Here is a 111174-nt window from a genome sequence, read left to right as displayed (position 1 = left end):
ATTAGGTTATGGAAAAATTCACGCTTGCAAAAATAATTGGATTTTATTCTACAAAGAGAATAAAGCAATGGATAAATGTCCTGTATACAATGACTCAAGGTTGAAAATGACATCTTATAATAGAAGAACTAAGATCCCACAAAAAGTCATGCGTTATCTGCCCCTGAAACCCAGGTTGCAGAGATTGTATATGTCGACGCATACTGCCACCGACATGAGATGGCATAAGGAAAAACGGGTAAACGAATATGTGATGAGGCATCCTGCAAATAGGGAGGCATGGAAAGAGTTCAGTCAAACGTTCCCTGAGTTTGTTGCTGATTCCTGGAATGTTAGATTGGGACTTGCCACTGACGAATTTAATTCGTTCGGGGTTCTAAACCAACACCATAGCACTTGGTCGATTTTCATATTCCCATATAATTTGCCGCCTTGCAAAATGCATGAAAAAAAAATACATGATGATGACTCTTTTGATAATTGAGGATCCTGGTAAGTCAATCGATGTTTACTTAAGGTTGGTTGATGAGCTAAAGGATTTATGGACAAACTGTGTGCGCACATACGATAAGTCCACTGGGAAGATGTTCACTTTGCTGGCAGCATTTATGTGGATTGTGAACGATTTTCCCGCATATGTAATGGTTTCTGGGTGGAGCACTAAGGGTTATATTGCATACCTTGTATGCAAGGATGATGTAACATTTGGTTGGTGTGGGACCGCGAGTGGCGGGAACAAGATAAAGAGTTAGACGGCAAAACAGTGAGTAGGATCATACCTTCTACACATATGAACTGGGCACATAAGCCTATGTTTTTAGAGCTCTCGTATTGGTTGAAACTAAAATTGAGACACATCCTCGACGTCATGCATGTTGAGAAAAATGTATTTGACACATTGGTGGGCACTATTCTAGATATCGAGGGCAAGACAAAGGATACAGTCAAAGCTCATCTTGATTTGGAAATAATGGGTATACGGAAGGGTTTATTGATGAATAGGGACAATGATAAAGGCATAAGGGATCTTGCATTTTTTTTCCATGAAATCGAATGACAAAAAAGAGTTTTTAATGCTTGTATCATCTGTGAAGTTTCTCGATGGGTATGCTTCTAATATCGCATGTTGCGTGAATGTTGAAGAGGCTAAATTTGTTGGACTAAAGAGCCATGACTGCCATGTGTTTATGCAACGCCTACTTCCTGTGGGTATTCAACATTGCTAGAAGATGTTGTGAAGCCAATCATGTTGTTGTCCAGATTTTTTTCCCAACTGACAACAAAAACGTTGCGAATGACGAATATTAATTAGTTGCGCCATGACATTCTCCAAGTCCTATGCAATTTTGAGATGATATTCCCTCCAACTTTCTTTACAAGTATGATTCACCTGATGGTTGACTTGCCCGAATAGGCATTGCTTTCTGGTCCTGTCAATTGTTGCCGGATGTATCCAATAGAAAAGTATGTAATCCTCATCGTTTTTTTATTCATCATATCAATTTTTTTTTTGGCAGGCTTCTCGGGGAGTTGAAAAAAAGTGTACGCAACAGGGCGAAGCCCGAATGATCAATTATAGAGGCTTGGGTTCAATATGAGTCCCTTACTTTGTGTGGAATGTATTTAAAAGATGTGGAGATGACTTTCAATCATCCTTAGCGCAATAATGACGGGGGTGTGAGAAATGAGAAACTTTCTATTTTTACCCAAAGCGCATGACCCTTTGGAGATCCTGTACGAGGCGAGTCATTTTCCAAATATGACATGGAGGTAGCGTATTGGTTCGTACTGAACAATTGTGATGAGATAATGGCATACTTAGATGAGCATGAAGAGATGATGAAGCGAGAACATCCATCACATTTGCATGCCAAGAAACACCAAGAATTGTTTCCACAGTGGTTTCCCGAATATGTAAGTTATAAGTGTTTTGTATTTGTGATATATAGTATAGTATTTAATTTTCTCAAACTAATAGGTGTAAGTTTTGTATAATGTTAGGTTAATAAATTGAAAGCATCGAATTCCCTCACTTACAGTGAAGAGTTATATAAATTGGCGTTTGGCCAGATTCGTGCTAAATTGTTCTCGGGTTGCCATGTTAACGGCGTCAAGTTTTTGGGGACTGCACGAGATGACAAGTTGTGTACGCAAAACAGCGATGTCCATGTCCCAGGTGGAGGCGAAAGTATGGACATTGATTTCTAAGGCAAACTAACAACTGTCGTGCAATTGCTTTACAAAGACCAATACTAAGTGATCATGTTTAAGTGTCGATGGTTTGATACAAACCCAAATCGATAGGGAAGTGTTAAAATTGACCATGGCTTACTATCTATGAACATTAACAAAACTTGGTATGATGACAACCCTTACATTTTGGCAAACATGGCAAAACAGATTGTGTATCTAGATGACCCTAAAGTCGGGAGAGGTTGGAAAGTTGTTCAAAAGATGGATCAAAGGAGCATGTATGATATACCAAAACAAGACCCAACTGACGACGACGTCGACAATGTCGCTGACCAACTTTTAGAATCTTCAATGGAAAATGATGCGAAAACACTTCGAGATACAAATCTTATCCAATAACTACTTCAGATACAAGGAGTGTCTTCAATCTAAATACCAATTTAGTCAATGCAGTTGACCTCGGTGATCTTCCGTGATGCGATGTTGCAATGGGCCCGAACGACGATGGTGACGTAGTTATTGAGGAGGAGGATTGGGAGACCGAAAGTGATGATAGCGAAAGTTATTATAGTTCGGATGATGAATAATGCAATTTATTTGTAACTTTCCATGTAAAACATAGTAAATGAATTTTTTTGTAATTTAATTATCTTATGTTATAAAGAAATTGGTTTTATTTGAATAAATATAAATTTAAAAAAAGTTACCTGGGTAAATTAAATTTTCAGCTCATTGCGCAACGAACAAAATATTATTCATCGTGTGAATGGCATTTGTGTGACAATTAATTACTCTTCGTTGAACAATGAGCTGAAAATTGGGCATGCACAAAAATTATTTCATGAAAATTTGAATTTATTGCGCGACGAATATCTTCTGTTCGTCGCGCAATAACCTTGGGATTAAATTGAAATCGCAAACATTTTCCCACTTTCCCTTCACCTCTCCTCTCTGTAAACTCTCCCTCTGACAACCATCTCCCTCAGCTCTCCCTTGCACTTTCTCTTCCTCCTCCGACAGCCTTCTCTCTTCCTTTTCTAGCAGCTCTCTCTCTCTCTCTCTTCCTCCTCTGACAACCCTCTCTCTTCCTCCTCCGACAACCCTATCTAATCCTCCTCCGACAACGCTCTCTCTCTGAGCTAAATTTCAATTTACTTAACTCTAGTCAAATTAGGAATTAGGGTTCTAATGTTTTGAATAATTTCTTTGAATTGATAATTGCTTTGAATTAGGGTTGTAGAACTAGGGTTCTAATCTCCTTTAAGGTTTTACAATTAGGGTTCTAATGTTTAGAAAAATTGTATATGATTAAACCTTTGTGTATAATTGAATGTATGTATGGCATGGCAATTTTTTAGTGCGTGTTCTTAGTTATAGACAGATCTGTATACATGTAATCATTTGGGTGTTTACAATTTCAGGTCTTTTGGCGAAATATTTTGTAATAGTGCATACTATGTCGAGAAATTTAGGGCGTGCTTAATGACCTCATATTATTGTGCTTATTGACCTCATACTATTTCGAGTATTATTAGCATCATGAGCCTGATTTTTGTGATCAGATTTTGTTACAGAATCGTTCTAAACTAAATTGTCTTCGCAAGCTTTAAGTTTTGTTTGAACATGTAACAGTGGTTCTGCTTTCTATGTCAAATCTTTGTTTTCCTTCTTCCCTGACCGCATATTGTTGTTCTCGAGCAATAAATTTGGTTCTTAAAAGTTGCCATTTTTTGTTGCTTCGTTGGTGTTGAACTTGGTATCAATTTTATCTTGTTCTTCATTTTGAAGGGTGAAGAGGAACCTATCATAGGTTCTTTCCCACACCCTTTATATATTTCCAAAAGGGAATTGATGTCAACACATTTTTAGCTTCTTATACACTTATATTTAATCAAGCCCATCGATTTCGTTTTATTTATTCAATCCGATGACGATAAATCAAAGTGGGAGTGTGATTTTATAGAAGGTCTTTGAAAATGTCATTCCTTTTCTAAATTGCTAATCATTTTATTCTCTTAATTTCCAAACTTTTTAATGCTATTTGTATGAGAAAATATATCATACGGTTGTGGTTCTACACTTGACTAATGCTATTTGTAAGAAGCAATTCAAACAAAAAAGAGTCATCGAGTCTTGTAGTGGGGGTTGTAACTGAGTATGGTATTAAGTCGAGTGGACAAAGGCATTCTAGTCTCTGTAACCACGGTTGGGTAGATTTGATGCGTTGTGAGGTCATTAAGCACGCCCTAAATTACTCGAAATAGTAGGATACCCTGCCCATTCTGGTTACATGTTTATGTGTGATTAGAGATAAATGTCATGTATAATACATTTTGATAGTTCCTCTAATGGGGTCTCGCATTGTGGGATTCCAACCCTTTTGAACTAGGCCTTCTTTAGGTTTGTTTATCGTCCTTTCCATGTAATGACATAATTTGTTATTCTAGGGTGTAATGTTGGGTTTTAGGACTAGGGATTTAGAATTTAGCTTTGTGTTAGGGCCCTTGGGCCTTGAAGTGTGTTTTTTGAATATTTGCTGGATCATTTGGACACTTCCACATAAACTGTGAGATCCAATTTTAAGAAGCGGTTTCTCCACATATGAGAAACAGAGATAGTTTTTGGTTTTTTTTTTCTTTATTATTTATTATTATTATTATTATTTGTAATCTCAGTTGAAAGTAGGGGAACTCATATGAATTTGAGAAAAAGTAGTGAAAGATATGTTTGTGTTTATATTTTGAGGCCTACGTAAGGTAGTTTCTGCCCAAGCCAATTGGCTCTAAGTACCATATATTTTCATTTTCTTGTTGTTTAACTGAATGGGGAAATGCATATAGGTCAACATGCTTTTATGGTTTAATTGTCGATTTTATGTTTAACGATATATATCTGGTTCAAATGCTTGATTTAATTATGGGTGGGGTTGGTGTGAGTGATATCCACATAATTGTGCAAATGTCAAACCTTATTGATCCGGTTGGTCCCGGGGTCTCCCAGGCGCTGACCTCATCAGCCTCATCAGTGGTGCTAATTGTTAGCACCAGGCGTGGTCACCGCCACCCCTGCACGCCAGACACGCCATCGGCATCCACTACTGATGCCTCGGGGTCACAACAAGATAAAGTTTAATAATGTCCCGCATGTTGATAACTGTTTTTTTTTTTCTATAATGCTTTGGTGATTTCTCCATATACACTATTCTACGTGATATTGGATTGCCTAATGATGCTAGGAGGGTGGTCATTAGTTCTTTGTAGGGAACAACGTGTCTTTGAAAATGTTTGTTCAAATTTTCAGCTTAATTCCGAGTTTTACTAGTTTAATTTTGTTCAAAATTTGAGCTGCAGCTGCTCTAAGTTCGATCTTTAGTTAGTTAGGTAAGTAGAAATGAAATGTGTAACGTGGATGTATCATTGTGCTGTTAAAATGCATATGCTTGCATGACCTAAAAGTAATTTTGTTTACTTATGCAAATCGTGTAGTTGGATTGTATTTATATTTTGTAACAGTGCATACGATGTTGGCAAAGTAGAAACCTTATAAGGAATACCAAATACGAAATATGATAAGAATTTGGTTGCTAAATGACATTGCAAATTAGTAAAGAATTGCCTAATGACGGTTATTAGTTTTGAGGCGGCTGTGCCAAGATATAATCCGCAATTTCATAGTTTGAAAAGTATTTGGTCAAGGTATTGTTATGATTTTAGACGAATTATTTGGCGGTTGACTATGTGATTGAGCCCCTTTGGTTTAGCAATGAGCGAGAGACATGTTTCAGGACATAAAATGGGTGGTGGCTATCATCAGTTCTTTATGGATTGTTTGGAACATTTCTCAGTTGTGTTTTTCTCATGCCTTTTCATCAGGTATAATTTGTGTTGGTATTTCAACTTGTGCATGGTAGAGTAGCAGGAAGACAGTGTTGAAAAAGCTAAATGTTTGAGTTCTTATGCAATAGAATGGGTCTATTAGTATGGTTATTTCTGCAATGTTGCACCTTTATCTTTAATGCCTGGTCTGTCCTTTTCATCACTACTATTGAATATGTTCTTGTTTTGTTATATGTTTTTAGAGTCCAATAGTTGTGATGTGCCTCCACCACTGGTAATTAAAGTAGAAAGAAATTTCGATGAACTTAGGTTTGTTATTTTAGGTTCAGTTTGTTAAGTTATGTCATTTAAGGATTAAAAAGTTATTTTATATGTGTGTGTGTGTGTGTGTGTGTGTGTGTGTGTGTGTGTGTATTGTTTATGTTATTTTCAAGGTTTTGGGAAATGTTTTAATTATAAGGAGGTTATGCCAAAATTTTAGAAGGATTTGTTGGGTTAACGTTAATTTTTTATTTCTTTGCAGTTAAGAAAAACACCTGGGGACCTTGTCACCAGTTGAATACGGCGAAGATCATCCGGGTGACCAATGACAGAGCAGCATAGCGCATTGGCCCACGACATGGTCACGTCGTTCAAACCTATTGCCTTATGCAATGGAAGTCTTGGAAGGCGATGCCAAACGAGGTGAAGACGAATGTGCGCGCACAGTTGTCGGTAAGTATCCTACCTTTTAATTATTTTTCCTTTAAATTTTATATATTTATATTACTTAATGTATGTAATTAATTTGTTACATTGCAGATGAACTATAATTTCGATGACATCAATGAGTATATGTTGGCGTATGTCAACAGGCTCTTCGCTGAACGGTACAAGCAGTGGAAGAGCGACATGCACCAATATTTTGAGATATTTGATGATCCGCAGGTCACTCTTGAGGAGGGTTGCCCAAAGAAGTTTGAGGACAGGAAGATAATTAGGCGTGGCTCTGCAGTCATTTTCAGAAGCCCGGCTATGTGGTACATTTTTTATATTAAGTTTATAAGTATTACACATTTCTTACTAATGTTTATTGATTTTTTTTATATTCCATTTAAATTTGAACTAATACGTTTATTTTTTTTATAACAGAAGAAGGCGAAAGCCAACAAGAGCAATCAAGAGAAGAAGACTTTTCTCCACCATTCCGGTTCGAGACCCTTCTCATATAGGATAGAGGCGCAGCGGCAGGTAATAATAAAGTTTTTCATATTCAATTTTTAATATGTCATTATTATTATTTTTTTTCGTACTAACATTTTTCTTCTCTTGTTCTATTCAAGGGGTTCAAATTTACAGGATATCGATGTGTTTAGCGACGTTTATGTTCGACCCGGGGATGAGTTGGCCAAGTCCCTTCATGTAAGTATTCTTCAATTGTAATTACTATCTTACGCATTCAAGTTTTATGGTTATTATTTGAATGTTATAATTAATATTTGATGTTATTTTACACAGGCGAGAATGATGGAGAAAAGGCAGTTGGTTCTTTCGAAGTCTGCCTCCTAGCTTCCTCCTGAGACTCCGCTCGAGTCTGTCGATCCCCAAAAGGATACGGGGTTTCAGATCCTTACGGAGACCTTGGATCATACTCTCAGGCGGAGACTGGTGACGTATTGTAGGGGGATGAGGAATGCGTGGCAGCGGGAACCTAGAGCCTCTTCATCGTCGCAGTCAAAGAGTCAGGTGATAGCTTTGGCAGTAGAGGTGGCTAACCTTAGGACCGAGCTCGCCTCGTATAGGAGCCAAATGTCACAGATTGTACAAGGCCTCAATTAGTCCGGCATTCATCTCCCGGATCTTCGTCCCCCATCGACATCCGAGCCCCTTTAACCTGAGCATGCCCACAACTCTGCCCCTTCGACCTCTCAGCCCGTCCACAACCTCGAGACCTTCCAGTCGCCTCCGAATGACAACCCCGTTGATTATGCTGCATTATTTTCTTAGTTTTTTACTCCCTTACTTTTTAAACATTTTTCTTGGACACACATTTATATTAATTTAAATAAATTATTTTTCCCTTCATTACATTTTTTTAATTGCAATTTAATTTTATTACAAAATTAAAAAAACATAACAAAAAATTAAATTTAAAAAAAAATATTTTTTTTATTTTTGCGCGATGAATACCTTCGTGTCGCAAAACTCTAACGACTAACAAGGTTTCGTCGCGCAAGAATAAACTATCATTGCACAAAGTTTAGATTGACGAATATTAGTCATTCCACATTTGTATCCTGGTATTTTGTGTGACAAACACATTCGCTCCTAAAAATTTTGTGTGATGAAGGCTAAACCGTTGCGCCGTGTTGTTGCGACCAATGATATTGTTCGTCGTGCAAAGTCTTTCTTCACGATCTTTGTACGACGAAGTTTCCATCACGTTGAAGTTCGTGCGACAAAAATACACTTTGCGCTACCAATTTTGGTTTGTCACACAAATAGTAAAACGTGATAGTTTTCTATTAAGGACGTGAAGGATTTCATTGACAAGCAATCTACTTGTCAATAAAGTTGTTCCCCTCTCCCCCCCCCTCTCTCTCTCTCTCTCTGTGAGATGTTTGATTTTTTAGCAAACTAGATCTTAATCCTTGGTTGTGTTTGTTACACATCACTGGAATACACACACACAATCATCAGTGTCTAAAACAGGGATATTACGTTAGCTTCCTTTGGTCATTTATATGATCATTCATGTATTTGGTTTAGTAATTTTCCATCTTAATTTAATGTTGTGTAGGTTAAAATTTGACCTGTTTGGAACTACAATCTCTCGAAGTTACTCGTTGTAATTTCATTTCTGTATTAAAAAAAATGGGGATATCAGACCTTTTCTCCACCTTGTACATACGCCTTTTTTATGTTTTTTATTTTTATTTTTGTAACACCACTCTTTTCTCATGAGATTAATGACTTTCAATACCAGCATATGATTCAATATTCTAGTAGATACGGTGTTGAGTTTCTAACCATTTGTTTCGAGTTCAAAATTCCTCCTCCTCTAAGTAATGTAGTAGTTTCGAATCCTCCCCCCTCCCCTCAATAATAATAATAAAAAAAGGATAATACTTGCATTCCCCTGTTGGGGATGAGCTAATTCTCCAACTTGCAAATAACGTATCTTCATGTACAAATTTCATCGTCGAAACCATTTTATCTCTTCATCTTCATTTGAACATCATCCCTATAATTAGAGAAGTAGCAAATTAACAAGAACCTAGTGGATAGAGTGTTGAATTTTTACCTATGCGTTCTGAGATCGAAATTCCCCTTCTACTAAATTATTATAACAGTTCCGAACTTTCTCGCTTTATTCAGTAATAACAATTTTTTTTTTAAAAAAAAAAACCTATCCAGAAAATTGTACAGCAAGGATTCATTATAAGCTCAAGCAACATTCGCCCTTCGTTTTTTATTTTACAAATAGTAGATGTCATACAACCACTTGAGAAAGGGACATACATACTATCTGTATATGATCATGGAAATGAAAATAAAGAGACGCCAAGAGAAGAAATTTGGGCTGAAAATTTAGACCCACGATGTTTCTTAAACGTCATATAATTGTGATTGAATGGCATTGTTGTAGTGCCATTAAATGATTTTCGTTGACGTTTGCCAAACGCATGACCAAGGATGGCGTTGCAATCACGTCATGCAACTGCTAGTGTTTTATCCATGAATGTGTGAATCTCTTAGCTGTGAATTTGTGGTTTCCTACCTTCCCTTCGTTGCCATAACCACATCCACTCTAGCCACCACCTCTCTCTCTCTACCCCCAGCAGAAGGCATGTTTGTGGGACTAATAATCTCTTGGATTATTTTCTTCACCATTATATTATGGAGAAAAGTTCAACTAAGTTTTAATGTTTCAACCCATCCTCCACTATCCAGTTGAAAGAATACTAGGTTCTAGGGTGTCTTGAATGAGATTCACACATTTCTTCGCCTCTTGAAAATTTGAACTATAATTTTACTTGTGAAGAGTGGTTTAGCTGATTTTAGCCCATTGAAGTTCATGTGCATAAGTTCGGATTAGGACTTGTCAAAAATGTTTTCTTAACTCAAATTTTTAATCTTTTAGTCATCAGTATTTTTCTGTATTTCTGGTAGTATTCTCAGAAGCTTGGTTTGAACAATGATCGTAGATTCATAACTTCTTAAAATGTGTAAAATGGTAAGTGATGCTTCCGTCTAACCTAGTGCTTGTGTGTGTTAAAGGCTATAGGTGATGAGTGAAGTGTAGTTGGAAAATGGCTCTTCTCGTTCGGCATTTCTCCATTTTCCTTATTGTTGTGTTCTTTATTGTTGCAGTTGGAAAATGGCAGCAAAGAACATTGTAGGATCTATTGTGGGAACCTTTGGGTTTGCGTATGTTTTCGACACTACTATATCTGACAAAAAGATATTTGGAGGTAGTTTTGATGATAAAAATGCGTGATGAAATCATGACTATTTAAGCACAATGTTGTAGGATATAAATCCGTAATTATATTACACCGTAGCGTATCACAGAAATTTATTAAATAAAAAGAAATTACAATACTACCTTAAACAAGCAAATATCAAGGAAGCTAATTAGAATGCTGCTAATTTTGGCTTGGGAGGATCAACCAAGCAAATATCAAGGAACTTATCAACGAGAGTGTACTTGTAATCAGGATATAATTCTGAGGCCTCTAGGTCATTTGCTGTGAGTTCAATCCTCGTCTGACCTTTGATGAATAAGCTATAAATGATTGCCGCACGTACATTGTCTGGGTGAGGAAGGGCTACAAGAAATTGAAGCAAAATGCTTATAAAAAAATGACATCATCACCATCCATTTGTTTGGTGAATAGTGACATGCATTGTTTTGTTGATGACTGTAAAAATGATTTGATTATCCAGTTAAACTAGATGGTAAGCCCTTTGGGCTAGCTAAAATGGTGAGGGACAATGCGGTAATATGTTAGGATTATGATTAGTTCGGGTTCGATTTTCTCTAACGTACACAATGAAGAAAAAGTGAAATGAAATGTTCATTTTCTTTTTTATTAAAACTGCAAGAAACATAATTTGTGTATCTATAGAGGAAGGTATGATGTATGAACCCACCATCTTTACTTTGTTATACGCAGTTGTATGTAGATTAGAATTATTCTTACTCTCAGAGAGCTTGATGATTTCTTGTTCTGGCATATGAATCCTTCTAAGAGTCCGTCCGGTCTTCTTCTCCCAACAAGAAATCAAATCCAGCTGAGATATAATGTTTCCTTGTGGTCTACAAGTGAGGACATGATTGGCTGTCCTTGGATCTGTTGCTGCTTTTATTGTGTATGTGGCTATATCTTCCTCATAATTCAGCACAGCTATAGGTATCCAAAAAGGAATTGAAAAAGAGAACAAAGAACACAAAGAAAAATAAGATTATTTTTTCGTATTATTGGGTTTTCAGCTATAGATTTCCTATGTAACATAAATAAATGTAACAATGTAACTTTTTTTTTCTATCGAAACAATGATATAAATTACAACTGTCAAAAAAAGAAAAAAAAGAATATTCATTCGATTAAAATGTTTACTATTGAGTGATGTAAGATTCTGATAGAGACATGCGACATTGATGTTGTACATGTGCCATAATCTCGTGAGTTGAGTAGCTATAAGGTTGCTTAGTCTGTAAGCTTTGTATGTAGTATATAAGGGAATATTCATCTATAACTAATCTGGTAAATTTTAGTAAAAGATATTATATAAGGCTTCCATTTCTGGTTCTTGTTGAAGGTTTCTCTCTTTTGAGATCTTCTTCTGCTACTGTTATTATGGTATCATGAGCTTAGGTTTTTCATCAGACATGAGTTTCAGTGATAATCTGAGCTGAATTTGTGTAGTTCATGTCTATAATTTCAAGATTCTGGTGTTGTTGATCGGTGTTCTTCGACTATGGCGATGGTTGCAATTTAGGTTGTTTTTTTATTGAATCTTTGATTTGTAGCTTATGATTCTTTGATATTGAATCTTTAATTGATGATGAGGCACGAAGCCATATCTATTTGACTATTTGTTATAGATCTAAATTGTGATGATTCTTGATCTGAATTTGGTAGTTGTTGATTTGAATTATGTGAAAATTGAGCATGAAGAGTTGTGTTAGGGCATGAAGCCTAAATTGTTTGAGAAAATTGAAGAAATTAAGTTGTCTAGGACACGAAGCCTCAATTTTTCTTGAAGAAGTTTGGATTTTGTGAGCATGAAGCTCAGTGTTTGTTGCTTATTCTTGGAGAAGTATGGAGTTTGAGAGAACAAATTTCTATAAATTGAAGTTGAAATCTATTATGATGAAGCTCTGTATTTGTTATTGTTTGTATACTGAGTTCATTTGGTGATTTAGTTCTAGTCTTTCTATCAATTTTAACCATTGAAAATTGATGGATTACTTGGTATGTTTACCATTCGATTGAATGATAACAACTTTGCAAATTGGTCTTTCAATTTAGATCAGTTCTTGAAGGTTATGATCTCTTTGATTACTTTGATGGATCTAATGTTTGGCCTCTTAAGTATGTTGTTTGTTTGGAGAAAGGAGTTACAAAAGAATTACAGAGGCATATCGTGAGCGGATAAAAGTTGGTAAAGCTTTACTTAGTCTATTAATTGCTACACTGGGTGATGAAGCAATTGAGTATGTAGTTAGAAGCAAAACAGCTCATTAAGCTTGGACTCATTTAACTCATCAATATACTATTGTGTCTCGAGCTAGGGTTAATCACCTAAAGACTGAACTTCATACAATCAAAAAGGGGGTTGATCCTGTTGAGAAGTATCTTCTTCAAATTAGGCATTTCAAAGATCAAGTCTTGGCTGCATGAGAGAGTGTATCTAAGAATGATTTGATTGTAGTTGCCTTAAGATAGTAATAATGGCTAGTGAATCACCAATCACCCCAAAAGATTTTTGAGCTCAGCTTCTCAGTGCTGAGAGAAAGCTGAATAGTTGTAAACCCCAATAGGTGCACAGAGACAATTTTATCCACGAGAATCCGGTAATTTTGGTTCTCAAAGGCAGTTTTATCCTGGAGAATCATCCACTCAAAAGTATAACAATTTCAATGGTGGTACATATTTTATGGGACAATATCCAAGGAACAATGGAAATGGTAATGGAAATAATGGAGGGTTTACTCAAAACAACACCAGCTCCAATTTCAATTCTATCAGAAGCATGGGTGGTTTCAATGGTTCTAGACAGAGGTTTAATGGATGAGGTAATGGTAGGTTTAACAACAGAACTTCTAATGGCTATTCTAATCAAGCTGGTAATAATTCAAAAGGGATCTTCTTGGAATTTTTGGAATGGTAACTGTGGTAAAAAAATCAACCATCATCCTTGAGTGTCAAATTTGTAGCAAAAGAGGGCACACTGTTCCCAATTGCTTCTACAAGAATGATTAATCTTCTACTTCTGCTGGCATAGTCCCTAAGTGTCAACTCAATGGCAAATGCAATCATACAACATTGAACTGCTTTCACATGAATAACTATACATTTTAAGGTGCTCAACGACCTCCTTCTCTCACTGTTATGATAGCTAATTCTTCCGTTGGTTTTAAGCTCAATCATGCTTGGATGATGGACAGTAGTGCCACACATCATATGATTGGAGAGATGGCAGATTTGAATTTGGTTACACCTTTTGAGGGAGATCAAAAGATTTCAATTGGCAATGGAGACTGTCTTCCAACCAAGAGCACTAGTTCAACCTCTATTAAAACTCATTCAAAACCACTGAATCTTATTACAATTTTACATGTTCCTGCACTTGCTGGCAGTTTATTATCTGTTTATACTCTTTGTAAGGATAATAATTGTTTTGTTCTTCTTGATGAGTTTGGCTTTTGGGTGCAAGACAAGGCAACAAAGAAGGTTCTAATGAGAGGAAGGAGTAAGAAAAACATGTACTACATTACCAACAATTTTTTCTTCAACTACAATAAGCTACTACAGCTGATTACTTTTCTAGGACAAATGGTGAAAGCTTCTCTCTGGCATCATAGACAAGGTCATCCTAGTAATGATGTCTTGAATAGTATGTTATCTTGCTCTAAGGTCTTTACCAACCTGATGTAAATAAGCATGTCTATGAATTTTTTATGTGTGGCAGGATATCTAGACAAGTATTTTCCTCTAGTTCTCATACTCCTGTAAAACCTTTTGAGAGAATTAGTAGTGATGTTTGGAGACCATCACCAGTTGTATACACTAAAGGCTATAAATACCATGTCAGTTTCATTGATGATTTTACTCGATTCACTTGGACTTTTCCTATTGCTTATAAATCTGAAGTGTATTATGTATTTGAGAAGTTTTATGCTTTCATTAAGAATCATTTTCAAGCCTTTGTGAAATTCTTTCAATCTGATGGTGGTGGTGAGTACATGAGCAAGCTTTCAAGAAGTTGTTAGAACCTAATGGGATTATACATATGGTTTCATGTCCTTATACCCCTCAATAAAATGTGATTGCTGAGAGGAACATTGACATATTATGGAGACTGCAATTACTTTGGTAACTACTGCTAAGTTACCTGACAACTTTTGGTTTCATGCTTGTTCTCATTCCATTTTTTTCATAAATAGAATGCCCTACAAGTCTTTAGATATGCAATCTCCATATTTTAAGCTTTTCGGTTCTCATCCTGTGTTGAATTCTTTGAAAATATTTGGTACAATAGTTTATCCCTATGTTAGGCCCTATATTTCTACCAAACTAGAGCCTAGATCTGAGAAATTTGTATTCTTGAGTTATGCCTTAGGGTACAAGGGTGTTATATGTTATCACAGAGGGAAACAAAAGTTTCTCATTGTCAGGCATGTTGTATGTTGTTCATGATGATCAAGTATTTCCTTTTCATACAAATTCAATTATTCCCAGTTCTTAGAATGAAACTACAATTCTATCAAGACATCTAGTGATTGTTCCTTATGTTATTCCTCTATTTGTTGAAAATACTTTTTCCGTTAACACTACTAAAGATGTTGATAATTTTTCCCAGATTGATAATGGTTCTTTGTCTCTCAGTGATGTTTCTAGTTCAGATCTTTGAATGGGTCTACACAGGTTGTACCTGATATTATTGTTCAATGTATTGGGACAGACTCTTCTTCATAAACCTTTCATTCTCAAGTTTACACTCCTCATCTCCAGCATTCTACAAAACCTTTGTTACATGTCCATCATGATGCTCAACTTGAGGTAATTCTCCTTTTTCTAGTGATTCTAATTCTTCTTCTCCTCAAACATTAGTATCTTATTCCCATCCTATGCAAACTAGACTTAAAACAGGTGTGATTTTTAGAAATAGATATGGTTCTATGGCTGTCTTTGAGTCTGATTCTTCTTAGTTCACTGTTGGCTGTCAAAGAGAATTTGATATCTTGGTTGGTGTTGCTAATGAGTCAGCTTCTAACTTAGTATTCCATATGAAGTTGCTTTTAAAGGTTGTACTGCAGTATTGAGCATTGTGAATTCATGTGAACCTACTTCATTTAAGGCTACTGTCTCTCAGTTTCATTGGAAAGAAGCTATGACTGACGAGTTTCAAGCATTACAAAAGCAAGGAACTTAGGAATTGGTTCCTGCCCCATCCAAATTATTGGCAATAAGTGGGTTTATAAGATTAAGAAGGATCAAATTAGAGTTATTTCCAGGTATAAAGCACGTTTAGTGGCTCAAGGGTATAGTCAAGAGCAGGGGTTGAATTATGATGATACTTTCAATCATGTGATCAAGCATAGTACTATTAGGATTGTTCTTGTTTTGGCTGCTGCACAAAAATGGACTTTAAGGTAGTTAGATGTCAAAAATACCTTCCTCTATGATGATTTACTAGAGGAAGTCTTTATGAAACAGCCACAGGGTTTTCATGATCCAATTCATCCTCATTATGTTTGTAAGCTTGTTAACTCTCTTTATGGACTTAAACAAGCTTCTAGAGCATGGAACTCCAAGTTGACTACCTATTGCCTATTTGAGGCTTTGTTGTTTCAGATTCAGACCCAAGTTTGTTTCTCAAAGCTTCCAATATACATGTGGTTGTTCTTCTTCTATATGTCAATGACATAACCATTACAGGCTTAGACTCTCTTCTCTTCTAGCAAGTTATTGACAGTTTGGGTGAAGTATTTGATATGAAGGATATGGGTCCGTTAACCTTCTTTCTTGGTCTTCAGGTCATCTATAAGTCTAATGGGGATCTTTTTATTTCTCAGTCAAACTATGTTAAAGAATTGCTCAAAAAGGCATATATGGAATCCTGCAAGTCATGTCCTACTCCTTGTAAGCCATATACATAATCTAATGGGTCTACTCCTTGTAAGTCAGTATTTTGTTTACCCATCCAAACATTGCATTTGTTGTGAATTTTGTTTGTCAGTTTATGGCTCATCCTACTGATGCACATTTTCATCTTGTTAAGCGCATCTTTAGATACTTACAGTGTACTATTGATTGTGGTCTCACTTATTCTTCAATGCAAACTCTGGATCTTATTGGCTTTAGTCATGCCGATTGGGCATCAGATTTTAATACTCGAAGGTCCACAACAAGTTATGTTGTTTTCTTAGGTCATAACCCTATTTCCTGGCAAGCTAAGAAACAAAGTAGTGTATCTCAAAGTTCAACCAAGGCTGAGTACAAGGCCTTGGCTAATGCAGCTACTGATATAGCCTAGATTTGTTTGATTTTGAAGGATCTGCTTGTCTTTCTTCCTTAGCCACCATTGATTCACTATGATAAAGTTTCTACTTTAGCATTTTGCTCGAATCCTGTTTTCACACTCGTATTAAACATTTGGATACTAATTTCCATTTTGTTCGTGAAACGGTTAAAAAAGGTGATCTTTAGGTTGAATATATTGCTACTGCAGATCAGGTTGCCAATTTTTTTACCAAAGGTCTTCAGGGTCTAGCTTTTGTTCGTCATTGTTCCAATCTCAAACTGGGATTTCCCAGTTGAGATTGAGGGGGGATATTGAGTGATGTAAGATTCTGATAGAGATATGTGGCATACCTTGATGTTGTACATGTGTCATAATCTTCTGAGTTGGGTAGTTGTAAGGTTGCTTAGTCTATAAGCTTTGTGTGTAGTATATAAGGGAATATTCATTTGTAACTAATTTGGTAAATTTTAGTAAAAGAATATTATACAAGGTTTCCATTTCTGGTTCTTGTTTGAGCTTTCTCTCTCTTATTTCTCTCTCTTGAGATCTTCTTCAGCTACTGTTATTATCTACGAGTCTTCAACCTAGATAAAGTCCACAATCTTTTAATTTTATTCAATTGAATTTTACATTAGAATATATATAGTACATTTACCATAATGAAATGGTAATAAAATAGGTCATTAACGACGATTTTTGTTAATACTTTTTACTTCATTCCTCCCTCTTTCCTCTTTGCCACATTTCTTCATACCTTTTTTTTACACACTTTGATATTATTTCTAGCTATGAAAGTGAAAATTGAAAACTCAATGAAATATTTATTCAAACAAGTCCTTAGAAATGGACAACATTTTTTGTAGCTGAAGGGTACTTCACACGGCAAAGTCTTTTCCATTTCGTTTGTCAAGCGAGGTAATCGGTGTAATTTTTTTAATATAATTGAAGAAGAAATAGAAGCTGTTGGGAGTACAAGGGCAGTTGGGATTTAGGAGGAACTAGCAGGACTGCCCGCGCCTTGCTGCGGGTTTTCAAATCATGAATAATATTCATAGAAAATTTAACTGAAAATGCTACAGCGATATAATCGCATTCTTAAATGTAATAATTTAGAGAACGCATGTTTTACATGAGTAATGCTCACAAAACCACACATTTACACAATTATCTCCAAATGAAAGAAAAAGCAAGAGATATGTGAATTAATCCATAAAATACATAGTTTAATTTACATCGCTACTCATTAAGTCGACATCAAATAGAAGCTTCACATCACAATAATTAACCACAATCCTCTGTTTTTGTAAGTGCAAAATGAAAAACGGAATCAAATATTAAACCCAATATCTTCACAGCACAATGTTCAACCCAAAATCTTCACATTAGCTCAAGAACTATATTGTTTCCAGAGCTTTCCAATTTCCCAGCACGGAACGACAAACATAAAAGCATTAAAATAGCTCTAAATTAAAACAATAGGATGAACTACAAAACGATAGAGGAAAGATTAAGAGCTTACCCTCACAAAATCAAAGCTCACCAAAATGCTTACCCTAACCAGAGAATCGTAGAGAATAAATCTGCATCAACATGTAAATCATAGAAAAAAAAATTAAAATTTATAAATACCATCATTTCACTACTAATTTGAATAAATCCAGAAACAATACATTGGAATAATCTTTTAGGTCTTCCAATATTAATAGGTTAGAAATTCAGAAGATAAAACACCACAATTCATTAAATTCAAAGTTGAACAATTCATTAAATTCAGAGCTTACCCACTGCAACATCAAATGATAGAAGCAAGACTTGTGTTAAAAGTCATGTGATGTGTGCATTTACAGACACCAAGATTTTACATGCCCAAGAAAGGGAATCACTCCATTAAAAAGAGAGGAACTACTGATACTGCAGGTACATTAACCAGACCACTAATTTTAAATGACAGCATATGCTCGAGTAAGTGAAAGACTAAAAGACGAAAAGAAGAGGGTTATATACCCGTTTCAATGTCATTGTCAGGGGCCTCTTAAACCTGGTTCCAGAATGAGGATAGTCCAACACTCTCGTAGTGACTAATACTTATTGTGACCTTCACTCAGTTTGTGAATTAGAAGCTTGAAATACACCAAAAATTATATTAATAGCCATTCCCCTAATTTTAACTACTAACAGTGTAAAGAATTGGAAATTACAATTAAGACCAATGTTTTCCCCCTTTTTTTTCATTGCCATAAAAGGCAGAAAAACAAAGGCTTCTAAAACTCAAACCAACCGTCTCATTTCTTCCCAAAAATAAACACATTTTAATCCAACATTCATAAATGCGTGGTCAAACAGGGGAGAAAATTATGTTAATTTGGGCTTCAAATTTACAAACATAACTGTTTACAATAAGCATATATAACATGATTTGGTCTGCAGTGCTTTCACCAATAGTTATAAAAAACAAAGATTCTAAAGATATGCATGCAATAGAATGACTATTACCTCCAAGTAAGCAATTGCAGGGTTGCAATCTAAGTTGCACACATCATGTTCAATCTGATAGCTTCAGTATAGCACTTGACAACATTATTTCAGGCTTTTCCTTAAATGAAGTATTTCCCTGGGAAAAGATTAGCAAACATAGAAATTGAAACAATACACATAAGTACATTGGTATCCCAGTTCTTTGCTAATAGAAAATGAAATTAAGGGGATGGAGAGACCTAATTTCAACTTTTTGAAGGAGAACACCACACTTCATTCATATCAAAGAACAACATGATTCCAATTTCAATTTTGAACATAATAAATCACATAGCATTCATATATTACTTCAACTTCTTTAAAATTTACTTTTGTATTTAAAGATTGTATATTTTAATGAGTCTAAATTGACTATATATAAATTATACCTTTTTATATTTAAATAATAATGTACATTGTATAATTACAGTTATAGTCCATGAATACAATTAGAGGCCTTTGAATTTCTTTGCAAGAGAAGATTTACACGGAAAAGCAACTGCAAATATACAGAAGGAGGGAATTTGAGTTTTGTAGTCCATCTACTCAGCAATTTCTTAATATAGATACAACTGAGCAGTGGGAGAGCTTTAGATAATACTATTCAATTCCACAGGTAATTATAAAAAAATAATCACATAATTTCTCACAATAAAAATCAATGTGACTAAAAACAAATGATATGTATCAACTTTGATGATTTCCCTTATTTTCCCTCTCCTTCCCAGCAACCAAACAGGGGCAAAAATTACCAAAAACTGAAAAGATTGAAGTACCTGAGCAAGTTGGAATGCCTGGGTTGCCATATACACTTGGTGTAAAAAAAATAAGGGTGGGCATTTTCAGAGCACCTAAACCCTTCATCCACAAACGTATGTAAAAAATCATACAAAATAATATTTTGAATGCATTAATCCGTAGAAACAAATAAGCTAAAATCAAACTTCTCTATCAGAAAGTAAAGACACGATCCAAAAATCCATTAACATAAAAAAGATGTCAATGTCCATTAGCAGCAAGTTTCTCACCTGGAAGACAAATCTCTTTTTCATTCCTTGAACTGATAGAAGACCTTTCATACGATATATGTCCTCACTTCGTTTCAACAACAGTGTACCAAGCCATATGTTAGCCTGAAAAAATAAAAACGAAATCAGTAGTTTTTGTCAGGTTTTCTTTCATACATGCCTGGACAAAGACTCTGGATGCAACTGGCCCTCAAATGTGTACTTGTCTCATTCAAAGGCAACAGGTCCACATGGAAGACACAGAAGAAATTATCAAATATATTGCAAAATACGACAAAACAGAGATCCTACCTTTCCAAGTTCTAAGTTCCCTTCACAAACTATGCTGATAGAAGAAACACCAGGATCATGAACATGATCATGGGTGTGGTGATCCTCATGATGGTCTGCACATCAGTTTCAAATGTGTGAATATCAGTTCATAAATCAAATCACAATTATAGTGGAAGATCAGAACTCTTAAAGCAAATCAAAATATTATCCAATCAAAAACCAAACTAAAGCAAAATTATGAGTAACCATGACAAAAAGCAAATAAATAAAAACCTAATTATCCCCAACTTCGAATATGTAGTTATCTATTATCCATTCCAAGAAATGTGAAATGCATAACAGAAAACGTAAGACAACTGGAGTAGGAGGGGAAAGACTGAGCTGCTGAGCGCAGGTAGTACAATAAAATCTTATCCTTTACACTTCGGTAATTAGTACCTTTCCTACAGAAATAAATTCAACAACAAATGGTAAATAAAATCAATAAAATAACATTGTGATTGCATTAATCCGAAAAAAAAAAATGCTAAAATTCATAGTTGGGGTGCAAAGAAATTAATTTTCAGCAATCCAGGGTCCCAGATCCGAGGCATTCAAGCACACAACAGAGAAGAGAGTATATTTTTTGAGGCACAAACCGAGTCTTTACCTTTGCTTCTTGTGTATCTGGGAACTGGATCAATGTTTTGCTCTGAAACTGGAGGATCGAACATGGATCTGCGAGTTTGAGCGAAATATCATCGATGGGTTGACGATCCTAGAGCCCTAGCATGGAAATATCATCCTTGGGTTGTTGGGATCTAGACTGCAATGAATATGAGCTACGCAACCATAAAAACCAACCTTTTAATTAATTTATAAATAAAAAAAACTCAAATCATGCTTCTACAGAGCAAAAACACAAAATTTATAAATTCCAAAAAACGAACTTTCATTATCAAACTTATGGAAACACGATAGGGTTTGGGAAAGAACGATTCTTGCTATCAAATTTCTGTAATGTTAGGGTTTGGGTCGTTGCTAGGATTACCTGATAATGCCAAAGTCTTCGCCGGGAGGAAGGCGGATGGAATCGAGGTGGAGCTGCTAAAATGGAGGCCGTAGTTGAGAGAAATTGGTTGAGGTACGGCTAGAGTTGAGAGAAATTGAGTGGCTAGGGTTTTCTTTTAGAAAAGAAGAACGGGGGTGAGCAGCGCTAGGGCTAGAGGTTAAGAGAAATGAAGAGAGAGGAAGAAGAAGTCGAAGAAACCCTACAGACAAAATTACCCTGATAAGTTCTAATAATTACCCTTCCAACACAGCCCAAATCTGATGGGTTTATTGTAAATAAGGTGAAGTGAAGGGGTAATTCGTCCCAAACCGTCCGGACAAAATCACCCTTATCAGTTCAAATAATATCCTTCAAACCCAGCCCAATTCTCATGGTTTTCTTGTCAAAGCGCTGCGACTTGCTTTTCGTGCTCATCGAGTTCACCCTGTTCAGTTCACACCATATCAAATTGGTTCTAACAGGTAATGCACATCCTAAGTATTGAATTGAGTAACTATATATAAAACATGATCAGTTAACTAGTAGGATTTAGCCAACTAAGAAATGAGAGGTTAATTAGCGTTACTATATATATAATTAATTACTTGGAAGATGGTGAGTCCCATGGCTTCATATTCTTTGTGCAGCTTAAGCTTGGAAGGGTCAGTGTTGGGTTTGATTGGTCGGGCGTAGGCATAGGTTGGATGGCCCAAAGAAACGCTTGCTTTCACCATGTACTTGCCTAGATACCCTGTTGCTCCAAATATCAGTATCTTGCTCTTCTCACAAGCCATGGCCTTCTTCAAAGATATTGTTCTTCTAAGCAAGGGCTATTGTGTTTAATATAGGGAAAAGGAGTGCATGATGAAGATAGAACACAAATTATATGGTGCTCTAGAGTATAGGAAATTTTGCGCATTTGAACTGTTGCATCTTGATTTTTGTCTTTTGTTTTTTTTTTTTTTTTTTTTTTTTAATTTTTTTTATCAAAAATCAAACAGTGAAAAGACTCGGAGTATTCGATACTCTAAAGACCATAAAAAAATCTCAAAGATGAAAGTGGGTGAACTTTCACATCTTTGCACATACGTGTCCCTGAAAAACACAGCATGCGAGAACTCAAATCGTTAGAGACCAATGGGCTTTTATCACAAATGATCATTGAGATTGATCAAACTCATTATTTTGGTCCCTCACTTTCAAAATCAATCAATGTCGTGCCTAACATTCACTACCGCACAACAATTTGGTCATTCCGTTTAAATTCTGTCAACTATTCTGTTAGTTTTAGGTGGGACCCACAAATCCAATAAAATTGTGACACGTGGATTACACAAAATAAAGGTATTTCTTGCAAATGGTCTTCGAAATTGATGCAACTCCTCATTTTGGTCCTTGAGTTTCAAAGTTGATGAATTTGGTCCCTGACTTTCACCACCGCACATGCCAGTGTGGGATACTCGTCAGTTAGTTCGCTCTTAAAAAATAGTTTCTTATAGTTAATTCATGTAGCGCACTCATTACAACCAAAAATTGAAAGTTGCATTCTTTATAGCCACAAAATTCTGAAATACAACTCGACACTCACCTTCTTGTTTCTAACTTGAATAATACAAGCTAAAGTTTTCTCCATCATTGGTGTGACTTAATCAAGCATTTAAAATCATGAAATCATGAAAAACAAGGTTACAAAAATTAATTGTCACATCATCATTATGGCACTCAAATGTTGGTTTCTAATATTTATTGTCACATGTGTTGTCACTAATATTTCTGGTCACATCATTATTATGGCACTCCAATGTACGGTCCTAATAATAGTCATACAAAGTTAACCTCACATTCGTGTCGTGTTTTCTATTCCATTTTCGTGACATATTCAATATGTTAATGGGTCGTATTGTGTAATACCCGTTAAAGTAAATAGGTAATATGATCCGACCTGAAATTAACCTGTAATATTATCAGGTAATATAACCCGACCCAATTTGTTAAAGAAAATATATTTTAAATCAATAAAAATAAAAATCTAAAATTTGAAATTCGATGAATAGAATAAAGTATAAATGACAATCGCATGGTAAGAGTGGCTTAAGCTTGTTGGAAAAGAAAAGTAATATATATATATTATTTTATATTGATTGACGTTTAACATTTTCTTTGTTATGATATTTTTTTTTTTAAATTATTTGCAGTGTTTTATAATCCTTATTGGCTGCCATTCATTCCCTTACTGGTACGGCATCTATTATACAAAACAAAACAAATTAGGGGCTTTTAGATCTAGATTCAAAAACATAGATGGTTTTTAGGAGTGAGTCCAATTATCTAATTATATGTTTTTATTTCTTTTATACTCATTTTATATTTTAAAAAAATATTAAAAATCAATTAAAATCTTCTAATATTATGCAATTTTCAACTCCAAAAAATCTAATTAATATCTTACAAAAAAAAAAAAAAAACTAATATACTAACATAAATTATCTACAAAACATTGTACCTTAAGTCAAGTAACAAATATATGAATATATATTATACCTGTACGCGAGATATGAAACCTAACTAAAAGGTAGGAAAAAACATAATATACCTACAAGCAAGACACATGAATTTGTGACACGTTGATTATAAAAAAGAATATGTCATATAGATACATAAAAATAATTAACCTGTGATATAGGTTGATTATAAAAATTAAAAATAAAATCTATAAATGGGGTTTAAAGCAGGAGGAAGAACGAGAAATAAAAAATAAAAATAAAAAAGAAATAATCAAAGAGATAATTAGGAAGAAATTTGATTTTTATAATAAATCTTATCATTGAATAGATAATTATTGATAATAAAATAATTAAATTTAAGGAATTTGACTTATTTTAATAAATTGGATTATTTCTACTATTGGCTAAAAAAATTGGACTTATATCAAGTTTTCCCAACAAATTAATCAAGGCTTCAAGTTTCTATTTTTTCAATTACATATATAGATATTATATAATACTGCCAACTTTTTTCCTTTTCTTAAAGATTATATAACACTGCCAACTTTTTTCCTTCTCTCAAAGATTGTTATAGTCGTGGGAGCCAAGCTGGAGGTGATAATAACTAAAATGTGTGTGGAGAGCTGCAAGTGTGGGATACTCGTCAGTTAGTTCGCTCTTAAAAAATAGTTTCTTATAGTTAATTCATGTGGCGCACTCATTACAACCAAAAATTGAAAGTTGCATTCTTTATAGCCACAAAATTCTAAAATACAACTCGACACTCACCTTCTTGTTTCTAACTTGAATAATACAAGCAAAAGTTTTCTCCATCATTGGTGTGACTTAATCAAGCATTTAAAATCATGAAATCAAGAAAAACAAGGTTACAAAAATTAATTGTCACATCATCATTATGGCACTCAAATGTTGGTTTCTAATATTTATTGTCACATGTGTTGTCTCTAATATTTCTGGTCACATCATTATTATGGCACTCCAATGTACGATCCTAATAATAGTCATACAAAGTTAACCTGACATTCGTGTCGTGTTTTCTGTTCCATTTTCGTGACATATCCAATATGTTAATGGGTCGTATTGTGTAATACCAGTTAAAGTAAATAGGTAATATGACCCGACTTGAAATTAACCTGTAATATTATCAGGTAATATAACCCGACCCAATTTGTTAAAGAAAATATATTTTAAATCAATAAAAATAAAAATCTAAAATTTGAAATTCGGTGAGTAGAATAAAGTATAAACGACAATCGACGGTTAATTTAAATCTAAGGTTTATGGATTATGGTGTCGGATTTAAGAGTTGACCCTTTCACGAAAGCTATAAAGCTTGTCTTTACGTGTGATTGTATACTTTTTTCACATTTTTCACACTCCTACAATAATTATTATTAAATTTATTAATTTTGCACCCAAATAAAAAAAAAAAAAAACTATTCATGAGATGTGGAGGGTTTTAAAAATCTAAACGACCATGTAACCATCGTCTAAGCATAGAGTATGCAATCACGAGTGTTTATATATGCCTTCACATTTTTTAGACTTGTACATTAATGATTATGATTTTATTTATTTTAAACTCCCTTAAAATACTATTCATGAGGGTTTGTATGGTTTTAAAAATCCGAACAATGATTTACCCATCCTCTTCCTCAAAGCATAGAGGATACGATCACGAGCATTTGCATATTTTTTTCATATTTTTTGAGCTTGTAAATTAATTATTATAATTTTTTAATGTGTTTGATACTTTAATTTTTACTTGATATTTTTATTTTTAATGTGTTTTATAATTTTTTAATCTCACTCTTTGCGTCTAGTATAATATAAAAATAAATAAATAAAAACTTAAAATTTTAAAATTTATATAGGATAATCATACAACAATACATATTTAATATACAACATATGCATATACACTATGGCTATTGTATTTTATAGTAAGTTTTTTTAGTAGTTTAAAAAATTAAAATCATCAAATTAACTTTTTTCTTAATGTGTCGAAACAGGTTACACTCATGTCACCATCGTGTAAACCTGGTAATGACCCGTTATTAACGAGTTCTTGTTGTGTGACCCAATATCGACCCGATTAGTTATCGTGTTGACCTGAAACCCGTTATTTTCATGTCATTTACATATCGTATTAACGGATCATGTAAAAAATTGTCAGGTCTAATACAAAGGATCAATAGTTATACTTATACCCATAGCTATATATTTTTATATTTCCTATTGCCATTATGTACTTTGTGCATGACCCATTTTTTGCATGCTTGGCTCATGAATTTTATGCCATTGGATGGCGAGAAGACCTTACGTGATAGCTTTTGTGGGTTTTAGATTTTTTGTGTTTTACTCATGATAATGATTATTGCCCAATTTTGTTGGGAATATCTTTGCTTAAAGATACCACGTTATCTTGAAATAATTTTTATTGTGCAAGCAACTAGTGGGATGCAATCACCTTACGCTACCAGAAAATATTATTTGCTCAAAAAAATTTGAGCCAATAAAGTATATTTCATCGGGTAAACGAGCTTTTCTGCGATGAAAATTAACGTTAGTCGGGCAAATGTGTCGACATTTACAGTTTTGCCAATGATTTTATGCGACGAAGAATGCGGCAAGGCAAGAGCACTTTCCTTGGGCAACATTTTGGTGCCATGGGGAAAAAATGGCTCATATTGTGTAAATGTTTGCTCGAAGAACTATCTAGGTTCAGTCGCAAAGCCGTAAATTAGGGTTTAGGGTCTTATTTCTTCGGTTCAAGTACAAGTATTCGTTGGATAAAGTGTGAGACATAGTTGGCATATTTTAATTCTTTAGATGACTTAATGGTTAAAAAGTCCAAAATATAAAATATTCCGAGCATCATAAAATTTGTGTTTCACATGAATATCGGCGAGGGACAAAAAACCAAAAGCTGCACTCATTACAACCAAAATTTAAAGGTTGAATATTTTATAGCCACAAATTTCTGAAATACAAGTCGACACTCACCTTCTTGTTTCTAACTTGAATAATACAAGCGAACGTTTTCTCCATCATTGGTGTGACTTAATCAAGAATTTATAATCATGAAATTATGAAAAACAAGGTTACAAAAATTAATTATCATATCATCATTTTATGGCACTCAAATGTTGGTTTCTATTATTTCTTGTCACTTCATTGTTATGGCACTCAAATGTAGGTTTCTACAAAGGATCAATAATTATACTTATATATTTTTATATTTCCTCTTGCCATTATATACTTTATGCATGTACCCATTTTTCACATGCTTGGCTCATGAACTTTAAGCCAGTGGATGACAAGAAGACCTTACGTGATAGCTTTCGTGGGTTTTAGATTTTGTTGTGTTTTACTCATGATAATTATCTTTGCACAATTTTGTTGGGAATATCTACTAATTTAATTTTTACTTTTAATATTTTAAAAATTGAAAGTAGTTACCTAATAAGTTTTTAGTTTCTAAAACAGGTGAAAACTAAAGGTTTGGAGTCGTAGTCTGAGTCGGTGTTAGGATTGATTATTGGTAGGACATAGGCATAGGTTAGATGCACCTTATTTAAATACCTCATTAAATATCACAACCACCTAAATGAAGGCTCCAACATCTTAAAAATTAAAGAATGACAATGCCCATACGTTTAATGCTGCAGCTCAGCAATCGACACTTGTGGGTCGCACAAGATCGGGCTCGCAAGCCACTTTGTGCCTAGCTCTTGGGTTAGATGAAGCAAGGTTCTTTGGTTGCATTTTTTTTAAACTAAATATTCATAGGGTACAAATTCTGTAGTAACGAGCGGGTACAAATTCTAGTTAGTTTACTAAATATTAATTGTATTATTACAAACTAATTTAATTATTATTTTTAATATTTTAAAAACTAAAAGTAGTTACCTAATAAGTTTTTAGTTTTCAAAACAAGTGAAAACTAAACGTTTGGAGTCGGATTCTGAGTCGGTGTTGGGATTGATTATTGGTGGGATGCACCTTATATAAATACCTCTTTAAATACTACAACTATCTAAAATGAAGGCTCCAACATCTTAAAAATTAAAGAATGACAATGCCCATACGTTTAATGCTGGATCTCAACAATCAACACTTGTGGGTAGACCTGGCAATTTTTTACATGGTTTGTTAACACGACACGAAAATAACGGATTTCTGATCAACACGATAACTAATCGGGTCATTATCGGGTCACACGATAATAACCCGTTAATAACGGGATCCTTAACGGGTTTACACGAGAGTGGCACGTGGGTAACATGTTTCGACACGATAAGAAAAAAGTTATTTTGATTATTTTAATTTTTTAAACTACTAAAAAAAATCTTATAAAATACAATAGATATAATGAATATGTATATATTGTTTATTAATTATTATTCTATACAAATTTTAAAATTTAAGTTTTATTTATTTATTTATTTATTTTTATAGTATATTATAGGCAAAGATTGAGATTAAAAATGATAAAACACTTTAAAAATAAAAATAACAAGTAATTTAAAAATACCAAACACATTAAAAAAATTATAATAATTAATTTACATGTGCGAAAAATATGAAAAAAAATATGCAAATGCTCGTCGTTGCATCCTCTATGCTTTGAGGATGGGTATATGATCGTTTGAATTTTTAAAACCATACAAACTCTCATGAATAGTATTTTTTAAGGTAGTTCAAAATAAACAAAATTTATAATCATATATGTATAAGTCTGAAATATGTGAAAGCAAATAAACGTTCATAATTATATCCTCAATGCTTAGATGATGGTTACATGGTCGTTTAGATTTTTAAAACCCTCCAAATCTCATGAACGGTGCTTTTTATTTGAGTTCAAAATTAATAATAATTATTGTAGAAGTGTGAAAAATGTAATCACTCGTAATGAAAAGCTTTACAACTTTCTTGAAGGGGTCAACTCCAAAATGTAGTACATATATATACTAATTTAGTATTATGTTTTACATTTTTTTTTTTGGTCAAATTATGTTTTTCATTTTCATTTTTATTGATTTAAAATATATTTTTCTTAATGGGTAACAGGTCAAGTCATATTACCTGATAATATTAACGGGTTGATTTCGAGTCGGGTCATATTACATGTTTACTTTAACAGGTATTACACGATACGACCTGTTAAGTCATCGGGTATGATACGAAAACGACACGAACACGTGAATGTCAGGTCTACTTGTGGGTCACACATGATGGTGCTTGCAAGCAACCATGGCTGACCAGCGAGCCACTTTGTGCCCAGCTCTTGGGTTAGATGAAGCAAGGTTCTTTGGTCAGATTCTTTTTTATAATGTTAAAGAGATCAAATGTGTAAATTAAATAATATGGTTGTTGATGATTAGATTATTACTTAAATGTTGATTAACGTGCTCATTTTCTATTAGTGACACATCATTTAGTTTGCAAATTTGATTTCAAAATTTAGTCTCTTTAGCATTGGCCTTTTGATGGAACGTTGTTTTTATTAATTTGAGACATATAGCCCTTAGTTGAAGGTGTTCTAAAAATAACAGTTTTTTTTTTCATTTTTATATAATTATATATTTGACATTAATAGGGGGAGCGAGCTTGCCGATTATGAGATTCGAATTTAAGTCTTCTCACTTAATAGTGTGAAAAAGAATATCACCAAATTGTAGTATTAAGAAAACTAAAAGTAGTTTTTTTTTTTCTTTGTCCAAAAACTAGTTTTCTTGCATTTTGACCGATATGAAGAGATGCAGAAAATTACATTATTCACAACGTGATGAATTGTTGAATACGGTACAAGTGAGGTTTTCATCGCAAGAGACCTTTGATTACATCGACCAAAAACGCCTAATATAACAAGACAACCGCCACGTTTGTTTCTACTACAGCTATCATTGTTCTTTTCAACTTAAAAATATTATAATTTACTAATTAATTCTCAAATTTTTTGAATAAGGATAAAACTAGGAAAACTAAATATATTGGAATCACTTCTGATTATGTTTGAAACTTGGACTTCAATGAAAATTTTGATATGCTTCCCACTAATTTTTTTCCTTTTATAATTCTTCATCAGAGTCAGTGCTACTTGTATTCAAATGGTGTCCCATTACTAGTTTTGTTGGTGCTTTTGTACAACAATCCTCCGTGTGGTAAGTTTATGAAATGATTGAACTTCTAGTTGTCATTATTACAGGTTTAGAGCTCTGGCTTTGTTCCTTTTGTTGGGTTTTAAGGCTCAAAATTAGGATGCTACAGAAATTACATTTGTGTTACCTATTTTTGCTCAGTGTCCTATTTGGGTTTGGATTTGACTTCTTGGTTGGATTCCTTACTTGGAGAGATTTTGTTAATTACCTATTTGATTAGGATTTGGATTTACTTCCAATTAGGATTAGGATTCTCATTGTAACCTAAGTCCTATGCACTTAAATAGGACCTTAGGGATAGTTCATTTTGTGTGGCTCATTAGTGTGGCAATTTGGTGAGAGTCAATTTGTGATTTTGTGAGTTAGAGACAATTTGGGAGAATATTTTCCGTTTGATTTGGATTCTCTACTTTGGTTTAGGATTTGTAATTTGTGGGATTTGGGTTGTGAGAGTTAACCACTTTTTTGTAATCTCCATTTGTTTAATAAAATTTCTCGCCGTGCTTCGCCCGTGGATGTAACTTTTATGTTGAACCATGTAATCTCTTGTGTTATTTTAAGATTGTTTTTTTCTTTTATCTACAACATTAATATTGGTACATTATTAAAATTCACTTCCGTTTTGCGCATAAAATTACACTTTTGCTACTTGTCGTGCTTACCAAACCCACAAATCCGCTAATACTAGTGGGTTTTCAATTGGCCAAGCTGACCTTGTTTTTTCGCTTTGAAGTCTTTTTTGGTTTGAGGACCCAACCGACCCAATCCAAGATATCCTCCTTTAAGTTTGTACATTTTCTCAACTACCTAATAAAACCGATATTGTTTCACTACAAAAAAAATAAAAACTAAAATGCTCATTTAGGAACTTGGACAAAATATACTCACTAAATTAGTTTAGTCAAATCGTGTCTTCCATATATTTCCTTTATCCTTAAGAAAACTGTTGATGCACAAAATCAGTGAGACTTTGGAACAACGTAAAGTGTCAAGTTTGTGACCTACACTCGGTTGCTTCGGTCACCTAATGATGGTAATATGTAAAGAGATAGAGATAAGGAAGGAAACACAAGATGTACGTGGTTCACCCTAAGTCTGGCTATGTCCATGGATTAGAGGAGTTCTCGTTAATGGTGAAGGGTTTACATAAATACATAAGTTTAAGCATAATCATCATGAGTGGGTTCTAATGACTAGTTTAAGTACAATAATGAGATTAGGGATTAATTATAGGAGAATAGTCTTCTTTTATAGTTGAGGAAAGTCTCCAGCTTTCGTCTGCGATTGACGTGGGACTCTATAAGTTTTATTCTGACGTTGACATGTGTTGTGCTGTGATTGGCCTCCTAGGTGGAGGGAAACTCTAGTGCTTCGGCAAGGTGCCTTAGCATGAACCCCTCAGTGGGCCTTTGAAAATATGAAGTTAACCGGTGCTTGGTAGTTTCGGGACTAGTCAAGTATGATACAAACAATGCTCCTCTAAGTTCCCAAGTAAGGAGTCCCCCAAGTTTCCAAGCCCAAGTATATATATATATATTTTAATTTTTTTAAGCCCAATTCATTCTTTCATTTTTTTGTGAGAAAAAAAAATGTGGTTGAAGCCCTTTCCTTTGTGTACATTGCTTGAATGATTGAAGCTTTTTCCTTTGAGCACATAGCTTGAATGGTTGAAACTAGTAATCGGACCCCATAAATTAATTTTGCTTCACACTTTCTTGATCAAGAGTGTGTGAAGTTTTTTACATGTAATCTTGAAGCTTTTTCTTTTGGGCACATAGCTTGAACGGTTGAAGCTTTTTCTTTGGGCACATAACTTGAGTGGTTGGAGCTAGTTGTAGGACACCATAACTTGATTTTGCTTCACACTATCTTGATTAAGAGTGTGTGAAGCTTTTTACATCATGTAGTGTTAAAGCTTTTTCCTTTGGGCACATAGTGTTGAAGCTTTGTAGGTAAAGTTTTTTGGTTAAAGTTTTGTAGGTGAAACATTTGGCTTGAAGCTTTGTAGGTGAAGCTTTTGGGTTGAAACTTTGTAGGTGAAACTTTTGATTGAAGCTTTGTAGGAGAAGCTTTTGGTTGAAGCTTTGTAGGTTAAGCTTTTTGGTTGAAGTTTTGTAGGTGAAGGTTTTTGGTTGAAGCTTTGTGGGTGAAGGTTTCTGGTTGAAGCTGTGGGTGAAGCTTTGTAGGTGAAATGTTTTGGGTGAAGCTTTGAAGATGAAGTTTTTGCTTAGGCACATAGCTTGAATAGTTGAAGCTATTCCTAGAGCACCATAAACTAATTTTGCTTCACACTATCTTGATCAAGAGTGTGTGAAGCTTTTGACATTTGTAGTTGCCTCCTATGTGTTGAAGTTTTGTTGGTTTTCTCCATGTCATAATTAATAATTAATTAATTACTTAATTAATAATTAACAATTAATTAAATAATTATTAATTATCGAAATAATTATTAATTAATTAAGGGTTTTCATCACAAACGGTTCCTGAAATTTACCTCACTCTTCATGTTGGTCCTTCAATTTGAAAATCAATTAATGTCGTCCTTGAATTTTACTAGTACACATCAATTCGGTCCCTGCCATCCAAATCGATCAATTTTTTTGTTAGTTTGTTGATGTGGCAGAAAGACAACCCCACACAACCAATTGTTGATGCCATGTAAATGATACCAAAAAATTATTAGTAATTTGAAATTTAAAAAACAATTGAAAAGTAAATAATTATTATCAAAATAAATAAATAAACTAGAAACAAAAAAAATCCCAAACCGCATCACCCCTGCCCCTTCCGGGCTATCCGCCATCTACTACACCCACCCACCCCAAGCCCAGCCACACGACCCGGTGACGGTTGCGTCGTTGAAGCTACCTATGAGGTTTTCAGCCAATCTCTCTCTCTCTCTTCTCTCTCCTTTCTCTCTCTCTTTCACAATAGCCTATGATGTTTGCATCTCTCTCTAACTCCATTGCAACATAGACCCCAGGCTTTCATTTAATCACAAGTGCCCTCTTTATCTTCCAATTCTAGCTAAGATTTCCTCATTCTCTCTCTATGGCTTACGATTTGGTCAAGCTTACTTTTCCCCTCATCCTCAAATTTTTGCACGACCTCATTAAATCAAATTCCCACAGTGCATTCATGGATTCAAATACCCACCAAGCAATGTGCACAACTCAATTATGGGTTGCTCAGATTTTGCTCTGCTCCGAGCTCCCTCCTTGCCAAATTCCTCGACGAAAATGATTCAGGCCAGTCACAGGTAGCTTCAATGACACAACTGCCACCAGGGTGTGACTGAGCTTGGAGGGGGGGAAAGGTTGGTAGATGACGAAAAGGATCAGGGGTTGAGATTATGTTTTGTTTTTGTTTGCTTTGAGATTATGTTTTGTTTTTGTTTGTTGTTTACTTGTTAGTTTGGCTTTTACTTTTTTTTTTTTTTTTTTAAATAAAAGATTTTTTTATTGTCTACATGGCGCCAAATAATTGTTTGGGTGGGCTCTTATGTGCCACGTCAGCAAATTAATAGAAAAATTGATGGATTTGGATGGCAGGAACCAAATTGATGTGTGCTAGTGAAATTTAAGGACGGGATTGATTGATTTTTAAATTGAGGGACTAACATGACGAGTTAGGTCAATTTTAGTGACCATCTATGATAAAAACCATTAATTAATTTCAGAAATTTAAACTTTTTTTTTTTTGACAAAATTTTTTTTTTTTTTTTTTTTGGCCTTTTTTTCAAAACTAGGGACAAGAAAATGTGGGTAAGGCCACATATCTAGATTTTGCTTCCACACTATTAAGCAAGAGTGTGTGAGGCAAACCACATATTGTAGTAGTTGAAGGTTTGGAGGAACCATATAAATTGATTTTGCTTCGCACAGTCTTGATCAAGAGTGTACGAAGCTTTCTACGAGTTGTAGTGTTTGCATTGTTACAGAGAGAAAATGTCATAACAGATGCAAGAAGGTTGAAGAGCTTGATCTTTGTATACCATGCACTGAAGCCTTTGTTGGCTTGTAATAAGACTTTGTTGGTGACTATAGCCCTTGTTAGGCATAAGTGCTCCCCAGTTGGGTTGAATTAAGCTTGCTTATCCCCCTTTTGAGTTATAAAGCTTGAGGGTTTTTTATTATTTGTGAATGCTAAGAGTTCATACGTACAAGTTGTACCACTCCTCACCTAGTTGGTGGGAAGAATGGTGAGTTGCCGAGGCAAAAATGTTTATTAATAGTACTAGTTGTACTCTTCATCGCCTAGTTAGTGATACGAAGGTGAGTTCTTTCATCACCTAGTTGGTGATAAGAGTGGCAAGTTGCTGAATGATATTAGAGTACGAGTTGTACCTTTCATCACCTGGTTGTGATACGAAGGTGAGTTCCTTCATCATCTGGTTGGTGAAAATAAGGGCAAGGTGCCGAGGCACATTGTAGCAAGTGCCGAATGATAAAAAGTATGTTGACACTCCTTTGAAGCTCAGTTGACACTCCTTTATGCATGAATGTGTTGAAATCTGTGAAGATTATATTGATTGATATGAATGATGCTTATGAATGTTTTTCTATGCATGAAGGAATCCATGCTTAGCATATGTGAACCATGTTGGTTGTAACACTTAGTTTCACTTACTTTGTGTCAAAGTAAGCATGTTGAAGCTCTAAGTTAGAGTATAGAGGTAGGTCAGCGTAGACCAAGTGTTCCAGTGCTAGGAATGTAAAAGACTCAGACGAAGTTGTCTGATTCCCTTTTCATTAAATATTTGTCGAATAGCTTGTGTTACAAAAGATCTTAAACGGTTAAGGGTCAAGACATTTGTAATGTGTATTCCTTCTTATAATAGCATTGCCTTCAGCACCTAGTCCCCCTACTTTGAAAGAGCAAGGTTTGACCCCATGGTCATAATAGTTAAAGGTACGTTCACCACTGGTTGTCTTGATATGAACCTTTATCCCTCTTGTTGTAATAAGCTTTCTAAGAGTAAAGATCCTTCCTCTTACTAAGAGATGAATACGGTTGGTGACTCAGCGAGTAGGTAAATGAGGCGAGAAAGGATGCAATAGGTGTTCGAATAGCCAAAACCTCCTCACTTGGTAGAACTTGACTTCCATTCCCCACTTATTGATATGGGTTAACCATAGAAGGGTTTCCTTGGTATGCCCTTGCCTCAGCAAAGGCATGATTGTAAGCTTGCATCATTATTTCAGAGTAAGTCTTCCAAAGTGTTAACATTGATCATGTACTTGAAAAAGCATTCACGCATGGCTATTGTGAAGGCCCTGAGTGTTGTTTTATCATATGCATCAGCTCAGCGAGAGTACTCATTGTTGAAGCAACCGACATATTCACGCAATGACTCGTCCGATTTCTGATGAATGGTGTATAACTCATCAGCGAAGTGTAAGCGATCAGCTTGGAAGATGTGTTGAGCCACGAAGAGTCTTTTTAGCTTAGCAAAGGAATCCACAGTATTAGGTTGAAGACGACAATACCAATTGAGGGCTCTACTAAAGAGAGTTGAGGGGAATATGAGATATCGTTCCTCATCATTGTCTCTTCGGTATGCCATGGTAGATTCGAAGATATAGATATGCTCAATTAAATCTTCCCTCCCAGTATACGATTGTAAGCCAAGCTTCTGTTTAGTTTTTCCTTGTAAAAAGGTGCAAAAGATCCTCTTTATTAGAAGTCCTGGCCTTGACTGATTCTAGTGAAGTATTTTGGCTTGACGCTCGACCTTCAGCTTATTCACTTCTTCGAGGAACTGCAAGATAAGGGGGTCCCTAATGGAGTCAGGCACCATTAAAACTCTTCTTCGTAAGTTTCCTTCTTTGGAAGTTGGGAAGTTAGGTCAAATACATGTGGCCTTTCCCTGGATTTACCATACTCGTTTCCAGGACGTGTCCGTTGAAAGTCCCTTGAGTCTCCTACACGTTCTTGTCCCTCAAAATCTTGTCGTTCCTTTCCTAGATTGGGGGTTGGCCTATGTTGTGGTAGGGGACTGAGCCCTTCGATGACCTTTGGATCTTTGATCCTTGAGCTTAGGTGGATGGGGTTTTCTCGATGTTGCCTCAAGAAGTTTCGACAATCGTAATAGACAGACTTTGATCCTTCCACTCCTTCTGCAAGGAGGTGCCTCCTTCCACTTCTCCTACTTCGGGTCAAAGTAGCTGGGTTGAGAGAAGTCTCGCATTGACCAACACATGGATGGGTTGTTCGCTCCTCATTAGGAGTATCGATGTTGAAAATCAATGACCCTTCATGTTGAGGGGCACCCAGGTGATGGTTAACATCCATATGGGTGATGGGCTCGTGAGATTGAATCTGCCTACCCTCGTGGAGTATCTCAAAGAGTTTCTCATACTGTTCTTGGAGGATCTCATTCTTCATTGCTATCTTGTTGTTCTGAACCTCAAGCTCTTCGACCTTAGCCTGAAGAGCAAACTTATTTCTTTCCTTCCTCCATTGTCTCACACTAAGCACGAAGAGGTGTCGTTCTGCGTGCTATGGCTTCCTTCGTTTCCCATGTTGGAAAGGGATGCCTGATCAAAAGAGAGTGTACAAACGATGGAAACTGCTTGACAAAGCTAGAGATAGTAGGAGTAAGTGTCATTCCCACAGACAGCGCCAAATGTTGATGCACAAAATCAGTAAGACTTTAGAACAACGTAAAGTGTCAAGTTTGTGACCTTCACTCGATTACTTCGGTCACCTAGTGATGGTAATATGTAAACAGATAGAGATAGGGAAGCAAACACAAGATGTACATGGTTCACCCTAAGTCTGGCTACGCCCGCGGAGTTGAAGAGTTCTCATTAATGGTAAAGGGTTTACACAAATATATAAGTTTAAGCATAATCATCATCAGTGGGTTCTAATGGCTAGTTTAAGTACAATAATGACATTATGGATTAATTGTAGGAGAATGATCTTCTTTTATAGTACAAGAGAGTCTCCAGCTTTCGTATGCGATCAATATAGGACTCTATAAGCTTTATTCTGACATTGACATGTGTCGTGCTGTAATTGGCCTCCTGAGTAGAGCAAAACTCCAATGCTTCAACAGGAGTACCTTAACATGAACCCTTCAATGGGCCTTTGAAAGTTTGAAGTTGACCAGTACTTGGTAGTTTCGGGATTGGTCATGTATGATACAAACAAAAACTAAAGACAAAATATTAAACAGTCAGCCTAGTCGTGACGTTAACCGGTACTGAGGTGATTCTGAAAAAAACAAGTATGAAAAAAAGCTGGGAGCTTTTTTGTGTTTGGTAAACATTCAACTTTAGCTTTTTTTCATAGTTTTTGGTGAAAAAAAAAAAGCCAAAAACAAGAAGCTACAAAACCCAGCTTTGAAAAATCGGCTTTTAATCAAATTCCTCAATAGCTCCGAATCCACCTCATGAAAGAACCAAGCATACAAGTCCGAAATCCCAATGTTGTTAATCAAAAGTCCCACATCCAACCCTTCGATCCTCTCTCGAATGTGCCTGACGTCGTCGTCGTCGAGGTCGTCGGTGAAGTTGACCACGACAGTCTTGATCTGGGTTTTGCCGTACTTGGCTAGTTCAGCGTCTGAGACGTCTTTGAGTTTTTTCGGATTTCGACCTACCAAGATCAGATTGAGCCTCTTCCGAGCCAATTGGAAGGCGAAGGCCTTGCCAATGCCATCGATGGGTCCGGTGACAAGTGCCCAAGATCCGTACTTTTTGAGATTCTTGGCAGGTCTGAGGAAATTAACGTAGAACCATTAGAGCAAAGAGAGAGAGAGAGAGTTTGAGGAGAGAGAAAGAGCCGAGAGTGAAGAGCACAAGAACCCAGAAAGGCTGAGCCTTGAGGTGCTCGAGTAAGCAAGAACCCATGTTTGTTTCTTGCTTTGGATCTGAATTCTTGAATTCTGAGATTTGGGTTTTGGAATTAGAGTAGAGAAGAGATGAGGGAGTGGCGTGAGGAAGAAGGGCATAGCATGGAGTGAACGGTGGGATTAAATTTATAGAAGTGTCTAAAACTGGTAGAGAGGAAATGTTGGATGAAGTAGATGAGCGGAAAACCACCCGAATTTATAGTTTACCAAACACTATAATACTGTTTTTTTTTTTTTTTTCCAAAAGCATTTTTACTAAAAAGTTTACCAAACACTCTGGTGCTTATTCTCACAGCACAACAGCAGCAATTTTTTTTCAAGGCACAACAATATCAAACCAGCCCTAGGAATGGGTAGGAGTATGCTATGTCTAGATTTCGAAATCTTCCAACATAACTATAAAAAAAAGGGTACTATTATTGAGCTCATTCTGCACTCCTCACAAGGGTATTTTTCTTTCTATTTATAGAAAGTTTGGAGTGCAAAACGAGATTTTTAAAGTGCTAATAATAATTTCCCAAAAAAATGAAACAGTTAGAAATGTGATCAAAATAACCCATGCCAATACCAATACCAATACCAATTTTGACTTAATCAGAAGTTAAAAGCCTGAAATCAGTTGTCCAAACGTTTGCAAGTACAATTGCGATGCAACTAGTTCCATCAACGACATCGACATCAACATCGAACTGGTTATGACCTATCAATTCATACGAATCCACACTAACCTTACATTAAACATTGGCATTGACTAAGTTGAACATCAAAATAGTTGAAACCAAATGAAGGGAATTATCATTTTCAAGTGTGCAACAACAAAATTTGAGTAATTTCGGTAACCTCGCTCATGTACAATTTGCACTACAAATCTACAAAGAGCAAACAAAACAAGACCACTGATCTGCTACATGAACAACTGCATTAGAAACAATTGAGCAGCATCTCAACTTACTCGTCATATATGCATACCCCCGCATCACTTTGCAGTCGACCAGAGACTTACCTACACCTTTTGCCTGCCATGAGTTCCAACGAGAACTGCAACACCAAGTATCTGGCAAGTAATGCAGATAGCTTTGAATTAGCAAGAAACTGGCGAAAGCACATATAATTATATTACAAAAATAGCTTTGAATTAGCAAGAAACTGGCGAAAGCACATATAATTATATTACAAAAATCAAACAAACAACATTGCATGCACTTATAATACATTAAAAAGCAAATTTCGAATGCATTATGAGAAAGACTGATTGAAAATAATCAATTATCTTTTCCTACCATTGCTGAGTACCAAAAACAAAGTATTCTTGCTTTTAAACATATTGATTCTTTTCAACGAATTAAGCTACCTACATTCAAGGTATAAAGAAGAGCATATGAAAATATGTCCACATAACACCATACATGCAATGAGAAAAAATCCATCTAGCTTGAACCAGTAGAGGAGCCGTTTTCCTAGGTCTCTTGTTTTTGGGCTTCACAGCATCCTTCAAGGTTTTCTCTCCATTTGTTCGCTCTGCGGTTTCAGCTCCCTCATGGATGAAGGCATTGGATTAATATCTTCAGGAGGTTCCTCTGGCATGGCTTCACTGGTTGTTTCCTCACCTTTTGAGTCCTCTGGTTTCTGATTAGGCGTCGACATTCCTGCACATGTCATGCCTAACATGGATGAGAATTCTCCCCATCTCTTACATATCTGTGCACATGCATGCATAAGTATGCATTGGTGACTGAATGTATGTAAATAAAAGTCCTCCCTAAGTATGCATCCATACAAGAGCGTTATGTAGTATATGTATGCGTAACTGGAGCACTTAGTGACAGTACCTAAATAAACATCTTATCAATTAGTAAACATTCTCATTACATCAGACCAAAAAAGGCGTAGCTCACAAAAAAGTAACTTTTGTACAGTAATACAATGCTAAATTTTTGTCTTGGGATATTTTTTATCTTTAATAGGGAAGTTTGATGCAATTGCCTACAGTTGGGGTAGAAAAAAAGGGCAAAAAACCAGACCTAACATAAATATTTGCAAGTCCTAACCAATATTAATTTCCCCATATGTATGAATTAATTCCACATTCCACAAGGCTGAGCAGTTAAAGTAAACATTATAATTAGTCTTAAAATCTCTTAGATGAGCTATAAAAGTGACAAAGAGCAGCAATATGTACAATGGTAATTTCTTTCTCTTATAGGTGAAGACACGATATGGTACCATGGGAAGCATTTTAAAAAATTTGAATCAACACCATTTGAGTAAGGATCCCTGAGGAAAAAGAAAAATAAATTAATATTGAAAAAAAAATAAACTAGTATAGGATAAATCAGTAGGGATGTTGAAGCCTCTATCTCTCTCTCATTGGGAAAATCAAAACTGAAACAACCCAATGCATATGATCACTAAGAACTCTAACCCAGAAATTGACCCCCAGGTTCTACATTGCAAAAGGAAAAGAAAACCCTTCTCAATTTATTACATTTCCATGTGCAAATTCTCCCTAATAAAAAGGAGAGGACTGCTGGAGTGCCAATAATAACAGTTCCTTTTATTAATGATTTTCTTTTTGCTTGGCTGGGTCACCAACTGCTTCTACCACACAGTCCATTAAAAATTAAAATGGTTCTCCAACTCCATTTGCTAAATTTGTTCTTTTAAGGCATTTTTCTTTAAGTAAGGAAGTTCATTCAGAATCTTAAGAAAAGAATGCCCACATACAATGGGGGTATACAAAAGAGGAGTGCTATCAATAGAGGACAGGAAGCACAATGCAAATTGGCAAGCATCCACTAACATCCAATCTTTTAAAGCCATTTTCACACATTGATTGATAATAAAGGACGATAAGGCCCTAATTTTTATAAGATTGGAACCATACCAACTTGAGGGGCCTCCAGTAAAATTCTTCGCATCTTCATTACCCTTATTAGTTTGTCTTTTTTCTGATAATTCAGTATCACCTGCAGCACCCTCACTTTGATTTGCAACTCCTTCCTCAGACATCGGCCTTAATCTCTCCATATGATTAACAGAAGAAGAGTTTTTCTGCACACCTATATTAGAAGCACCTCTATCAACATCCATGGGGACAGAAGAAGTATGGCACTTGATCTTCCGAAATGCTCTTTCTGTGTTGTATGAATCAACCTGCATTTGAATTGGAGTAGAAACACTAACAAAGGAGCCAAAACATGAGAATACTGACACACATTTGATCAGATACCATTTTTCCAGATGGAATATGCTATATCCAAATATATATTTCCAGATGAATACTTTTAAAAGAGACCCTTCAAGAAATATTAAAGACAAATGTCACTGATGTGTTCTTCAGAGACAAAATGAGATACTGTTATTTGCCTTCTACAACAGTCATATAGATCACAGATACCAGTTCATTTTATTATTCCAGAATTATGTAAAGGGTTAATATTTCTTTCAAGTGATAGAGAAGCAACTCAAGTATTCAAGACTGTTTCATAAAGAGAAAACCTCACCGCCTTCTTGATCTTCTCTGTCATAGAACCAGCCTTGACAGAAGCAATTCGCTAACATTGCATTATAACACTCTGCAAGACACCCTCCCCTCCAGCTTTTTGAATAGCACAAACATCTCCATTTGCATTAATTGTCGCAGTCATTCGCCCCCCCCATAAAAGCCTTTTCCTCATGGGTTGGATCTATCACCTATGTGGCATTGAATAAAGTCAGACAAAAGTTGCTTCCAAGTTGTGAACAAATATAGATCTTTCAGAGGGATAAATTTTGCTTACCACACTACTCTCATAATTGAAGAATGAAAAGGTTACTGCTATAGGGAGATGATGTATGATCAGATGAAGTGGCTCCCTCTCCTGTCACAAGGCCATACATAATAAATAAAGAGGTTTATTCAAGTTGAATGGTACACATGTAATAATCTCATCACTTTTCTTCTTCTATAATTTTGTTTATCTATCGTGTACACAATTGAACGTTGGTGAGAACAGCATTTACACCATTACACATGTATATCACCCTTTGTCTTGATTCGCAAAGTTCATCATCTAGTGTCAAAGTGTTACTTGATGTTTATTACCACAAGATATAGGTCTTCTGGTAAATAGATTCAGATTATTGTACTTCTTGGTAATGAATCTTTTTCCACTTATTTTGTTTGGGTCTAGTTTCAGTTTGCTAATAGATAGAAATCCTCTGTTTTCACCTAGGAACTTCTTTTCAAGAAACTTTCTACTTCTACATGCAAACCGTTCACAAAGAAATTCACTAGGGCTTAACTGGTGAGAATTTATTGCCTTAATTGGTATCTAGGTTTGGACTGAAATGGAGAACTCCTCATTTCAAGGTATGTTGAAGGGAGGGATAAAAAAATCATGTCCAACTAGAGGATAGAAGAGGGTTACTCATGAAGGGAACTTATCCATTTCAATCCTCCCTAAATGGTAGGATTAGAAGGGCTGAGCAGAGTTTCCTTCAAGTCTAATCCCTCCTAATCCCCTCCAAATGAAAAACCATTCACTTCCACCTTCAATGTATCTTGAAATTAGGAGATTATCCACCCATGATATCAAATGAGGCCTGTACAGATTTTGTATAGTAAACCTCCAACAGAGCCGAGGAGTCCCTCTCTTTCTCTCTTTTCTCTCCTTTTCTCCCTCTCTCCAAGAGTGGGATTTCGCATTTTGCTTTCAATGTTCTCAAAATTGTAACCTGGTGACATCCTAACTCACTAACAGAGACTTGAATAGATAGTTGAACAAACTTGAAGCAATGGCAGTTTTGATTGTTGAGTTGAAGGTCCTCTAAATGTTCCAGAACCTCTTCTATTTATAGGAGTAATTTTTGAGCTAATCACTTCATGCCAAAGTAGAGTCCCACCTGGATTGTACCTCCTCGACACTCCTTGATCCAAACTCTATCAGATAAACCTAACCTCTGCATAAAGCTTGGCCACTCCCACTGGAACTAGGACTCTGAACCCAGTTCCTTTTTGTATTCAATTCACTCTTGATCTTGAACCTTTATTCTTGGAATATTATGAATATTATCAACCTTCATCCTGATGTTGAAAACAATTTCACTCATATTAGGACTCAACCGAATCATTTCAACTTGACTCCCTAAGAGTCCTTCATCTCTTAGGATTCGGCCATCCTACCTTTGGCTGGACTTCGTCCAAATTTTAGAAACATAAGACACGACTGAAGATCTTTGCTATGTGACAAGCCCATAGTTATATTCGGCCCAAGCCCAATATTTTGGGTCCAAACGGTAATCCTTCTTCTATCATCCAAGTTGTCCTACCATTATTTCATCTTTCAACATACCTTTAAGGTATGATCTTAATTTCTTTATTTGTGAAAGCTTTCATGAACAATGGTGTAATTCTCCATTTGATTTGATTTTTTTATTTTTATATGAAAAAGGAGATTAGCTGGTGACTTCGTCACGGCAGTTCACCCTTCTCGGGGGCAGGAAGACTCACAAAGGCATTTCACCCTCTTCTGGCCACCATCTTGTGATTCACTAGTGCCAAAAATAGAACCCAGGACATGCCGTATGGAATACAAGCCTAGAATTCGTCTTCAACCATTGAACCACCATGTGGTGGTTGTAATTTTCCATTTGATGGACAATGGCGTTTAGGAAGATGGAGGCTCTATGTGCAATGTGACTCTTTTATTAAAATCTTATAATTAATTGAGATTCATGTTAATTTATTTCCACATCATTGACAAATCACCTCTTAATTTAATTACAATTGTCTTAACTTTAAATTAATTAGAGCCATTTTTTTTAGTTGTTTATAAAGCCCTCATGGCTCATGACTCATTGCGCAGTGGAGTGTGGAGAGTTAAGTTCCTCTTGAGAAGACCTATGGCATGTCGCTTGAGCTTCCGTAATGTAATGCTCTTTGTATGCATCAACCTGCATATGAAATTATGAATTGGAGTAAGAACACTAAGAAGGGAGCTGAAGTGGATAATTAGTTATAAAATTGATCTATGGAGCATTACTAAATTGGTCTATCTAGCATTGCTCATAAAAATAAGCTGATGTGGATAATTAGTTAGTGGACCTAACCAAACAAAGTGACTAAATCCAATAATGACTCATAAAATTGAACTTATATCAAGTTTCCTCTTTTTTCTAATATTTACTTTGACATAGCTCTAAACTTTTCATTCGGTAGTTGATACATGTTAAACCACAAACCGAACTAAACCGAATCTCTACGTTAGAGAACTGATTACATTAGGTTTTTGTCCTTATGCTTCGGTTTTGAAATTTAGGCAAACCAAAGTGTGATGTTTGGTTTGTGATTTGGACCCAAAACTGAACCAACCTGAACCGCACCAAGCCATAAGGGGGAATCCACTTGTACCCGTATCTTCCCTGTACAAACATAATCACTGGAACCTTTCATTCTCTTTAGCATCATCGGAAAATAGAAACTACACATTACATGCAAGCACAAAACTGTCTAAAATAACCTAAAAACTGAAGGAAGGAAATCATTGTAATGTTTGCAAAATGTTAGGTTCAGACTGCAGCATGTGATGTCTAAACAATTTTACTCTAAAAAGTGTAATGATTGATGAATCCCATATATGAGATCAGGGAAACTGGATTTAAATTTGGCAAAAGAAACTACATTAAACCGGCTAACGACCTTGGTATTGCGTTATTCCATGATAAATATATATATATATATATATTATATATTTTTATTAAACAGTTTCTGTATATGAAACGCCAACAGAAACTCCCTACATTTTTATCTGATTTTTTTCAGAGCAAGAGTGACTAATTACATAAACAGCATGGAGAGAGATTACACTGTAATAGTTGTTCCTTACAAAACTCTCATGAGTACTGCGATGCCAGTTCTAGTGCAGTGGAGAGTTGAGGCCCTCTTGAGAAGACAGTGAGTGGAGAGCCTGGTGTCTCTTGGAAGAAATGGAGGGTAGTTTCCTGAAGGACGGCCTCTTATCGAGACGGTGTAGCGTTCTTTTTGCGTAGAGTGACTGAAACACTGGCAACGCACTCTCCTTGAACTTGAGAATTAGGAAGAAAAGAACCCGGTACATTGTAAGAATGGCTAAAACAGCAGCCAAGTCCCACCACTTGGAGTGGTCTATTGGTATCCCAAATATATGCCGGATGATATACTCGCCCGTAAGTTTTGGTTCACCGGGTATCATGGGCTCGAACTCAAGGCCAATCAAATCGTTCTTATAGGCACCCTGCATATCGAATTACAATACATATCAATACCATCTGATTTTACATTTATCATAATCATTGTGACAACTTGTGTTATAAAGACAGATGATTCACTATGATTTACCTGTAGTGCCCATGAGCCATAAGCGATATATGAAATTGGGTAGCGCCAAAACGGCTTAGGAAGATCAGGCAACAAGCGGAAGAAACCCGCGGTCATCATCAGGATGCCCTGCATGCACAACCATTTTATTGAGAAGGATACACTACGAAGGATAGGCGTGATGGAAAACAGAAAAGGAAAGCTTATCAAACATTTGAGTGTATCTTCTTACCATGATTCCAGCTCCTGCTATAATCCCCATTAGGAAATTGGGAACCAGAGAAGCTACAACCATCATGAGGCTCTCTATCGCTGAAATGCTCAGATATATATCGAGACAGAAGTACACATAATGCGAAAACTCTGTACGAAATTTCACCAGATAGTAAGTAATAGTCCCAGTACTAAGAGTAACTGCAACCAAGAATGGGAATGAAGAGAGGAAGTTGGAAATGATGAACACCGAAACTCCATAATGCCCATTGAGCCTTTCTCGATAAAACACCTGTTTACAAGAAGAAAACAAGGCATGAAAAGGCTTTAACTCAACAGAAATGTCTTGTATTTCACCACTGCCACTATGAATACTTACATCTGTGTTGCATCAGCTTACCTTCATTTCCTCTATGAAGGATGGGAAACCTCCAATAGACATAAACGTCATAAAGCCGTTGATAAATGCACCACATGCTGCCCGGGCAAAGATTGCGTTATAGCCATGGCCAACTTCAAAATAGATGGTACCAACACATATTGATACAAGTATATAGATGATTATCCTTAACCAGTAATATCCCACATCTCTAGACATGTTCAGAGACGACCTTCGCAGCAAGGTTGAAAGTTGCTTCCACCAACTTGCTTGGCTTCCACTTTTCATTTCAATGATATGTCCTTCCTGCAACACATAGACTACTTCATATATGTTTCCAGGGATACCAAGTCAATGCATATTTTAATACTTCAGAAAGAAATGGGACTAAAGAGCTCAAGTTGGAAAAGTTACAATTGCTGCTATTTCTTGCATCCTGGCTCTCGCTTTATTTGCATATTTTGAACACTTGTATTTCTCGACTAGCCTAGCTTTGATCTCTGCTGTTGGCAAATTCATGAGAGGGTCCGCTGATGTTGGTACATCCTACCAATTCAGACACAGATATACAACTATTATGAGAAAAGCATCACCCTAAATAATTAACTAAAGAAGGGTGGGGGGAGAGGAATGAAATCAGCAAAGGAAAGATAGAAATTTAATAGGTGCAGCTGAGTAACTTCAGCTAAATATAATTAGAAGAGATCAATGCATAAATTTTCTCAAAATATCAATGACATGAGTAACGCGTCAAGATCTCAAGAGCATATGTTCATGAATAATCAAAATCCAACAACTCAAAAGGCATTAACTACTAGGAGGCGATATGGTCAGCAAGCGTGTTTCAGGAGTACATAAATTCTGCAGTAACATGATATGTATATGTATTCTTGTATGTAAAAGTCAATGAAGTGTTTTTGGATGTTTACTTTGAAACATGAGATGGAATAACCACGTTGCACCTATTGTGCATTAAAGAACTGAGTTAAGAATTAATATGCACCCGAATTCTTTGAGATCCTTTCAGTGTGGCAGTCACGGTGTCAAAGTCTGAATTTATGCAACGTAGAAAGTGGTCAGAAGGATTTCTTCGACTGGGACATGGGACACCTGCTTCAGCGAAAAACTACAAAAATCAAAATGGAATTAGCATTCGTTACAAGAAAAGAAAAATGGGGCTCAAATAACTTATTCACTGAAGATATTAAAATACTCGTAACAGGGTGCCAAGAGTCCTTCTCTTACATCAATAGCAGTCTTTGCTTCTCCGAAATATACAGTTTCACCACCAGATAGCAAGAAGAGGTCGTCAAAGAGTGCAAATACTTCACTACTTGGCTGGTGAACAGATGAAACAACTGTTCTTCCATCGCGAGCAATGCTTCGAAGTGTTTGAATAACAAAGAAAGCCGAGGCACTATCAAGGCCACTAGTAGGTTCATCGAGAAATAATACGCAAGGCTTTGTTAGAATTTCAAGTGCAATGCTAACTCGTTTCTTCTCACCTCCACTAATACCTCTCAAGTGCCAGTTTCCAATTGATCGGTCAGCACATTCCAGGAGGCCCATTTCCATAATTGTTCCTTCCACAATGCTCTTAACCTCTTCTTTAGTAAAAGTACTCGGAAGCCGCAAGTGAGCCGAGTATGTTATGGTTTCTCTAACTGTGAGTGTTCCCAACAATACATCCTCTTGTGTAACATAAGCCTGGAATTCCACAGTTTATAGTGAATTAGGATCATTGTTCTAAAAATCCCCGCCTAGCGCAGCGTAGGCCCCGCCTAGGCGCTAGGTGGTTGGCCACCCCCGATTAATGCCTAGGCGTTTGAATATTAAGCCCGCCTAGGAATCCGTCTAGCCTGTCCATACCCGTCTAGGCACCCGTCTAGATTGCTACTCACTTTGACAAAAAATAGATAACTTTCATTTGCATTTTATTTTTTTTCAATAAATTGTAAGAGACTTGTTGAATACTTGAGTGAACAAACATTATAGTTTGTTCACCATGTTTTTATTATGTTCCAAATCTTCATAAATATATGTCATCCTATTTTGTAGTTTATAATGAAATTATATATATTTTAAGTATAAACATACATTTATTTACACGAAATATAATATATTTATTTAAATTCAACTAGCGTCTAGCATCTTTTAAAACCTTGATTAAGATGATATATATTCTTAAACAATGGCAACAATATTCTGTTGAACAGTATTACTATGTCTTTTAAGAGGACAATCAGCTCTCATAGTTCAGTTGGTTAGAGCACCCGTTTAGTAAGCGGAAGGTCTTGAGTTCAACTCTCAATGAGAGCAAAAACTACAATGTGAATTTCAATTTTTTTATTTTTCATACGAGCAACTGGAAACAGAAAGCTTTACTTACAACAGCGCCATACGCAAGCCTTTTCTTCTTCCCATTAAACAAAATATTTCCAGTCATAACCACATTTCTTGAGAGTCTACCTGTGTCAAATAAACAAGCACAATTTCAGTAAAAAAAAATAACTTTTTAAAAGACTGCATTAGCTACACCACTCGACATAATATAAGCAGAGAGATTATATATTTTTCATTGTTCATCTACTTGTATTAATAGACAGTGTACCGACTCATATGTTAAGTACACTGAAAAACCTCTGCCCCTTATTGGAATTTTAGACCTTGTTTGAATTAAAAAATCACTAAAAAGAAACAATAAAAATGGAAAAATAAGATGCTAGGTGCCCATGTTGCTAGTAAAAGCCTTTAAAACCAGTCATGCATTCAAATTTTGTCTTTCTGTCTATTTGCCTTCTCCATACCAAATGGTCATATGAAAAGAAAAGAAGTAAAAGACCCGTCGCCAAAGTTTGGTTTGCATTCAAGTACAATTGATGGCTCTTTATTGGGTAACAAAAATGTGGGACAAGACTTCAACCGTGGATTGTACAAACCAAGTCCAGCCTAGGATGGGATATGATGCACTTATACTGTTACTCGCCACCATTAAGCGGTTGTAATGCTCACCATCCAATTGATTGGCGTTAAATGATTTTAAATTTTGATATTTATTTAACAACTAGATTAAATCAAACTCATCTAACAATAATCAATAAGGCGATGAGCATTACCACCACCTAAGGTGGTTAGAAAAAATGCACTCCAATAGGATATGTTTATCCCATGGGTTTGGGAATTGCGACGGGATATGGTTTCCAACTAAAAAGGGTATTTTCTTCTTTCTTTTTCTTTGAACAATCAATAAATATTATCTATACTAAGAGGTGGGGAAGTTGGCTAAGCTTCATAATGTTCTAGTAATAATATGGTTCAATTTCACTTTTAACAATAATCAAACCTAAGACCTCTCACTTAGACCATCTCCAACTCTTACAGTAAAACTCAAATTTTAGGTTCTAAACTCATCCCAACTTTCTCCAACCTTTAGGGCAAATATGAGTTTTAACCAAATACTTATTTATGGGCAAATTTAGACCAGGATTCTCCTTGAGTTAGTGGGACTGACCAACCATTTATGTGTATTTTTTTTAGTTTTATATTTTATAAATTCATTGAATCCAACGGCTCAAATCAAATCTAACGGTTAAAAAAAAATCTAACGGTCTAAATTTAAATCCAACGGCTAAAGTAATTTAAAAAATATATATTTTATGTGTTTCATATTCTTTTACAATGTTCCACGAGTTTCATGGTGTCGATTTAGTGACCTTCAATATTTATTGGAATCTAAATATTTTTAGGCTAAAAGGTTCATAAAATTAAATTAGAATAGTCTACATAATTTTTTTTTTAAAGTTACTATCAGAAAAAAAATTATCCTAAATGGATCATTTACTAATCTTAGGTTAAAAATTTAATCCAGAATAGTTGGAGGAGAAAAATTATTTTTGGATTAAAGCCTAAATTTTTTGGGTTTAAAATTTCAAGTTTTAATCCAACGGTTGGAGATGATCTTACAAGTGAACACGAATACTATTAGACCTAGTATTAAGTGACCAAACAAGACATTTTCTTCTCAGATTGCTCAATTTCTAAACATCCAGACGATATATATAAATACAATTCCTTCAGAAATTTGCAGCTTAAAAGCCTTTTTCCAAGAAAAAAAAAAGCAAAATAAATTAAGACTCGTAGAAGTTCAAAGCTCATTTACTACCAAAACTAGCCAAACCATTTTGACAAAGAACCTTTTTTTTAACTGAAAATATAACTTTAACCCCTCAAATTCAATTTTTTCCATATAAAACCCGACATATTTTTTTACTCAAAAAAAACCCAGTAACTCTGATCCACCTAAGTGAATTCATTAATTACATATTACTTTACACATTTTACATTTTTTAGATGCCTAAAATACCCCTATTGCATATTTGATGTGCATAATTAATTATAGGGAACTTTAACGAAAAGTTCCCAATATTGTTTACTTTAACGAAAAACCACTTTTTTACACTAAAAAGTCAATCTTGATACTATTCATTTTACCATTTATTTTGTCATTATCATTAAAACTCAAAGTTTTCAAGTCATTTTCATTAGTTTTCCTTTAATTCTATGTAGATTGTAAGGAGAGAGTTAATGATTTTGCAAAAAGAAAAATAAGACATTAATGTTAAAAACAATCATTGCATATTAATATCAAATATGAGAATTGTTGGCCTAATTTTATGCATCTGGCATTATGAGTTCACATATATTTTTACAAAAAAAAAAAAAAAAAAAAAAAAAAAAAAAAAAACCTAATGTATGCAATAATACATAAAAACAAAAAAGTAATTTACCTACAATGTACAAAAATGTTATTTGATTCAAAATGTGTATGTGTGTGTGTACATATATATATATATATATATATATGTGTGTGTGTGTGTGTGTATTTATATAATTAGACAATATTAATTTACTTACCTACTATTTGAAATGTTCATTTCCAATTATGCAAAATATTGTATACCAACAACAAAATATTGCATAAACTTAGGAATTGGATCATGCTTTTGAAAAATAATCATATACATATTACTTTATATATTTTTACCAAAAAACGTCCCTAATAGGCTAATATATGTAATAATAAATGAAAAATATTTTACCTACCATGTATACAAAAATGTTATTTGATTCAAAATATATAATCTAGGTTTTCTTTGCGGTTTTCTCAAAGAAAAAAAAAAAATATATATATATATAATCTAGGTGTAGTATATATATTTTTTTTATATAATTGGAACAAATTAATTTACCTACCTACAAATTAATTTCTAATAATTTACCTACAAAAAATTATACCTTGTGTGTAATATAATTTCTTTTTTTCACTAATACCTGGAGAATAATTTCCCCATAACAAGAAGAAATATAATTTGATGTATTATATTGAAAAATATTATGTCATACCTATATTTATACAACAATAAAACGTGCTTAATATATGTAACAATACATGAAAAATAATTTACCTACAAGTTAGAGAAGTGTTATATGATTCAAAATATATAATACGGATTTAGTATAATTTTTTTCAATAATTGGAACAAATTAATTTACTTCCCAATTAATGCAAAATATATATATCACAAAAAAGGTAAATTTTTGGTATGATATGGATACAATTAATGCAATACAACATTTTATATATTTTATTTCACTTTTTCTAAACTTTTAATTTGGAATAAATTTAGGGATTTGAGAAAGTGGAATGGGTGTAAATAAATTGTATTAGTAGGTCAATAGTATTCCGATGTGGCTGCATATTTTAAATTTGGGTTTTTATTGGACGTTTATATGTAGATAAGTTTTTATCTAGGAATCATGAATTGTAAGGGCCAAAATCTAAAGCAGCCTTTTTTTAACAGAACAAATGGAGTTAACAATAAAAAAAACTAGTTAATTTTGGCCAAATTACATCACTTTTGGGTGGTGTAATTATTATTAACGAGTATAATTACATACCAAACCCCATAATCTTTCCTTAAAAATCATGGGTTTTCTATAAATTGGGTAAAGGAGTATTTTTGGATGCAAAAGTTCATCCTTTTTAATAAATAAATACCAAAAGTGAAAAGTTCGGATTTTATCTACAAACTACAAAGGATGATGGAATGAAACCATATACGTGAAACACAGGCATATTTTGTGCTACCAGTGCAGTGCTCATCTATGAAAGATCACAAGAGAGAGAGAGAGAGAGAGAGAGAGAGAGAGAGAGCCTGCTAAAATATCAAGAAGTGTTGATTTTCCAGAGCCAGAAGGACCCATGATAGCCATGATCCTACCAGGTTCAGCAAACCCACTCAGCCCATTGAGCAACCACTTTGTGGGTGCTTCCTTTCTGAAGTTTGGAAGCACCGCACTTAGATCCTGCCACACCAAGTACGCTCCTCTTCCACTTCCACCGCCGCCACTATGACCACCACCTGCCGCCTCTATCTCCATCTTTCCTTTTTGTTCCTGTTAAATCCCTACCTTATTAGCTAAGGCCTCAAATCCCAGAAGAATAAAAAAAACAGTATATCATATATTAAGAAAACTTTACATGTGTCCATGTATTGTGGTTGGAGCAGATAACAAACAACTACCTACGAGTGCGGAGGAGCATGAAGAATTAATGAAGAGAGAGAGAGTGAGAGAGAGAGAGAGAGAGAGAGTTTGAATTCATTCAATAATTATGTTGGTTCCCACGGGTAGGTGGGTGGTGAGGGAAATAAAAATGAACATAACAATGATAGTGCGTGTGGAGCAACAGCCAAAACTTAATTATAATACAACGGTAATAAATAGAATAGTGAGTATTACCAACATTTGAAGATGGTGATAAAAAATGCACTTGTCATGTCACGCTTCTGATTGCAGATTGCTCCTTCTCCTCTATCTTCCGACTAACTTTGTTAACATATACAAGTACAATCTTAAGACTTCTATCACATTTATGTTTACATCGCAAATATCGGAAGGCACCTTGCATACTCTACCTTTGCATACAAAAATTGTTGGATGATAATTTGGAAGTTGGAAGTTGGAAGTTGGGAGTTGCAAGTTGGAACTATTTGGTTGCATTTAGTATACGGAAAGGAATTAATGAGAAATGATTTCTCATGTTGAAAAATAGAAATGTAAAATTCTCTTGTTTGGTACGATGAAAAATTAAGAGATATTTTTCAGTGTATTGAAAATACAGTGTACACCAAGTAAATAATGCAATTGGTTGAAAACATTAAAAAAAAAAAATCCAACCAATTCTATTATCACAAAAATTAGGTAAGAAATACTACTTTTGAGATGTAATTGCCATTTTAAATCATCAATGATGACATTGTTATCATAAATATGACAACTTTTCCCCAGGCTTTCCATGAGTCAGGAAATCATTTCTCAAGCCTAAACTAACCAAACATATCTCAAGCCTAAACTAACCAAACATATCCATTCTCAAGCTCCATTTCCGACATTATCTTTTAGATTTAATACGTCTTTTTAGTTGCTATCATAACAAACACTTGTGTCACATTTTGCGAACGTACTTGTGTTACTTAATTTTATTTTATTTTATTTTTTGTCAAAGGGATGGATTTATTCTAATAGAGAGATTTACATCTTCAGTAAAGATATTAAAAAGAAACTTTGGTTCAATACAATCCCTACTGAAAGACCCTTCAGACTTCTGGACGAATCTTGCAACCGCTTGTACTTTTCGATTCCCCTCTTTTGTGGTAAAGGTGAACTCTTTGAATCCTTCATCTTATGTAAGCTTATAGTTTCTTTAAATTTTAGTTTTGTAAAATCACTAAATCGGAGTTCAAAGAGAATGTCATTGAAGCAAAATTTTAATTAGAGCGAACACTTTATATCTGGTCTATGGGGAAAAATGTTGAACAAGTTAGTCTTGAAGATAAGAGGTCTTAATTATTGGACTCACATTGAAACCAATTAGGACCCAAAAAGTTACCAGTGGATCATTATTGGGGTCTGCTATACTTTGGAGTATACCTGATTTTCGACACGTGTTTGCTCAGTTTTAGGCTGCGTTTATTCAGGAGTTATGTACTTTATTTCTGTGTTTATTTCTGTGTTGTTATGGGTTTTAATGCTGAGAAAAGGAATATGGAGGAATGGAAGCAAATTGTTTGGAAATATGTTTTCTCAAGCTTTAGAAAGAGTTATTGATGAGCGGATTTTATAGTATATATTTAACCCTATTCTTAGTATATTTTGGTTAATATTTTGAAAGAATTTTGATACTTTGAATTGTATTTCTAATTTAGGACTTTCTACTTCCTCTGGAGAAAAACATAATTAAATAGACGAATTTTGGAGTAATTCTAGTTGGAGGACGTTCGTGAGTCACTTGGCTTGATCATATCAAAATATCAGAATTTTCTACCAAGCGGTTATTTTCTGGCGATAAAATAAATGAGCAATGTGCAGTGCTGGAATAGTGACGTTTCGGGCTTAAATTGTATTTTTGAAGTCTAAGATGACCTCGGATGGGTTCGTGGCCTTCTGGAGATGTATTCAGAACGTCCTGATCTTTAAAACAAGCTATTATGGGCCGGATTTGGAGGATTTCTGAGGCTAAAACGTGGCTGGACAGTTCCCTTGCAGTTTTTCCTAGTTTAATTAGGATTTTATTTTCTAAGTATTTTATTTTATTATTTACTTCCCTAGTTGGAATAAGAGACCTATGTTTTAGGGTTTGTAGGGGGGCTCAGCAATTATATTGCTTGGCCGTTCCTAAATAGAGGGGGTAATTTTTGATGAGTTTGGGGACAAAGAGTGATTGCTAGGGTTCGTGGATATTTTCTACTTTAAGGTGTTTTCATTCCTTTGACTCATTTGAATGATATTTCCTTTGATTTTTATTATGAGTATGCGTAACTAATTCTTTTGCTAGGGTTAGGCCATGAACCGTAGCATGAATATGTAATTTTATTAATTTGCTTATGAATGGATGCATGTTTGCTTTGAATTATTAATCACCACGATTAAATCTATCTATATATTTTAATGATTGATCACCATTAGGGTATTTAGACAAGTTATTTGATGCAATTTCTGTTGGAACATCACCCTGAAATTGAGGAGGGCTTCTTGTGATTAGTAATTGTAAGTTCACTTAAGGCGAACATCACGCTCTTAAGGGTTGCATAGTTTTTCAAAGGGTTTTCACGAAGTTTAATGAGTCTTGCATGTTTATATTTAATCTGAACATCACAGACGGATTGCATGTTAGATATTCGTTTTTGCTTGAACATCACAAGGAAAATATGCGTTAGGAAAACCTAACCTTCAAAGCATGGATGTGGAAATTTATAAGTAATTGATAGAATTGCATAGGATTGTAATGGTGACGGCTTAACCCTAGTATTTCCCTAAATTGTTTTAATTAAAAAACGTTTTTTTGATTGCTGCCTTTATTTTCTAACTTCTAGGTTCTTTAATTGTTAATTCAACATTTTCAAACTCAAAAATCTCAAATCTTTGATAAAAATCTGTTTCAATAGTTAATTAATAGTTGATTTAATTATGAATTAATCAAACAATCTTTGTGGACAATGACCTTGCATGAGCAATTATACTACACTTACCTTGTATTCTTGTAAGTATTTTCAATGATTTTAACCCTATTTGCATGTGGTAAAAATCCTATCAAGAAATTGGCGCCGTTGCCGGGGATTGTTTTAATTATTTTTTTTTTTATCATATTCTTAATTAATTATTTTCGTTCAAAAATAAAATCTCTTTAATTTTAATTGTCATTTTTTATTTCTTCAGATTACTGAAATTTGTGCATGGTCAGCACCAGATCATATTCTGCACAACTTGTTCAATTTGATCCTGAGCCTGAAAGAACATACGAAAGCAGCGGCGAGAACAGTTTTTGGCACCTGATCTTTCCCAGAATGGCACTTTTCTGCAGCACCTAATTTTAGGCGTTTTAGAAAGTAGGGAAACAATGGCTTTTGCTATGCCCGAAGCTGGGCAACCTTTGAGACAAACACTAGCAGCCCGTGCTAACGAATTACCAAGTTGCGTTGTTTATCCAGAAGATGAAGGCGATACTTTTGAGATTAGACATCACATGTTGGAAATATTGCCTACTTTTCATGGACTAGCTCATGACGATCCTAACATGCACATTACTGAATTTCTGATGGGTTGCAAGAATATTTTGGTTAGAGGGTTTTCTGCAGAATCTATTAAGCTTCGTCTCTTTCCCTATACTTTAAAAGACAAGGCGAAAACATGGCTTTTTACACTCCCATATGGGAGCATCACTTCCTGGGCACAGTTAAGCGAAAAGTTCTTAAGCAAGTTTTATCCAGCATCCAAGACTCTTGACATAAGAACTAAAATTCTATCTTTTGTTCAAAAGCCTAATGAAGAGTTCCATGAAGCTTGGGAGCGATTTTCAGATTTATTCAAGAAGTGTCCTCATGCTTATATTAATGGGGACACAAGAATGCAAATATTCTACAGGGGTTTAAATCCAGCTACAAAGAGTTATGTGAATGCATCATCCGGAGGTTCATTTTCAGATAAAAATGCTCAACAAGCATTTCGGTTATTTGAGAAAATGGCTACAGAGACACAACAATGGGCAGCGGACCAGACACAAACCAGAGGCGTTTTTGATATGTCAATTGGAACTCCACATGTATCTGCTCAAATCGAAAAAATGGAGAGAAAACTTGAAAATTTTGATTCAAAATTTGACATGCTTTTGCAGAAAATAACAGTACCAGTGCAGCAGGTTGCTGTACAGCAGCCTACTGCAGCAGTTTGTAGCATCTGCAGCATGCCAAATCATGATTTTATGGGCTGCCCACACAAAGACGCCTATCCTGAACACGTGGCAGAACAAGTAAATCCATTTAACAATTTTCAAAGACTCAGAAATGATCCATATTCTAATTTTTATAACCCAGGTTGGAGGGATCACCCAAATATGAAGTGGGGAGGAAACCAGTAGGTGCAACATTTTCAGTAAAATCATGTACAGCAGCCAGTTGTGCAACCCAAACGTTCTTTGGAGGATGCACTCCAAATGTTTATGCAATCTACAGAGCAGTACATAGACAAAAATGATCAGAATATGCAAAATGTACAAGCTTCAATTCAAAATCTGGGAAAACAATTTGGACAGTTAGCAAGTCATATCACAGAAAGAGAAAAAGGCAAATTTCCTAGCCAAACAGTCCCTAATCCACGGGGTTCAGAAGAATGCAGTGCTGTTAGAATTTTGAGGTGTGGTAAAAGCTATGATAATCGTGAGAATGCAAAAAGTGAAGACAAGTCTGTAGAAAATCCTACAGAATTTGCTGCAAAACCTGCAGAACCTGCTGCTGCACAACTTGCCAAAAACAATCCAGCAACAGAAAAATGCACAGAACATGTTTATGAGGCCCCAATTCCATATCCAGAATATTTGAAGCAAACAGCAAAAGACAAGCAACTGAGGGACTTCATGCAAACTCTATCTAAAGTTCAAATTAATCTGCCACTACTTGATGCAATAAAAAACATTCCATCATATGCCAAATTTTTGAAAGATGTGTGCACTCACAAAAAGAAATTGGTTGATTTTGAAAAAGTTGTTTTGACTGAACAGTGCAGCGCAGTTCTACAACACAAATTACCACCCAAAAAGAAAGATCCAGGGAGTTTTACAATTTCTTGCACTATTGGAAATTCTAATTTTAAACGTGCATTAATTGATTTAGGTGCTAGTATTAATTTAATGCCTTATTCTGTTTTTCAGAGATTCGGCCAAGGAGATCTAAGGCCTACATCAATTATTCTCTAGCTAGCAGATCGTTCTGTTACTTATCCTAGGGGGATTATTGAAGACTTAATTATCAAGATTGACAATTTGTATCTACCAGCAGATTTCGTAGTTTTGGACATGGATGAAGATTTGCAAACATCAGATATTTTGAGAAGACCTTTTATGGCCACTGCCCGAACATTGATTGATGTGGAAGCAGGTACTTTAACATTTAGAGTGCAAGACCAATCAGTGGTTTTTAGCCTATTTGAAGCTGTAAAACACCCAGAAGGGCAGCAAGAGTGTATGCGGGCAGATGTGTTAGAAGGTGTTATTCATGCAGAAATTATGACCAGGTTGACATCTGATCCATTATTGAGTGTTTTACATAGTCCAAATACATCACAAACAGAGGATGAAGACATTTTTGAGTATGTAACAGCATTAGACAGTGTACCAGCCCAATTACCACGTTGGACACATGTTTACAAAAGCCTTGGAGAGCCGAAAACGCCCTTAAAACCTTCTAAATTGCAACCCCCAAAAGTGGAGCTAAAACCATTGCCAGAACATTTAAAATATGCACATCTTGGGGCAAATGAAACGCTGCCAGTTGATGCGAGATTTATACGCACACAAACTAAACCCTATTTGTGAAAATTGTAGTAATGATGTAAGTAGGGATCGTTCTAACCGGGGATTAACTAGGGGTGCTAATCTAATTTGAATTGACTTGAAAACACAAAAAACTAAATGTAAATACTCTTAACAAGACTACTATGACTCAGAATGGCTTTGAAAAACTCAAACTGCCTAAAACAATCAAACTGACTCAAATAGAAACTAGAACTTGATTTAGACGAATTTGAAATTGTTTATGACTCCAAAAGCTTAAAGATACAAAAATAAAACAAATACGAATGATTAAGACTCAACGAAATATGGGGGAAATGTGTTTGGACGATATTAAATTAAATGGACAGAATATAATTAAAGGCAAAATGTAAATATGAATGTGATGAAAAATATGGATGATGGAATAGCTAAGGGGTTTTTCTCCACACATGTTACACTTGCATACAAGATTGATTTTCGGTTGGTCTTTCGATAAATTATGAAACTCAATGCTCCAAGTTAATTAGGTCCGCTTAAATTAACTTTCAGATTTCCCTAGATTCGTTGGATTGAATGGAATACGCATTACAACCAAATTATTCTTAATCAAAGTCCCTAACTATGGAATACGCATGATAGAGACATTCAACAAAGATCATTAAGTTCAACGGAAATCATAAACATTGACGAGGCATTCGTTACTATGGAATACGCATGAAACTTATGCCAAGAATTCGTTTAACGCGATTGTTTAAAAGCAACCTCCACTACTTGTGAATATAAGTTCGTAACTATTAGGTGAAACTCTCTTATATTCTAGCGTCATATTCATTCAAACGGTTAAACAAATTGAATCCACAACTTATGAAATTCCAACCAAAAGTAATCAATTCATATTGCAAGCATAAACATGTATTTTGAATCACCCCCTAGCTAAAGGGGGGTTTAGTTCCTCATAACTTTGAAATCAAAGAAACACCTAAACATTCCAACAACTCAAACTTGAATTGTATGAACGTTTAGGCACTCTTCTCTTCCATTACAAAACAAAGAAAAGTGAATTTAAACTTTGAAATCAAAGAAACACCTAAACATTCCAACAACTCAAACTTGAATTGTATGAACGTTTAGGCACTCTTTTCTTCCTCGTTGTTGTAGCACAAGGTCTAAGGTGAGCTTTGGGGATTATGTGAAGTGTTTTGGAGGGATGGGAAGTGGTTGGATAGTGGCTGCAATGGAGGAGAAAAACTGCACAGAAATGGAAATGATTTGCGGCACAAGGGTTGTGTTTGTGTTGTGTGAAGTGTTGTGAATGGAAATATGAGATGTTCCTTGAATGAATGAATGCAAGGGTATTTATAGGAGGAGTGGAGATGTATATGGCTGTTTGTTTAAGGTGTTTGTGTGGAGGAATGATGGAGAATTGCATGTGGAATGGCTGCAATGATGAAGAATGAAAGCTGGAAAATAAAAGGGAAAGCTGGAAAGGCATTGAAAGCCCACGGCAAAGGGGTTTTTGGTGGTGTAAATGCATGTGAATGCATGGCATTTGAAATGATTGTTGTTTGGAAATGAATGTGATGCATGTGAGTTAGAAATGTGGCTGAAATGATGAGAGATTATGCACGGCAATGGGTTGGTTTTTTGATGATTTAAAATGTTGATGCATGATGAAGAGTTAATAAATAATGCATGTAGGGTTAGCTAGGTTGTGTGATGATGAGTGTATGTGACATTGTTTTGTGACAAAGAATGGATAGGGTGAATGATTATGTGGCTACATGTTTGAATGATTAAAGTGCATGTGGGTTGATTGAATGAATGCAAAGTGAATGAATAATGAAATGGGAAAGCATGACCAAGGTGGAAATGCATGTGAAATGTTGGAAAGGGATTGGGAATACACGGCTTTGGGGAAAGAATGAGTGGATGTGCAAATGTGTTTTAATTAATGAAAGTGTTTGGAGAATGAATGCAATGATGAAGAGTGAATAAAGAATGCATGTAGGGTTAGCTAGGTTGGCTTTGTTTGGGTGCATGTGTGTTAATGGTGGTTTTGCATGTGAATTGATGGATTGTTTTTTATGGAATGGATGGTTCTTTGCATGGCTATAAGGGAGAGAATAAGAGAGAATGGGCTAGGCCCTTTGTTTTATGTCCAAAGTGAATACAAGGCCTTCAAATTCGTCCATCCTCTTGGCTCCATGGATAAGCTATCCAATCCATGCCCAAAAATGCTCCAAATGGCCTCAAAATGCACCTTCTTGCTCCCTAAGCCCTTAGAACCTGAAAACACACAAAAGAAGCATAAAGAACTAAAATAACTAAAGAAACATAACGTAAATGTACGAGAACAAGCCATTTAAGTCGCATGAATATGCTCCTATCAAATACCCCCACACTTAGCTTTTGCTAGTCCTCGAGCAAAACAGAATAAAAACAAATAAACAAAACGACACTAAACACGTAAAACACAACCTAAACCTTCCAACAACCGTCTTAGGGATTTCCAATGCACATGACATGTTAAAAATCATCATTCTCACAGATTTTAGTCATCTTCACACTTAAGTACATTCTTAATCATAGTCACCATATACTAGTTCACAATTAATCATTTAAAACCATGTTTTGAATGTAGTAACATGCCTTAGAGAATTTGCTCAATTCCTTACAAGATATGCACTCGATTTTCACTCAGAATTTCTAACTACACACCCTAATCTAGTCATATGTGAGAAGATTGATGTAACATGAAAACGAACACTCACATATATGTATCACAAAGAACGCAATTTCTGGAGTTAATAAGCATGTATAGATATGATCTCATGAATGGAATGCTACTACTTAGACGCGAGAACCAGTGACACCATATGCTCATACCAAGTTCAAACTCCACAAATTGAAATACACAACACTCAAGATAGAAGTCAAGGGTTGTAACGGGGCTTGGGGTATGTGGATAACAAAGAAGGGATATGGAAAACAAAGGTTCTTAAAGAAATAGTGAGCAAAGCATTTGAATCAACTTAGAATTCACTTTTGAATGAAAACTCAACTTTTGAACAAAAAGGGAGAATTTAGACAATTTACGCCCAGAATTGGTGTTTTGGAACCTTTCTTCAATCACTTATTCTTTCATTTTTTTTTTTTTTTTCAAGCTCTTCTTTCTTTCTTTCTTTTCTCTTTTTTTTTTTTTTTTCTTTTCTTTTTCTTTTCTTTTGAATCTCAAAACATAAACACTTAAACATTCTCTCCCCCACACTTATTTTCTTTCATAATGTAACTCAAAAGGAATTCAATTAAGTCATGCTCACTATCTTTTAAGAACAAGGGTGGGGATTGTCCTAAACTAGGCTAGGTGAGGAAAATGTGGGTAAACAAAGAATAAAGGCTAAACAAGGCTCAACGGGGTTAAAACTTACAACAAATACGAAGTATGGGAAGTAAGGCTATTTGGCTATGGTGGTGGTCACTACACAACTTCTTCTTGAATATGTGTTATGCAAATCAATAACATGCTTTGAATGAAATGGGCATGAGTTCTAGCATTTGGAACTATATGATGAAACGCCTTCTAAGTAGTAACCAAGCAACGAATAATGAGATCATGCAACGACTTTAGAAAACAAGAAATCACAGATTATACTCTCCAAAGAACGTTATAGGCTCAAGTCTCTCAGGGTTGTAGCGTTTGTTTGAGTTCCTTCCTTCAAGCATGTTACAAAAACGAATTTTTTTTTCTTTTATGATTGCATGTGAAGTCATACATTATAACCATAACCAAGCATATACCAAGAGTAAATCAAACTTTTCTCTATGTTCATAACTCTTTCTAACCGTCATGCAATTATAAACCAAATCCTTATCATTGTGTTGGAAGGTACCCTAAGACACAAACACACAAAAATGACTCAAAACACTCTTTTTAGGCTTTTCAAAACATTTTCTTCAAATTTTTATGTGATTTTCGGAGTTATAAAACAAAACACACTAAAACACTCTAAAACAATTTAAAAACACCTTAAAACAGCAAGGAACAACATTTGAAGTAATAGGTGATAAAATCCCACGAATTTGCATTAACAACATTAGTTACCCCCCCCCACACTTAAATCAAACATTGTCCTCAATGTTTTAAGCATAGATTCACACAAAATATAAGTAAACACACAAAAAGCACTTAAACATACTAAACATAGCAAAATGTAATTAACAAAGAGAAGAGTTTAGGGACGCAAATCTGGTTATGGAGTGTAAATTCCCTCTTCTCCTTGGTGATTGCATTGAGGCTTGATGTTGTTGATTCCACAGGCTTACTCTCGAACTGGTTGCCGCCCATCGTTGATTTTCCTTTGTGCTACTCTTGATCTGGGCAGCAGGATTCCCTTTAGGGTCTCCCCCGAAGGTCTGAGCTTCCTCCTGTCATCTGTTTCTTTGTTCAATCTTTGCAGGAGTGGTCCCTTCTCTGGAAGTGTATCAACCGTTGAAGATGACTACTCGAGAGCAACGCTAGGTAAGCAATCAGGAATATATTCCAGGCAGTTGGAACCAGATCGGAAGACTGACTCCAAGTGCCGGCTGATTGCTTCTTTCACTTTGCCATGCGAGTAAGAACAAGGACAAAGAAAAGGACAGGGAAAGAGCATGATATGAGATACTTTTGCTTTAGACCTTGATGATATGAGATACCTTTGCTTTTGAAGAAACGGCGAATGAAACAGCACATGTATTTGTTGTGGTTGTCTCCACATGCTTCGATCGACCGTTTCCTTCTGCCTCATTTGTACTCCAGGTTTCTGGTATCTTCTTTGGGGGAGAAAAAATTGAGTATTTCAAGAGGTTTTGCTGGGAGTGCGCCCTCAGAGGTGAGGGAGAGTTGGGCATTTTTCTTCAAGTTTGCCTTGCCATAAAAGACGAAGGTCGACATATATAGAGATAATATCAAGTGGTGGTACTGTTCTTTTACCCTTGTCGACAAATGTCTCTTCGATATCAGAACGACGCCTCTTCGATTTCTGAGCAGGCGCCCTTTCGATTTCTGAACGACGCCCCTTTGCTTTCTGAACAACACGTTGTAGTGTGGATGCGGCTCCTTTTGACAAAGCTGCACGCGTTTTCTGAAAAGCAGAGAAAGCGTCGCCGAACTTTGCGCTTGTCGGCTAAAGATGTGTAGTTGCGATGATGGCCTCCACGTGTTGTCTGAAAAGAAGAAATCTTTTGACAAAGTTGAACGCGTCTTCTGAAAAGCTGAGAAAGCGTCGCCTAAATTACGCCTGAAATTCCGGCTTCTTGAATCGGTGGACGCGTCGCCTTGGCTTTTTATAGAGCTATCGACCACCACAACAAACACACTCTGAAGATTTCCCATTCTTGAAAATCGACTCCGGCCCTTTGAAATTTAACTTCATCCCTTCTCTTTGAACACTTTTGAAAAATGGCAAACTCATCGAACCTTAGCTTGGAATTGAGCCTTAGCAGTGATACGGGCGCGCCGCGTCAAGGTAACGTATGGCGCCCTTCTTTCTTATCTTCTAACGGTCTTCTTACAGGTGAAGACTCCGTGATGCAGGACGCCACAACAGCTACAATAGTAGCTAGGAACCTCCTCACTCCAAAAGATAGTAGGCTGCTGTCAGGACGGTCCGATGAGCTGGCCGTTCAAGAGTCCCTCGCACTTAGTGTTCAGTGTGCGAGTTCTGTGTCCAACATGGGTCAACGCCTGCTTGCCCGCTCCCGTCAGGTGGAATCATTGATGGCAGAGGTGGAAAGTCTTAAGCAAGAGATCCAGCAGCTTAAGTACGAGAATAGAAGTTTGCACGTGCTTGCCAACAACTATTCGACGGGCATGAAGAGGAAGCTTGATGAGCTGCAAGAGTCTGAAGGTCGGATTCACAGTGACTGTCAAAGGTTTTCGTCTTTCCTCCAGAGGCACCTTTTTCCTGGCTCATCTAGCGCTTGGCCAAGTCTTGAGGCCTGGAATGCTCTAGCTCCGATGCCTCCCGCTCCGATGTCTTCCGCTCCAATGCCTTCCGCTTCGATGCCTTCCACTCCGATGCCTTCCGCTCCAAAGCCTTCCGCTACTATGCCTTCCGCTCCGACGCCTCGTAGTGGGGCTTCACGTAAACAACCTTTGTGAAGCTCCATCTTTCTTTGTTTAGCAGTGCCTATCAATAAATCAAACATTTTCTCAATGTTACAATCATAGACTCACACAATTAATAAACAAACAAACAATAACAACTAAACAACCTAACAAGGCAGAAATGAAATAGCAACAAAGAGAAGAGTTTTTTAGGAATCTGGAATTGGAGTGCTTTCTAAGTCTTCCTTTGTTGAATGCATGGGTTGCCTCCCAAGTAGCGCTTTCTTTTACGTCTTGCAGCCGGACGGTACCTCCGTTTAAGCTTGACTAGGTTCCACGGCATGGAGGGGTACCTCCTCCACGACATGCTCCTCAAACGTCTCGTAATAGGGCTTCAATCGATGCCCATTCACTTTGAATTCTTGCTGCGTCCTTGAACTTTTGATTTGTACTGCACCATGAGGGAAAACATTAGTGACAATAAAAGGACCAACCCATTTGGAACGCAACTTACCCGGAAACAGCCGAAGGCGAGAATTGAACAACAACACTTTCTGCCCAATAGAGAACGTTTTGGCACGAATCATCTTGTCATGGAATGCCTTCGTTTTCTCCTTGTAAATCCGGGCATTCTCATATGCTTCATTTCGGATTTCATCAAGCTCACACAATTGAAGCTTTCTATGTAAACCTGCGGCATCAAGGTCCATATTGAATGTTTTGACGGCCCAATGTGCACGATGCTCTAGTTCGACGGGAAGATGGCATGGCTTCCCATAGATGAGCCGAAAAGGTGACATCCCAATGGGGGTTTTGTAGGCAGTGCGATACGCCCACAATGCATCGTTTAAGCGCAAACTCCAATCCTTCCTTGTAGGCCCCACGGTCTTCTCAAGAATCTGCTTGATTTCCCTATTCGAAACCTCGGCTTGCCTGCTCGTTTGAGGATGATAAGGTGTGGCCACCTTATGTGTGACATTGTATTTCTTGAGCAACGCCTCGATGGTTCGATTGCAAAAATGGGAACCTCCATCACTGATTAGCACTCGTGGCATTCCAAACCTTGCAAAAATGTTAGTTTTCACAAAATCTGCAACCACTCGAGAATCATTAGTTCGGGTGCCTTTTGCTTCCACCCATTTCGACACATAGTCCACAGCAAGCAATATATACAGAAACCCATGTGACGAAGGAAAGGGACCCATAAAATCAATACCCCAAACGTCAAAGATTTCAACACTAAAAATGGGGGTTTGCGGCATTTGTTGTTTAGGACCAATATTGCCCGTTCTTTGGCATCTATCACAAGACATGCAAAATGTTCTAGCATCCCTAAAGATGGTAGGCCAATAGAAACCACATTCTAACACCTTAAGTGCTGTTCTTTGAGTGCCAAAGTGTCCCCCACAAGCATAAGTGTGACAAAAGGTTAGAATAGCATTAAACTCAGAATCGTGCACACACCTACGTATAACTTGGTCAGGGCAATATTTCCACAAATACGGGTCATCCCACACATAAAACCGTGCCTCTTTCTTCAATTTATCACATTGGTGTTTAAATAATTCACTCGGAACATGTTTAGACACTAAATAATTCACCAAATCAGCATACCAGGGTTCACTTACCTTGACGGACATCAGTTGCTCATCTGGGAATGTCTCTATGATAGGCACGGCATCCTCTTCATGCACCATACGGCTCAAGTGGTCAGCCACCACGTTTTCACTTCCTTTCTTATCCCGGATTTCGATATCGAATTCTTGGAGAAGAAGCATCCATCGGATAAGCCTCGGCTTTGCTTCCTTTTTCGTGAGCAAGTACCTCAAAGCTACATGATCAGAATAAACGATTACTTTAGTTCCAATTAAATATGAACGGAATTTATCTAAAGCAAAAACCACAGCTAGAAGTTTTTTTCCGTCGTGGAGTAGTTCAATTGGGCATCATTGAGAGTCCGAGAGGCATAGTATATGACATGCGGCCGCTTGTCTCTTCTTTGTCCTAGAACAGCTTCTAATGCATAGTCGGATGCATCGCACATGAGCTCGAACGGAAGGCTCCAATCTGGAGGTACAATAATGGGGGCCGAGACTAGCTTCTCCTTGAGTTGGTTAAATGCCGAATTACACTCTTCATCAAACTTGAATGGCACATCTTTTTGAAGCAATCGGCAAAGAGGGTTGGACATCTTGGAGAAGTCCTTGATAAAACGCCTATAGAACCCTGCATGGCCAAGAAACGAACGTACCTCTCTAACCGAAGTCGGAGAGGGTAAGTGACGTACAAGGTCTATTTTCGATTTATCTACTTCAATTCCTTTTTCTGAAACAATATGTCCTAAAACTATACCTTGTTTCACCATAAAGTGACATTTCTCCCAATTCAAGACAAGGTTAGTTTCAACACATCGTTTCAAAATTAAGGTCAGATTATCCAAGCAATTATCAAATGAACTCCCAAATACACTGAAATCATCCATGAAAACCTCAATGATCTTTTCAACAAAATCGGAAAATATACTTACCATACACCTTTGGAAAGTGGCCGGTGCGTTGCATAAGCCAAATGGCATGCGACAATAAGCAAATGTTCCAAAGGGACATGTGAATGTGGTCTTCTCTTGATCATCCGGGGCTATCACAATTTGGTTATATCCAGAGTATCCATCAAGAAAATAGTAAAAAGCAAGACCGGCTAACCTTTCGAGCATCTGGTCGATGAATGGCAAAGGAAAGTGATCTTTCCTAGTCATGGCATTTAGCTTCCGGTAATCGATACATACTCGCCAACCTGTTTGAATGCGGGTTGGCACAAGCTCATTCTCAGCATTCTTCACCACTGTCACTCCGGACTTCTTTGGAACACATTGCACCGGTGACACCCAACGACTATCAGAGATCGGATAAATCAGTCCACAATCAAGAAGTTTGATAATCTCCTTTTTCACAACTTCCATCATTGGAGGGTTGAGACGGCGCTGAGCCTCTCGAGTTGGTTTAGCCCCCTCCTCAAGAAGTATACGGTGCATGCATGTGGTAGGGCTTATTCCTTTAATGTCGGCCAAAGTCCACCCTATGGCCGTTTTGTGCTCTCGCAGCACCCTCACAAGCTTCTCCTCCTCCATTGCCGTGAGACTTGATGAAATGATGACGGGCAATGTTTCGCCTTTTCCCAAAAACACATACTTCAAATGGTCCGGCAACGGCTTAAGTTCAAGCGATGGTGCCTGAACAACAGAAGGTAGCATCTTAGTGGAAACTGAATTTGAAAGTGAGAGTGGAACCTTACCATATTGTTGTGGCAATGACTCAAGGGCTGCCACAACCTCAATTATTTCTTTACTAGAACCCATTGCAAAGAATTCCTCCTCCTTGCCGTGGCTTTGCATTGGCCCAAATCCTTCATTTTTGCGCTCTATGGCCTTAGTGATGGTTGTTTCCAGGGCGTCCTCGTTCAATTCTTCAAGGTATACCTGCGCCAAAGAATCGATAACATCAATGGAAAAACAAGAATGGTCATCAACGGGATATCTCATAGTTTCAGAAATATTAAAATCAATCACTTCCCCATCGAATTCCATTGTCAAGGTGCCTTTGTATACATCAATCTTCGTTCGGGCCGTCTTCATGAATGGCCTACCAAGGAGAATCGGCAAAGATGTAGAATGGGCTGAATCCTCCATGTCTAGGACGTAGAAATCAGCCGGAAAAATTAAATGGTTAACCTGCACAAGCACATCTTCCAAAACTCCTTTTGGATACGCGTTAGAACGATCGGCCAATTGTATAATTACACCATCTTGTTTTAATTCACCCAAATTCATAGATGCATAAATAGAATAAGGCATGACATTTATGGATGCACCTAAATCAAGCATGGCATGTTCAAAACGATTATGTCCAATCACACAAGGAATCGTGAAACTACCAGGGTCTTTGCACTTGGTAGACAGTTTACGTTGCAAAACAGCGGACACATTCTCGCTTACCTTCACTACCTCTTTGTTTGCCCTTCTTCTCTTTGTATTGCATAGGTCCTTGAGGAATTTAGCATACTTTGGAACCTGTTTGATTGCATCGAGAAGCGGTATGTTCACTTGCACCTTCCGGAACGTTTCAAGAATGTCCTTCTCGCTTTCTTCCTTTTTTTCTTGCATGAACCTGCTAGGAAAAGGTACATTGGGCAGATTAGGACGTGAAGTACATGAATTTGAACTTAAATTACCTGATTTGGCCGAGTTAGGGTGATTGGGGGCCTGCGGCATAGGGTTTTTCACCCTTGCCGTGGGTGAACTAGACACTGCCTCAGGTTGTGTCGTCTCTTCATCTACTTTCTGGGCAGATTTGGGATTGTTTGGCTCGGTCCCAACTTCTTTTCCACCCCTTAGGGTGGTGGCCTTGGCAGATTCGAATCCTCCCTTTGGATTGACTGTGGTTGAGCTAGGAAGCTTTCCTTGCTCTCTAATCTGTCCAAGGAACTCAGAAATCTGCCCTATTTGTTTCTTCATATCCATCATCTCCTTCTCGTTATTTGCTATCCGGTTGTTTTGATTTTGCAATCCCTGCGAAATAGAGGTTAGTAATTGCATAGCTTGATCACTTTCCAAGGACGTACCTGAATGAGATGATGCCGAAGGTTGTTGGGGTTGTTGGGGTTGTTGGGGTGCATACGGCTTGGAATAAAAACCAGGGGGGTTTGGCCTAAATCCTCCTTGTTGGGCAGCTTGTTGTGGCTCCCTCCATTTGAAGTTTGGATGGTCCCTCCATCCGACATTGTAAGTGTTCGAGTATGGGTTGTTTTGATTTTGTCCTTGGAAACCAATTGCATTGGCAGATTCCCACCCACCATTCTCGATTAGTTGAGGGCACTTGTCGGATGGATGCCCTTGAATTGAGCACACGCCACAAACTTGGTGTTCTTGTGCTTTTGGACCAATCACAACCTGAGAAACAAGAGAAGTAAGATTAGCAAGTTGTGATTGAATTTCAGAAATAGCACTCACCTCATTTACACTTTGTTGCCTTGGGGCTTCCCTTTGGCCCACTCCTTCATATTGTTGAGCGTTGAGCGCTCGGTTGGCTATGAGAATCTTGGCATCCCTTGGTGTTTTGTCCACCAATGCTCCTCCCGCTGATGCATCAAGCATTTGACGTTCGATAGGAAGGAGGCCCTCATAGAAATATTGAAGGAGAAGTTCCTCCTTCATTTGATGTTGAGGACATGAAGCTACAAGGCCCTTGAAGCGCTCATAATAAGCCGGGAATGTCTCACCATGATTCTGTTGAATACCACTAATTTTCTTCCGTAAGAGAATCACTCTCGAAGTAGGGAAGAATTTCTCCAAGAAAGCACGCTTCATACTCTCCCACGAAGTCACAGTTCCCGGGGCTAGTTCGTAGAGCCAATCTTTGGCCTTGTCCATAAGTGAAAATGGAAAGGCCTTCATCTTCAATATACTCTCATCCACATTGACGGGGGTCATGCTCGAACAAACCACCTCGAACTCCTTCAAGTGTTTGTTGGGGTCTTCCATAGACAAGCCATGGAACTTCGGAATATGGTGTAACAAACTGGATTTGAGTTCAAATTCATCGGTCTTGCCTTGGGCAGCCGCGGGGTATTGAATGCAAAGAGGGGCTGCATTGGCCAAACCTGAGGCAGAAAGCTCTTTAATGGTTCGATTGTCCACGGCCATGGTTGGTACTTCCTCTTTAACCCAATCCGTGGCTTCCTCTTCTACTTCAGGTTCGGGACTAGGAGGATTAGACTCTTGCAATTTCTTGTTCCTTCTCAAAGTCCTCTCGAAATCACCGTCAAAGTCGGAGATATGCTCACGAACAGGTTGTGAGCTACGGGTCATAAACTAGTACCTACACACAAAAGTAAACAAGATAAGTAACCAACTTAATAGACTTGGCACAAGTAAGAAAACAAGTTGCCACACACGGCACAAAAACACATACACACGGTGCAAAAAAAAAAAAAAAATTAAAACAAAACAGAAACTAAACAATTTAAACAAGACTCCAGACAAGGGATTAGCAATTTTGCCAATCCCCGGCAACGGCGCCAAAATTTGATGCGAGATTTATACGCACACAAACTAAACCCTATTTGTGAAAATTGTAGTAATGATGTAAGTAGGGATCGTTCTAACCGGGGATTAACTAGGGGTGCTAATCTAATTTGAATTGACTTGAAAACACAAAAAACTAAATGTAAATACTCTTAACAAGACTACTATGACTCAGAATGGCTTTGAAAAACTCAAACTGCCTAAAACAATCAAATTGACTCAAATAGAAACTAGAACTTGATTTAGACGAATTTGAAATTGTTTATGACTCCAAAAGCTTAAAGATACAAAAATAAAACAAATACGAATGATTAAGACTCAACGAAATATGGGGGAAATGTGTTTGGACGATATTAAATTAAATGGACAGAATATAATTAAAGGCAAAATGTAAATATGAATGTGATGAAAAATATGGATGATGGAATAGCTAAGGGGTTTTTCTCCACACATGTTACACTTGCATACAAGATTGATTTTCGGTTGGTCTTTCGATAAATTATGAAACTCAATGCTCCAAGTTAATTAGGTCCGCTTAAATTAACTTTCAGATTTCCCTAGATTCGTTGGATTGAATGGAATACGCATTACAACCAAATTATTCTTAATCAAAGTCCCTAACTATGGAATACGCATGATAGAGACATTCAACAAAGATCATTAAGTTCAACGGAAATCATAAACATTGACGAGGCATTCGTTACTATGGAATACGCATGAAACTTATGCCAAGAATTCGTTTAACGCGATTGTTTAAAAGCAACCTCCACTACTTGTGAATATAAGTTCGTAACTATTAGGTGAAACTCTCTTATATTCTAGCGTCATATTCATTCAAACGGTTAAACAAATTGAATCCACAACTTATGAAATTCCAACCAAAAGTAATCAATTCATATTGCAAGCATAAACATGTATTTTGAATCACCCCCTAGCTAAAGGGGGGTTTAGTTCCTCATAACTTTGAAATCAAAGAAACACCTAAACATTCCAACAACTCAAACTTGAATTGTATGAACGTTTAGGCACTCTTCTCTTCCATTACAAAACAAAGAAAAGTGAATTTAAACTTTGAAATCAAAGAAACACCTAAACATTCCAACAACTCAAACTTGAATTGTATGAACGTTTAGGCACTCTTTTCTTCCTCGTTGTTGTAGCACAAGGTCTAAGGTGAGCTTTGGGGATTATGTGAAGTGTTTTGGAGGGATGGGAAGTGGTTGGATAGTGGCTGCAATGGAGGAGAAAAACTGCACAGAAATGGAAATGATTTGCGGCACAAGGGTTGTGTTTGTGTTGTGTGAAGTGTTGTGAATGGAAATATGAGATGTTCCTTGAATGAATGAATGCAAGGGTATTTATAGGAGGAGTGGAGATGTATATGGCTGTTTGTTTAAGGTGTTTGTGTGGAGGAATGATGGAGAATTGCATGTGGAATGGCTGCAATGATGAAGAATGAAAGCTGGAAAATAAAAGGGAAAGCTGGAAAGGCATTGAAAGCCCACGGCAAAGGGGTTTTTGGTGGTGTAAATGCATGTGAATGCATGGCATTTGAAATGATTGTTGTTTGGAAATGAATGTGATGCATGTGAGTTAGAAATGTGGCTGAAATGATGAGAGATTATGCACGGCAATGGGTTGGTTTTTTGATGATTTAAAATGTTGATGCATGATGAAGAGTTAATAAATAATGCATGTAGGGTTAGCTAGGTTGTGTGATGATGAGTGTATGTGACATTGTTTTGTGACAAAGAATGGATAGGGTGAATGATTATGTGGCTACATGTTTGAATGATTAAAGTGCATGTGGGTTGATTGAATGAATGCAAAGTGAATGAATAATGAAATGGGAAAGCATGACCAAGGTGGAAATGCATGTGAAATGTTGGAAAGGGATTGGGAATACACGGCTTTGGGGAAAGAATGAGTGGATGTGCAAATGTGTTTTAATTAATGAAAGTGTTTGGAGAATGAATGCAATGATGAAGAGTGAATAAAGAATGCATGTAGGGTTAGCTAGGTTGGCTTTGTTTGGGTGCATGTGTGTTAATGGTGGTTTTGCATGTGAATTGATGGATTGTTTTTTATGGAATGGATGGTTCTTTGCATGGCTATAAGGGAGAGAATAAGAGAGAATGGGCTAGGCCCTTTGTTTTATGTCCAAAGTGAATACAAGGCCTTCAAATTCGTCCATCCTCTTGGCTCCATGGATAAGCTATCCAATCCATGCCCAAAAATGCTCCAAATGGCCTCAAAATGCACCTTCTTGCTCCCTAAGCCCTTAGAACCTGAAAACACACAAAAGAAGCATAAAGAACTAAAATAACTAAAGAAACATAACGTAAATGTACGAGAACAAGCCATTTAAGTCGCATGAATATGCTCCTATCACCAGTTATTATTGCTTCAGATTTGACAAGCATAGAAGAGGAAAAATTACTGCGTGTTTTAAGAAAATACTAAGATGCATTGGGGTGGACCATAGCTGATATTAAGGGTATAAGCCCAACAATTTGCATGCACAGAATATTGATGGAGGATGACGTAAAGCCGATAGTTGATGCTCAAAAAAGGTTAAATCCTATCATGAAAGAAGTTGTGCGAAACGAAGTAATGAAACTACTTGATGCAGGCATGATTTATCCAATTTCTGACAGTAAATGGGTTAGCCCTACACAAGTTGTGCCTAAGCGTACAGGTATTACCGTGGTGAAAAATGATAATGATGAGTTAATTCCTACAAGATTGACTACGAGTTGGAGAATGTGTGTGGACTACAGAAAGCCTAACGCAGGGACAAGGAAAGACCATTTTCCATTGCCTTTCATTGACCAGATGTTGGAACGGTTAGTTGGACGAGCATTTTATTGTTTTCTAGATAGGTATTCCGGGTATAATCAGATTTCAATTGCACCAGAGGATCAAGAGAAAACCACTTTCACTTGTCCATTTGGTACTTTTACTTATCGGAGGATGCCATTTGGGCTATGTAATGCACCAGCCACCTTTCAACGGTGCATGATAAGCATATTTTCAGGCTTGGTTGAAAGAATTGTTGAGGTATTCATGGATGATTTCTCAATTTTTGGGGATAGTTTTGATCTTTGTCTACAAAATTTATCTCAAGTTCTTGAGAGATGTCAAGAAACAAACTTAGTGTTAAACTAGGAGAAGTGTCATTTTATGGTAAAACAAGGCATTGTTTTGGGACATCTTGTTTCAAACAAAGGAATTGAAGTTGACAAGGCAAAGATTGATGTTATTGCCAATTTGCCGCTCCCTACTACAGTAAAGAGCATTCGATCATTCTTAGGACATGCTAGGTTTTATCGACGGTTCATGAAGGATTTCTCCAAGATTAGCCGTCCTTTGTGCAACCTTTGGGGGTATTTTGATGAGCGGATTTTATAGTATATATTTAACCCTATTCTTGGTATATTTTGGTTAATATTTTGAAAGAATTTTGATACTTTGAATTGTATTTCTAATTTAGGACTTTCGACTTCCTCTGGAGAAAAACATAATTAAATGGACGAATTTTGGAGTAATTCTAGTTGGAGGATGTTCGTGAGTCACTTGGCTTGATCGTATCAAAATATCAAAATTTTCTACCAATCGGTTATTTTCTGGCCATAAAATAAATGAGCAATGCGCAGTGCTGGAATAGTGACGTTTCGGGCTTGAATTGCATTTTTGAAGTCCAAGATGACCTCGGATGGGTTCATGGCCTTCTGGAGATGTGTTCAGAACGTCCCGATCTTTAAAACAAGCCATATGGGCCGGATTTGGAGGATTTCTGAGGCTAAAACGTGGCTGGACAGTTCCCTTGCAGTTTTTCCTAGTTTAATTAGGATTTTATTTTCTAAGTGTTTTATTTTATTATTTACTTCCCTAGTTGGAATAAGAGACCTATGTGTTAGGGTTTGTAGGGGGGCTCAGCAATTATATTGCTTGGCCGTTCTTAAATAGAGGGGGTAATTTTTGATGAGTTTGGGGACAAAGAGTGATTGCTAGGGTTCGTGGATATTTTCTACTTTAAGGTGTTTTCATTCCTTTGACTCATTTGAATGATATTTCCTTTGATTTTTATTATGAGTATGCGTAACTAATTCTTTTGCTAGGGTTAGGCCATGAACCGTAGCATGAATATGTAATTTTATTAATTTGCTTATGAATGGATGCATGTTTGCTTTGAATTATTAATCACCACGATTAAATCTATCTATATATTTTAATGATTGATCACCATTAGGGTATTTAGACAAGTTATTTGATGCAATTTCTGTTGGAACATCACCCTGAAATTGAGGAGGGCTTCTTGTGATTAGTAATTGTAAGTTCACTTAAGGCGAACATCACGCTCTTAAGGGTTGCATGGTTTTTCAAAGGGTTTTCACGAAGTTTAATGAGTCTTGCATGTTTATATTTAATCTGAACATCACAGACGAATTGCATGTTAGATATACGTTTTCGCTTGAACATCACAAGGAAAATATGCGTTAAGAAAATCTAACCTTCAAAGCATGGATGTGGAAATTTATAAGTAATTGATAGAATTGCATAGGATTGTAACGGTAACGGCTTAACCCTAGTCTTTCCCTAAATTTTTTTAATTAAAAAACGTTTTTCTGTTTGCAGCCTTTATTTTCTAACTTCTAGGTTCTTTAATTGTTAATTCAACATTTTCAAACTCAAAAATCTCAAATCTTTGATAAAAATCTGTTTCAATAGTTAATTAAGAGTTGATTTAATTATGAATTAATCAAACAATCTTTGTGGACAATGACCTTGCATGAGCAATTATACTACAATTATCTTGTATTCTTGCAAGTATTTTCAATGATTTTAACCCTATTTGTATGTGGTAAAAATCCTATCAGTTATCTTGGATATGTTTTGGAGTTGTCTAAGGCTTTGAACGTGGCTAGTTTCTTTGCTGGGAGATTCTCATTTTTAGATAGGGATTACGTCTTTTAGTTTTTCTTAACTTATTTTTGTTTCCTACTTTTTGGAAGACTAATTTAAATTGTATAGTATTAAAAAGGCTTTTTGGCCGGCCATTGTTTCTCTATGCGATTTTGGAGAGAGATTTTGGCTAAAGCTTTTGACGAATTTGAGATTTTTGCATTCAAGGTGTTTTCAATCTTTGTCTATTTCAATAAAATTTATTTTGATTTCAATTATGAATATGCATGTGTAACTAATATTCTTTTGCTATGTGAGATCATGAGCATTAGCAAGCATATGTAGTTTTTTTTTTCAATTTGCTTATATATTATGCATGCAAGTTTTGAGTTATTGATGACCGCGTTTAAACTATCTAAGTGTTTTGATGATTCACAACCATTAGGATGTTTAGAAAAGTAACTTGATGCAATTTTGGTTGGAGAGTTGTCCTTGAAATTGATGAAGGTTTCTTATGGTTAATAATTGTAATTTCACTTGAGATGAATACCACATCTCATAGTTGCATGACTTTTCAAAGATTTTCATAAAGCTTAATGAGTCTTGCATGTTTAGATTTGATCTGAATACCACAAAATGATTACATGTTTGATATACATTCTAGATTGGGGGTCCAAGTAGAGCATATTTTAGGAAACTTAACCTTGAAAATATGCATGTATAAGTCATAAGTAACTAGGAGACCTACGTAGGATTGTTAAGGTGATGGCAGAACCCTAATGCTTTTATAACTTGATTTAAAAAAAAAAAAATGTTTTCTTTTAGTTTCTTTAATCTCGCTAATTTCTTTAATAGTTTTTATTTAAATTCGTTTTTATTATTTTTAGTCATAAAATCAACCTTTTTTCAAATCTTTGTTTTAAATAATTTATTAAGATTTAGTTTTAATATAAATTGTTTTTAATAATCTTTGTGGATAATGAATTTGTCAAAGTCGACCATACTACAATAAACCTTGTTTCTCTTACAAGTATTTTAGGTGTTTTTAACCCTTTTGCATGTGTGGTAAAACTATAATCAAGTATCAAATGATGCTATTTGGTTAAGGCTTTTCCCATTCTCATTGAAGGACAGCAAAGAATTGGTTGGCTTCTCAACCTCATGAATCGAACACTACGTGGGATGACCTAGCAAAGAAATTTCTAGCCAAATTCTTTCATCCTGCAAAGATTGTAGGACTACAAACGAGATTAAGTCATTTGCTCAATATGGTATGGTACGGCTTCAGAGGCATGGGAAATGTACAAAGAAATGTTTAGGAAGTGTCCACATCATCTGCTGTAGAGGAGGTTTTTATCCGAGATTTAAAAAAAAGGGTTCTCTTGCGATTGTCCCCCTTCCACTGATGACCTTTGTGCCCTAGCAGATATTATACAACCTTGTATTTTCAGTGATCAAAATGCTAGTCTGGTGAGCCCTGTTTTAGATGACGAAATCTGGAAGGCTGTCAATGGTATTGGTGCTCTTAAAGCTCCTGGTCCTGACGGCCTCAATGCTGGTTTCTTCCAAGAGTGTTGGGAATTAGTTAAGGATTCAATTATGTGCATGATTAAATATTTTTTCCAAAATAGATCTACGCTACAACTTATAAATCATACTAATATAGTCTTAATTCCAAAGATTGTTAACCCGGAGATGGTTTGTAATTTTAGACCTATTAGTTTGTAGTGTATGAATGTTTGTTTATTAGATTCTTATTTTCGAGTGTAGATGTAGTACTTAAACAACAAATATGTTTTAATGTTTTGAAGTAATATTTATGTGGTAATGTGTGGTATGTGCAAATTTAAGAAAAAATATATTTTTTTCTTAACAGGTCATAACGGGTCAGGTCACTTTACCCCGTTGGTTAAAGTGACCCGACCTGTTAAGGATCCATTAAGATAACGGATGTGACACGACACGACCCGTTAAGATAACAGGTGTTACACGAAAACGACAGACACGACCCGTTTGTTAGGCCTAACTCTCATAATAAAAATAAATAATGACTAAAACCTTTTTTTTTTAACTTATAAAGAATAATAATAAAAAAAAACTATATATATTTAATATAGAATATATTGTATATATTAAAATGGCTATTGTATTTTATAATAAATCTTTTGATAATTAAACTTTAAAATTATCAAAATATTTTTTTTCTTAACGGGTCAAAACGGGTTACCCACGTGTTACCCGCGTGTATACCCGTTAATAACGGGTTTTTAACGGGTCACCCCGTTGGATGGAAGGAGCCGTTGGGCTCATGCGGAATGTAGCCGACAGGCCCACGTGGGTGGGTCCCTAGCGGTCAGAAGCCTCGCGAGTTAGGCGCGCTGGGCGATTCAGTGGGCTGCGTTTGGCGCCCAAACGCTGAAATGCAATCCCTTCGGTGGGGCCCACACCGACTTTTGGGCGGAATTTAGCCTTCGTTCCCCATTTAGCTTTTAGCCCAAAGTTTTCCCTTGGGTTGGATTGAGTTTGGGAGAAAATTTTAGGAGGAAATTTAGCATTTAGCCCACCATTGCAGATGGTCTAAGGAGGAGATTTATGATATCTTGTTCAGTTACTCTTCATACTTGCACAAGGAAAATGGACCCAGCCGGTTTTCAATCAAAAGACCATTTTGACCCTGGGCTTCTGGGCTCATGCTGGGTCAATTTTATTTCTCTTATCAAAATGAGAGAGAGATTTTATTAAACACAAATTGAAATGTTTTACAAAGAGAAACTCAAAGCCTAAGGCATCGAACCTCCATGCCTGGAAGCCTGGTTTCATCCTCGTCGGCACAAAAACAAACTTCACATCTTGAATCCTGGAAGCAAGCCCCCATATATCGAAAATTAAGCATTCAATTTCCCGGTTTAGCATTTGAATTACGACCTTAGAACGAGATTCCATTTCCACACTAGTATAGCCCTGATTCACAGCAGCCACCCATCGCAGCTCTGACTGCAGCAGCCTCCGCTGCAATCGAGCTTAAAAACATCAGTTTCCCTGTGCCTCCCGCCACCTGCAAAAGCCCAGCAAAGTCCCTAGCCACCCACCCAATTCCTCCATGCACCATCGCAATTGAATTTGATCAAACCCAAGTCAGGTCGCTTCCATCTCACCGATTGACCAGCAAACACCCAAGACTGCCATTTCTTGAACGTCCTTGCAAACAACATTCCCTGGTATTGCAGCTTTGAATTCATTAACCTGTTTTCTCATCGCCAAAGAAGCTGATCCAAACCTTTTCTCCCTTGGCCTAGCTCAATTGTTTGGAAGTTCTTTTTAAAATGACTGAAAACATTTATAAAATAGTTTTGGATTCCAAAAGAACTTGAAATGCTTCTTGCAATAAGCATCGATTATGTACTTCTTCCAAGAAGCACCTTAAATGATTTTCTATAATTCACTTGCATCTTTATTAAATATTTGGTTCTAAGAACATTTTCATCAAAAGTGCTTTTAGTAATTTTAAAAGCACATATAAACGATGGTGGTCATGTTAGGTCAATTTAAACTTACACTAAGGAGATGGGGGAATGGGCTAAGTCTCACAATGAGCTAGCAATAATGTGATTCAAATTCAACTTTAACAAGAATTGAACGTAAGCCCTCACTTACAAGTAAAGAAAATTTTACTTCTCACACAATTTTAATTTTCGGCTATCAGATTAAAGAAGATCAACGGAAAAAAATTATCAAGGGTGTGATAAGTAAAATGGGGTGTAGATAACACACCCCTATAATAACCGAATATCAATGTTGTATTAACAACTCCATGTATACGTATTGATATCAACAATATCAACAAAATATTGATATCATATCAACAATATCTACCAAATGTCGATGCCATTAACAATGACAGTTGAATATCGTTGATTCTGCTGAAGACTACGATAGTGAACACGAAGACGATGACAGAGGAGAACCCCAAAACGCAGCGGCATCCATATCAGATCTTGATCTTTGTGATATCAGCCACCATTGAAACCATAACCATGGCATTCTCATATCACTATCGTTTCCACCTTCTCATATCTCCATCGTCTCCACCTTCTCATATCTCCATCGTCTCCACCTTCACCGTGACCACCATTCGAACCATTGCCACCCCGATCTTTAGCCACCATCATGCCACCACGATCAGACTCCACCACCAAGATTCGGTTGCTTTGGGTTTTTTTCCCATGCGGTTGTAAGTGAAGCATCCATTGCATCTGCTCTAACAGCCTATATCAACATGGGGTAAATACTTCACGACTAGCCTCGGGTCGCCTATCGCAAATCTTCGGATGTGCTTCTCATAAACCGTTGTTAAAAAGGACCTTCAACCAAATCTTAGATTGAGAGAAAGAAAGCGTGAATCCGTCAATCTGATCACTTGCCCTGGGAGTAGCTAAGCAAGATCGATATGACGGAAGAAAACCTAGCCACTAATGTTGCATACCTCAAACCAGAATACCCTCCATAAACAAGTATACCCCTGTTCTGTAGCAAAATGTGCAGCTTCCTCGACATCCAGAGTTTAAAAACAATCATAGAACCACACCAACGATGGGTTTTGGTGCGAGGTTACCAGAAATTTGTTTCTCCAACATGACACTTGACTATGATTGCTCAGGAGAAACTGCTTAGAGTCCATCGATAGTTCCCAAAAATGAAATCAAACTCGACAGCTCTTCAATCTAAAAGAAATACGACCAAACGGAGGTATAACAAAGAATGTAATCCATCATTTTCGTTGCCTCTGCAATACAGTTGAAGTCAGTGCTCAGTGCTCAACGAACGAACCTCCTGTCACGAAAGGAAATATCCAATTAGATCTAAAATTGCAAAAAGACAACACAATAAGAGCATGATAAATATTCCATCTCATACCAACGAAAAAGATCAATGACTAGCACTAACCAGTTACCAATTTCAGAACCGAAGCAGGAGTCAGAGATCAAGCTTTCTACAGATAGACCAAACGAATAAATAAAACCATAGACAAGGTATAATTACTGAAACAGCTACGTCTGAGCCTGTAAGAATCTGAAAAGAAGTGTATATATTAAACCAATGCATAAGGATCTAGAATCTGAAACATCATAACAGTAATTATAATGGACTTGCATGATACAAATGCACAAGCAGGAAGAACAGAGCTATTTATCAAACAGAACAATCGGGACATTGTCTCGCTATGCAATATCATTATGTTTTCCATTAGAACTTGTCAGACAAAGGTCAAGAATACAATGATTATCAGTTCAGTTTCAAGTTGTACTTTTAGCAGCAACTAAAATTACAAAGGAAAGTTAAAACTCATATGCTTCTCCCAAATCCATGAAGGTTTTCCATTCTCACGTTTTGGCTATTGGAAACTCCAGAAACAGAAATAGGGTTGAATTGTGCTGGTTTCTGGTTATTGTTTCTTCTCATCAGAATCTCCATTTTCAACTCGGTTTTCAAACCCATGATAAGGAACTTCAAACATGGGCCGGGGCACTGGACGTCCATCGAAATCTTCTGGAAAGAATTCAAAATCAGGGCCGAAGTTGAACTTGACAACACAATTTGGTTGATGTGGAAGAGTGTACATTGAAGCAGTAGGATAGTAACGTCCACCATATAGATCCTTAAAAGCAACTCCTTGACATACCCCATTTTTAAAAAATGATATCTCACTTCCTGCAAAGCAGATCAACAATCACTCTAGAGTTACACTTACAAGAAAATAAATGTAGGTTATCCTAGCAGAATAGAAACCTTTCTAGTTGAACAGAAGTTTGAAAAAATGCTCCTAAAACCCAGAAAAATTATTGAAGTAGCAAGTTGGTCGAAGAGGCGGCATGTACAATTGCATGCTTGGATCCTAAAGCAACTTACTATTGCACACAGTATACAAATGGCAATGAGTTCAATAACAAACTTGAGGACTGGTACTGGAATTGGATGGGAACACCAAACTGAAGTTTCCTTTTAATCTCAGGAAAAAAGAACAGTTAGGTAACAAATTGGCGAGAAGGAAGCGTTTTTCAACCATGGCAAAGCCAAAAATAATATATTCACTCAGATCAAAAGCAATTGGGATTTTTACTTGATACAGGCTGGCAATGATAAATGCAGGATACATAATGAGGAGTGGTTTTAAGATGGGTTGGGAAAAGCCCCACGCAAATTCCCTACTTTTAGCCATTTGGAAAAGAAAATACAGATATATTCGGGTTTAAATAGCTGATGGTTTCCATTGTCTTTAAATTTTAGAAATTTAAGTTAAATCATGTTTAGTTGCCTGGATCAGGTCCAGGTGTTCACAGCTAAGACTATGCAAGCCCTGACACATAGATTCAATGTCCTGTCCCACAAAGATTCAATTTCCTGTTTCATTGAAATAGAATACACATCTTTCACTATTCTAATTAGATTGTAACTGGATATCACATTCCAAGAGTCAATGCTTGCATGGCTTGTACGTATATTATGAACTTCAAATAATTCTCATGCCGTGGAATCTACCAACGCCTATATACCCCTTAAACTCACGAATTACAGTTCAACCCAAGACTGCAGAGTCAGTTCTTCAATTTAATCATTCTGATTCCTCATTCCCAAAATTTTCCCATCACCTAACTTTATACCAAGTTTTTAACTCATGCTATGACTTGTTGAACAAAGAGGGGCATGAGAGACGACAGATTAAGATTCATAACTAGTTTCACTAAATAATAATATAGGAACAATAATACCATCCCCTGGAAACCATTTCGACCCCTTCGTACCTAGTTTGGCTAAAATGCACAAAGATCATTTCTCCCATCTCTTGCTTTCTTCTGCACAAGCAAATGTTACAATCACATGTCTCAAACCTCACTATAATTATAGTCTCTCTCGCAAGTAAAAGAATTAATAATTATAGTACATTCTCTTGGCTAATGTTGTTCCCCTGAACTTAGATACCGGAAACAATAAGTCAAATGTGCAGTTTAATGCTACAAACGTTATCGTGCAACAGAGATAGATAAAGACTATAAGTCACAAGTTCAGTTGTTTTGATCATCTCTTAGTCTGAAAAGGTGTTATTCGGTCAGTCTTCATGCAAGGAATGTTTTGTTTTATGCTGAGTGGAGGTCTATCTTCTATGAACTGCTAAAGACACTCATTCTATTTTCTATCAACCCAACATCTGTTCAGTTCAACTCGTTCATGATTTCAATTAGAACCATAGGGAAAGAGTGCCATAACAGTTGAACTGTGCAAGTGGATTTGTATTCACATTCGTAAAACAAAACAAGAATGCCTATGCAAGAAACACAATGCCCCGCAATAAATTTCACACCAAACACAACCACAACCACAAAATCACCGAAAATAAACACTTGAAAACATCAACACTACAAAAAACAATCACTCACTCACCAGGCACTACTTTCGGAGGATCCTCCTTCACGTCAGGGGCACAAGCATACCGCTGACCCTTGTACCAAACCAAATGGGGCGGCTTTGGGGCATACGAGCCCCCATCAGGCAAATTTATATAAAACCCAATAACATCACCTTCCTTGTACCCTTCCTCCCCATATTTCTCCCTCAAAGCCTTATGCACCTTACTCCCATCAATGTCCCTATACCCAAAACTATTCGCATCATACCCGACGGGTGCCTGCAAGTCCCCTTTCTCAGTGGACCAGCCAAGCCTTGTGTGGCCACTCTCTCCCAAGTTCACCACCTTTATTTCAAAATACCAAGCCCCCTCAGCCACTCCCCTGGTGGCCCTAACCATTCTGTACCCTTTTGTGCTACCGGCACTCATTCGGTCCTCACTCACCTCCACTTTCTCGGCCTTGTACACCTTGGAGAGGCAGATTGTCATGTCCGGAGTGTCGTCAGTTTTGTCCGGGAACCGCGTGACTGGAGTGATCAACACGGTGTCGTCCCCGGGGGCATTGTGGTTGTTGTTATTGGCCTTGCTCTTCTTTTTCCCCTTGCGGGTCGACTTAGTGACCCACACATTGTTGTTCTTCTTCTTCGATTTCTTCGAATTGGCGGCGGTTGGGGCGGCGGCGGCGACAGCGATTCCGTTGGAGATGGGCAGGGGCAGTGGGGTTTGATCTTGGTCGGGAAAGGGCTCTGCGGTGAGGGAAGAGAGCTGCTTTTGCTTCTTGGGAGGCGGATCGTCGTCGTCGTTGTCGATGTCGATTTCTTGGGATTTGACGGACTCGGAGAGAGATTCGGAGGCTTCGGTTTCGGTTTTACTGCCGTTTTGCGGGTCGTTGGAAGGTGGGTTTAGGGTGTCGGTGTCGGGGTCGTCGGTGGTGGGTTCGGGTGGTTCGATGGGCTCGGCAGTTGGGATTGCGGCGGCGGTTGTGGGTTTCGATTGTTCGTCTTCTTCGTCGTCTTCGTCTCTATAGGTTCGAAGGTTGTCCATGTCTTGGGGAAGAAAGACAGAGAGAGATTGAAAATTTGAAATGGAGAGAGAGAGAGAGAGATATAGAACTGGGTTCTGTGTCGATAACACGCATAAACCTGGGACTGAAACTCGGGGAAGAAGAAATGTTTAAAACTAATGAAGAATATGTCGAAATATTGGATTGGATTGCATTGGGCTATGGACTTAAGTATTTTTCGAAGCCAATCTAAGTGTTAAGGCCCGGTTCCAGCCGACCCACCAAACGGGACTTTCTTCCCCCTATAATCTTATTAAGAGAAAATACAAATACAAATACGGGGACATAAAGTCAAATCTTGTTTATGAGAAAAACATAGCAAGTAATACTATAAGGGAATAAAAAATCAACCCTACTTACAAAGAAAATATATGATAAAAGTCATCTGAAACGATAGTTTGTAGAAGTAGAAAGATCATGAATATAAGCAAAAGCTACACATGAAGAAATGTTAGACCACCAGTAATATACATCGTGGTCTGCACCAAATTATCTTAGGCCTCAGCCCCAGTTGCCCTTGCGTAAGTGACACACCCCGACCAAGATCAGGGCGTACTGGCCGTCACACGAATGTGACGTAACCATGAGCACGTGCGGAAGCTAATAAAGTAGTAATATAAAAAGTACGAATAATTAAAAACTACTAGCATACAGAGTACTAAAACAAATGCTAGCGTAAGTGAGACGCTAAGTTCAGAGCAAGTCTACAGCAGTCCAAAAGAAAAGATGCGACAATAGTACACCCGAAGGTGACCCTATGCTGGTGAGTGTCTGTCAGAAATGCCGGAAAAGCCATCTGGGAAACCACCGAAACTGCTAAGCGACTAGAACCTGGAGGGGCGCAAAACAAAAGCGTGCGTGGGCAAAAACAAAGCTTTTCGAAAACCATTTAGTAAAATACATTCTAACCCCTCTCCGTAAAACCTGTATACTTCCCAAAAAATAAACATATATACGTATGTATAGATATGCCAAACATGCTCAAGGGTATGCCAATCGTGCTCAAGAATATGCCATGTCAAAACCTCATAATGAAATGCAAGTGCTCAGGTATATCTCAAAACGATAACATATAATCTGGCAGCCGGAGTCACTTAACGTGACCTGTACGGCTGCATATAGAGCTCAAATCTCAAACTCAATAACTGAACCTGCCCACGAGTCGGAACCACCTAAAGTGGTCTGTACGACAGGCCTGGGTGTAATACATATATATACACTATAGTGCTACGATCACGTGAAGGCTGTGCGAATAATCGCGGGTCACCTACGAGTAGGAACCACCAAAAGTGGTCTGTACGACAGGACTGTGCACCTAACTTGGATCCAAGCTGAGCGTGTGGTGCAGGAGGTGAACATCACGTGAAGGACTGTGCCCTACTCTGGGCGGGAGCACTAACACCAGGGGTGCGGGTTATGAGCTCTCTAAGCATCTCAAACCACTACTGAAATATAAACATGAATAACACTTACCTGGCACTTACCTGTGCGTCTACAGCACCCAAAATGCATATGTATGTGTATGCAACTAATAATGCGGCTAAGGGTGCATAATCAATAATAATAATATGCATGGCATAAGACAAATAACCCTTTTTACTCAATTTCTGGGAAAATAAGTGTATATAGGTATATACGGAAAACCAAAAGCCCACTCACTGATATGTGGAAGGGTCGTAGCCCCCCTGCCTCGAGTGACCACGCTCGTCCTCGGGATACGTATCACCTATATGCGAAACAACTATAAAAACGTCAATTTTAAAGCACATAACCAACTTCTCGTAATAACTTCTCATACATTGCTCAAATTGGACAAATGAATATACCAACGTGCTCTACACAACCTCAGGATCACACCCATATTTTTAGAAAAAAATTTCTCCGCCGCACGCGCCGGCCACGAGCAGGCACGTGCCTGGCACGCTGACGGCGTCAACTGACGCCGTGAGGAATATTCCGTTAGTTCTAACGGATTCCGTCAACGGCGTCAGGAATATTCCGTCTCCTTCCCCGGCGAACCTCCGGTGCCGTCGCCGGCGCCGAAAAATCGCAAAACCTGTAAATCGTGATTTCTCTCTCGTTTTTCAACCATTTTTCGTGATTCTTGTACCAAAATGACGCCTAGAACTAGGAGAACACAACCATACCATTTTTAAGAGGTAAAACCTACGAAATCTCACCTGTCACCAACCTCCAAAACCGGCCAACTTCGAACGGGGCGATCCCGACGTCCAAATTCTTCCAACGAAGCACTCCGAGGCTCCTTGGGACCTCACCAAGTCACCTACGAGCTTCAAAATCCCAAAAACGTGCTAGATTAATTTTGCATGAATAGTACTCAAAACTGCCATTGTCGAATCGACGTGAAAACGACAGAGTTCTTACCTGAAAATGGTACTATCGTGCTCCTCTCAACCTCACGAGCTCGAATATGGATTTAGTTCCCTCGATCTGCAAAGATTTGATGGGTTCTTGGTGTGTCCGTACGTATGTGTTTGAAAGGGGGAGGAAAGGGAGCACGGGAGAGAGACAAGGAAAAAGACAGAGAGAAGTGGAGTGTGTGGGAGTGTGTGTATGGTTCCAAACATGCCAACAAGGCTCACAACGATGATTAAACGTAAAAGAAACGAACTAGGGGTAAAAGCGTCATTTCACACGTACGTTTTCGATAATTCCGGGACGGGATATCACAGTAAGTATATGGGAAACAGAAACAACATATGCCTAATATGCCATAGGCAATTGCTCCATTCAACAAGCAAATACAAATTAATGATAGAACTATAATGGGGCATTTGTTTGCCCTCACTAAGTCGGACTGGACTAGACTGGACTAGCTATTAGTCCAATACCGTGTTTGTTCCATGCTGGGACTAACATTAATGAGACTAAAGGGGACTAGCATGGACAAAACCCTTCACTAAGAGGTCTTAGCGAGACCCCCCAATAACCATGGGACTTGCTAAGACTATCCTCTCTTTCTCGTCCTCGTCATGCTCAACGACCACTCCCGACAGACTCCTCGTCATCTCCAGTCACCTAGATCAATCATTAACTTTCCGACTCTCTTTCAGATCCACTTCACAACCAACTTTCATATAAAATATACAAAATTGAAGCTGGGAGTGACAAGATTACGATTCTACCTGAATCGAGGCCAAAATGTGGTCGAATGTGGCCGAAAAATGGCCTAGAAGCCTCGGCCTGTTTGGGCTTCTTCAAATCCATGACAGATTCGAGCATACAAAGCTAAGATCTCGGTCCAGGGATGGTGATGAATTTTTTGGAGGTGTTAACTTCATCCAATTTAACGAGGGTTGGCTGGAAAACACATCGGGAAACTTGCAACTCGTTGGGAAAATTGGAGCCATGAGGTTCCGTTTGAACAACGCATAGCTAGAGAATGAGGGAGAACAGAGAAATAGAGACTGGAATCGATAAGGAGTTTGACCAGAAATGAGAAAGAGACATGAATTGAGAGGTCTGAGAGGAAAAAAAGAGGGAGAGGGTAGGACGAAGAACTGAGAGAAGAGGAAGAAAGTGGGACGGAAATGGTAGGAAAAGATGGAGAAAAAGATAAAATCATAATAAAATATTAATAATTTATATATTAAATAATATAATATTAGAATTTGTTATTATCCAGCTTCTTAGTCCAATACTGCACCAAACGCTTCACTAAGTTAGTCCAGTTTAATCTAGTCTAAGTCAATCCAGCTTAGTCCTTGAAGCTAATGCAGTCCGAAATAGTTCGGCGCAACAAACGTCCCCTAAGAGTTTAACTAGTGAATCACCATACTTGAGGCCGTCTCCAACCAAATGTAATGCCATCCATCCACCTAAGCAACTCGAATAGCCTCAGCTATAGTAAGAAGCTCAGTTGCAATCGAACTAGAAACAGACGACGTAAAAGAACCCAAAGCAATACCTTGATAATCACAAAATACATCACCATAACTTGCATGACGCATTAGTAATTACCTTGGTCCACCCCACCATAGGAGGTTTTCAGACAACAGGTTTGAAACGCGAGGTAGTAGACAACAAAGAAGAAACGCCTAAAAGTTTGAAAAATAAAAGGACTTGACGCAAAAGGAACCGAAGAAAAAACCAAAGAGGCAAATTCTTTAGAACACATAAAAATACTGGCCTTGGCATGAGCGATACATAGCTTAGCACCTTTAAAACAGAGCTTGTTTCGTAGAGACCATAAATACCAGCTCAAATACTCACGATTAAAGAGATCATTTAATAACTATTTCGTTTTTACATTTTAGTTTTCACTTTTTTGAAATTGATGAAAGCGCTTTTTGTGAAAATGTTTTTGGAACCCAAAAACATTTTTTCTAAAAATAATTTCAATCATTCTAAAAGTACTTTCAAATGAGCCATTCTCATTTTTCTTTTCATTTTCATGTTGTTGTTGCCTAATCCCATGTCTAATCTCTCACTAAATAAGGAATTGAGACCATCTCCAACCGAAGGATTCAGAGGGCCAGAGGGCCGAAAATAGCCCGAAAACCGTCTCCAACCAAGGGCTAGGCCAAATGACTCGTGATGTCAGCTAGCAATGGCTAGCTGACGTCGTGCTGATATAAGTTATCGTTGGATTTGAATTTTTTTTTTTATATTTTCCAACCAAAATTTTTAAAAATTCTCATTTTTTCCTATAAATACCTAAGCCATTCCTACACCATTTGTCACATAATTTTCACCATTCCAACTATCTCACTTCATTCTTTTTTAATTCTTCACATTCTATTTTCTTACCTCCTCCAATAATCTTTCCTTCAATTTTTTCAATAATTTTCAAATGGCCTCATCTGCAATGAAAGGTAGGGTTTGGACCCGAAAAGAAGATGAAGCTCTTTGCAGGACTTATAGATGGGTCTCGGAAGATAGTGTGAGGGGGACTTCTCAAACAAGTGAAGGTATTTGGACTCGTGTGTCCAAAAAATACTATGAGTTCTACAAATGCACCACTCCACTGAATACCCGAAACCACGATAGTTGTTCTTCAAGATGGAAGAAACATCTTCATCCAAGTTTGAATAAATGGCATCAAGCACTGTTAGCAGCCGCAAGTAAACATGAAAGTGGCGCCAATTACTACGACAAAGTAAATGTTTTCATAATTTATTTTAAATATTTAATTATATTACATTTAATTTCATAAATTAATTTCCTTTAATTTTTGTAATTATATTTAATTATATTACATTTAATTTCAAAATTTAATTTCCTTTAATTTTTGTAATTATATTTTCTAGGTACGAAGCGGAGGAATTGTATATGAGGGCAGCTCGAAACCTTTTCAGTTTCATGGTTGTTGGGAAATTTGTAAAGGGTGGGTGTTATTTGAAGATCCACCTCAACATAGAGTAGGTCCTACGCCGGTGTTCGGAACTCAATCCTCAGCTGTAGATGGGGATGAAGATGGATTTCCTACCATTCAAGAAACAAGGGTAGAAAATCCGTCTTCGGGTGAAGGTTCCATACCTAGGGCTATGAGATCGAATTAAGGCCCGAAGGTTGAAGGAAAAGGGCAAGGCAAAGGATGATTACGCTGCTTAACAGGAAATGGCGGCCTCATTGCAATTAATGGCGGAGCAAAATGTCTTTGCCACGGAAGAAAGGAACCGTAGGCATGAAGAACGGGCCAAACAAATACAAGAAGAGATGGATGATAGGAATATGCAAAGGAACATTTTGGATTACACTCCAATGAGTAAGGCCTATTTTGATAGGAAAAAGAGGGAAATTATGATCCGGCGGCAGTTGTTTACCTCGAACTATACTCCTACAATGGCGGATGATGAAGATGATGTTGATTATGGACTTTAAATTTAAGTTGTTGTAGTTTTTAAATATAAGTTGTAGTTTTTAAATTTAAAAGTTGTTGTAGTTTTTAAATTTAAATAATAAACTATGTTTGGCCCTTTGTTGAAGATGATTTTTTGTCACAAGGCTATGTTTGGCCCTATGACTCTTTGGCCCTCGGTTGGAGATTGTAAGAAATATGACCATGCACTGTTCATTAAAATATTAATTTATTAGAGGACCGAGGGCTAAAATGAACCCTTTGGCCCTCCTTCGGTTGGAGATTGCCTGATTCCTTCCCTTGAGTCATGACAAACAGAGGGCCAAAAGCCCCAATAAATGGAATCAAAGTCCTTATTTAATTAGGCTTATATTTGATTTTCTTCCTGAACTTTTGTACACTCAAAATCGTCTTTTTTTCATTTTTGTAAAATCCCTATTAAATAGAAATTTTATCCCTCCTTTAATCTGCCACATTGATACCACATTGTAGAGGGCATTAAATTTGTGCGTAGCTTGACTCTCATGTATTAAAGCTGCCATAACACCATCTAGAAAAATGATCGAATTGTAAAATTCTATAGAAAATACACATCCGTATCTTTCCAAGCATGGATGAATCATCATATGGTTCTTCTTGAGTCAGTACATTTTATTTGACGAAATCGAGTGATCTGCACAAGCAATGCTAACGGCATAGAATTTTTAAAGCCTTTTAATCTCATTATTTTTTCTTTTTAGCTCATTTTCTACTCTTTTCTTATTACAGCCTAAAAACCATAAAAGGAAAGTAAACATATATAGAAATTTTCAAGGTATACAAGATACACTCCTGATTGGAACTTCTTTATATCTTGTTGATGCACAAGATCGGGTTGATTTTGGATCATCTTATATCCGACCGTAAATTAAATAAACATACAAAAACACATGATGTATCGTGGTTGACATCAAGTTTTCTACCATTTTTAAGTAACATGTTGTAAGTTCGATTTCGACATGTTCGATATCAAATTGCTATCACTGTTTTAGGATTAATAAATAATAACAAAGAAAAAGAAATTGGCACTCCATCCTTTTGGGTTAAAAATTAGGAAAACTAATGAAAAAGGCTTGAAAACTGTAACATCCCACATCACCCAGGGGAGTGATCCTTAAATGTATATTCCCAGCCTTACCTAGAGCAAGGCCTTTTGGGAACTCATTGGCTTCGGGTTCCATCGGAACTCTGAAGTTAAGTGAGAGGGGGGCTTGAGCAATCCCATAATGGTTGACCCACTGGGAAGTTGCTCGTGAGTTCCCAAAAACAAAACCGTGAGGGAATGGTAAGCCCAAAGCGGACAATATCGTGCTACGGTGGTGGAGCAGGCCCGGGAAGCCATCCGCCCCGGGCCGGGATGTGACAATTTGGTATCAGAGCCTAACCCTGGCTACGTGTGTGCCGACGAGGACGTTGGGCCCCCAAAGGGGTGAAGGAAAATTTGTGAAAAACAAGTTCATTTGAACATCAACAACATGCAATTAACAATTAAAAGGCGGAATCATGTTTATATGCACTCAAAAACAAAACTTAACCCATGAACTTCAAAGCCTAGTAAGTAGGTGAACCAAGACTCAACTCAAAACAAAGTGAGTTGAGAAATCAATACCTTTGTAGATTCCTCTTTGCATAAGCAAAGGCTAATCACCCAAAGAGAGGGCCTTCATTCCTTGCATCTTAGATCCATGGATTTGGATGGATGAAAAGGTTTCTCCAAGTTCCCAAAATTGAGAACCTCTAAGTCTCCACACCAAGGTAAGATTGGAGAAGAAATGAGTGACCTTGAGGAAGTAAGATTGCTAGATGTTTTCCTCAAGAGTGGCCGGCCATTTTAGAGAGAAAGGAGAGTTTGTTTTCATCTTTTCTCCTTAGAAAAACCCTAAAGATGAAATGGCTATAAAGATGTCTTTATACCACCTCACAATGGAGTGGCAAACTTGCAATTAAGCCAAGTTCACTACCCTCCTCTAAATGGCCGAATTTAAGGGGATTTATTGGGCTATTTGGGCCTTTGTGAATCATTATTCATTAAGTTGTCATACAACTTAAGTCAATGGACTTGACGTTCGAAGCCCATTGGGCCTTAAGGTCCAAAACTATCCCGAGGTCTTTTAACGAACTTATTCGTTTGATTAATAATCATATTAATTAATCCTTGCCATAAATAATTAAACCATTTAATTATTCTTACTCATCTCCGTTGAATCTTCAATCTCTACCTTACACGGTGTACGATCCATTAGGTTCCTTTTAGCGAGGTAGTGGGCGATTCAAACTCTTTCAAATCGATTGTGAATTGAAACTTACTTTCAATTCTCCCGTTAGTGATAATACACTTTTAGGGCTTCCACAAACCATGGTTGACGCCTAGCAGCATGTCATGGTTACCCAAGCTAATCAGAAGAGGTGGAGAACCTATTCAGTTTTAGGATTACAAATGCAATACGGTCTTTCTCTAATACAATACTCTTGACCACATTGTTTGGTTTGATAGTTTATTCATGTCTACTATCCAATGTGAGTCTTGTGCTTATATGATTACCTTGAATGTGATTTGGAACACATTCCAACATCTCATTCATACTCTGGCCAGAGATTCTAAATCATATCATAGAGTATTCTCCCTCAAACAGTTTGAAGGTTAGAGATCCCTTGTTGCGCATTCACTTGCCTCCATGGCTAAGTGGCTTAACCCCAACGATGTCGTGGACACCCTCCTGATGGAGTGACTTTGACATAATCAAAGATTAAGGACCTAACCACAAGACAACTGTGATGCCTCAGGTCAAAAGACTAATTTGCATTATCCCAACCATGAGTTCTCATGTGACATGAATATGAGAACTCTTCGTTGATCGTGTTCAGTGAACTCATTCTCTATTGAGCACCTACATGCTTGTCTTGATGTCACACACACCAATGACTCGAGACTAGTCACTCTCCCTGAGAGAAGACATAGCACGTACTGATCTTAACGGACTGTCAATGCCCAATTGACAATCCTATGATCAGGAACGTTTAGGATGTGTCAACGAAAGAATGGTCTCATGAATCTAACTTCTTTAGATCGCATTCTTCCAATCACATATTCCTTGGACTTATCGTTTAAGCATATAACATTTATATGAGACGGCTCAAACAATAATCTTTGCCCTTAATATTAAACTAGATTAGTTTAACATGTGAAATGTCCATAAAGTATCATCATATGATTGGTTTTAGGGCACATTTCCAACAATCTCCCACTTGCACTAGAGCCAATCAGCTTAGTCATCAGTGATGATACCTCTTCTGTAGTCATTTCATAAATGGCTGTGTAGTAGGCCTAGACAATGGATATCTATATGTTATCCATAGAAGCAACCTTGAGAATAACGACGTCACCATTATACATGATTCTCAATCATGTGGTTCAGTCTCTCATTTGAGTTCGGACCTTGATGAGACCTTGATTCCCTGGCTTGAGCTATTGCCCCATTAGTGTCATACACTTTCTGGTTGGAACCGAATGGAGAGTTCATAAATGAACTTTCCCATCCAAACAACAATGTTGTAAGCTTCTATATGGCAATATATTTTGCATACATGATGGAACACATTAAAGTCATTACTTTTAACGTTTCCACCCAAATATCTCTTTAGTCATAATAAAGAGATATCTCATTTATCACTTCATTCAAAATGAAGAGATATTCTATGATGGATTAGATTCATAATCTAATACATTTACGCTTCCATTACGTTACTCTAATTCTTCCTCATTCTTGAGGAATCCATCCTTAGTATTTCTTAAATACCTAAGGATTCACTTGACAGTTGCCATGGTTCTGATCCTGGGCTTGCACTGATATTATCTTGTACCTGTTCTAGGTACAACTTATATCAATGTTTTCATACAATATGAAATACATAAATCACCTTTCTGCGTATGCATAAAGGATTCTATTTACGCATTATTTCTTTGGGAGTCAAAGGGTACATTCCCTTTGAGAAGAACAACTTCCTAGTCTCACTAGAATTGTCATTCTAATTGAAGTTTATCATCATATGAGAAACTTCCTAGCATCTCTTGTCTATTTTAGGGATTGATATAATCCAATTATATCTTGAAATATATCATTATAGATTTCCATCCCATAGACTATATCTCCCATATACATTCTATCATTATAGAATGTTTAAAGTCATAACTTTAACGATGAAGAATTCTTTCATTTTCAAAATTAATATATATCATGTATATATATTCAAATTTAGGAATATGATTAACTCCCACTAATCTTTTGTAAACCTAGTAAACAAAAGATTCATTTACATCTTTATGAGAAATCAAACGATTTGATCCTTTTTCTCATAAGATGCTTATAGCTCCCACTAAGTGTAGTCATAAGGATTTTCATTCTTATTTCTTTCGAATTAAGAGGTGTAACTCTATGACATAGTCATAAAGTTCAAACCATTCAACTGAGACGATTTATAAATCCTTCTCGACTACCTTGGAGCTTGTGGTGTAGGAACTAGGTTGTTATATTTGTTGATCATATCAAACAAATATTGCTTATTAGCACACAACCCCAGATCTTAACATGTTTAAGATTTGCCTTTCTTTCCAACTACATCTTATGGAGTTATGAAAATTTCGGAAGATCTTCTAATTGACAATCATATTGTTTTAGAAGTATATATATATATCCTATATATGGGTAATAGATAACATCCAACAAACTAAATTTTATTCAAGTTCGTTCTTCTCCTAATGGAGAAATTCATTATCTTATGATGCTATTTTCCTTGATATCTTTCAAGGAAACTCATCTAAAGTGTTATCTTTCCTTGGATCAAATCCAAGGAAGTAAATACTTTAGACGTCTTACTCATCAACTTGCATTTCTTGAATTCTTTGAAACCTTTTGCAAAGTATTCGGACTTGTGTTTATTCAAAATAAATTATAGTCCAACCGAGAGTGATCTTCGGTGAATGTCATACAACATGAGTAGTATTATGTTGTGGACAAGTGCCACTAACATCTAAGTGAATTATCCTTAACAACTTTGTGATTCTTTCTTCTTTCCAAAAGAATAAAGATTCGAACATTTCGCCTCTATACAATATAACAAGAAGGTATTGGATCCGGGTCTAACGATCCAATGCATCCATCTATTACCAACTCGTAATTTATGTTTTAGAGGTATCACAACTTAGTTGAGATTAGTCACTACCTTGCAACCTTTTGGGTTTTAAGCATCATCGTATTCTAAACAGTTAAACTACCACATCATCTCTACTATAGAGATAACCAATTAAATTACAATAATCTAATTATTGATTAATAAAGAACAATGTTTTGTCAAACAAAACATTTATCCATCTCTACTATAGTGACGGATTTAAGTTCCTTAAAATTGGAATTTAAAGACAATCTTTAGTATTTTTCAATTTCTTTGGTAGTTCATATGAGGAAGTAAGTACAATCCGCTTTCGCAGAGATCTATATTTTATTCACTTTCCGAATGTGAAGTACTTTCTCTTCTCTCATTAATCTTCTACTTCTTATTAGCACACTTTTACAACAATTGTAAAACATAGTTACTAATACAGAATCATGCATTCAAGTAGAAGAACCAACTGTTATGAACTTTTCAAGAACATTTTACAACACCTTCAAAAGGTGTGTTCTTGACACTTGCAAGACATTTCTTGCAAATACCCCTTCCAATGTCCATCCTTTCATAAAGAAAGTTTGTTCCCTTGGAGTTATTTTTGCTTTCTTCATTTGACTTCTCTTTTGACCACAATAGTCATGGTCCCTAAACTCCCACTATCTCTCTTGAAACTTATTTCAAATGTGTTATACACATCAAACGATTTGGAGAGTGTGCGGTTATTGTTCACTATATAGTTTACAATAAACTTAGTGAACCATTAGGATAGGGACACAAAGGTGAAGTCCTTGCCTAGTTTCCGTCTCGTTAAGTGTTTTGACACTTCAACATTCAATGATTCAAAATCATCATTAGTCCATGTTGATGGACTATTTTTGTCAACCAACCATTATGTTCTCAACATAATTACAAACTTTCAAGAGTTGTTCAAGGCAAATCTCATTTCTTCATACAACAATTTGTAAGTGAAGAATCATGGCACATAAAGTGTCCATGCCCTTGTGCTTACTTCTCAAGTTCCTTGTTCGTGTAACAAAGAGACAAGCACTAGAGTTTGCATTGTCCTCTTCATGGTAGACTTATCTAACATGTTCTTCCATTGATACATTATCAATAGGAAGATTGTGAGGATGAGACTACTTAGGCACTTTTACAATCCATTCAAGACAATCTATGGGATTGTGGTACCAAGTTCGGAAACTTAAGCGTTCGGTTTTTCTTTGTCAAGTTTTGGATAGCGTTTGCAAATATATTGGTAAACAAATACATAACGAATATAAATTGATTGATTTTAAGCTATTTGATCCGGGTCTTTAAATCAAAATAGCACCACCCACTATTTTTGGCAAATTCCATATCCCTCATCGGAATTCGAGAGTTTTGTTGAACTCTTAGTGGGGTATGGGAGACTCACCATTACCAAGCCCACCTCACGATGATACGATATCGGTTAGCAAAAATAATGATGAGAGAATAACACTTTACTCATTTACAACTCTTGTAATTACCCATCTAGTTTGGCCTCTAGAGAATGTGGCCTCACGATGATACGATATCGGCACCATTGCACTTAGTTAAGTTATTCCCACCATGCTTAGTTCATGAAGGGGTTCAAGAATAGCCTCACAATGATATGATATTGGCCATCCTCGTTGCCTACACTTACATCATCATATGTTTATGGACTCCTCCTGAGTGTAAGCATGCACTTTGTACTCCCCCATGATAGGGTGAAGCCGGTGTACAAGTCACAAACGATTGGAGCCCACCACGGTGGAAGGCCACGAAGAGATATTCAAAGCATCTCTCGCTTATCAACTTAATATTGATTTGGTTGAGGGTTTTTAGGTCTCATCACATATAAACATACATTTTAATCCAATTAAAACATTTTGGTCCTATTACAACTATTGGTCCATATGATTGATTTAGTAGTATATAATACTCCCACTATGCTTTTAAAACGGTTTTTAAAGCAAGACTATATGGTACTACTTACATAAGATTTGCATTCATTGATGGACTATATAGTTGCCTTAGGGCCTTAGGATGACTATGAACCTTTGATTCGATTCAACACGAGCCTAGTGTTGAATCTCAGTCTAGGGATGGTGATTGATTTTAGTTACGCGTTTAATCACATTAAGGCGTGTTATCTTAATGGGCGTTGGACCCAACTACTCCAATTTCATGCATATCGAATAAAACAAGAAAGGAGTACTTCAAAGTAAATAAGAGCTTATGCTCTTTTACAACAATTGATCAAATCAAATTACTTTAAAGTAAAGAAGAGCTTATGCTCTTTTACAACAATTGATAATATCAAATTACAACCAAAATTTAATCTACACATTCCCATGGTTCAAACAAATTTGAAACGGCCTTTCACATAGCTCAATTATCGTAGGCTAAGGTTCATAATCACCCTTTCTTTAATTAATTAACGCTTTAACTAATTAAACATGAATGCAACATTTTCATTTGGTTTTTGTATCCATAGAATTGATTTAAATGGAGCTAAATGAAATGAAAATCCAATTCTCATTTAAAGAGACAAAACAATTTTGTTCTCTACCTAATTTGGGCCAAAAACAATGACCACAACAATTTGGGTCACTTTGTTAAAACAAAAACTTTTGGGGTCAAAATGCAAATACACAAAAGTAACAAAACTTTATTTAATTGCACAAAAGTCCCTCCATCACCTTTTACCAAAGGTGGCCGGCCATAGTGTTGAAAAATTGAAAAAATCTAAAGTTTTGTAAGTGGTTTTTGGTAGGTAAGACAAAGGTGACTTTGATGGTTTGTAAGAAAATGTTTTTTATAAAACTTTAAAATTCTTTTAGTCACATCTCACCAATAACTATCACCCACCATTTGAAAAACAAAACTTTATGAAAAACATAAAACTTTTGAATCAAAACTTCAAAACTTTTTGTTCTTGGTAAGAACTTCAAGAAATATGAAGAACATACATGAAAACTCATAATAGCTCCATGGATGTTTTCTTTCACCAAAAACTCAAATTTTCACAACTCAAAAGAGGGTTAATATCCTAGGGTACTTAGGGGTTCCAAAAGTCACTTTAAAACACTTTTAACAAGTCAAACAAGAACCCAAAAATCCACCCTTTGGATTTGGCCGAATTTCCCCAAAAACATGGCACCAAATTTTAGCTCCAAAATTCATGCTCATATGAACTACATCTACAACATTTGAGATGGCAAATTTTCTAACAAAATTTACATTCAAAGAAGCAAGAATAAAGCTTGTAACAATTACAACATTCAAATCACAAACTATGAACTACAAAACCCAAAAGGATTCACCAACTACTAGACATAGACTCTTGATACCAATTGAAGGAAAATTTGTGAAAAACAAGTTCATTTGAGCAACATCAACAACATGCAATTAACAATTAAAAGGCGGAATCATGTTTATATGCACTCAAAAACAAAACTTAACCCATGAACTTCAAAGCCTAGTAAGTAGGTGAACCAAGACTCAACTCAAAACAAAGTGAGTTGAGAAATCAATACCTTTGTAGATTCCTCTTTGCATAAGCAAAGGCTAATCACCCAAAGAGAGGGCCTTCATTCCTTGCATCTTAGATCCATGGATTTGGATGGATGAAAAGGTTTCTCCAAGTTCCCAAAATTGAGAACCTCTAAGTCTCCACACCAAGGTAAGATTGGAGAAGAAATGAGTGACCTTGAGGAAGTAAGATTGCTAGATGTTTTCCTCAAGAGTGGCCGGCCATTTTAGAGAGAAAGGAGAGTTTGTTTTCATCTTTTCTCCTTAGAAAAACCCTAAAGATGAAATGGCTATAAAGATGTCTTTATACCACCTCACAATGGAGTGGCAAACTTGCAATTAAGCCAAGTTCACTACCCTCCTCTAAATGGCCGAATTTAAGGGGATTTATTGGGCTATTTGGGCCTTTGTGAATCATTATTCATTAAGTTGTCATACAACTTAAGTCAATGGACTTGACGTTCGAAGCCCATTGGGCCTTAAGGTCCAAAACTATCCCGAGGTCTTTTAACGAACTTATTCGTTTGATTAATAATCATATTAATTAATCCTTGCCATAAATAATTAAACCATTTAATTATTCTTACTCATCTCCGTTGAATCTTCAATCTCTACCTTACACGGTGTACGATCCATTAGGTTCCTTTTAGCGAGGTAGTGGGCGATTCAAACTCTTTCAAATCGATTGTGAATTGAAACTTACTTTCAATTCTCCCGTTAGTGATAATACACTTTTAGGGCTTCCACAAACCATGGTTGACGCCTAGCAGCATGTCATGGTTACCCAAGCTAATCAGAAGAGGTGGAGAACCTATTCAGTTTTAGGATTACAAATGCAATACGGTCTTTCTCTAATACAATACTCTTGACCACATTGTTTGGTTTGATAGTTTATTCATGTCTACTATCCAATGTGAGTCTTGTGCTTATATGATTACCTTGAATGTGATTTGGAACACATTCCAACATCTCATTCATACTCTGGCCAGAGATTCTAAATCATATCATAGAGTATTCTCCCTCAAACATTTTGAAGGTTAGAGATCCCTTGTTGCGCATTCACTTGCCTCCATGGCTAAGTGGCTTAACCCCAACGATGCCGTGGACACCCTCCTGATGGAGTGACTTTGACATAATCAAAGATTAAGGACCTAACCACAAGACAACTGTGATGCCTCAGGTCAAAAGACTAATTTGCATTATCCCAACCATGAGTTCTCATGTGACATGAATATGAGAACTCTTCGTTGATCGTGTTCAGTGAACTCATTCTCTATTGAGCACCTACATGCTTGTCTTGATGTCACACACACCAATGACTCGAGACTAGTCACTCTCCCTGAGAGAAGACATAGCACGTACTGATCTTAACGGACTGTCAATGCCCAATTGACAATCCTATGATCAGGAACGTTTAGGATGTGTCAACGAAAGAATGGTCTCATGAATCTAACTTCTTTAGATCGCATTCTTCCAATCACATATTCCTTGGACTTATCGTTTAAGCATATAACATTTATATGAGACGGCTCAAACAATAATCTTTGCCCTTAATATTAAACTAGATTAGTTTAACATGTGAAATGTCCATAAAGTATCATCATATGATTGGTTTTAGGGTACATTTCCAACAAGGGGGTGGATTGTAACATCCCACATCACTCAGGGGAGTGATCCTTAAATGTATATTCCCATCTTTACCTAGAGCGAGGCCTTTTGGGAACTCACTAGCTTCGGGTTCCATCGGAACTCCGAAGTTAAGCGAGAGGGGGGCTTGAGCAATCCCATGATGGGTGACCCACTGGGAAGTTGCTCGTGAGTTCCTAAAAACAAAACCGTGAGGGAATGGTAAGCCCAAAGCGGACAATATCGTGCTACAGTGGTGGAGCGGGCCCGGGAAGCGATCCGTCCCGAGCCAGGATGTGACAAAAACTTTGAGTTTTAACGATAAGGACAAAATAAAGGGTAAAGTGAATAGTACCATGATTGACTTTTTAGTGTAAAAATGTGGTTTTTCGCTAAAGTTCACTTAAAAAATTCCCACACACACGCGGACGTCAAATTCATATCTCCTAGGGCTATTGCGTGGTTGGTTGACCAATTAGCCTCGTATGTGGGTTTGCCAAGGGAATAAGATGCAAAATTTTACTTATAACGCACGCACTGAGTTAAGCGCTGCCACGGGTTAACTGTGGGCCCACACCTATATCTCACTTTCTAGAGTGAGTAGTAGGTGGGGTCGTTGGTTGGGTTCTTTGTTTAAAATGATGTCACATTTACTATGTATTATTATTGGGTTGTTTTATTAATACCTCACATATTGTTGAATACACTTCACATACTAAATACACCCCACATCATCTTTTTCAATCAAAATTTATCTTAGTACACCCCACATACTTTTCTATACTACCCTCACATGCCAAACTTTCTACATACACCCCGCATTCTTCACATACATTCAACATTCTCTCATTGTTCATTCTTACCACACTTCCAAATTTCAAGACTCTCACTAAACATGTAAATGCTAATTATGAGGTGGACTACATGACATTCGATTATTGGTTTATTTTACTGGTAGTGGACAAATCCAAAATTTGTATCCCTCTTTGTTACTCCACTAAAGTCAATCTCACAAAATTTTGACCTAAAAAAGAATGATAGGACATGGGTGAATTTATTTTTTCTTTTTTCAAAATTATAATGGGTTCAAATTTTTACTGTACAAAATTTAAAAGAAAGTAGTGCCAACTACCAAACTTACCACTTAGAGAAAAATTTGTTTATATTATAATGGATTTATTCTTTTTTTTTTTTTTTTTTTTTTGAGAAATTGAAATTTTGTTTTTGAGTATTTATAGATTTTGATAAAAAAAAAAATGTTGTAGTTCTTACAAAATCCATAATGAAGTATGTCTGGTTACGAATTTGTAACATTTTTTTATCTTTAGGGTTTAGGTTTCTATCAATTTGGGGGTTTTTGTCAATTAGGGGTTTTAGGATTTTAGGGTTCGGGTTTAGACAACCAATTTAGAGTTAGGGTTCATATTAGTAAATAATTTGTGTATTAAATTTTTTTTAAAATTTTTTGGGGCTAAATAGTCATTTCATGTTAAGATACATGAGTGATTTAATAATACATATTTATGTGGGGTGTATTCAACAATAAGTGGGGTGCTAATAAAAAACCCCATTATTATTTTGTATTATCTATTTAATAGAGATAAGTCGACTAACACATATGATTTTATCTCTATTATAAAAATATACGAATGATGATACAAATAAATGGTAATAATAAATTTTTTTTGTTTCTTATGGGTTGTGATGTTTTGTTTTTTTTTTTTTTCAAAAAGTGACAATCCACCATTCCGAGGGTAAGGAAGACATAGCTTTTAAGTTTTTATTGGCTATCATCGTATAATTCACCAATATTAAAAAACGAATCAAAGACATGTTGTATGAAATATGAACTTGAAATTTGTTCCAATCACTAGATCCATGATGGTTGGTTATATAATGTTTGGGTTGTGGGTGAGAGAGGAGGACAAGAGAGATGTTGGCCTTGCAGTTAATAAATCAATCTAGGTGTTGGCCTTGCAGATAATAAATCAATCTCCAAAAATCCCATTTTCCTTAAAAAAAAATAATAATAAAAATAAAAAGGCCCGGTTCCAGTCTACCCACCAAACGGGACCTTCATCCCCCCATAAGCTTATTAAGAGAAAATAAGAATACAAGTACAGAGACATAAAGTCAAATCTCGTTTACGAGAAAAACATAGCAAGTAATACGACAGGGGAATAAAGATCAACCCCACTTACAAAGAAAACATATAATAAAAATCATTTGAAACGATAGCTGGTAAAAGTAGAAAGATCATGAATATAAGCAGAAGCTACACATGAAGGAACGTTAGACCACCAGTAATATATATCGTGATATGCACCAAATTAGCTAAGGCCTCGGTCCCACAGTTGCCCTTGCTAAGTATATGGGAAACAGAAACAACATATGCCTAAGAGGTATTCATCAATTTCCCCCCTGAACTTGTGACCATTGGCCAATTTCCCCCCTCAACTTTAATTTTGGCCAATTTGCCCCCTTAACTCTCATAATTAGTCAATTTCCCCCTTCAACTTTAATTTGGCCAATTTCCCCCCTCAACTCTCAAAATTAGTCAATTTGCACCCTACTGTTAATTTTTTTTTTTTAAATTTTCCATCTATTCTTTTCTTAATTTTCAATCTTTCTAATAACTTCCAACAAAGTACTAAAATTAACATAAACTCACTTGCATAATATAGGGTAAAATATACAAAAACATAATACAATTAGTATGTGATATGGGTTGATTATAAGAAAAAGTTATGAATCGGGTTTAAAGCATGTAGAAGAAGAAATAATAACAAAAAGAAATAATAACCTAAACTTATGGATCAGACCTATTTCAATAAAATGCGTTTTTCTTAATAAGGAGTAGAAAATTATGAATATACTAGCCATTTTTTTCACTAAAGCTCGATTCTCTGCAATTTACTTGAACTTAGCTTTCACTTTTATAAAGAAAATTGTATTCACATACAAAAATTTACACATCAATCCTTTTTGTTATCAATTTTGTATAGTAAAAAATCAAATAAAATTACTCCATACTGATTTATTATGACTAATAATACTATCTATGATAAATTGTAAAATTCTAAATTTTAATCTATTTGTAATAGGATAAAGATATAGGAACATGATTGACATACATCTTATTTAGTTTCTTACACACACTTGTTTAATTATGATCAAATTAAAAAATTAACAGTAGGGTGCAAATTGACTAATTATAAAAGTTGAGGGGGGAAATTGGCTAAATTAAAGTTGAGGGGGAAAATTGACTAATTATGAGAGTTGAGGGGGGAAATTGGCCAAAATTAAAGTTGAGGGGGGAAATTGGCTAACGGTCACAAGTTAAGGGGGGAATTTGATGAATACCTCTATGCCTAATATGCCATAGGCAATTGCTCCAATCAACAAGCAAATACAAATTAATGATAGAACTATGAGAGTTTAACTAGTGAATCACCATACTTGAGTTTGTCTCCAACCAAATGTGATGCCATTCATGCACCCAAGCAACTCGAATAGCCTCAGCTGCAATCGAACTAGAAAAATTTGTGGACGACGTAAAAGAACCCAAAGCAATACCTTGATAATCACAAAACACATCACCATAACTTGCGTGACCCATGGTGCGTGATTTATACGCACACAAATTAAACCCTCTTTTCGTCAAATTATAGTATATGTATAAGTAGGGATCGTTCTGGACCGGGGATTAGGAGGGATTGTTAATCACTTGGATTTGACTCAAAAACGTAAAAACGTAATAATAAACACTAAACTAGACTCAAAGAATGTAAAACTAAACTTTAAAACACTAAGACAAACCAAAGACTCAAAATGCTTTTAAAAACACAAACTAAAATGATTTCTAACTAAATTGACATTAAAGTAAAGGGGGATTTAAGTTTATACGAAAATTGAAATAACGAAACAAGTTAAATAAACTAGACAGAATGTAATTATGGAATTGATGAAATAGAATGGATGAATGCTAGCTAAGGGGGTCATCTCCACATATGTTACACTTGCATAATAAAAAGATTTCCAATTACATTTCAATAAATTATGAAACTCATCACCCCGGGTTAATTAGGTCCGCTTAAATTAACCGTCAAGTTTTCCTTAAGTTAATGAATTGGATGGGTTAGCGCAACGCAATTCACAACATTCTCCAAAAGTCCTTTACGTGAACAGCACAATAAAGATACAATCAAAGATCATTAAGCATTATGAAAACTATAAGTGTTGACGAGGCATTCGTTACTATGATGAGCATGAAACTCGTGCCAAGAATTCATTTAACGCGATTGTTTATAAGCAACCTCCACTACTTGTGAATATAAGTTCATAACGATTAGGTGAAAATCACTTATATTCTAGCGTCATATTCATGCATGAAAATTAAGCGCGCATTCTTAATAAACATACATAAATAAGTTATCAATCAAACGGTTAAACAAATTGAATCAACAACTTATGAAATGCAATTAGAAGTAATCAAATCAAAATGCAAGCATAAACATATATTTCGAATCACCCCCTAGCTAAAGGGGGTTTAGTTTATTATAACTTTGAAATCAAAGAAATACCTAAACATTCCAACAACTCAAACTTGAATTGTATGAACGTTTAGGCACTCTTCTCTTCCATTCCTCATACGTACAAACAAAGAGAATTGAATTTAAACATTGAAATCAAAGAAATACCTAAACATTCCAACAACTCAAACTTGAATTGTATGAACGTTTAGGCACTCTTCTCTTCCTCGTTGTTGTAGCACAAGGTCTAAGGATAGTTGGTTTGGGGGAATGGAAGTGTGGAATGGAGTGAGGAGTGATGGAAATGGAAAGATGGTTTTTGGATTCTAAGGGAGACTCACGGCTAAGAGAGAAAGGGATGTGTTTGTGGTGTGTTGTGTATGAAAATGAGATGTTTTTGAATGAATGAATGCAAGGGTATTTATAGGAGTAGTGGAGGGAACATATGGCTATGTCATTTGTAGGTGAAGTAGGTGGATGTTGTAGGTGAAGTAGGTGGATGTTGTAGGTGAAGTAGGTGGATGTTATAGGTGAAGTAGGTGGATGTTGTAGGTGAAGTAGGTGGATGTTGTAGGTGATTATGAGTGATAAGTGATAAGTGTATGATATGTTAAGTGATAAGTTAATGATTATGATAAGTGATAAATGAATGTATGATATGATAAGTGGTGAATGATATGTGGTGAATGATAAGTGGTAGTGTTTAAGTATTTAAAATAGGGAACAAAACCCTTCCTTGCATGGCAAGGAAGGGAGACACAAGGAAACACACGACAATGTCCTAAGGTTGCTAGGAATGTTGTTTTTGTGTTCTAAAATGCGTAGGAGTTTTCAATGATGCTCAAACATGAGGTCTTTTTAGGATTTAACTTTCCTACTTCAAGTCTTCAATTTCGTCCATCCTTTTGGCTCCAAGCATATGATATCCATTCCAATCTCTAATTTGCTCCAAAAGGCTCCAAAAGGCATCCTTTTGCATACTTTGCCCTTAGAACCTGAAAACACACAAAAGAAGCATAAAGAACTAAAATAACTAAAGAAACATAACGTAAATGTACGAGAACAAGCCATTTAAGTCGCATAAATATGCTCCTATCAAATACCCCCACACTTAGCTTTTGCTAGTCCTCGAGCAAAACAGAAAAACAAAACAAAAAGAACAAAACACAACCTACACCTTCCAACAATCGTATCAGGGACTTCCAATGCACATGACAAATTAAAAATCATTATTCTCACAGATTTGAGCCATCTTTACACTTAAGTACATTCTTACTCATAGTCACCACATACTAGTTCACAATTAAGCATTTAAAACCATGTTTTGAATGTAGTAACATGCCTTAGAGAATTCCCTCAATTTCTTACTAGATGTACTCTCGTTTTTCACACAGATTTTCTGACTACACACCCTACACTAGGTATATGTGAGAAGATTGATGTAAACATGTAGACGAACACTCACATATGTTATAATAAGGAAAGCATTTTCTGGAGTTAATAAGCATGTTTAGATATGATCTCATGAATGGAATGCTACTACTTAGACACGAGAACCAGTGACACCATAAGCCCATACCAAGTTCAAACTCCACAAATTGAAATACACAACACTCAAGATAGAAGTCAAGGGTTGTAACGGGGCTTGGGGTATGTGGATAACAAAGAAGGGATATGGAAAACAAAGGTTTTTAAAGAAATAGTGAGCAAAGCATTTGAATCAACTTAGAATTCACTTTTGAATGAAAACTCAACTTTTGAACAAAAAGGGAGAGTTTAGACAATTTACACCCAGAATTGGTGTTTTGGAACCTTTCTTCAATCACTTATTCTTTCATTTTTTTCTTTTTTTTTTTTTTTTTTTTTTTTTTTTTTTTTATTTTTTTTTTTTTATTGCATTTCTTTTGAATCTCAAAACATAAACACTTAAACATTCTCTCCCCCACACTTATTTTCTTTCATAATGTAACTCAAAAGGAATTCAATTAAGTCATGCTCACTATCTTTTAAGAACAAGGGTGGGGATTGTCCTAAACTAGGCTAGGTGAGGAAAATGTGGGTAAACAAAGAATAAAGGCTAAACAAGGCTCAACGGGGTTAAACTTACAACATATACGAAGTATGGGAAGTAAGGCTATTTGGCTATGGTGGTGGTCACTACACAACTTCTTCTTGAATATGTGTTATGCAAATCAATAACATGCTTTGAATGAAATGGGCATGAGTTCTAGCATTTAGTTCTATCATGATACAATTGCATTCTAAGTAGCAACCAAGCAAGGAATAATGAGATCATGCAACAACTTTAGAAAATAAAGAATCACAGAAAATAACTCTCCGAAGAAAGTAATGGCTCGAGTCTCACAGGGATGTAGCGTTTGTTTGAGTTTCTTCCTTCAAGCATGTTACAAAAACGAATTTTTCTTTTATGATTGCATGTGAAGTCATACATTATAACCATAACCAAGCATATACCAAGAGTAAATCAAACTTTTCTCTATGTTTATAACTCTTTCTAACCGTCATGCAATTATAAACCAAATCCTTATCATTGTGTTGGAAGGTACCCTAAGACACAAACACACAAAAACGACTTTTAAAACAACTCTTTTTGGGTTTTTCAAAACAATTTTTTTCAAATTTTTATGGGATTTTCGAATTATAAAACAAAACACACTAAAACACTCTAAAACAACTTAAAAACACCTTAAAACAGCAAGGAACAACATTAGAAGTTATGGTGGATAAAACCCTACGAATTTGCATCAAAACACTTTAGTTACCCCCCCCCCCCCCCACACTTAAATCAAACATTGTCCTCAATGTTTTAAGCATAGATTCACACAAAACATAAGTAAACACACAAAAAGCAACTAAACATTTTAAACATGGCATAATGTAATTAACAAAAAGAAGAGTTTAGGGACGCAAATCTGGTTATGGAGTGTAAATTCCCTCTTCTCCTTGGTGATTGCATTGAGGCTTTGATCTTTGTGATTCCACAGGCTTACTCTTGAACTGGTTTCTGCCCATCGTTGATTTTCCTTTGTGCTACTTCTTGAACTGGGCAGCAGGATGGTTCTTTTGGTTTCCCCCGAAGGTCTGAGCTTCCTCCTGTTATCTGTTTCTTTGTTCAATCTTTGCAGGAGTGGTCCCTTCTCTGGAAGTGTATCAACCGTTGAAGATGACTACTCGAGAGCAACGCTAGGTAAGCAATCAGGAATAGATTCCAGGCAGTTGGCTCCAGATCGGAAGACTGACTCCAAGTGCCGGCTGATTGCTTCTTTTACTTTGCCATGCAAGTAAGAACAAGGACAAAGAAAAAGACAGGGAAAGAGCATGATATGAGATACTTTTGCTTTTGACCTTGATGATATGAGATACCTTTGCTTTGAAGAAGCGGTGAATGAATCAGCACATGCTTCAATCCGCCGTTTCCTCCTGGGTCATATGTACTCCAGGCATCTGGTATCATCTTTGGGGAAGAAGAAAGAATTGAGTATTTTGAAAGGCTTTGCTGGGAGTGCGCCCTCAGAGGTGAGGGAGAGTTGGGCATTTTCTTCAGGTTTGCCCTGCCATAAAAGACGAAGGTCGACATATATAGAGATAATATCAAGTGGTGGTACTTTTTACCCTTGTCGACAAACGTTTTGATCCCGCAAATCCGGTTCTTTGAAATAGTGGCGCCTCTTCGATCTTTGAATACGCCTCTTCGATTTCTGAGCAGGCGCCCCTTCGATTTCTGAACGACGCCCCTTCGCTTTCTGAACGACACGTGGTAGTGCAGATGCGGCTCCTTTTGACAAAGCTGCACGTGTCTTCTGAAAAGCAGAGAAAGCGTCGCCGAACTTTGCGCTTGTCGGCTAAAGATGTGTAGATGCGATGATGGCCTCCACGTGTTTTCAGCTTTGTCAGAAATCTTTTGACAAAGTTGAACGCGTTTTCTTGAAAAGCCGAGGGGGCGTCGCCTAAATTACGCCGGAAAATTCGGCTCTTTGAATCGGTGGACGCGTCGTCTTGGCTTTTTATAGAGCTATCAATCACCCCAACACACACACTCTGAAGATTTCCCATTCCTGAAACTCGACTCCGGCCCTTTGTGAAATTTTAACTCCATCCACCCCTTCTCTTTGAACACTTTTGAAAAAAATGGCAAACTCATCGAACCTTAGCTTAGATTTGAGTCTCAGCAGCGATCCGGTTGCGCCCCGTCAAGGTAATGTATGGCGCCCTTCTTTTTTATCTTCTAACGGTCCTCTTTCAGGTGAAGACTCTGTGATGCAGGACGCCACAACAGCTACAATAGTAGCTAAAAACCTCCTTACTCCAAAAGATAGTAGGCTGCTGTCAGGACGGTCCGATGAGTTGGCCGTTCAAGAGTCCCTCGCACTTAGTGTTCAGTGTGCGAGTTCTGTGTCCAACATGGGCCAACGCCTGCTTGCTCGGTCCCGCCAAGTGGAATCGTTGATGGCAGAGGTGGAAAGACTTAAGCAAGAGATCCAGCAGCTTAAGTACGAGAATAGAAGTTTGCATGTGCTTACAAATAACTATTCGTCGGGGATGAAGAGGAAGCTTGATGAGCTGCAAGAATCTGAGGGTCGAATTCACAGTGACCGTCAAAGGCTTGCGTCTTATCTCCAGAGGCACCTTTTTCCTGGGTCATCCAGCGCTTGGCCAAGTATTGAGGCCTGGAATGCTCTAGCTCCGATGCCTTCCGCTCCGATGGCTTCCGCTCCGATGCCTCCCGCTTCTATGCCTCCCGCTTCTATGCCTTCCGCTTCTGTGCCTCGTAGTGGGGCTTCACGCAAACAACCTTTGTGAAGCTCCACCTTTCTCCATGTTTAGTATCTTTCTTTTTTTTTTTTTTTTTTTTTTTTTATTTTTTTTTTTTATTAACATAAATAAAATCAAACGGCATGAAATTGGTCCTTGAATGGAAGGTGATACTTGAAGTGAACCGGCAGTGGTTTGAATTCTAGTGTAGGTGCCTGATTCAAAAAAAATAGCAAGTTAGTATAAAATCTAATGGAATTTGGAAAAAAAAACTTACTTGTTTTGTCCGATAAGAACTCAATGACAAACACCACTCCTTTGAAAGTTTCAGGGATATTGGATTTGGCCAGATTGCAAGTGATGGTTATGACTTGTCCAATGTCATCAAATTTAACTTCTTTGGATTTTGTGGTTTCAAGAACGTCCTCTTTGATGAATTCATGACATTCCTTACTTGTCACCTTTGGAAGGGCTTCCAAGATGTCTTTTTCACCTTCTTCTTCCTTGGAAGTCATGAATCTTGGAACAGGGTTAAAAATAATGAAATTTGGAACAACCATACCTGTATTAGATGGCATAGGAGCAATAGGTGCCTCCGGTAAAGGTGTTTCCACCCTTTCCGTGGGTTGGGTGTATTCCTCTTCCTTGTGATTTGATTTTGATGGTTGAGGGTCCGTTCCAACCTCCTTGTCACTTCTCAACATGATTTCCTTGGCAGTTTCAAATTCTCCCTTCGGATTTGCAATGGTTGAACTAGGGAGTTCGCCTTGGTCTCGAAACTGTCCTACGAACTCCGCGATCTGCCCAATTTGCTTATCCAAGTGGTCCAACCTTTGTGGTGGCTGCATAGGCGTTGAATAGAACTCCTCATATGGCTGCCAATATCCTTCTTGTTGAGCCTCATTGTCTTGAATTTGTGAGCCCTGCACCAAACAAATTAATTCATTAAGCTTTTGATTATAATCTATTGACGAACTTGAGTTTGGTTGGGCATATTGAATATGAGGTTGTGGTGGCTGCCAATATCCTCCTTGTTGAGCATTTTGAGGTTCCCACCACATAGAGTTTGAATGATCACTCCAATCCGAATTGTAAGTATTGGAAAACACGTTATTCCTTGATTGAAGATTAGATATATCAACTCTTTGCATTTGGGACCTTTCCATGAGCTGTGACAAAAGAGAAGCGTTATCAAGTGCCATGTTGTTCTTAACAAACAAAACACAAATAAAAACTAAATCTAAAAGACAATACAGAAACAAACAATCCAAGGGATTAGCAAATTTTCTAATCCCCGGCAACGGCGCCAAAATTTGGTGCGTGATTTATACGCACACAAATTAAACCCTCTTTTCGTCAAATTATAGTATATGTATAAGTAGGGATCGTTCTGGACCGGGGATTAGGAGGGATTGTTAATCACTTGGATTTGACTCAAAAACGTAAAAACGTAATAATAAACACTAAACTAGACTCAAAGAATGTAAAACTAAACTTTAAAACACTAAGACAAACCAAAGACTCAAAATGCTTTTAAAAACACAAACTAAAATGATTTCTAACTAAATTGACATTAAAGTAAAGGGGGATTTAAGTTTATACGAAAATTGAAATAACGAAACAAGTTAAATAAACTAGACAGAATGTAATTATGGAATTGATGAAATAGAATGGATGAATGCTAGCTAAGGGG

At 36.6% G+C, this 111174-nt stretch overlaps 4 protein-coding genes, 2 long non-coding RNA genes, 2 other non-coding genes and 1 pseudogene across 26 annotated transcripts; 2 read left to right on the top strand and 7 right to left on the bottom strand.

Annotated features, from left to right (window-relative positions):
* Positions 1-10487: 10487 nt before the first annotated feature.
* LOC148693085 (uncharacterized) lies at positions 10488-17755 on the bottom strand. Its single transcript, XR_015953329.1, has 2 exons — positions 11216-17755; positions 10488-10840 (listed from the first exon to the last, which is right to left on the bottom strand). It is a non-coding gene; the product is annotated as an uncharacterized LOC148693085 (long non-coding RNA).
* A 230-nt stretch (positions 17756-17985) lies between these two features.
* On the bottom strand, positions 17986-21798 carry LOC137743471 (uncharacterized). Of its 13 annotated transcripts, none has more exons than XM_088679750.1 (9): positions 21612-21788; positions 21231-21402; positions 20600-20694; positions 20309-20413; positions 20057-20138; positions 19260-19377; positions 18548-18886; positions 18286-18346; positions 17986-18177 (listed from the first exon to the last, which is right to left on the bottom strand). In XM_088679750.1, the coding sequence occupies exons 2-6, from the start codon at positions 21292-21294 to the stop codon at positions 19361-19363; spliced, it is 363 nt and encodes a 120-aa protein (XP_088535876.1). In that variant the 5' UTR covers positions 21295-21402; positions 21612-21788; the 3' UTR covers positions 17986-18177; positions 18286-18346; positions 18548-18886; positions 19260-19360. The 13 variants fall into 13 exon arrangements, with proteins under 13 accessions (XP_088535876.1, XP_088535875.1, XP_088535877.1 ...); XM_088679749.1 differs by having other exon boundaries at positions 17986-18346; positions 18548-18677; positions 18771-18886; XM_088679751.1 differs by having other exon boundaries at positions 18771-18886.
* A 16932-nt stretch (positions 21799-38730) lies between these two features.
* On the bottom strand, positions 38731-43252 carry LOC137742949 (exosome complex component RRP45B-like; annotated as a pseudogene). The gene is made up of 9 exons (XR_015953589.1): positions 43166-43252; positions 43025-43081; positions 41920-42000; positions 41644-41833; positions 41025-41293; positions 40364-40414; positions 39547-39786; positions 39144-39194; positions 38731-38863 (listed from the first exon to the last, which is right to left on the bottom strand). The product of XR_015953589.1 is annotated as an exosome complex component RRP45B-like (transcript).
* Positions 43253-43804: 552 nt separating this feature from the next.
* On the bottom strand, positions 43805-44542 carry LOC148693084 (uncharacterized). Its single transcript, XR_015953318.1, has 2 exons — positions 44401-44542; positions 43805-44074 (listed from the first exon to the last, which is right to left on the bottom strand). It is a non-coding gene; the product is annotated as an uncharacterized LOC148693084 (long non-coding RNA).
* Positions 44543-44898: 356 nt separating this feature from the next.
* Positions 44899-52809, bottom strand: LOC137742249 (ABC transporter G family member 15). 2 transcript variants are annotated; one of them, XM_088679720.1, is made up of 10 exons: positions 52610-52809; positions 52284-52524; positions 48458-48537; positions 47314-47775; positions 47072-47194; positions 46483-46614; positions 46090-46374; positions 45709-45981; positions 45498-45605; positions 44899-45393 (listed from the first exon to the last, which is right to left on the bottom strand). In XM_088679720.1, exons 2-10 carry the CDS (start codon positions 52507-52509, stop codon positions 45037-45039), a joined length of 2046 nt encoding a protein of 681 aa, XP_088535846.1. In that variant the 5' UTR covers positions 52510-52524; positions 52610-52809; the 3' UTR covers positions 44899-45036. The 2 variants fall into 2 exon arrangements, with proteins under 2 accessions (XP_088535846.1, XP_068338168.1); XM_068482067.2 differs by lacking the exon at positions 52610-52809 and having other exon boundaries at positions 52284-52586.
* Positions 48314-48387, top strand: TRNAT-AGU (transfer RNA threonine (anticodon AGU)). Its single transcript has one exon. It is a non-coding gene; the product is annotated as a tRNA-Thr (tRNA).
* A 3217-nt stretch (positions 52810-56026) lies between the features above and the next one.
* LOC137742950 (uncharacterized) lies at positions 56027-79549 on the top strand. The gene is made up of 5 exons (XM_088680301.1): positions 56027-56728; positions 56801-56935; positions 57074-57681; positions 57907-58291; positions 79427-79549. The coding sequence occupies exons 1-5, from the start codon at positions 56027-56029 to the stop codon at positions 79547-79549; spliced, it is 1953 nt and encodes a 650-aa protein (XP_088536427.1).
* On the bottom strand, positions 56412-56517 carry LOC137735823 (small nucleolar RNA R71). Its single transcript, XR_011068726.2, has one exon. It is a non-coding gene; the product is annotated as a small nucleolar RNA R71 (small nucleolar RNA).
* LOC137742456 (protein TRAUCO) lies at positions 79268-84104 on the bottom strand. Of its 5 annotated transcripts, XR_015953641.1 has the most exons (4): positions 82963-84104; positions 80911-81234; positions 80470-80595; positions 79268-80355 (listed from the first exon to the last, which is right to left on the bottom strand). XR_015953641.1 is itself a non-coding variant. In XM_068482325.2 (3 exons), the coding sequence occupies exons 1-2, from the start codon at positions 83969-83971 to the stop codon at positions 82351-82353; spliced, it is 1035 nt and encodes a 344-aa protein (XP_068338426.1). In that variant the 5' UTR covers positions 83972-84104; the 3' UTR covers positions 80737-81234; positions 82326-82350. The 5 variants fall into 5 exon arrangements, 3 of the variants coding, with proteins under 3 accessions (XP_088536515.1, XP_068338426.1, XP_088536514.1); XR_015953642.1 differs by lacking the exon at positions 80470-80595; XM_068482325.2 differs by lacking the exons at positions 79268-80355; positions 80470-80595 and adding an exon at positions 82326-82376 and having other exon boundaries at positions 80737-81234.
* Positions 84105-111174: the final 27070 nt, after the last annotated feature.

Source organism: Pyrus communis, chromosome 11 (assembly GCF_041283825.1).
Source record: "Pyrus communis isolate YQ-2024b chromosome 11, ASM4128382v1, whole genome shotgun sequence".
Classification (NCBI taxonomy): domain Eukaryota; kingdom Viridiplantae; phylum Streptophyta; class Magnoliopsida; order Rosales; family Rosaceae; genus Pyrus; species Pyrus communis.
This window is presented reverse-complemented; position numbering and strand designations above follow the sequence as displayed.

Excerpts from the sequence above, each read along its gene's own strand:
- LOC137743471 (XM_068483367.2), bottom strand. The coding sequence starts at position 21,294 with ATGTTCGATCCTCCAGTTTCAGAGCAAAACATTGATCCAGTTCCCAGA. Across the intron at positions 20,414-20,599 it reads GGAACTTAGAACTTGGAAAG|GCTAACATATGGCTTGGTAC; the intron begins GTAGGATCTCTG and ends TTATTTTTTCAG. Across the intron at positions 20,139-20,308 it reads AAAAGAGATTTGTCTTCCAG|GGTTTAGGTGCTCTGAAAAT; the intron begins GTGAGAAACTTG and ends TTGTGGATGAAG.
- LOC137742249 (XM_088679720.1), bottom strand. The coding sequence starts at position 52,509 with ATGGAGATAGAGGCGGCAGGTGGTGGTCATAGTGGCGGCGGTGGAAGT. Across the intron at positions 45,982-46,089 it reads CCTTCATAGAGGAAATGAAG|GTGTTTTATCGAGAAAGGCT; the intron begins GTAAGCTGATGC and ends TCTTGTAAACAG. Across the intron at positions 45,606-45,708 it reads TAGCAGGAGCTGGAATCATG|GGCATCCTGATGATGACCGC; the intron begins GTAAGAAGATAC and ends TTGTGCATGCAG.
- LOC137742950 (XM_088680301.1), top strand. The coding sequence starts at position 56,027 with ATGGCTTTTGCTATGCCCGAAGCTGGGCAACCTTTGAGACAAACACTA. Across the intron at positions 56,729-56,800 it reads TGTCAATTGGAACTCCACAT|AAAATAACAGTACCAGTGCA; the intron begins GTATCTGCTCAA and ends ATGCTTTTGCAG. Across the intron at positions 57,682-57,906 it reads AAAGTTGTTTTGACTGAACA|GGGGATTATTGAAGACTTAA; the intron begins GTGCAGCGCAGT and ends TACTTATCCTAG.
- LOC137742456 (XM_088680388.1), bottom strand. The coding sequence starts at position 83,971 with ATGGACAACCTTCGAACCTATAGAGACGAAGACGACGAAGAAGACGAA. Across the intron at positions 81,235-82,962 it reads TCCTCCGAAAGTAGTGCCTG|GAAGTGAGATATCATTTTTT; the intron begins GTGAGTGAGTGA and ends TCTGCTTTGCAG.